The following is a 109297-nucleotide window of genomic DNA, read 5'->3' on the forward strand; positions in this document are numbered from 1 at the left end:
AATCTTCTTTCGTATGGTAGTAGCAAAATAATTCAAACATCGATATCTAAGTTGGATATCCAGGCCAAAGCTTCTGGTGTAACAGCGTGGATATCTTGTAGGCTGCCTGCGAATCCCCTCTGAGGGCAGAGCTCGATGATGTGTTCCAGGGTCTCCACAGTCACATGATGGGGGGGCTTTAATCTTCCGCCTGTGGAGAAGGTGGCAGCACCGACCGTGACCGGTTCTGAGGTCGATGGTTGTCCACTGTTGACGAGGAAGGTTTGGTCCTTCAGGTTGTACTGTGGGGTCCTCCATAAGGAATCCATTTCGTATGTCGCTGTTCTTCCAAGCATTTCAACATCGGTCATAAACACGAATATAACAACAACTTGTATTTATCTAGCGCCTTTATCATAGTAAAACGTCCCGAGGCGCTTCACAGGAGCGTTATCAGACAAAATTTGACACTGAGCCTCGTATGGAGATATTAGGGCAGGTGATCAAATGCTTGGTCAAAGAGATAGGTTTTAAGGAATGTCGTAAAGGTGGAGAGGGAGGTAACGAGGCAGAGAGACTTAGGGAGGAAATTCAGGGCCCAGGCAGCAGAGGCCAGAATTGGAGGAGCACAGATATCCCTGGGGGGGGTGGGGGTTGTGGAGCTGGAGGAGGTTACAGAGATAGGGAGGGGCGAGGCCATGGAAGGATTTGAACACAATGAGGAGAATTTTGAAATCGAGTCGTTGCTGGACCGGGAGCCAATGTAGGTCAGTGAGCACAGGGGTGATGGGTGAGCGGGACTTGCAGCGATTTAGAACTTTCCCGAGTACCCTGCTCCAAATATTAAGCCACTACCTCTTTCTCAGATGTCAGAAGGTTGTGGATGCAAGCTGCCCTTTGGGTCTTGAGAAAAACATCCAGGCTGACACATCAATGCAACCCAAGGGAAGTATTACATTGCCAGGGGTATTGTTCATCGACACTACCTGCCTGCTCCAGCGGTAAAGATGGCCTTTGGCAAATCAGAGAAGGGCAAGGAGTTTGAATACTAGGTCACGGCAATCTAGCTAACCATTTTACAACAATATAAAGGCCACGTTGATCCTGCTGGCCAGTGTAATTTATGCACCTGTGAGCATGCTCACTGGTTTGTGGAGCTGTTGCATCGAGTCGCTAAAATTAGCGCTGGGCCCTGACTCCGTTAGGTGTGTCGAGGAGGCTCAAGCACGTGGGGAGATCCCGTCCGAACTGACCCCCGTCCGGACGGAATTCCTCATCGGCGCCAAACCCCGGAACCTCCCTCGGGAGCCGGCGCCTCACAACTTGAGCCGCCTCGGGGAAATCCCCTCCGTGCCTTTCAGTTCCGCGCGGAGGGGTTTCCTGTACGGGCTGCTCCTGCACACTCTCAACTTTGCCATCCTCATCTGCCGTCCGGACACGCCATGGCGTACCATCTTGCCGTCCGGAGGAGGTGGGGGTCCCCGATGGAGTGCACTCTACGCGGGAGTCCTCCCACTATTTATCGGGGACTTGGCCTGGAGGGTGGTGCACGGAGCAGTCCCGTGCAACAAATTTTTAAGCCGGTTCACGGGCTCCCAGGCCGCCTGCGATTTCTGCGGCCTGGAAGAGTCCGTGTTCCACGTTTTTATGGAGTGTGCGAGGTTGCAGTCCCTGTTCCAATATTTGAAGGGGCTGCTCCTCAATTTCTGGTTGCACTTCAGTCCCACACTCCTGATCTTTGGGCACCCTGTGCGAGGGGAACAGGCAGGTCAGAAGGCCTCCTCGTAGGACTGCTCCTGGCACGGCCAAGGGGGCCATCAGCCAGTCCAGGCAGCGGGCGGTCGAGGGGGTCGTTCAGCCTGACTGTCTTCCTCTCTTCCACAGTTACATCCGAGTCAGGGTATCCCTGGAGATGCAGCACGCGGTTTCCACCGGTATGCTCGCGGCCTTCCGCGAGAGGTGGGCACCGGAGGGACTGGAGCGCATCATCACCCCCGGCAACCAAATTTGAATTTGAATCGTTAATGTCTAAAGGTTAATTTGTTTAATTTGCAGGTTTCAGTGCCTCCCCCTTTTAGCCAGGGGACTCTTGTATAATTTGTATTTTGGTACCCTCAAGAAAAAAGACCAAAAATAAACAAGGGGGCACCTGAAAAGTATTTGGAGTGTGCCCCCCCTTTAATCAGGGGGTACTGATTAAAGTATTACAACAAAATAGTTGTGGAGCTGTTGCACTGTGAGTGGCTTAGCCAATCAGGTGATGGTCACAAGACTCAATAAATCCCCAGTTAATTGAGTTCAGGTTCTCCACGACATGGCGTGTCGTTGTGCCTGGTGGATAAACTGGTCGGGTTCAGTTTGATTGTTAAACATAGAAACATAGAAACATAGAAACATAGAAACATAGAAAATAGGTGCAGGAGCAGACCATTCGGCCCTTCGAGGCTGCACCACCATTCAATAAAATCATGGCTGATCATTCAATATCAGTATCTCTTTCCAGCTTTCTTGCCAAACCCCTTTATCCCTTTAGCCGTAAAGGCCTTATCTAACTCCTGTTTGAAGATATCCAACGAACTGGCCACAACAACTTTCTGCGGTAGAGAATTCCACAGGTTAACCAATCTCTGAGTGAAGAAGTTTCTCCTCATCTCAGTCCTAAATGGCTTACCCCTTATTCTTAGACTGTGACCCCTGGTTCTGGAACTTCCCAGCAACGGGAACATTCTTCCTGCCTCTAACCTGTCCAATCCCGTCAGAATTTTATATGTTTCTATGGGATCCCCTCTCATTCTTCTAAACTCCAGTGCATACAGTCTCTCCTCATATGTCAGTCCTGCCATCCCAGGAATCAGTCTGGTGAACCTTTGCTGCACTCCCTCAATAGCAAGAACGTCCTTCCTCATATTAGGAGACCAAAACTGCACACAATATTCCAGGTGAGGCCTCACTAAGGCTCTGTACAACTGCAGTAAGACCTCCCTGTTCCTATACTCAAATCCTCTAGCTATGAAGGCCAACATACCATTTGCCTTCTTCACTGCCTGCTGTACCTGCATGCCAACCTTCAATGACTGATGTACCATGACACCCAGGTCTCTTTGCACCTCCCCTTTTCCTAATCTGTCTTCATTCAGAAAATATTCTGTCTCTCTGTTTTTTTCCCCAAAATGGATAACCTCACATTTATCCACATTATACTGCATCTGCCATGCATTTGCCCACTCACCTAACCTGTCCAAGTCACCCTGCAACCTCTTAGCATCCTCCTCACAGCTCACGCCGCCACCCAGCTTAATGTCATCTGCAAACTTGGAGATATTACATTCAATTCATTCATCTAAATCATTGATGTATATTGTAAGTAGCTGGGGTCCCAGCACTGAACCCTGCGGCATCCCACTGGTCAATGCCTGCCACTCTAAAAAGGACCCGTTTATCCCGACTCTCTGCTTCCTGTCTGCCAACCAGTTCTCTATCCACGTCAGTACATTACCCCCAATACCATGTGCTTTAATTTTGCACACTAATCTCTTGTGTGGGACCTTGTCAAAAGCCTTTTGAAAGTCCAAATGCACCACATTCACTGGTTCTCCCTTGTCCACTCTACCAGTTACATCCTCAAAAAATTCTAGAAGATTTGTCAAGCATGATTTCCCTTTCATAAATCCATGCTGACTTGGACCGATCCTGTCACTGCTTTCCAAATGTGTTGCGATTTCATCTTTAATAATTGATTCCAACATTTTCCCCACCACCGATGTCAGGCTAACCGATCTATAATTCCCTGTTTTCTCGCTCCCTCCTTTTTTAAAAAGTGGTGTTACATTAGCTATCCTCCAATCCATAGGAACTGATCAAGAGTCAATAAAATGTTGGAAAATGATCACCAATGCATCCACTATTTCTAGGGCCACTTCTTTAAGTACTCTAGGATGCAGCCTATCAGGCTCTGGGGATTTATCGGCCTTCAATCCCATCAATTTCCCGAACACAATTTCCTGACGAATAAGGATTTCCTTCAGTTCCTCCTTTTCGTAAGACCCTCCAACCCTTAGTATTTCCGGAAGGTTATTTGTTTCTTCCTTCATGAAGACAGATCCAAAATATTTGTTCAATTGGTCTGCTATTCTTTGTTCCCCATTATAAATTCACCTGATTCTGACTGCAAGGGATCTACATTTGTCATCACTAATCTTTTTCTCTTCACATATCTATAGAAGCTTTTGCAGTCAGTTTTTATGTTCCCTGCAAGCTTCCTCTCATACTCTATTTCCCCCCTCCTAATTATATCCTTTGTCCTCCTCTGCTGAATTCTAAATTTCTCCCAGTCCTCAGGTTTGCTGCTTTTTCTGGCCAATTTATATGCCTCTTCCTTGGATTTAACACTATCCCTAATTTCCCTTGTTAGCCATGGTTGAGCCACCTTCCCCGTTTTATTTTTACTCCAGACAGGGATGTACAATTGTTGAAGTTCATCCATCTGATCTATAAGTGTCTGTCGTTGCCTATCCACTGTCAACCCTTTAAGTATCATTTGCCAGTCTATCCTAGCCAATTCACGTCTCATACCATCGAAGTTATCTTTCCTTAAGTTCAGGACCCGAGTCTCTGAATTAACTGCAATAAGGGCACACAGCCCGGCCAATCAAATGACACCCCACCATGAAGAAGTGAACATTCACTGAGATATGGATGAGAGATGGTTGCAGCCTTTCTTTGCTGCTTTTGTTCTTGTTCTTGAAGTAGCTGAAGTAGCGTTTTTCAAATTGAAATTGTTTTGTAAGTTTTGTAACTTTACAACTTATAAGTGATCTTATGGTGTAAATGCTCTCACATTTTGTAACTTATTTAATTTTGCACCTAAAAGTGATCTTGAAGTTTAAGTGATCTTAAGAGTGTAAGATTTTTCACATTGAAATTGTTCTGTAACTTTACAAGTTTATAAGTGATCTTAAAGTTTTTAAGTGAGCTTCAAGAGTCATATTAAAAAGTAAAGTTTGATACAACAAATATTTTATTACAGTGACGTTAACTTTTCAATAAAATATTTTTTCATTAAAACTGAATCAGGTTCCATTAACACAACACAACGTAGGAACAACTCCAAAGAATAAACATGTCCATGCGCAACAGTGGTCGCAGAGTCCTCAGGCATCAGTAGTTGAAGCGTTCACGGATGAGTTGCTGGTGCAGGGCTCGAGCTATCGTTAAAGGATCACGATGGACGGCCGTCCTCCGACCTTGTGCTCCGGCATCAGGCACTTGCATATTTTCCTCATCCTCATTCCGCTCTTCCAAAATACTATCATCAGGCACTGGACCCTCACGTGGGTCTTCGAGTTCCACTAGCCAGCTCATGATGGCTAAATTATGTAGCATGCAGCACACAACAGTGAAGTGACCAACAATCTGAGGAGAGTATTGCAAGTGGCCTCCGTAATGGTCCAGGCATCGGAATCGCTGTTTCAATGTGCCAATGGTCCTCTCAATGATGCTGCACGTCGCAATGTGCGCCATGTTGTATTGACGGTCAGCTTCTGTCCGTGTCACACGTAGGGGCGTCATGAGCCAGGTGGTCAGGCCGTACCCTTTGTCTCCCAGTAACCAGCTCTGCCCTTCTGGCTGCTGCTCAAACATGTCAGATATAACGCTGTCGGGTAGGATGAACGCATCATGGGTGCTGCCAGGGTATCTCGCATCGACTGACATGATGCGCTGCTTGTCGTCACACACGAGCTGCACATTAATGGAGTGGAAACCTTTTCTATTCCTGTACTGCTCAGAATCCTCCACAGGTGCTTGCAAGGCTATGTGGGTACAATCAATGCAGCCCTGTACCTTTGGGAAGCCGGCAATCCTGAAGAAGCCCTCGGCCCTCTCATGGATCGCTTGTGCGGTCATTGGGAAATTGATGAAGTCATTCCTCCGCGCATACAGTGCAGCCGTGACCTGGTAAACGCAGGCATGTATTGCACGTTGAGACATGGCGCACACATCTCCAGTTGTAGCCTGAAACGATCCCGAGGCATAGAAGGCAAGTGCAGCTGTTACCTTCACTTCAACAGACAAGGCAGTTGGCGTTCTGCTTCTGGGCTGCAAAATCTGCTCTCAGCATATCACAGATCTTGTCGAAATCTCGACCTCCGATAAACGACTCAGACACCTTCAGCTCCAGCAGAAGTTTCTTTAATTTACTTGCTCGCAAGGGAAAGGTCACACTCAGTCAATGGCTAAGTGAACACCTTTGAAATGGTACAATTTCACGAGATATTTATACAGTAAAACCCAAGTTATGGCCTCTCCCTGTGTATTGGCTCTGTCTCGCAGTCAGTGAATACAGATAAAGAGTTAATTACTACATCCTTGTCCTGACATGGTTTCCAGATATTTCCTTCTGTCAGGGTTATTAGTTGGCCAGCCGGCCATCACTCAATGAGAGTGTGGTAATGAGATATTACCTGCATTGCATTGTGTCAGAATTGTCCAGTTTCCTGGTCAGTTATCTTTTTGCATCAAATGGATGAGGTCTGTACAAGAGATAATGGCTGGTGGTTTGAGTACTTCAAAAAGGGTGGGGTGGAATGGAACTGGTGTCGTATAGACAATAGGAGAGCACCATGGGTGGTACTTGTCTCAGCAGGACTTGCCTCCCAGCTGTCTGGTGGTTATCAGCCATTTCAAGCCAGGTTTAGCTGTTTATGCAAACCGACTGCTTGTTGCAGAAATTCCTGGAAGGACCAGGACTCCATTTTGTTTTATATTAAAAAGGGCACAAAAATACAGTGTGGTACAGCTCAGATAAAAATACATTTCCACATTCCTCCATTTTGTTCTTCACAAGGACAACTTAATCCATTCTGATCTTGTACAGTCTCTCTATTTCCATTTCCACGCAAGAGCCTTCAGTAGTTGTTGCTACTATAACTCTTGTCATGGTCTCGGTAGGTAACATGGTTTTTCCCACCCTGGCACAGCAACACTTAACCAAGACAAGTAATAGATATAGGGTGAAGACTATCAGCAGGAATATGATCAAACCCTGTACCATAGATCTCCCTAGGGATCCCAACGATCCCGATGCTCAACCCCACAAGGTGATACCGTCCTGGCCAACTGTCTGTTTATACTCTATTACCTTTTTCCTAATGTATTCAGCTAGACTGCCGATTTCTTCTGATTTATCCAGGATATACGTACAGCATTCTCCACCTATTAATGCGCATGTCCCTCCTTCCTTGGCTAGGAGATAATCTGAGGCCATACGATTTTGGAAAGCCACTGTTCGAATAGCTACCATTTCATCATTCACCCCTTCGAAGGCTTGTGAAGTTGCGTTGGCTACTGATTCGACTAAGTTCCCGTAACTGCCATTCGGTTGAATATTTCATTTAGCCATGTCAAATCCCGTTTAACTCTATGACTTCCATAGGCATCCCTTAAAGTCTTTATTGATCTGATAAAGGGTACCACATATCCTAAGTAACAGGACCCTGTCCAGTTGGCTGGTAACCATGGGTAGGCTTTATGGCCACAAATAAAGTAGGTGCAATTATAGGACGTCAGCTCCTGGTCCTTTCGCGCCATCCATACGCGAGTGGTCTCACCTTCCCACCCTTCACCTGAGGCTTTGTTATGGACCATTGTCCAGCCAACGGTTGCTATCTTTCTCCCATCAGTGGGATTTTTTGTGGCTTGCAATTTAGTCATTTGGAAACACTTGCTGTGTCCCGTTTCTAGTCCTTTAGTCTCATTACTCACTAGGCATATTATACCCTCAGGATTTCCTATTCCGGGAGTAATACTTAGGAAGGGAGGCTGATGGTTATTATTATAATTTGACTGGTACCATCCCTGGAAGGTTGTAAGTTTATACCCCGCTGACCTCCATTCTGTTTGTTCCTTCGTTTCGGACACCTTGGTTAGGTTTGTCCTATTTTGCACTATCAACCATTCTACCATTTCTGATTCGTTAAAGGGGACAGATCTTAGGGGAATACCCCCTTCGGAGTGGACAGGTACATGGGAACATATCCAACAACTCGACAAGTTTCTTTCTTGAGCATACTTATGACTCAGTGTCATAAATACGTTTACTTGCAGTTCCCTTCGGTGGCGTGTCTGTACCCCTGGTATAATCAATAAGGCAAAGTAAAACCCTGTCAAGCCCAGCACCATCAGTCCCCATAGTCCGTACAGTTTCTTATTCAATCTTCCTTTTTCTGTTCCTCTGGTTCCTTCTTCCCTACCTCCTGGTTGGGTGCCCTTTTGCAATGGGACGCATGGATCCATGTTGGTCTTTCCTTTACCTTGATTGTAGTATTAGTCGCCAGCAAGACCTGGTATGGTCCTTCAAATCTTGGTTGTAGACTGCTTTTTCTTTTAAAGATTTTGATGTAAACAAATTCCCCAGGCTCCAGGTTATGACACTTCCCTTCCGCTGGCTTGACTTGAGCTTCCTTTACCTGTGAATGAAAGCTGGAAATACATTTGGTTAGTGCAATACAATAATTCAACATATTTTCTTCCATTTTGTGGATGTCCATTTGTTTTGCAGTAAATGGTGCTGTAAAAGGTAGTCATTGGGGACGTCCCATAACTATCTCATGCGGTGACAGGCCTGTTGTTCTGTTGGTTGCAGATCGCATTACCATCAAAGCTAAGGGCAGCAGTTCTGTCCAGTTCAGTCCAGTGTCATTGCATAATTTTGCCAGCTTATTTTTAAGCGTTCCATTATATCTTTCAACAAGTCCAGCTGATTGTGGATGATAACTGCAATGAAAACGTTGGTTAATCTGCAAAGCTTTACACATTTCTCTTGTAACAGCTCCCGTGAAATGTGACCCGTTATCACTAGAAAGCTTAGCAGGGATTCCGAAGCACGGTACGATTTATTTTAACAAACATTTAGCAACAGTAGTGGCATCGGTCTTTTTACATGGAAAGGCTTCAATCCATCTAGAGAACACATCTACAATAACGAATACATACTTGAATCCCCTACACATAGGTAATTCAATAAAATCCATTTGTAAATGTACAAAAGGCCTCATTGGATTTGAGTGGGAGGCAGATTCTACTTTTTCCGTCTTACCCGGATTCATTGTCTGACAGGTAACAATTTGTTTTGCAATTGCCGAAATGCCTGGTGCATATCAAGTTGCCAAAATATAATCTGCCACCCCCCTTTGCCTGCATGTGTGAATGTATGAACACATCGGGCAATCCATGGAAGTAAGGATCTAGGGGCCACCACGCGGCCGTCGTGGTGAACCCATATTCCTTCTGGATTTTTTTAACATTGATCCTTCGTCCAGGTCACCACCTCCTACTGGCCTGTGTCTGAAAGGCCAGCACATCATTAATAGTGGGTGGTGGGTCTGAGCAATTATTTTTCCTTAGTGGAAACAATGACACCTGCATCCCCCCTTTTGACAGAGCTGCTGACTTAGCTGCATTATCAGCTCTGGCGTTTCCAAGTGCCACCTCATTCGACTGGCCTGTATGTGCTTGGCATTTGATAATGGCAAGTTTCAAGGGGCATTGAATGGCTCGCAGGAGATTTTCCACTTGTTCTGCATTTTTGATAGTGGTTCCTGAAGAAGTCAGGTACCCGCGAATTTTCCAAATTTATCCATAGTCATGTGATACCCCAAAAGCATACCTGGAATCAGTGTAGATATTAACTGTTTGTCTTTCAGCCAGAATACAGGCTCGAGTTAACGCAAACAATTCGGCTTGTTGGGCTGAAAAGGAGTCTGGAAGAGAGGCTGTTTCGACAACATTAAACTGGGTTACAATTGCATAAGCCGCTCTAGGTTGGCCCCGATCATTTCATAAGGCTGATCAGTCAACATAGTACACTAGATCAGGGTTACACATTGGTACATCTGTTAGATTGATGCATGGTTTAGTCACTAATTCGGTTACCATTTCACATGAATGGGGTTCGCCGTCTTCTTCCGTGGGGAGTAGAGTGGCTGGATTTAAGGTGGTACATCTTTTCATGATAAGGTTCGGGATTTGATAACAGTTCAACTTCATATTTAGTGGTTCTTGCAGAAGTTAGGTGTTGGGTGGCACATTTAGTAAGTAAAATCTCGACAGTGTGTGGGATGTATAGAATGGTTTGATGATTTAGAGTTATTGTCTGAGCCTGTTGTATAGCGTAATAAGCTGCTGCCAACAAAGGAAGACATCCTGGTAGTCCGCGTGCCACTGGATCTGGTTGGGTACTGAAATACGCTACCGGTCGCTGCCTGTCCCCATGTAACTGAGTCAAAACAGATTGTGCAAAACCCAACTTGTGATGAACAAATAAGTTGAATGTCTTAGTGTAATCTGGTAATCCCAAGGCTGGTGCTGAAGTGAGGGACTGCTTAAGATTCTGGAAAGCATTCCGGGATACTTCATTCCAAATCCTTCTTTCTGCATTGTGAGAATATAGTAGATTCATTCACAGCTCGTAGGTCTTGGACAAACCTCCATTTGTCGCTATTGGGCTTCTGAACCGGAAGAATCGGTGTGTTACACGGACTTCTCATTTATGCTTATAGTGATTCACAGATCACAGAATGTAAAGTATTTGTTTTATAATTTTATTAAAAGGCTTCCAAACCCAAGAATTTTCTAATACACCCAAAATGTTGATCAAGGAGATCACCTGAAATATCTCAAAATCCCAATTCAAATATTGTACTGCCACTCTTTATCTAAAAAACAAATCCTCTTACTGAGCTAGAAGCTTTCGCGTCAAGATTTTACACCAAGGTTTTTACACCAAGCGTACTTCCCCAGCCTGCAGCCTCGAGAGACCCACAAAGGCTTTTTTTTTTTAAAAGGCATTACAACTTCCCAAGGCATTACAACTTCCCTTCCCCATTCTTTATCTTACTCCTAGACTAAATTTATGTCTTTCATACCAATGTAATCAATGATTGCGTGTGTTCTTTCAATAAGTAAGTGAGCGTGTCAAATCAATTCTCTTTTTTTTTAAACCGGGACCATGTCTCAACAAACCTATCCTTTGTGCATTTCCTAGCTCAGTAACTTCTCATACGAATAAATCCACACCTGCGCTTCTAGCTTAAAATGTCTTAAACTTCCCACATACAGGACAACACTATGAAGGGTTAAAAAAAAACTTCACTCGGTTTGAAAAAGTGGGTGGAGCTAAAACAAACAGGCAGCTCCACAACCTTTCCAAACAGGCTTTCAGACACATGAAAAAAAAAACACAGAAGCACTCTCATTCAAAGACAGACATTCACAAAAGTCTCTCTCCATTCAATAAAGCTTTTTTTGTTGGCCAGCTTTATTTATTTTTTGAATCCATAAGTCACTATCAGGTTCTCTTTTTTTTTGACATATTGATTTACTTCCTCTTAATTTTACGTGGGCTTGAAGAATCGGAACCCAGGCCTTTTCTATTACTTTCTTTTTTTTTTCTTTGTCTCTTCTACCTGGGTCTCTGTTTATAACTCCTCTAGACATGTTGTTCTCTCTGAATTAAATGAACCATCGGGTGGAAATGGCCTGTTTTCACCCTCAGTCCACTTTACCCATTTTTTTTTTGTGGTCAATTGAAGACTCACCACAATTCTGGAGCGTGACATAGGCTGGTGTGCCTTTTGGTGGTGTTTTACTTGCTCCGGCACCCGTTCCGGATGATTAAGATTTTCCACCGTTTCTGATCTCACAATCCTTTCGGTCCACCGAGTTCTCTACGCCCACTTCTCCTGGCCGTTACATGGCCTGAAAAGGCTCTTAATTCCGGCTCAGTCTGGGTGTGTGAGAGATGTTGGCACGAACCAACCGCAGTTGATCAATCAGTTACTGTTTCTTTTCTTAATCAATCCTTGTTTTCCCTTGTGACTCTTCCCGTTTCTCTAATTGGAATGTCGCTCAAAGGTATTGAACACAACAGTATAACAAGGACAACTAGGACAAACAACATTCACGCGAGTATACAAATCATAACCTTAAACTCAATCTAAACAAATAATCAATTCTCAGTCTGCATTGTACGCCACTACAGACCGAGTCCTTAACTTATCCTAATAAAACGTACAAAACTTATGGTCCCATTACCTTAACTCTTATCACATAAGAACCTTCGATAGTGCTCTTTTTACCTTTTCTTACTGAAACCTTCCCCGGGCTGTTTCAAGATATTTCCAGAACCAGATCTCTTCTGCCTGTGAGCTGAGAAAGAAATGATCACAAAAAATAACTTTAGCTTTTAAATGTCGAGTCTCGTAGATTGCAGTACTTCCACCGTGGACAACAGATTACATATGCAATTCAACAGTGAAGAAACCTCTTGTGAGCAAAAGGCTCACCTTGTTTTGGCCACTGAAGCCTTTCACTGGAGAGGCACTATGCCTGTATCCATTTTACTCACAGGGCAGAGAGTATGCATCTCGGTGGAACCTCCAAGAAGTAACTGTCGAAATCTTGACCTCCGATAAACGACTCAGACACCTTCAGCTCCGGCAGAAGTTTCTTTAATTTACTTGCTAGCAAGGGAAAGGTCACACTCAGTCAATGGCTAAGTGAACACCTTCGAAATGGTACAATTTCACGAGATATTTATACAGTCAAACCCAAGTTATGGCCTCTCCCTGTGTATTGGCTCTGTCTCGCAGTCAGTGAATACAGATAAAGAGTTAATTACCATGTCCTTGTCCTGACATGGTTTCCAGATATTTCCTTTTGTCAGGGTTATTAGTTGGCCAGCCGGCCATCACTCGATGAGAGTGTGGTAATGAGCTATTACCTGCCTTGCATTGTGTCAGGATTGTCCAATTTCCTGGTCAGTTATCTTTTTGCATCAAATGGATGAGGTCTGTACAAGAGATAATGGCTGGTGGTTTGAGTACTTCGAAAAGGGTGGGGTGGAGTGGAACTGGTGTTGTATAAACAATAGGAGAGCACCATGGGGGGGAGGGGGTGTATTTGTCTCAGCAGGACTTGCCTCCCAGCTGTCTGGTGGCTTTCAAGCCAGGTTTAGCTGTTTATGCAAACCGACTGCTTGTTGCAGAAATTCCTGGAAGGACCAGGACTCCATTTTGTTTTATATTAAAAAGGGCACAAAAATACAGTGTGGTACAGCTCAGATAAAAATACATTTCCACAATCTCAACGACAACCTCTCTGCGGAAACGCAGCCTTTTGACACAATCAGCCTCGCTCATGTCCAGGTACGAGCGCCTGGCTCGATATTGCCGACGTGGGTAAGGTCTCCTGCCCATCAGCCTACGGGCTATGACGTTCCTGGTGCGGTGAGCTCTAATCAATTCTCTCCTATGCAGTGAATTGCTGGTGAACCGTTGCATAATCCGTGGTGTTGACAATGCAGCACCCATTGTACAATTACAAATTTAAGTTTCAAACTGGCTATCTGGCTGCCTCTCCCTGTCCCTGGCCGAATGTCCTCAGCTTCCCTCGCAACTCGAAGGCTGGCTTGCTGTGTCTTCAGCCACCATCAGCCACTGCCGCCGCCTCTATCCCGTGGTCGAATAGCCTCAGTTACCCTTGCAGCTCGAAGGCTGCTTGCTGTGTCTTTGGCTGCCGTCGAGCCACTGACGCCGCCCCTGTCTGCTTCACACAGGTAGGAATATTCAATATTTTGTATTGGCTTTGTTTATAATTTTTTATTCAGGATGGCTCTTTACTTGTATAAGTAAATGCTTGTAAAATTTAATTACTTCCCTTCACCCCCTCCCCCTCCCCCCCGCCCCCGTTCCCTACGCCTGATTTGTAACCTACGCCTGATTTGTAAAGTGTAGGCAAGGTTTTCCTGAGCGTACAAAAATCTAGACTTACTCCATTCTAAGTTAGTTTGGAGTAAGTTTTCACTGCCTAAACTTTCAAAATAGGTGTAAGTGGCCGGACACGACCACTTTTGAAAAAAAAATCTGTTCCAAAATGAAACTGTTCGAACTGACTATAACTGGAGCAAACTAAATGCCGAGAATTGCAATTTCGAAGATACTCCATTCTAAACCAGTTGCTCCAATTCAGGCTGAAACTTGACCCTCATGTTTCTATGGTTCTAAGTTTCACATTGTGTAGCTGATAATTAACATTTACAACTCTATTTACAACCCTTTTTACGCACACAGTTGAACAGATAAGCATTTTTCTTTTGGAGTGTTGTGAGTCTATGACCAAATGCATCTTGCAAATAAATCTCATTAAAAATATATTAATCAGTATCGATGTGACAGGTTTAGAGATTTGCCATCAGCGACTGACCGATTAATACAAGTAACTCGGTTCGCTATCTGGTAGTCTCTTTGCAAAGCCACAGCTGTCTGTCCCTACACCACTGAGCCGCACTTTATATGGACGTTCCTACAACAGTTACAGGATGCGCTGTGGCTCAGGAGGCTCCACAAAGTGGGGACAGTTCAGCACACTTGAAATCATGCTAGTTATCATCTTTCTGCTTCTGCTGATTACGTGCGCTGGGTTGATAGCCATCGCATGGCTCGTGATCCACCAGCCCCTGGCTGTAGGTGAGTTTATTCCAAATCCTAATATACCAATTGGATGTGCACTATTACAAAGCAATATTTAACCCCTGTGGTGCTCCACGCATCACTCTCACTCCACGAAATTCCCGGTCTCAGCGTGCCATCGTGCAGAGGGCAGGATCTTCGCCACTGAGAGGGAGGGACAGTCAGGGCAGCGTTTGCTTTTGGAGACTTACCTGGGCATCAGTTCAAGCATTCCCGGGTGGAGGCCTTTGGCGAGGTTAGCTGCCTGACCTCTTAGATATAACTCAGGCAGGTCAGAGGAGAGAAAGTAGGTTCTATTTATCCACTTTCTAATCATACCTCTCCGCCCTTATGTTCAGAAATGGAGTTATGTCTTGGATGCGCGGTGTTCATATATGAGGATGTCTGCAACCTTACAGGATGTCTGTAATGTTAGGGGATGTCTGTAATGTTACAGGGTGTCTGTAATGTTAGGGGATGTCTGTAATGTTACAGGGTGTCTGTAATGTTAGGGGATATCTGTAATGTTAGGGGTGTCTGTAATGTTACAGGATGTCTGTAATGTTACAGATGTGTGCAATGTTACAGGGTGTCTGTAATGTTAGGGGATGTCTGTAATGTTACAGGGTGTCTGTAATGTTAGGGGATGTCTGTAATGTTAGTGGATGTCTGTAATGTTAGGGAGTGTCTGTAATGTTAAGGGGTGTCTGTATTGTTAGGGGGTGTCTGTAATGTTAGAGGATGCCTGTAATGTTAGGGAATGTCTGTAATGTTACAGGATGTATGTAATGGTAGGGGGTGTCTGTAATGTTAGGGGATGCCTGTAATGTTAGGAAATGTCTGCAATGTTACAGGATGTCTGTAATGTTACAGATGTCTATAATGTTAGGGTATGCTTGTAATGTTACAGGGTGTCTGTAATGTTACAGGGTGTCTGTAATGTTAGGGGATGTCTGTAATGTTAGGGGTGTCTGTAATGTTCGGGGATTTCTGTAATGTTAGGGGTGTCTGTAATGTTACAGGATGTCTGTAATGTTAGGGGATGTCTGTAATGTTACAGGATGTCTATAATGTACGGCGGGTATCTGGAATGTTAGTGGTGTCTGTAATGTTAGGGGATGTCTGTAATGTTACAGGGTGACTGTAATGTTAGGGGATGCTTATAATGTTACAGGGTGTCTGTAATGTTAGTGGATGTCTGTAATGTTACAGGATGTCTGTAATGTTAGGGGATGTCTGTAATGTTACAGGATGTCTATAATGTTATGGGATGCCTGTAATGTTAGGGATGTCTATAATGTTAGGGGATTTCTGTAATGTGTGGGGATTTCTGTAATGTTATAGAATGTCTGTAATGTTACTAGTCGGTCGCAAATTAGGGAGTGTTTACATATTAGTGGTATTTGCATGTTCGGGATTGTTGCATGTTAGGGCATGATTGCAATGTGAGGGAGTGTATTATGTTAGACATGTTTTCAGTATTAAGGGGTTGACTGCATAAGGAGGTGTTTGCATGTTTGCATTATATTATTATAATTTACATATTTTCGTATTTTGATATATCCCAAATTATTCTTGGTGCCCTGTCTCTGTGGGGAACTGGGCGGCTTGTTTGGGAAATAAAGGGGTCAATTCCTCATTAAGGATTGGCGCTCACTGGGGTCGCTGGTCAGCTTATCACAGAGTGTTATGTATGTAAACATTATCAATGTGTAAGACTTGCCACCAGGGGGCGCACCTCTGGGAGACCCAAGGGTCACCTGCACACCCCGGGCAAGCAGGTATAAAAGGCAGTCTACCATGCTGCTTCCTCACTCTGGAGTTACAGTAAAGAGATCAAGGTCACAACAGTTTGAGCTTAAGATATACAGTCTTGTGGAGTTATTCTAACCGTAACACAGAGCATGGCCCCTTTCTCTCTATTTAAATGAAGGGATGGAAGTGACGCTGCTCTGCTATGCTCTCATTTTAATTGGGCCTCTTTTATTTGCTCTTATTTTATCCATAGATAACCATAACATGACCAACCATACCGCCCAAGTCTCAAGGGGCTCCTTTACGATAACCCGAGGAGCCTCGTACACTACTCAGTTACAAAACAGATCCTCGCTGCAATTCAAGGCTCTCGCCTTTGATGTCCAACACCTGGTAGGTGTGATTTAGCATTCAGTTATTCACTTTAATCCTTGTGTTAAAGTTACGTGGGGAGCGACGGAGAAAAGTCAATTGTCCTTTAGACACACAATGCAACTCATTGCTGGCAGAATGTAGTCACTCCAGAGACTTGAGCACAAAAATCTAGGCTGACACTCCAGTGTGATACTGAGGGAGTGCTGCACTGTCGTAGGTGACATTCTTGTCCTAGGGTCAGTTCTTCATCTGTGTTTTTTAAATTATTGTTCTACGTAGTATTTACAGACCCAACTAGCCGGTGAGCCTCCTCCCACCCTACTTTACCTAGCCCCATCAACATAACCTTCTACTCCTTTCTTTCTCATGTGTTTATCAGATGCACCAACGTTAGCGTCCTCGACCAGGCCAACATCTCCAATGTCTCTAAGCACTGACCGCACTTGACCAGCTCCGCTGGGCAGGCCACATTGTCCGCATGCCTGACATGAGACTCCCAAAGCGAGCGCTCTACTCGGAACTCCTACACGGCAAGCGAGCCCCAGGTGGGGCAGAGGAAACGTTTCAAGGACACCCTCAAAGCTTCCATGATAAAATGTAACATTCCCACCGACACCAAAGATCGCCCTAAGTGGAGGAAGAGCATCCAGGAGGGTGCTAAGCACCTCGAGTCTCATCGCCGAGAGCATGCAGAAGGAGCGTGCGGGAAACCAGACTCCCCCACCCACCCTCTCCTCCAACCACTGTCTGCCCCACCTGTGACAGAGACTGTAATTCCCGTATTGGACTGTTCAGTCACCTGAGAACTCACTTTTAGAGTGGAAGCAAGTCTTCCTCAATTTTGAGGGACTGCCTATGATGATGATGTTTATCTAGCTTCCATTTAAATGCATCTATCGGGATGTGGGCATCGCAGGCAAGGCCGGCATTTATTGCCCATCCCTAATTGCCCTGAGAAGGCTGCCTTATTGAGCTGCTGGTAGCACTTTCATGCAACTGAGAAGCTTGCCAGGGCAGATAAAAGTTAACCATTTTGGTATGGAGTCATGACAAGCTGCATCACCTTGTCCGGAAGAGTAGAACCAGAGGACATGGCCTGCATTTGAAGAGGGTAAATTTGAAACAATATTTCAGTGAGTGGGTGGTCAGTCTATGGAACAGGCTCCCCAAGGAGATGGTGGGAGCAGTTAGTATCGATTTATTCAAATGCAAATTAGATAGATTTCTTTCAGGAAATAACATTGAGGTACAGTATATGAGTGGTGTGAGAGATGAGGGGCTGGATTTTAGGCTGTTCTATTTTCGAGGCGAAAACAGAGGCGGGGCGGGAAAGTTAGCGGCCGGGAATGGTTTGCGCTTTGGTAAGGAGGTTTGGGCACCTGGGCCCTGTGTCAGGGGGCGCAACGCGAAGGGAGGCTTTGTACACGTTTCGTGGCGCAAGGTTGGGATACTCGCGAACTAACGTGCCGGGCCGTGTGCGCTCCGAGAGAGGCCTGGAGGGGGGAGGGGGAGAGAAGGCGAAATCTTAAAAAACCCACAAAAACATTCCCAGAACATTGCCCACACCACCACAACACAAATCGCTGAAAACATTAAAAGAACAAATACTCGCACTTACCTACGGAGTAATTTACCTCCCTCTGGGCCGCCGGCTATGCCGGACCGCACTGATTTCCCAGGCGGTCATTGCAGGCACACTTCCAGGTGGACGGATCGGGGATAGGTCCAAACTCCCACCGGTGTCACCACCAGGGCGGTTGCACACCCAGCGCAGCTCTTCCCTGCAAAAGACGGACTGGAGGATCGCGATGGGGCGCAGGAGATCTGAACGCCGCCTTTCACACCGCTCCGCGGAGAAACCCGGAGTGTAAAGGACCGGACAATCCAGCCCAACGTGGGGTGAGTGAGGTGTGCTCGGGAGGAACTTTGGACCTGCGGTTCCCAAAGCTCTCCACCATTGGGGGATTCCCTCACCTCATGTCTGGGTCTGTTATAGGCTCATTGATGGAGACTGATCGTCAAGGTACCAGGATAGTGGAAATCGAACGAGATGGACTGAGTCTTTCCTGGTCAAGCACTGCCTATTTCATAGAATCATACAGCACAGAAGGTGACCATTCGGCCCATCGTGTCTGTGCCGGCATTGACAGAAGATCACTTGTTCCCTCAGTGCTCTTCTGCAGATAGCTGTGAATGACCCCCCCCCCGCCCTCCAAGCCCTCCCCAATCCTACCTCATTCTGGTTATTAAATGGACGTAAATGTAAAAATACCGATAAAGATTGCGGCCTATTGCCAAGGTACAAAGTGCACTAACGGTGTGGTGTAACGCGGCAATCGTTTGTTCCTGCAGATACGGAACATGTTCCTGCTGGGTGGACTCCGTGAGCAGTACAAAGGCTGTCAGCTTCTACAGTTCCGGTGAGTACCTCGCTGGTAACTCAAGGCGCTGGCACAATGAACAGACATTAGCACCAGCCTACAGAGCTCAATGCAAGCTCAAGGAACGCTACCTCATCTTTCAATTCATCCCTTTACAACCGTCCAGCCTCAACACCGAGCTCAACAACTTTGCACCATAACCACTTGTGGGAACAGCAGGCGCTGGCAAAGACCCTGCTGTTCCCCTTTACATCCTCCAGACCCATCCTTTGTTTCTTAACTTGTCCCATTTCCATCCCCTTTTACCCTCGCACCATCATCCCTTTAGTCATTCTGTCTCTCCTGCCTTCCACCCAATCACAGACTTTCCCTTTTGCTCTTTCCTCCCCTCCCCCCTTTCCCTGCTTAAAATCTGTTACATCTTTAACTTTTCCAGTTGTGACGAAGGATCATCGACCTGAAACATTAACTCTGTTTCTCTCTCCACAGATGTTGCCTGAGCCACTGAGTGTTTTCAGCATTTTCTGATTTTTATTTTCTATAAAGCCCCTCTGACCTTTCGCTTAATGTAATTGAAACTGATCTGAAATTCACAGATTAACGCTTTAACTGAGGCACTTTGTACAAATGCACAATCGCGTTTATCGCTAATCCTGCACAGACCGAGCTCACACTCTCTATGTTCTTTGGAATCAAGGACTTGTATTACTTAGTTGCCCTGTGCTTGGTCATCATCATCATAGGCAGTCCCTCGAAATCGAGGAAGACTTGCTTCCACTTTAAAAGTAAGTTCTTAGGTGACTGAAGGGCCCAATATGGGAATTACAGTCTCTGTCACAGGTGGGACAGACAGTGGTTGAGGGAAGGGGTGGGTGGGACTGGTTTGCCGCACGCTCCTTCCGCTGCCTGCACTTGGTTACTGCATGCTCTCGGCGACAAGACTCGAGGTACTCAGCACCCTCCCGGATGCACTTCCTCCACTCAGGGCGGTCTTGGGTCAGAGATTCCCAGGTGTCGGTCTACTGAGGGAGGGCTGCATTGTCAGAGATGATGTTTTTGGATGAAACGAGACCCTGTTTTCCAGTTTAACTGGATGCAAACGATCCCACAACAATATTCGAAGAAGGGCTGGGGTTTCTCCCAGTGTCCTGTGCCAGGATTTATCCCTCAACCAACACCAAAACTAGTTATTTATCTGGTACGCTGTATGTGAGACCTTGCACGCAAATTGGCTGCATTACTTCAGCAACTGCATGTTAAAAGTAATTCATTGGGTACAAAGAAAATAAATAACTTGCGCCTTTCATAACCTCAGGACGTCCCAAAGCGCTTTACAGCCCATGACGCACCTTTGAAGTGTAGTCACTGTTGTAATGTCGGAAACGTGACAGCCAATTTGTGCACAGCAAGCTCCCACAAGCAGCAATGTGATAATGACCCGATTATTTGTTTTAGTGATGTTGATTGAGGGATAAATATTGGCCAGGACACCGGTGATAACTCCCCCTGCTCCTCTTCAAAATAGTGCCGTGGGATCTTTTACATCTGCCTGGTTTTATCTCATCGGAAAGATGACACCTCCCTCAGAGCAGCACTGGGAGTGTCCGCCTGGATTTTGTGCTCACAACCTTCTGACTGAGGTCAGAGTGCTACCCACTCAGCCAAGGCTGACACTCAAATGAAGCACTTTGGGACGGCACTGAGGAGGTGAGAAGGTGTTGTGTAAATGCCAAGGGGCCGAAATTGATGGGACTCACTGCCCACTGCCGCCCACTACCGCCCACTGCCACCGACATTCCTCCTCGAGTTGCGCCCAGTGCCACTTTGGAGGTGGCCTGCAGCGGGCAGGAGGGGAGAGCCGCCAGGAACCGCCCGCTGAGTGGAGCAACTGACCTCCCGCCCGCCGAAATGGCAGATTGGTGCAGGCGGGAGTCGGCGGGAATCGGCGCCAGAACAGGGGGCTGGACCGCCGCGAGGAGGATGGTCTGTCCCCGACAGTGAGACTGAAGATCTGAAAAAAAAAAAGCTGAGTAATAAATGTTAATATATTTTCTTTACAGCGACTTACCTTGATGGGGTCCCCTGAAGGTCTTGAGATTTTTTTTTTTAAATGTTCTTTCTTTGCAGGTCTTCGTCCCTCCGTGGGCCCGACTGCATCCTCAGCAGCACTTGGGCGACAAGTGCCTTTGCCGCCGAGAATGAGAGCTCCCGCCCGCTGCCGCCCAGATTGGTGGCGTAAGTCCCTCCTTTGCCGCCGGCTGCCCTTTCAATGATCTTTGTGCCGAAAACCCCGCCCAGAGTACCGTCAGGTACCTCGGTGGCCATCGGCGGTCCTTTGGGCGGCACTTGGGTGGGCGGGGGCCTTCAGCAATTTCGGCCCCTTGCAAGTCTTTCTCATGCTCACCTCAACAGCACCCTCTTTCATGCAAATCTAACAGGTTCGCACAGCTGACTGGAGTAGTGCGACCTGAACTGACTGTTAGACTGAGGCTCCTACTTGGGTGGTCCCCCACTCACTGCACTGAGCCCGTCCATCAACGGCAGCTTGGGGCCATAAAAGGCGCGGCGAGCAGCGGCCATGGGCCGCGTGGAGGCATGACGCTGCAAGGTACAGCGCGAGCTGGTGCAGGAGGGCAACGGCTATGAAGAGTGACGTCATCAAGATCCAGGTCGGTGATTGGAGCGTGGGCAGGTACAGCAGGAGCGGCAAGGTCAGGGCGAAGGAGCGGCGAGAGACTGTGGAGGGACGTGATCGGGGCCCAGGGGAGGCGTGAGTTCGGGGCCAGGGGCCCAGGGGCAGCACGGGCCCAGCCCACACTGCGACGTGTGTGCGCACTCAGTCTGTGCAGCAGAGCTGGTCTCCAGTCGTCTTGGATAACCCTTGCCACTGGACCAAGACCTAGCTCTGTCAAGCCCGTGTGGTGGCTGGTGTGCAACGGCCACCCCACGTTAAAAATATCCACGCACAGGCATCTTCCACCCTTCAGGATGTAGATCGGGTCCTTCATTGAAACACATGTGAACTCATCCTTTTGGTATGGAAGCAAGTCATCCTCGATTCGAGGGACCGCCTATGATGATGATGATGATGTGGGTCCCCACTCCTAACTATATCGATTATTTACTGTACCAGATTCTCAGTAATGCTAGCTACAACTCTGCTGGCATGTGTTATGTTGCAAGATGCTAACCCTTATATCTTTAAGAAAGAAAGACTTGCATTTATATAGCACCTTTCACGACCTCAGGATGTCCCAAAGAACTCTACAGCCAATGAAGTACTTTATGAAATGCAGCCACTGATGTAATATAGGAAATGTGACTGCCAATTTGCACACAGCAAGGTCCCACAGCATGAGATAATGACTAGATAATCTGTCTTTAGTGATGTTGATTGAAGGACAAATATTGGCCAGGACATCGGGGAGAACTCCCCTGCTCTTCTTCGAAATAGTGCCATGGGATCTTTTACGTCCACCTGAGAGAGCAGACATACACGCGCAGGAATTTGAATGGGCAGCGCAGCCCGATAAAGGGGCCACACACCCAAATGTAAAATAGAGGGTGCATTGGTGATCACCTGTCCTAATAGTTCCTTATGTGGCTTGCTGTCAAATCTTTCTCTGATCATCGCTCCTGTGAAGCACCTTGTGACGTTTTTAACTGCGTTAAAGGCGCTATATAAATGCAAGTTGTTGCTGCTTCTTGTGCTTTTCAGAAATGGCAGTGTGGTTGTGTTGTTCGACCTCCACTTCACCGGCACCGTGTCAGATGCCAAGGTGCGCAGCGAAATGGTGACCGCTGTCGAAACTAACGAGGGGTTCTTTCTGGGAAACTTCCGAGTCAACACGAGCAGCATTCATATCACAAGTAAGGGAATGGGCGGAGGGCTAAACGGTGACGGGGTGATGGTTTGGGGAAGAGCGTTAGCTGTTGCCTCTACTTCACCGCTGGGGTTTGACTGAGCCGATTGTTGTATACTCACCAGCACCAGGGGAGTGGACATCGAGCGAACCAATGCCAACACCAACAAGCAGACACTGAGATTAATGCCTTCCTTAAGAATATCAAGACCCATTTTTTATGAATGGGTGTCACCGGCCATCCGCCCAGGTTTTCTGGAGGGTTATTGGGCAGTGAGCTAACCTACTCCCAACCTGCTCAGGCGACGCTCTACATGCATTTGTTCAACCGATCCCATCAAGAACATAAGAAATAGGAGCAGGAGTCGGCCATTCTGCCCCTCGAGCCTGCTCCGCCATTCAATAAGATCATGGCTGATATGATCATGGACTCAGCTCCACTTCTCTGGCCGCTCCCAAAGAAGTCCGAAACGCCCTTTCCTTGCTGAGTCAGCTGATTGCAGCCAGTGTAACGATTGGCCGAAGCGGCCGTGGGCTAAGGGAGGGGCCATTCCCGATCATGATTGCATTCCAGTCACCCTTGCTGAAAAGTACATTCGTTCTCGCGATCTGGGCGACGTTGGCAAGTCTGGAGAGACCCGTATGTAGACATGCTGAATGCAGGAAGGCTGGAGCTGGCTGCCTTCAGGACAGCCCAGTGGGAAAGAGTCCTGAAACATGCGCTAGACCTCCTTATTTACATAAGCAAAGAGGCCTAGCGCTTGTTTCAGATCCCGGGCCCTGGACGCCTGTACTTCAGCCGTTACCAATATGGCGGGTGGCAGACTGTTGCCTGCGTATGCCGCCCACAGTATTGGACACATAGGCGCCCGTTTTACTCCTGTGGACAGGATTGAGTGCGCAAGTGAAGTGCTCTACAAGTGAATAGCCAGTTGAAGCTCGCTCTCCCAGCTCACACGTGGAGAATGGTCAAGTCTCGGGGCAGCCAGCAGCTATAGAACTGTATCCAACACTCGTCAGTGACTTCAGGAGAGGAGGGAAGAAATAGGAGGAGGAGAAAAGAAAGGGTTTTGCTGTTACTATGTCTGATTTTCACTTACCGATGTATTTTTTTGTTTCAAAGAACATTGCTTTCCAGGAGACAGGATGTGTGCCGATGGTATAACCTGTGTCGATGAGGACTTGTTCTGCAATGGAGCAACGGATTGCCCCGACAGTTCAGATGAAGACAAGCAACTTTGTGGTACAGTTATCTTTTGGTTTCTTGCTTTGGTTGTGATGTGCATTTAGGTTCCAACATTACCACAACGACTACACTTCAAAAGTCCTTCATCAGCTGTCAAGCGTTTTGGAATGTTCGGAGGCTATAGGAATGCTAGTACTTTCTTGCTTAGTATTGGCATCACAGACAAGTGCTGTCCGCATTGGCAAAGGTGCCAGACCTGGAGTGTATGCATGGACTCAGGCCAGGCACCTGATACCGCATTGAGACTGGAAAGTAAAGCTGGGGTGTGTCAAACCCCAACTGTGGAGACCCGACCACATGTAAATGTGAACTTCAGCAGTTCAAGACCAAACTCAGATTCAATTTCCCACAGAGCCTTGTAATGTCACCAAGCGGTGACATAATCTGTCGACTAAGCTTCGCAATAGAAACATAGAAACGTAGAAATTTACAGCGCAGAAGGAGGCCATTTCGACTCATCGTGTCCTCGCCGGCCGACAAAGAGCCACACGGCCCTTGGTCAGCAGCCCTGAAGGTTACATATAAACCTATGAACAATGAACAATGGCGGAAAGGTAAAGAGCACCCGGCCCAACCAGTCTGCCCCACACAACTGCGACACCCCTTATACTGAAACATTCTACACTCCACCCCAACCGGAGCCATGTGATCTCCTGGGAGAGGCAAAAACCAGATAAAATCCCAGGCCAAATTAGGGAGAAAAAAATCTGGGAAAATTCCTCTCTGACCCATCCAGGCGATCGGAACTCATCCAGGAGATCACCCTGGCCGTATTCGATTACCTGCAGTACTTACCATTATATCTGCGCCGTCCAACAAAAGGTCATCCAATCGAATCCCACTTACCAGCTCTAGGTCTGTAACCCTGCAGGTTACGGCACTTTAAATGCCCATCCAACCATCTCTTTAAAGTGGTGAGGGTTTCTGCATCCACCACTCTTCCAGGCAGCGAGTTCCAGATCCTCAATCAGAAACTGAGAAGGAGTTCAGGAGAAGGAGCGAACATCAGCTCTCCATAACTGCAGTGACATCAGGAACCGTTTGCAGTCGGTTTGCTGTGTGCAGGGTAAATGAACCTTATGATGAGCATTAAAGTTAAACTCACTTCCGTGTCCACTAAAGCTGTGCCCAATAACGGGGCTACATTGCCTGCTGGGTGAATCTTTGGTTCAAGCATTTCTATTCCAATTGGTACACCGGTTAGATTTGTATGTCATTTGCTTTTTAGGTTTGCTTCCTGGCTGGTAGTGAGTTATCAATACAAGATGTCATTAACTGATCCTAAGGAAGCAATGGCAGTGTCCCAATTAGCTTTGGTGTCCCCAGTGTGAGACGTCGTCCCGTGATTGTCACCCAGCAACCCACCGCTTTGAAATTGATGCAGGATTACGCGAGGTTTGGAAACGACCCTTCCTCCCCATTTCTGCACCAGTCAGCTACCCTGATCCACTTTCTAGGTTGACGCATGAAAAAAGGCCTTTTGGGTGAGGAACTGTCCTCCAACATGGGTCAGTGCCTTTGGTGTGAAGAGAGATGTAGGTGTGGAAAATATCGCACACACACTTTCCTCACTCAGAATAAAGTCTGTATATTACACGATCGAATCAGTACCTACCAGAACTAAACCTCTGGTATATAGTGTGCACTTCCTACATGTGTTGCACCTACTTCCTGTCACACTTTAGCCATCACACTTTAGACGTTACAGTTTAGCCGATCCTCTGTCTCCACTGTGAACAATACTTGATCAAACCCCCTTAATTGGCACCCCATCCACCATATCGAACATTCACTCCCTCCACAACTGGCTGCAGCAACTCGCCAAGGCTTATTTGACAGCACCTCTCAAACCCGCAACCTCTACCACCTAGAAGGAAAAGGGCAGCAGGCGCACAGGAACACCACCACCTCCACGTTCCCCTCCAAGTCACATATCATTCTGATTTGGAAATATATTGCCGTTCCTTCACAGTCGCTGGTCAGAATCCAGGAACTGCTCCCTAACAGCACTGTGGGAGCACCTTCACCACACGGACTGCAGCGGTTCAAGAAGCCAACTCACCTCTGTTTGACTGTGTTCCCTTGTTCTTTTTCGTTTCATTGCTTTAAATATCAGATTACGCACACACACTCAGCTATAGTAATGCAGGATCAGCTCTTTATGGAAACCACATACTACACAACACCAGCAGAGAGCTTGGGTCTTTTTCATCCTACACCATTCCAGTATGAGCGAGCTACAGAACCAGTATTCGCTGCTGCTTTTGAGCCATGCACCATCCGATTCCAGTATATGCTACTAAAATAGTGTTCACTTACATTTCTTATAATAACTTTTACCTTTGATCACTACATTCCAATAAATCACAGTATATCAAAAGGTACATACAAATGCTAACTGAATAACAATGTAAACTAAACAACCAGGCACTCAACTTTCCTGAAATTGCTTTATTGCTGCATTCAACTCTTGCCATCGATTTTATTACTATAACACCAAATTGACGCATCCAAATATGGCTGAAAAAATCTCACACCTTGCCTCTCCTTCCCTGTGAGGACTTCCTCTGCTTTAATCTCTTACCCAATTTACAACCCATGTTCATCAGAAAGCTGTTTGCATTTTTAACCCAGCTGATCTCACAGACTGCACAGAGCAAACAATGAGGACTTCGCTCCTACAACCACTTCTCAAGAGCAATTAGCGATGGGCAATAAAGGCTGTCCTTGCCAATGATGCCAATAACCTACTCTAGGCATGTTGTAAATACATTGCATCACTGATACTTTTAGAGGAATAGAATTGAAAATAACTTAAGTTATGTTAAACCTATACTGAACCTTGGTTAGACCGCACTTGGAGTGCTGTGCACAGTTCTGCTCTCCATATTACAAAAAGGATATAACAGCACGGGAAAAAGTGCAAAAATGTATATAAGCATGGTAACAGAGCTGAGAGGTTTTACCTATCAGGAAAGATTGAACAGGCTGGGGCTTTTTTCTCTCGAAAATAGTCGGCTGAGGGGTGACCTAATAGAAATGTTCAAGATTATGAAGGGATTTGATAGGGTAGATGTAGAGAAGATGTTTCCACTTGTGTGGGAGACCAAAACTTGGGCAATAAATATAAATTATTCAATAATAAACCCAATAATGGATTAAGCTGAAACTTCTTTATTCAGAGGATGCTTAGAAGGTGGAACTCAGGATCACATGGAGTGATTGATAGATGCATTTAAGGGGAAGCAAGTTAAGTACATGAGGGAGAAAAGAATAGAAGGATATGTTGACAGGGTGAGATGAAGTAGTAAAGGTGGGAGGAGGCTCGTGTGGAACATAAGCACCGGCATGGACCTGTTGGGCGGAATGGCCTCTTTCTGTGCTGTAAAATTCTATGTAATTCTATGTGCTCAGAATTCAGCCTAGAGGCAAATTCCACCGTTGCCTTTGGTGGATTGGCTGCCTCATGGACCGCTGAGTCTCTATCCAAGGCCTGCCCCTCCCCGATATGTTGTCCTCATTGAGCTTCCGTGCCACTCCTTCCCCTTTCCTTGCTCCCCAACCAAATGGAAGCATAGAAACCTCGAAAATAGGTGCAGGAGTAGGCCATTCGGCCCTTCGAGCCTGCACCGCCATTCAATATAATCATGGCTGACCATGCAACTTCAGTATCCCATTCCTGCTTTCTCTCCATATCCCTTTAGCCGTAAGGGCCACATCTAACTCCCTTTTGAATATATCCAACGAACTGGCCCTAACAACTTTCTGCGGTAGAGAATTCCACAGGTTCACAATTCTCTGAGTGAAGAAGTTTCTCCTCATCTTACCCTTTATCCTTAGACTGTAACCCCTGGTTCTGGACTTCCCCAATATCGGGAACATTCTTCCTGCATCTAACCTGTCCAATCCCGTCAGAATTTTATATGTTTTCTCATATAAGCAAGGTTTTCTCAGCTCCATGCAACAAGTAGAAGGCTCCCGTTAAAATAGACCTGCGGAGTAGAACTGTGGGGGTACTATTGGCCTTTTACTCCCCTTCCTGTGGTCCCAGCTCCCCAGCTGAAGCATGACCCCTTCCTTTCCTCTTTCAGCTACTAATCAATTACCCGCTATCAATTTCCAGCATTTTCTGTCTCTGTTACAAATGTGGTTGTAAACTGGTGTCTGGCACTCTGTAGTGGTAGGAGACGGTAATTAATATCCTTCTCTCGCTCCCACAGCTACACCCTGCGATGGATTATTTTTGCTGACTGGCCCTTTCGGTTCATTCCATTCGATTCACTTCCCCAAGCCGTACGATCCTGACACGTTCTGCCGATGGATTATCAGGTAAATTACCGGAACACGTCAACACTCGGGGCACTATATTAGTGTGCTTCCCTGCACCTCTATTCTTTTTGTTAATTCATTCACAGGATGTGGGCATCGCTGGCAAGGCCAGCATTTATTGCCCATCCCTAATCAAGACCCAGACTTTTGCGTCAGTCCAGAGTCACGGGGACCAGACGGCCTCTGTTACCTCATTAAAGTGTGTCAGCTGTCGCTCACTGGGTAACACTCTCACCTCTGAGTCAGAAGGATCATGGGCCGAAATTGCCCTTTTCCTTAAGGCCTGTTACCGCCGGAAATCGATGGCCATGCTGCGGAGTGCAACGGCTGGCGATTTTTCGTGGAATGGCCGCCATTGTGAAAATTCCGCTCCCGCGGTGTTCTGCCAGTGACCTGCCGCCCATCCCCCCCCCCACCCGACCCACTATCGCTCCGCTGCTGACAATCCGTCCTAGTACGTCATCAGGAATTTCGCTCAAGAGGCCACTGCATCAACCGCGCCGGCAAAAACAGACGAACCACGGTAGGTGCGCTCCGTTCCCAGCGGTGGTACTGTGGGAGTGCTGCACTGTCAGATGGTGCTGTCCTTCAGTTGCGATGTTAAATTGAGGCCATGTCTGTCGTTGCAGGTGAATTTAAGAGATCGCGTGGCATTACAGGTTGAACGTCCGAAATGCGGAGTTCCAAAATTCGGAACGTTCCGGAATCCAGACACCGGGCCGATCCGTGGCGGGGTCGTCCAGAAACCGCAAAGTATTCCAAAATCCGGACTCCCCCCGACCTTCATCGGTCCGACCTCCAGCCCGACTTGCCGCGACTTCGCCCGCCCCGACCTCCGGCCCGACCTCCAGCCCTGACCCTCGGCGGCCCGACCTCCGGCCCGACCTCCAGCCCGACCTCCAGCCCTGACCCGCGGCGGCCCGACCTCCGGCCCGACCTCCGGCCCGACTTCGCCCGCCCCGACTTCGCCCTGACCCTCGGCGGCCCGACCTCCGGCCCGACCTCCGGCCCGACCTCCGGCCCGACTTCGCCCTGACCCTCGGCGGCCCGACCTCCGGCCCGACCTCCGGCCCGACCTCCGGCCCGACCTCCGGCCCGACTTCGCCCTGACCCTCGGCGGCCCGACCTCCGGCCCGACCTCCGGCCCGACCTCCAGCCCTGACCCTCGGCGGCCCGACCTCCGGCCCGACCTCCAGCCCTGACCCTCGGCGGCCCGACCTCCGGCCCGACCTCCAGCCCAACCTCCGGCCCGACCTCCAGCCCGACCTCCGGCCCGACCTCCGGCCCGACTTCGCCCGCCCCGACTTCGCCCTGACCCTCGGCGGCCCGACCTCCGGCCCGACCTCCGGCCCGACCTCCAGCCCTGACCCTCGGCGGCCCGACCTCCGGCCCGACCTCCGGCCCGACCTCCAGCCCTGACCCTCGGCGGCCCGACCTCCGGCCCGACCTCCGGCCCGACCTCCAGCCCTGACCCTTGGCGGCCCGACCTCCGGCCCGACCTCCAGCCCGACCTCCGGCCCGACCTCCGGCCCGACTTCGCCCGCCCCGACTTCGCCCTGACCCTCGGCGGCCCGACCTCCGGCCCGACCTCCGGCCCGACCTCCAGCCCTGACCCTCGGCGGCCCGACCTCCGGCCCGACCTCCGGCCCGACCTCCGGCCCGACCTCCAGCCCTGACCCTCGGCGGCCCGACCTCCGGCCCGACCTCCAGCCCGACCTCCGGCTCGACCTCCGGCCCGACCTCCGGCCCGACCTCCAGCCCGACCTCCAGCCCGACTTGCCGCAAATTCGCCCTGACCCTCGGCGGCCTGAATTCGCCTCCCCCCTCGCCCCCTTACCTCGGCTGCCCGACCCCACCTACTTCGGCCCAGGCAAAGACATTCCAAAATCCGGAAATACCCGGAATCCGGAACGGTCCCGGTCCCGAGGTTTCTGGATTTCGGACGCTCAACCTGTATTTCGAAGTAAAGCAGGGGATTTCTTCGTAGTGTCCTGGGGCTAATATTTATCTCTCAACCTACATCACAAAAAAAACAGATGGTCTGGTCATTATCACAGCGGGAGCTTACTGCAAATTAGCTGCCATGTTTCCTACGTTACAGCAGTGAATACACTGTAAAAAGAAAAGTACCTAATTGGCTCTGAAGCGTGTTGGGTCATCCTGAGGGCATGAAAGGTGTGAGTCTTTCGTTCAAGTGGCTATGCGTGCTTCTAAACTGCAACTGGGGATAGGGAGCACCCGACACAAGGTCACTCCACTCTTCACCCAACATTCACGACAGACATTCTACAGCACAAGTCACTGGATAGTGATGAGGAGCAGGAACCCTGGCTGTCTTTGTCCCTTACCTAAACCAGAGACATTGAGGCCGAATGGTATCCTTGCTGAGATCAAGAAAGAAAGAACGAAAGTCCTGCACCCCTATGGTACTTTTCAATGACCTCAGGACATCTTGAAGCACTTTACAGGCAAGGACATACGTTTTGAAGTGTAGTCATCATTGCAATGTAGGAAACGCAGCAGCCAAATTGCGCACAGCAAGCTCCCACAAACAGCAATGTGATAATGACCCAATAATCTGTTTTTGGTGATGTTGATTCAAGTAATTCAGCACAGATCAGGCATCACCCTGATGCCTGAGAGGCAGTGTTATACCATATTCACACAGGGAACATAGTTATTGCTCATCATCATCATAGGCAGTCCCTCGCAATCGAGGAAGACTCACTTCCACTCTAAAAATGAATTCTTAGGTGACTGAACAGTCCAATATGGGAATTACAGTCTCTGTCACAGGTGGGACAGACAGTGGTTGAGGGAAAGGGTGGGTGGGACTGGTTTGTCGCACGCTCCTTCCGCTGCCTGCGCTTGTTTTCTGCATGCTCTCGGCGACGAAACTCGAGGTGCTCAGTGCCCTCCCGGATGCTCTTCCTCTACTTAGGGCAGTCTTTGGCCAGGGACTCCCAGGTATTGGGATGAACGATGACCACTTTCCATCTAGTTCACCTTCTACCATCCTGTATTAACCAAGCCAGTACCATTCCTTCTATTAACATGTGTTTCTAGTGTTCCAGACAGGTTTCTGCACTATGTTTATGAATTATGATTACGATGATGAAAAGAGTGGTCATTATGGTTGAAGGGATGGAAATGGTTCTATTTTACTGATTTTAATAGAAATATGTCCCAAAGCGCTGTGCAGGAACGTTATCAGTCAAAATTTAACACTTGAGCCACATCGGGAGATATTAGGACAGGAGACCAAAAGCTTGCTCAAAGAGGTAGGTTTTCAGGAGCATCTTAAAGTGGGAGAGAGAGGTAGAGAGGCGAAGAGGTTTAGGGAGGGAGTTCCAGAACTCAGGGTCCACGGAGCTGAAGGCACGGCCACCGATGGTTTAATGAGTGAATGTCATCCTGAGCCACTGGTGAAACTTGGCACACTCCACGTCCAGATTAAGCAAATCTTCATCGAGTCTTTGGATCATTAAGCAACTCATTGGCAGCTTACAAAGTATAAAATGAGCGATGCTATAAGCTGCTTCAGGATTGGTCTGCTGTCTGTTAATGAAATCACGTCAAATTCGATGCTGCAAATTTGCTATCATTAAAATCCAGAAAATAAATATATATATATGTCGTTATTAACATCTTTCAAAAGAGAGGACAAATATATCCCCTCTATGCGAGTCTGGCCCTGGTAACATGCAGCTTGTAAGTTCGGATATTATTAACTCTTAGACTGCTGCCAGAATTATGGAAAGTCCTGCCCCCTCCCTTCCCACAACACTCCCCTCACCTCCCCTCTCAATCAAAGCAGAGGATGTCCTCACAGTCTCAAGAGCACTTTACAGCCAATGAAGTATGTTTGGAGTGTAGTCACTGTTGTAAGAACGTGAAGATAGGAAAGCAGCAACTGTACCAGACCCAGGTCAGTTCTCGGCCTAATTGGGTGGTCTGGGAATGCCCCGAGACACTCCCCCAGAGGTCGTGCATTGATTGGAGGGGGGGGAGGGGGGGGTGCCAAGGAACTGAAATTAGGGGCTGGTAAGTTTATTAGAACTCCCTAACGTCTCACTTGTGTGTGTGTGCTTGTGACTAGAGTTGAACCAGGCCTTTACATAAAGGTGGGTTTCACTGACTTCCAGACTGAGGAATGGACTGACTCCCTCAACCTGTACCAGGGGACAGGCTCCGGTAAAGAATTAATCGGTAAGCAATCAACTGCTTGGTACATTCTTAGATTAAATCTATTGTAATTTTCTTTGTGGGGTGAAGGTGAGAGGTGTTAGTGCTGGAGAATTTTTCCTATTTCAGACACCCAGGGGTGAATTCTGACGCAGTCCCACAGTTGCAATTAGCAATGCAAAGACTTATAGCCGTTCGATTCCTGCCTGCCGCCACCATCTGACCTGGGCCCTTTATTTAGGCGGCCAAGGTGCCTGCCTGACTCAGATGAGAGCTTTATTATGTTATTATCCACTCTGGGTCCAATGACGTCCATTTTACTGAGCAGGGTAGATGAGGAGGCCCTCTCAGATAAGTCAAAAGCAATTTGAGTGCTGCTGCGGACCCCATAAGGAAAGACTAGGCCTCTGCTGCCTTGGGCTCCCCTCTATCCCACCTGCAAAATGGCCCCGATGTACCCACCCGACCCGTGACTTACCTTAGGGCCAGAGGGCAGCTGCCAGAACACGTGATTTTGACCAGTCCAAAGCTGGCTAGGTGCCTCGTTCCAACTGTCAGCTGTGGCTCAGTGGGCAGCACCCTTGCCTCTGAATCAGAAGGTTGTGGGTTCAAGTCCCACTCCAGCAACTTGAGCACATAATTCTAGACTGACTCTGCAGTGCAGTGCTGAGGGAGCGCAGCACTGTCGGAGGTGCTGTCTTTCGGACGAGATGTTAAGCTGAGGTCCTGTCTGCCGTCTGAGGTGGACATAAAAGATCCCAGGGCACTATTTCGTGGGGGAATTATCCCTGGTGTCCTGGCCAATATTTATCCCTCAATCAACATAACAAAAAAACAGATTATCTGGTCATTATCACATTGCTGTCTGTGGGAGCTTGCTGTGCGCAAATTGGCTGCCGCGTTTCCCACATTACAAGCGTGACTACACTCCAAAAGTACTTCATTAACCGTAAAGCACTTTGAGAGGTCCGGTGGTCGTGAAAGGCGCTATATAAATGCAAGTCTTTCTTACTTTAAGTGTTTCGGGACGGCACCTGACTGGCAGGATGTGAATGAGGCCCGGCAGGTAAAATAGCCCAAGCCTCAAACTAATGACATCAGGTGTGTTTGACACTGACTCATTGGCTGGAACTGGCTGCCAGTTAAATCGCCCCCCTGCCACTGTCAGCACTGAGTATTTGTATAGTATAGTGAAGTGCCTCTAATCTGCCCCAATAACGTGTCTCAGTCTCGGCAGAGACAATCCTAGTGCGCCATTTCCCAATTTCAAAATGGGGTTGCCCGGCGGCCTTGCCCGGCCCGTTAATCCCGCTTGGCGCCTCGAGGCTCTCGGACGGTTCGATGCAAGTGAGGCTGGGTCCACACAGCCACCTCGTCACAGTAGGGACGGGCGATCGGCCGCACACTCCGCTGGTCAGGAGCCCGAAGGTCAGTAATCGAGCACCTCCTGGGGGAGTGGGGGGGGGGGGCGAGGCATGGGAGGGAAAGGCCTGCTCCCCCGCTGAGGTCTAACCTTGGAGTGAGCCAGCGGAGGGAAAGGCTTATGGGAGGGGAAGGAATCTCAACCTCGGCAAAAACAAATGGGAGGGGTTTGGTTTTTAACAACGATTCCCGGCATCAACTCACGCAACCCTCACCTCACTCTGTTTCCCTCAGCCTCGCTCTCAGGCTCCCATCCCGGATCGGTGAGGATTTTCTCCGACCAGGCTACGGCAGAATTCCAGACGGATAATTTCCCATCTGCTGATTTTGGTTTCAACGCAACCTTCACAGTGTTTAACCTCAGTGCCGTCAGCAGTAAGTCTGCACAATTGCCCGAAGGGAAACTTGTGTTTCATCGGAATGTAGATTGTAATTCTCTGTTCCAGCAGCTGGGTGTGAACAAGACACCAGAACAAAACAGCGATCCAGTGGCAAATCGTAATCGGTGCCCTGCCACAGGTTGGCAATCAAGAACAAGGGAACATAATCTTAAAATTAGAGCGAGACCATTTTCGGACGGAAATCAGAAAGCACCTTTTCACACAAGGGGGTAGTATAGATTTGTAACCCCCCTCCCCCAAAAGACTGTGGCTGTTGGAGGGGGATGCAATTGGAGCTTTCAAGACTGAGACCGATAGCTTTTTGTTAGGTTAGAGCTGGTAATTGGGATTAGACAGGATGACCCTTTTGTTGGACTGTGCAGATATAATGGTAAGTACTGCAGGGAATCGAATACGGCCAGGGTGATCTCCTGGACTAGTTTCGATCGCCTGGATGGGTCAGAGAGGAATTTTCCCAGATTATTTCCCCCTAAATTGGCCTGGGTTTTTATCTGTTTTTTGCCTCTCCCAGGAGATCACATGGCTCCGGTTGGGGTGGAGCGTAGAATGTTTCAGTATAAGGGGTGTCGCAGTTGTGTGAGGTGGACTGGTTGGGCTGGGTGCTCTTTGCCTTTCCGTCATTGTTCATAGGTTTATATGTAACCTTTAGGGTTGCTGACCAAGGGTCGTGAGGCTCTTTTTCGGCTGGCGTGGACACGATGGGCTGAAATGGCCTCCTTCTGCGCTGTAAATTTCTATGTTTCTATGTATTATATGGAGCAAAGGCAGGTAATTTAGTTGAGGTACAAATCAGCCACGATCTAATTGAATGGTGGGACAGGCTAGAGGGGCTGAATGGCCTCCTCCTGTTCCTAATGTTGCTATGTCAGTGCACTGCACTGCACCGTGGAGTGTTATTATGACCCTGAATATTTGTGGGGGATGTGATCCCGATAGGTATGCCCAGGGTCACGCCCGTCACCGGCACTGACCCCGGACAAAGTTTCCGGGGTCAATGGGAGGCCTCCCCCTCCCCAATATTGGGCCGTGGCTCAGCACTCCTACTGATCAGCGGGGGTGCAGACTCTCGGGCACTGATGCTCTGATTGAAACTCCCATCCATTTGGTTTCCCAGCTTGGCGGAGATGGTTAAGCTCAGACCTTGTCTACCACGCCTGGTAGATTGACAATGCCTTGGGCTCCTGCATCCATTGAGATGACCGCACGTTCCGCGGTTGACTGCAGAACATCGATGCCCTGAACCGGAACCCCACACACGTGGGTGATGGACTGCACCGCATGCTCCAACATTGTGTGGAAGATTCCTCATAAGAACATAGGAATCAGGAGCATGGTGGAGCAGGTCCCTCGTGCCTGCTCCGCCGTTCAATATCATGGTCGATCTTCGGCCTCAACTCCACTTTCCCGCCCGATCCCCATACCCCTAGGGTCCAAAAGTTTATCTAACGCAGCCTTGAACCACTCAGCATCTGCAGCCCTCTGAGGCAGAGAATCCCAAAGATTTACAACCCGCTGAGTGAAGAAATTCCTCCTCATGTCAGTCCTAATTGGCCGACCCCTTACCCTGAGACTGTGCCCCCTGGTTCTAGACTCTCCAGCCAGGTTGAAACAACCTCTCTGCATCTACCCTGTCAATCCCCCTCAGAATTTTATATCTTTCAATGCGATCACCTCTCATTCTTCTAAACTCCAGAGAGTTTAGAACCGCACAGGCAGCCTTGAGCAAATATGTTGCATATGAAGCATTGGAACGTCGGAATTGTTAGATGCATAAAGACGCAGGTCCATCCAGATCGCCTTCTACCATCCTAGTAGTCGCACGATACAACTACAATGGAGTTGTTGACTTATCGTAGCAATCAATTTCCATAAATGAGTCTACAACAGAGCCAGACATGAGGTGAGGAAAACGCCAGTGGTGGAGAGCTTGGAAACCATAGATCCACAGTCACCTGTTCCTCCACAGCTCCTTACACTCACCACACGCCATGTCTCAAATGACTCGTGCACTATTTCCCAAAATGTTATTTTCTACAGAGAGCCGCCCCCTGTTTTATGGCAGACACATCTATTCCGTCAGCTTCAGCTTTGTTTATTCAATGTTTTACTAACAAACGCACTCAGGCAAGCAGTACTTGTGTGCACACTAGGTCCGTGCAGCAGAGCTTGGTCTCCAGTCGTCTTGGTTAATCTTTGCCACTGGACCAAGACCTAGCTCTGTCAAGCCCATGTGGTGGCTGGTGTGCAACGGCCACCACACATTAAAAGAATCCACGCACAGGCATCTTCCATGCTTCAACATGTAGTTCGGGACCGGGAATATCTGGGTCCCTCATTGAAATATCGGTGAACTCATCCCTTTTTGGTGTGGATGCGGGTCATCCTCGATACGAGGGACTGCCTAATACGACTAATACTTACTGGGAGAACTGACTGAATGGTCAGTAATCATTTAGCTTGGGGTTTACTCTCAGGTCACAAAACAGTGCCGATGTGTTTAATGCTGTGATTGCCATTATCTCTGTCTGTAGATCAGGAGAAAATAAACTGCAAGTTTCAAGACGGACTTTGCTATTGGAGACAAGATCCATTGGACGACGGTGATTGGGAGAGACTCAGTGGACCTTCCTACCCACCCCTAACTGGCCCGACTGATGATCACACGTATGGAAACCAATCAGGTAGTAATGAACCTGTTGTAACCATAACACAGAATTACACCGAGTGCACAGCACAGAAACAGGTCGGTGCCGATGTTTATGCTCCAGGAGAGCCTCCTCCCACCGTTCCCCATCTCACCCTATCAGCACATCCCTCTAGTCCTTTCTCCTTCAAGTAATTTTCTAACTTCAATACTTCAACGCATCGATACTATTCGCCTCAACCACTCCCTGTGGCAGCGAGTTCCACATTCTCACCGCTCTCTGGGTAAAGACGTTTCTTCTGAATTCCCGATTGGATTTATTAATCACCATCTTATACTGATGGCCTCCAGCTTTGGTCTCCCCACAATTGGAAACATTTTCTCGACATCGACCCAATCAAACCTTTTCGTAATTTTAAAGACCGTTATTAGGTCAGCCTTCTCTTTTCTATATGTGAACAAAGCACATATCATCATCATCATCATAGGCAGTCCCTCGGAATCGAGGAAGACTTGCTTCCACTCTTAAAATGAGTCCTTAGTTGGCTGAACAATACGAGAGCCACAGTCCCTGTCACAGGTGGGACAGACAGTGGTTGAAGGAAAGGGTGGGTGGGACAGGTTTGCCGCACGCTCCTTCCGCTGCCTGCACTTGGTTTCTGCACGCTCTCGGCGACGAGACTCGAGGTGCTCAGCGCCCTCCCGGATGCTCTTCCTCCACTTAGGGCGGTCTTTGGCCAGGGACTCCCAGGTGTTGGTGGATGTTGCACTTTATCAGGGAGGCTTTGAGGGTGTCCTTGTAACGTTTCCTCTGTCCACCTTTGGCTCGTTTGCCATGAAGGAGCTCGGAGTCGAGCGCTTGCTTTGGGAGTCTCAGGTTAGGCATGTGAACAATGTGGCCTACCCAGCGGAGCTGATCAAGTGTGGTCAGTGCTTCAATGCTGGGGATGTTGGCCAGGCAGTGGGAGCAAGGCAAGTGGGTGGCTCACTCCAAACATGCTGGAGTCTCACAGGGCAAAGCAAGGGACCCCTCTGGCTCCCTTTTCTCCCCTGATTTGACCTCTACAACAATATAACCACAGCTCATCTCTGAAAATGGCACGGAAGGTGAGGGCTCTGGAGTTCCTTTGGATCATGGAAGGGCCCAGGCCACAGTTGACAACAGCTCCAGCATGATCAGAATTAAGGTTAAGAGATTAAGCCAGCCTTCCATCTCCCACCCTCTGTAAACTAGAGGGGATTCAAAACTCTGCTGCCTGTGTCCTAACTCGCACCAAGTCCTGTTCACCCATCACCTCTGTAATGGAGGCATGTGAAAAAGGAACGGCAGTAATCATGGGGGATTTCAACCTACATATCGATTGGTCAAATCAAATCGCACGGGGTAGCCTTGAGGAGGAATTCATAGAATGCATACGGGATTGTTTCTAAGAACAGTATGTTACAGAACCTACAAGGGAGCAAGCTATCTTAGATCTGGCCCTGTGTAATGAGACAGGAATAATAAACAATCTCCTAGTAAAAGATCCTCTCGGAATGAGTGATCACAGTATGGTTGAATTTGTAATACAGATTGAGGGTGAGGAAGTAGTGTCTCAAATGAGCAAACAAAGGGGACTACAGTGGGATGAGGGCAGAGTTGGCTAAAGTAGACTGGGAACACAGACTAAATGGTGGCACAATTGAGGAACAGTGGAGGACTTTTAAGGAGCTCTTTCATAGTACTCAACAAAAATATATTCCAGTGAAAAAGAAGGGTGGTAAGAGAAGGGATAACCAGCCGTGGATAACCAAGAAAATAAAGGAGAGTATCAAATTAAAAACCAATGCGTATAAGGTGGCCAAGGTTAGTGGGAAACTAGAAGATTTGGAAAATTTTAAACGACAGCAAAGAATGACTAAGAAAGCAATAAAGAAAGGAAAGATAGATTACGAAAGTAAACTTGCGCAAAACATAAAAACAGATAGTAAAAACTTTTACCAATATATAAAATGGAAAAGAGTGACTAAAGTAAATGTTGGTCCCTTAGAAGATGAGAAGGGGGATTTAATAATGGGAAATGTGGAAATGGCTGAGACCTTAAACAATTATTTTGCTTCGGTCTTCACAGTAGAAGACACAAAAACCATGCCAAAAATTACTGGTCACGGGAATGTGGGAAGGGAGGACCTTGAGACAATCACTATCACTAGTGGGGTAGTGCTGGACAGGCTAATGGGACTCAAGGTAGACAAGTCCCCTGGTCCTGATGAAATGCATCCCAGGGTATTAAGAGATGGCGGAAGTTATAGCAGATGCATTCGTTATAATTTACCAAAATTCTCTGGACTCTGGGGAGGTGCCATCGGACTGGAAAGCAGCTAATGTAACGCCTCTGTTTAAAAAAGGGGGCAGACAAAAGGCAGGTAACTATAGGCCGGTTAGTTTAACATCTGTAGTGGGGAAAATGCTTGAAGCTATCATTAAAGAAGAAATAGCGGGACATCTTGATAGGAATAGTGCAATCAAGCAGACACAACATGGATTCATGAAGGGGAAATCGTGTGTAACTAATTTACTGGAATTCTTTGAGGATGTAACGAGGATCGAGGTGCACCGATGGATGTGGTGTATTTAGATTTCCAAAAGGCATTCGATAAGGTGCCACACAAAAGGTTACTGCAGAAGATAAAGGTACGCGGAGTCAGAGGAAATGTATTAGCATGGATCGAGAATTGGCTGGCTAACAGAAAGCAGAGAGTCGGGATAAATGGATCCTTTTTGGGTTGGAAATCGGTGGTTAGTGGTGTGCCACAGGGATCGGTGCTGGGACCGCAACTGTTTACAATATACATAGATGACCTGGAAGAGGGGACAGAGTGTAGTGTAACAAAATTTGCAGATGGCACAAAGATTAGTGGGAAAGCGGGTTGTGTAGAGGACACAGAGAGGCTGCAAAGAGATTAAGCGAATGGGCTAAGGTTTGGCAGATGGAATACAATATCGGAAAATGTGAGGTCATCCACCTTGGGAAAAAAAACAGTAAAAGGGAATATTATTTGAATGGGGAGAAATTACAACATGCTGCGGTGCAGAGGGACCTGGGGGTCCTTGTGCATGAAACTCTTTTAGAGTCTACCTGCAAAAACATAAAACATTAAACCGTGCCACCCGACCTGGGTGACACACCAGACATTTACAAGGCCCTTTTTTCCTTTTTTTTGTTTTTTTTTTGTGTTTTTCTTTTTTTTTTTGGTTTTTTTTTTGGGCGCTAAAATCACATTTTTCCAGTGCCCCCTATAAAAGGGAAGGGGACACTAAAAGCACCGGCAATTAAAACAAATTAAACTTTAAAACATAAAATCAAATTAAAATTTGGATCTCAAAAAGTTAGTTTGCAGGTGCAGCAGGTAATCAGGAAGGCGAATGGAATGTTGGCCTTCATTGCGAGAGGGATGGAGTACAAAAGCAGGGAGGTCCTGCTGCAACTGTACAGGGTATTGGTGAGGCCGCACCTGGAGTACTGCGTGCAGTTTTGGTCACCTTACTTAAGGAAGGATATACTAGCTTTGGAGGGGGTACAGAGACGATTCACTAGGCTGATTCTGGAGATGAGGGGGTTATCTTATGATGATAGATTGAGTAGACTGGGTCTTTACTCGTTGGAGTTCAGAAGGATGAGGGGTGATCTTATAGAAACATTTAAAATAATGAAAGTGATAGACAAGATAGAGGCAGAGAGGTTGTTTCCACTGGGAGGGGAGACTAGAACTAGGGGGCAAAGCCTCAAAATATGGGGGAGCCAATTTAAAACCGAGTTGAGAAGGAATTTCTTCTCCCAGAGGGTTGTGAATCTGTGGAATTCTCTGCCCAAGGAAGCAGTTGAGGCTAGCTCATTGAATGTATTCAAATCACAGATAGATAGATTTTTAAACAATAAGGGAATTAAGGGTTACGGGGAGCGGGCGGGTAAGTGGAGCTGAGTCCACGGCCAGATCAGCCATGATCTTGTTGGGTGGCGGAGCAGGCTCGAGGGGCTAGATGGCCTACTCCTGTTCCTAATTCTTATGTTCTTATGTTCTTATTAATATTGGGAAGGTCTGGAACCAGGGGTCACAGTCTGGGGATAGGGGTGGGCCATTTAGGACCGAGATGAAGAGAAACTTGTTCACCCGGAGAGTGGTGAACCTGTGGAATTCTCTGCCACAGAGAGTTGTTGGAGCCAATTCGCTAGATGTATTCAAAAAGAAGTTAGATGTCGTCCTTACTACTGGGGGGATCGGGGTTTATGGCGAGAAAGCAGGAATGGGATACTGAGGTTGCATGTTCAGCCATGAACTCATTGAATGGCGGTGCAGGCTCGAAGGGCCGAATGGCCTACTCCTGCACCTATTTTCTGTTTCTATGTTTCTATGTTTCTGTGTGCTCGCTGACCTGCATTGATTTCCAGTTAGGCAACGCCTCGATTTTGAAATTCTCACCTTCATTTTCCAATCTCTCCATGGCCTCGCCCCTCCCTATCTCTGTAATCTCCTCCAGCCCCTACAAACCCCCGAGATCTCTACGTTCCTCTAATTCTGGCCTCCTGCACATCCCTGATTGTCATCGCTCCACCATCGATGGCCGCGCCTTCAGCTGCCGAGCTCCTAAGCTCTGGAACTCCCTCCCTAAGCCTCTCCGCCGCTCCACTTTTCCTCCTTTAAGTCGCTCCTTAAAACCTACTTTTATGACAAAGCTTTTGGTCACCTGTCATAATATCTCCTTATGTGGCTCGCTGTCAAATTTTGTTTGATAATCGCTCCTGTAAAGCACCCTGGGATGTTTCACTCTGTTAAAGGCGCTATATTAATACAAGTTGTTGTTGTTGTTGGAAAGAGACTAATTGTGTTTGCCACTACTGTTCCTCGTTCATTGAATGCAACCCTCCCCCACAAATTATACAGTCCAGAAGATCACTATGTTACAAGCCTATTTCCTATTAGCACCAAAACAGCTGGCAGCTAGGAGTAGGTGGATGAGTTTTGCCACCAAGTCTGTTCCTGCAGTTGACCTGGAGGGAGAGCAGTGTCCTGCTGTGAGAGTGTGTGCTATTGTAAATAATGTGTGGCAACATCTCCCCCTACTGACTTCAACCTAAAATTGCAGCTACACGTGGAGCTTTTTCTGTGTTTTGTTCCTCACGGCCCAATAATTTCATGAACTAGCTTTACAAGTCAACCTCTGACAGAAGACTGCCCTGTGGAAATGGAGGATAGCGACCAGTCCTCAAATCTCCTTTCAATGTTTCCTGTAGCTGTGGCTCAGTCAGTAGCACTCTTGGTTCAAATCCCACTCCAGAGACTTGAGCACATAATCCAACCTGACACGCCCAGTGCAGTACTGAGGGAGTGCTGCCCTGTTGGAGGTGCCGTCTTTCAGGTGAGATGTTAAACCGAGGCCCCATCTGCCCTCGCAGCTTGGATATAAAATATTCCATGGCACTATTTCGAAGAAGAGCAGGGGAGTTCACCCTGGTGTCCTGGGTCAATATTTATCCCTCAACCAACAGCACTAAAAACAGATTATCGGGTCATGATCTCATTACTGTTTTTGGGACTGTGCTGTGTGCAAATTGACTGCCGCATTTCCTACATTAACTAAGACCGCCTATTTCCACCTCCATAATATCGGCCGATTCCGCCCCTGCCTCTGCTCGTCTGCCGCTGAAACCCTCATCCATGCCTTTGTTGCCTCCAGACTTGACTATTCCAATGCACTCCTGGCTGGCCTCCCACATTCTACCCTACGGAAACTTGAGCTCATCCAAAACTCTGCTGCGCTTGTCCAAACTCACACCAAGTCCCGTTCACCCATCTTCCCTGTGCTCGCTGACCTAGATTGGCTCCCGGTTAAGATTTTAAAATTCTCATCCATGTTTTCAAATCCTTTCATCACCTCTCGCTCTTCCCTATAATCTCCTCCAGCCCCATAACCCCCCAACCCCGAGATATCTGCACTCCTCTGATTCTGGTCTCGTGACCATTCCTGATTATAATCGCTCAACTATTGGTGGCCGTGCCTTCTGTTGACTGGGCCCTAAGCTCGGGAACTCCCTCCCAAAACCTCTCCGCCTCTCTACCTCTCTTTCCTCCTTCAAGACGCTCCTTAAAATCTCCCTCTTTGACCAAGCTTTTGGTCATCTGTCTTAATATCTCCTTATGTGGCTCAGTGTCAATCTGGCAAGGAATTAAATCTCCACTGTATCTTTAATGCAGTCTATTCACTTGCTGTATGGAACCACTGCTAACCCCGCCCCCTAACACCATTCCCTTGCTATTTAATACTGGAGAGCTAGAAAATCAGAGAGAGCGGCACTGAATCTGAGCTGGATCATAATCCTACAGCCAGGCAGGATATGTCCATGGAAACATATTAAGACAGTTGAGGGCCCCAGCTTGGGCTGTGAATGATTCCTGGATGATATCATGAGTGTTGTGCACGCAATTAGACTGAGTACTGTTTAACTCCAAGAGGTATGACCTTGGCTCTGCTTTATTAAGGCCCAAAGTGACTAATATACAAAATGGCTGGCCTTTTATACTTGGGCTGCACACACGTGCGTGCAGCCCAATGGCCTCCAACAGTGATGCCACCTAGTGGCTAGTGATCCCAAAAGTACATACATGACAATGAGTATCACTAATCTATCACTAGGGTGTATTGACCAAGTGCTTCCTCGATTGAAAAGCTAGGCTCTCGCGAACTGGTTTGAATGAAAAGAAAAAAGATTTCTATAATACCTTTCACGACCTCAGGATGTCCCAAAGCACTTTGCAGCGACAGAAATACTTTTGGAGTGCAGTCACTGTTGTAATGTAGGAAACGCGGCAACCAATTTGCGCACAGCAAGCTCCCACACACAGCAATGTGATAATGACCGATAATCTGTTTTAGTGATGTTGATTGAGGGATAAATATTGGCCCACGACACCGAGGATATCTCCCCTGCAAAATAGTGCCCTAGGATTTTTTACGTCCACCCGAGAGGGCAGATGGGGCCCCGGTTTAATGTTTCATCCGAAAGACGGCACCGCCGACAGTGCAGCACTCCCTCTGTACTACACTGGAGTGTTAGGCTGGATTTTTTTATGCTCAAGTCGCTGGACTGGGACTTGAACCCACAATCTTTCTGACTCAGAGGCAAGAGTGCTGCCCACTGAGCCACAGCTGAGATAAGTGTCGACAGAAAGCTTCCATGTCAATGGAAAGTTTCTCCGCCCCCCCCCACCCCCACCCCACCGCCTTCGTCACCATTGACGGCCATGCCATCAGCCACGTAGACCCCAGGCTCTGCAATTCCCTGCCTGAACCTTTCCCCCTCCCTTTCCTCTTTAAGATGCTGCTTAAAACCCACCTCTTTGACCAAGTACCCTCCTTCTTTAGTTAGGTGTCCATTCCATGTCCCATTAAGTTTGTGAAGTTGGATGTTTTTCTACATTAAAGGCACTATAAGTTACTATTGTTGTTATGCTATCTTGACGACTGTTCCTTAATTCCAGGCTATTATATTGTAACACCAATGCGACCATTCAATAAAATCAGAACAATCCGTCTCACCAGCCCTGTATTATCTGTCAAGCCCGAGCCATCGTGTCTCAGTTTCTGGTAGGTAAAGAGCCCCAGGCTGATTTTTTATTGAGAGACCAAGTGAAGACCCAAGGCCCATCTGCCACCAGGAGTTGAAAGAGTAAAAGAGAAGATGAAGTTCCCCGGAAGTAGTGATGAGATGAGGCCAAGTCTGGCTTTTTAAGAGACTATCGGAAGATAGAGACACTGAGGATTGTAGTGTGTGCACATGAGTGTGAGTGTCTGTTTGGGCCTGTAAGTGTGTGTTAGTGAGTTTGTGTGGGTGTAAGTGTGAGTGTTTGGACATATAAGTGTGTGTTAGTGAGTGTGTGTGCCCAGAGAGGCATGAGTTTGGGGCCCAGAAGAGGTGAGGGCCCAGGGGCAGCACGGGCCAGCCCACATTGCGATATGTGTGCGCACTAGGTCCGTGCAGCAGAGCAGGTCTCCAGACGTCTTGGGTAATCCTTGCCACTGGACCACGACCTAGCTCTGTCAAGCCCATATGGTGGCTGATGTGCAAACGGCCACCACACGTTAAAAACATCCACGCACAGGCATCTTCCACCCTTCAACATGTAGTTCAGGACCTGGAATATTAGGTCCTTCATTGAAACACCTGTGAACTCATCTCTTTTTGGCATGGAAGCAAATCACCACGTTTCGAGAGACTGCCTATGATGTGTTTGGACATGTAAGTGTGTGTTAGTGCGTTTGCGTATAAGTAAGTGTTTGAGTAAAGTGAAAAGGGGAGGTGCAAAGAGACCTGGGTGTCATGGTACATCAGTCATTGAAGGTTGGCATGCAGGTGCAGCAGGCGGTTAAGAAAGCAAATGGCATGTTGGCCTTCATAGCAAGGGGATTTGAGTACAGGGGCAGGGAGGTGTTGCTACAGTTGTACAGGGCATTGGTGAGGCCACACCTGGAGTATTGTGTACAGTTTTGGTCTCCTAACCTGAGGAAGGACATTCTTGCTATTGAGGGAGTGCAGCGAAGGTTCACCAGACTGATTCCCGGGATGGCGGGACTGACCTATCAAGAAAGACTGGATCAACTGGGCTTGTATTCACTGGAGTTCAGAAGAATGAGAGGGGACCTCATAGAAACATTTAAAATTCTGACGGGGTTAGACAGGTTAGATGCAGGAAGAATGTTCCCAACGTTGGGGAAGTCCAGAACCAGAGGTCACAGTCTAAGGATAAGGGGTAAGCCATTTAGGACCGAGATGCGGAGGAACTTCTTCACCCAGAGAGTGGTGAACCTGTGGAATTCTCTACCACAGAAAGTTGTTGAGGCCAATTCACTAAATATATTCAAAAAGGAGTTGGATGAGGTCCTTACTACTAGGGGGATCAAGGGGTATGGCGAGAAAGCAGGAATGGGGTACTGAAGTTGAATGTTCAGCCATGAACTCATTGAATGGCGGTGCAGGCTAGAAGGGCCGAATGGCCTACTCCTGCACCTATTTTCTATGTTTCTATGTTTCTATAGATAGACTCAGTGAGTGGTCAATAAGGTGGCAGATGAAGTATAATATATGGAAATGGGAGGTTATTCACTTTGGTAGGAAGAATAGAAAAACAGAGTACTTTTTTAAATGGTAAGAAACTATTAAATGTTGGTGTTCAGAGAGATTTGGGTTTCCTTGTACAGGAAACAAAGAGAGTTATCATGCAGGTACAGCAAGTAATTAGGAAGGCAAAAGGCATGTTGGTCTTTATTGCTAAAGGGTTGGAGTACAAGAGTAAGGAAGTCTTGCTACAATTGTACAGGGCCTTGGTGAGACCACACCTGGAGTACTCTGCACAGTTTTGGTCTCCTTATCTAAGGAAGGAGACCAGAGGAGGTGCAACAAAGGTTCACTAGATTGATCCTGGGGATGAAAGGGTTGCCCTATGAGGAGAAATTGAGTAGATTGGTCCTATACTCTCGAGAGTTTAGAAGAATGAGAGGTGATCTCATTGAAACATATAAGTTTCTGAGGGGGATTAACAGGGTAGAATGCAGAGAGGCTGTTCCCCCCTAAATGGGGAGTCTAGAACTAGGGGGCATAGTCTCAGAAGAAGGGGGCACACATTTAGACTGAGATGAGGGGGCATTTCTTCACTCAGAGCGTTGTGAATTTTTGGAATTCTCTTATTGAATGGCGAAGCAGGCTCGAGGGGCAGTATGGTCTACTCCTGCTCCTATTTCTTATGTTAGTGTGTAAGTGTGTTTAGACATGTAAGTGTGTGTTATTGTGTGTGTATGTGTGTGTTTGAACATGTAAGTGTGTGTTCCTGTGTGTGTATAAGTGTGTGTTTCGACATGTAAGTGTGTGTTTGTGTGTGTGTATTTGGGAGTATAACTGTGTGTTAGTGCGATAGTGAGTATGTGTGTTAGTGTGTGAGTGTGTTTGGTGATGTAAGTGTGTGTTAGTGAGTTTGTCTGCGAGTGTGTGTGTAAGAGTGTGAGTGTGTGGGTGAGTGTGTGAGTGTATGAGTATATGTGTGTGTGTAAGAGTGTGAGTGTGTGGGTGAGTGTGTGTGTAAGAGTGTGAGTGTTTGAGCATAGGAACGGGTTTTGCCGTGATGCCACCACGATGGGCAGATGGCCAACACTCGCTGCCCAGGCCCACGTTTGAATATTAGTTGTGTGGGCGAAGACTTCCAGCAACCAATGAGTCAGCATCTGGCAGTGAGGGGGAAGCATAGTCCAAGATAATAAATAATTCATTGTGACTGAGCGATAATGTATCAGATGAACTGAATTTACCAAATTCCTGTTTATGACATTTATAAAACATTGTACAACAGACGCTGTCAATCATCCCTGGAGCACCACACTTTAGGAAGGATGTCAAGGCCTTGGAGAGGACACAGGAGAGATTTAGGAGAATGGAACCAGGGATGCAAGACTTCGGTTATGTAAAGTCTGGAGAAGCTGGGGTTCTTCCCCTCAGAGCAGAATATGTTAAGGGGAGGGTTAACAGAGGTGTTCAAACTTATGAAAGCTTTTGATAGAGTAAATAAAGAGACTGCTTCCAGTGGCAGGTGGGTCGGTAACAAGAGAACACGGATTTAAGATAATTGGCAAAAGAACCAGAGGGAGATGAGGAGAAATGTTTCAATGCAGCGAGTTGTTGTGATCGGGAACGCGCTGCCTGAAAGGACTTTCAAAAGGGACTGTGATGTAAAGTTAAAAAGGAAACATTTGCACAGCTACGGGGAAAGATCTTGGGGGGGGGTGGGACTAATTGGATCGCTCTGCCAACGAGCCAGCACAGGCACGATGGGCCGAATGGCCCCCTCTTTGTGCTGTTTGATTCTGTGATTGTAATTCCGGTCTCCATGGAATAATGACGGGGTGACTATTCCCGCATGGTCAGCGTGTGCGAGTGCTTCTCGTTCTCTTCTCGCCCCAGGTACCACATGTACGGAATCGACGCTTCCCGCTTACGGGTTTACATCACCAGCGTCGAAGAGGTGCCACGGGCAGTTTTCCAGAAGGAGGGAAATTACGGGAATCAGTGGAACTACGGGCAGCTGACAATAAATGCAACAGCGGCAGTCAGGGTCAGTCTCCGCCAGTGGTTTAACGCAAAGACCTTTGTCCTCATGTTTCCGTGAGCCTCACTTCACTTTGCACTCTGCAAGCTCCTGCAAACATCATCTGTTTTAGGGATGTTGGTTGAGGGATAAATATTGGCCGAGACACTGGGGAGAACTCCGCTGCTCTTCTCCTTCATCCACCCACGAGAGCAAACGGGGGGCCTCGGTTTAACATTTCATCCGAAAGGCAGCACCTCCGACAGGGCAGCACTCCCTCAGCACTGCACTGGGAGTGTCAGCCCAGATTCATGTGCACAAGTCTCTGGAGTGGGACTTGAACCCACAACCTTCTGACTCAAAGCCGACGGTTCTGCCCACCGAGCCACAGCTGACCTTGTCTCCTTATAAAATATTTCAGAGGGAATTTTCAACGTCGACCTCAGCCCTAATCTCAAAAGGCACCCTTGATTCAGCTGCGTAAGATTTCTATTTCTCACACTATCCAACTCCTTATGGTGTCTCTGAGGGAGCTTGTTCGTTCAAAGCTGTCTCAATGATAAATTTCAGGCAATTTCAGGAATATTTTTTGTAATATTCATCAAGGGCTAGGTCGGGATGACCACAAATACATCTTACAGTCAGCAAAAGAGACTTTCAACCCATTCACCTGAGTCGTATTTAAGCTCATGTCCCAGAGGTGAAAGTGCTGTATACCAGCTCTAGACTGACACTTCAGTGCGGGGCTGAGGGAGTGCTGCACGGTCGGAGGTGCCGTATTTCAGATGAGATGTTAAACCGAGGCCCCGTCTGCTCTCTCAGGTGGATGTAAATGATCCCATGGCGCTGTTTCGAAGAAGAGCAGGGGGCTTCTCCCCGGTGTCCTGGCCAATATTTGTCCCTCAACCAAACAGATCATCTGGTCATTATCACATTGCTGTTAGTGGGAGCTTGTTGTGCGCAAGGTGGCTGCCGCGTTTCCTACATTACAACTGTGACGAAATTTCGAAAGTACTTAATTGACTGTAAAGTGCTTTGGGGCATCCTGAGATCTTGCTAATCTTTACTTTTTTCTTTCAATGCATCATCCAATCCTCTTAATTATTTTTTTTTTCATATGTTGAGTCAGACGCTATTCTTTCACTTCTGGGACCTGAGTTCAAAGGCAGCTGAGAATGAAGGTCCCCCCTCTCGCTGCTGGAGTCAGGCCGGTGCAGCATCCAACTATCTCTGGACACTGGGTTAGACTCTGGCTCAAAGTCACAAGCGGCAAAGGCCGTCTTAAATGGTGGTGATTGGGCAATAATTAAAATGTCCTAGATTTCAGCTCAGCCTTTGGTGAGCACAGACACACAGTGGGCACAGACAAACAGTGAGCACAATGGGCACAGACACATAGTGGGCACAGACACACAGTGAGCACAGTGGGCACCGGCCAACACAACTCATAGTTATTTCTTGGCAGCCTCACCCACAAGAGACCATAAGGCTCGATGTTTGTAGAAAGCCAGTCTGCTGAGCAGCAGATGGTCGTTCACAGATACGGGGACCTAGTTAACATCGAAATGAGTCATCAATACCATTGCCCAGCCCTCAGAACAGGTTGCTATGGAGATTTTGTCCATTTCTCATTCTCAGGATGAGGTGGCATTTCTCGCCCATTGCTAGTTGCCCATTGAGAAGGTGATGGTGGGCCTTTTCCTCTAACCTCTGCCGTCCGTGTGGTGAAGGTGCTCCCATAGTGCTGCCTTGTTATTCTTTGATACAACCGAGTGGCTTACTAGGCCATTTCAGAGGACAGTTAGGAATCATCCACATTGCTGTGGGACTGGAGCCCCATACAGGTCAGACCGGGTAAGGGCGGCAGATCTCCTTCCCTAAAGGATATTGGTGAACCAGATGGACTTTTACAACAATCCAATCGCTTTTCATTTTTTTTTTAAATTGAATTCAAATACTCAAATTGCCACGGTGGGATTTGAACTCATGTTCTGAAAAGGATTATTAGTTCAGATTTCTGGATTACTAGCCCAGTAACGTGATCACTTCCCGACCGTATTAACTTCTGCTGCCAATTATTTTTAATATTGATATGGGAACATGTTCTGTAAAAACAGAACAATTCATTGAAATTACATATTTTCCTTAGGGACTAGAACACAGGGCCAGATTTTCCTCATTGGTGTTTGAACGTAAAGCATCTGAGTGGAGAGCAAAGAGGAAAATCAAGCATTTTAGCCGAGTTAACCAGTTCCTTTCTAATAATTCCCAACTCCGATTTCCTCTCTATCCCTCATGTCTCCAGATACATGTCTAGATCATAAGAAATAGGAGCAGGAGTAGGCCATAAGGCCCCTCGAGCCTGCTCTGCCATTCAATAAGATCATGGCTGATCCGATCATAGACTCAGGTCCACTTCCTCGCCCGCTCCCCATAACCCATTATCCCCTTATCGTTTAAGAAACTGTCTATTTCTGTCTTAAATTTATTCAATGTCCCAGCTTCCACAGCTCTCTGAGGCAGCGAATTCCACAGATTCACAACCCTCAGAGAAGAAATTTCTCCTCATCTCAGTTTTAAATGGGTGGCCACTTATTCTAAGATTATAGTCTCTAGTTCTAGTCTCCCCCATCAGTGGAAACATCCTTCTGCATCCATCTTGTCAAGCCCCTTCATAACCTTATACGTTTCGATAAGATCACCTCTCATTCTTCTGAATTCCAATGAGTAGAGGCCCAACCTACTCAACCTTTCCTCATAAGACAACCCCTCATCTCTGGAATCAACCTAGTGAAGCTTCTCTGAACTGCCTCCAAAGCATGTATATCCTTTCATAAATATGGAAACCAAAACTGCACGCAGTATTCCAGATGTGGCCTCACCAATACCCTGTACAACTGTAGCAAGACGTCCCTGCTTTTATACTCCATCCCCTTTGCAATAAAGAGCAAGATTCCATCGGCTTTCCTGATCACTTGCTGTACCTGCATACTAACCTTTGTGTTTCATGCACAAGTACCTCCAGGTCCCGCTGTACTGCGGCACTTTGCAATCTTTCTCCATTTAAATAATAACTTGCTCTTTGATTTTTTTTCTTCTAAAGTGCATGACCTCACACTTTGCAACATTATACTTCTTGAACCCATCCAGTGGTTGTGAAAGGCGCTGGCCTTCAGTTGAAAGATATTCTTGTTCAGACTTGTACGGGCACAACCAGTCAAGGTGGTTGAGACCAATTCAGCTCCGAGGCCCGTGTCAATGGTGCTTTGTAATCTGCCACTTGGAGTTGACACATGTCTATCTTTATGATGGTCTCCATCCCTGGACTCCTTCCTGCGTTTCTCCCTCTTTAATGGCCTGATCCAAATGACAAACTCACCTGGCATTGAATTGCTGGTACCTTCATGTGGATCTGAGATACCCCTATGTGTTCGTAGACCATATTCCAAGATCACTTCACCATTTCCATGCACTCCCCAAGTCAACCGAATTGCCTTGGAGATGCGCCGAGCAACAGCAGCCATTTTGCCTCGCATGGTGCGGGGTGGGGTGAAGGTGGGTGGGGGTGAAGGAAAAATGGGCTGAGGGCGATCTTCTGGGGCTATTCCCCTCCCCCTATCAGAACATGGGCTCCCGGGCATGTCACCAACAGCTGCCCAGTTTGGGAAGTGCCCAAAAGGGGAGAAAAGAAACAGCTGAAAGAAAGAGGCAACATGTGCCTCGCAAAACAACCTCACCGAGCAAGGTTTGTGTTGCCGAGACTCCACTGGAAGGAGATGGAGGGAGTCAGCCAAGGCGTCAATGTTCCTGTGTTGTAATGTGTGTTCCTGCATGTTGGCTTATTCACCATCCAGGTTGTCTTTGAAGCTATTAAGAATATTGGCATGCTGACTGACATTGCGTTGGATGATATATCTCTGACAAATGGCACCTGTGGAGAGAGTGGCTACCCAGAGCCAACAGCAAAACCGAAGCCAACAACTCCCCCGCCAGGGCCCAGTGAGTATGAAGGACATTCCTGAGCGAGAACCAATGATGAGTTTGAACAAAACAACCCCAGTGGCTCATTGGCTCAATGCAGCCACTCAACATTGCAAGTTCCCATCCCAATCTCTGCTGAGTTAGCAGATCTTAATCTGGAAGGCTGTTTCCAGTGGGTTTCTGGCAGGCTTAGTACTGGGTCCCTTGCTTTTCGTGGTATATATCAGTGATTTAGACTTCTGTGTGGTGGGGCATGATTAAGAAATTTGTAGATGATACGAAAAGTGGCCGTGTGGTTAATAGTGAGGAAGCCATGATCATATTGAATGGTGATGCAGTCTCGAAGGGCCGAATGGCCTACTCCTGCATCTATTTTCTATTTTTCTATGTTTCTATTCAAGGCTGAGATTGATAGATTTTACGACTCAAGGAAATATAGGGATCGGGCGTATTGTGTTCCTAACACAGATGAGACTGCACACAGGGAGGTTAAAGTAACAGTGACCCCAGTCTTTATTAAGACACTCCAGAGTGAGGAACAGGTCTTAGGGGCCGGCTTATATACAGTGCTCCCAAGGGATGCTGGGATCCCTTGGGACTTCAGGGGATGCACTCCCTGGTGGCGGAACATGGGAGTGCATGCTTTACAGATACACAACGTCACTCCCCAACCCCCCCCACCCCCCAAAGTCATATTGAAAACTATTTACAAGGTGAGGCGGTCGGGAGCCTTTCTTTCCCTGGTGGACCGCCTCGGTACAAATGTCTGTTCTGGTGTGTTGGCTGTGCCCTCGCTGGGCTGGCGTGTTGTTGGCCCTGCAGGGCTGCTGGGTGAGCCTGGCCTTCCTGGGCTGTTGGGTGTGATAGGTTCGATTTCCTGGTCCGGGGTGGTGTCGTTGATCCTTTGGGTGTGTGTTGTGGGCTCGAAAAAGGTGGTGTCTGCTGTGGGTTGTTCAGGGCAGTCTGTGAACTGCAGCCTCGTTTGGTCCAGGTGCTTTCTGAAAATTTGTCCATTGTCTAGTTTGACTACAAACACCCTACTCCCTTCTTTAGCTATCACCATGCCCATGATCCATTTATGACCATGTCCATAGTTTAGCACATACACAGGGTCATTCAGATCAATTTCCTGTGACACAGTGGCGCGACCATCGTTTACACTTTGTTGCTGCCGTCTGCTCTCGACCTGATCATGCAGGTTGGGGTGAACCAGCGAGAGTCTGGTTTTAAGTGTCCTTTTCATGAGTAGCTCAGCCGGGGGCACCCCTGTGAGCAAGTGGGGTCTCCTGCGGTAGCTGAGCAGTACTCGGGACAGGCAGGTTTGGAGTGAGCCTTCTGTGACTCGTTTAAGGCTCTGTTTGATGGTTTGTACTGCCCGCTCTGCCTGCTCATTGGAGGCTAATTTAAACGGGGCCGAGGTGACATGTTTCATCCCATTCCGGTCATGAATTCTTTAAATTTGGCACCGGTAAAACATGGTCCGTTGTCACTGACCAGTATGTCAGGCAGGCCATGGGTGGCAAATATGGCCTCAATGCTGGCGGTGGCGGTGCTTCCTGACATTATTTCACATTCAATCCATTTTGAAAAAGCATCCACCACCACCAGGAACATTTTACCAAGAAACGGGCGTGCATAGTCGACATGGATCCTGGAAGGCCAGGACCACAAACTTAGTGGTGCCTCTCTGGGCACGTTGCTCAACTGAGCACACACGCTGCATTGCCATACACAGGACTCTAAGTCAGAGTCGATACCAGACCACCACACGTGGGATCCGGCTATCGCTTTCATCGTTACTATACCCGGGTGTGTGCTGTGGAGATCCGAGATGAACGTCTCCCTGCCCTTTTTGGGTAGCACTACGCGGTTACCCCACAACAGGCAGTCTGCCTGAATGGACAGCTCGTCCTTTCGCCACTGGAACGGCTTGATTAGCTCTTGCATTTCAACGGGGATGCTGGCCCAGCTCCCATGCAGTACAGTTTTTTACTAGGGACAGCAGAGGATCTTGGCTGGTCCAAGTCCTAATCTGGCGGGCCGTGACAGGTGATTTATCATTTTCAAACGCTTCCATGTGCGGGCTGCGCCACCATCAACAGGTTTGCAGGATGCGCCATTCCCACTCGCTGAATTCCACTGGGGAGATGATGCCCTCGCATTGCAGCCTGTCCAGCTCGATTTCCACTCTCTCCCTCATCGTGTGAGGTACCACTTACGCCTTGTGGTGAATGGGTCGTGCCTCTGGGACCAAGTGGATCCGCACCTTTGCCCCGGAAAAGTTTCCAATGCCTGGCTCAAAAAGGGAAGGAAATCTGTTAAGAACCTGGGTACATGAGGCCTCATCGACATGCGATAGCGCTCGGATGTCATCCCAGTTCCAGCGGATTTTGCCCAGCCAGCTCCTTCCAAGCAGTGTGGGGCCATCGCCCGGGACAGTCCAGAAAGCCAATTCGTGCACCGTGCCCTCGTAGGTGACCTTGACCATGGCGCTGCCCAGGACATTGATGAGCTCTTTGGTGTATGTTCTCAGGTTCGTGTGGATGGGGCTCAGGGCTGGTCTGAGTGCTTTGTTACACCACAGTCTCTCAAACATATTTTTACTCATGATGGATTGGCTAGCGCCAGTGTCCAATTCTATGGCTACGGGTAAGCCATTCAATTTTACATTTAGTATTATAGGTGGACTTTCATCAAAAATGTACTTCAGCATCTGCCTTCTCTCTCCGAGGCTTGAAATTGCTTTGATCCACCATGGACCAATCTTCCTCTGCCACGTGGTGGTTAGCAGGTTTTGCAGAGCTTGCAGCTCATCTGCAAGCTCGTTGGAGGTGCCCCATTATTCCACAGCTCTTGCAAACATACCCTTTGAAGCGGCATGAATAGGCTGAATGGAAGCCTCCACAACACCAACAAGGTGTGAATTGCCTTGTATTCATCCTTTGTTGCGGACTCTGAGTCATCTGGGTCACCTGAGGCTTGCTGGCAATTGCAGACTCGTGGTTTCTGCCCTGTACATTTCTGCTCGCAAACACAGTTCCAGTTAATTTATGAACATTGCTAGCACTTGTGTGCTGAGAGATTTGTGTGGTGTTATCACTGAAGGACATAAACACCTATGCTATCGCAATGGCCTTACTGAGGGTCGGTGTCTCTACAGTCAAAAGTTTTTATAGGATGGTCTCGTGGCCAATGCCCAGTACAAAAATGTCTCTGAGCATCTGCTCCAGGTAGCCATCAAACTCACATCGTCCTTCAAGTCGCCTTAGCTCAGCGATGTAGCTCGCCACTTCCTGACCTTCAGATCGCTATCACGTGTAGAACCGATACCTCGCCATCAGCACGCTCTCCCTCAGGTTAAGATACTCCCGAACCAGTGTACACAGCTCCTCATATGACTTATCTGTGGGTTTCACTGGAGCCAGAAGATTCTTCATGAGGCTGCAAACCATGAGGAGGACCGCTCTCCTTTTTGCAGCGCTTCCTTCTCCGTCCAGCTCGTTGGCTACAAAGTACTGGTCTAGCCGTTCGACATAGGCTTCCCAGTCCTCACCCTCCGAGAACTTCTCCAGGATGCCCACAGTTTGCTGCATCTTTGCGTTGGATTCATATACTCGTTGCCAGTTATTGTGTTCCTAACACACATTTCTGTCAACTATTAGATTTTCCAGTGCATTCTAGTTTTGATGATTAATCAGATTGTGTCATTTACCCAACCGCACTTGAAATTCATTATCTCATTCGGATTTGATTAGCATTTTAAATGTGCACTAATACAGACAAAATGTATTTGGCACAGCCAGTGGTCCAACTATCACATTGTGTCTGGAAAGTTACACCGTGTAACCTGAGCATATTCAATGAGGGGATCTCATAGAAACGTTTAAAATTCTGACAGGTTTAGACAGGTTAGATGCAGGAAGAATGTTCCCAATGTTGGGGAAGTCCAGAACCAGGGATCACAGTCTAAGGATAAGGGGTAAGCCATTTAGGACCGAGATGAGGAGAAACTTCTTCACCCAGAGAGTGGTGAACCTGTGGAATTCTCTACCACAGAAAGTTGTTGAGGCCAATTCACTAAATATATTCAAAAAGGAGTTAGATGTAGTCCTTACTACTCGGGGGATCAAAGGGTATGGCGAGAAAGCAGGAATTGGGTACTGAAGTTGCATGTTCAGCCATGAACTCATTGAATGGTGGTGCAGGCTCGAAGGGCCGAATGGCCTACTCCTGTAGCTATTTTCTATGTTTCTATGTCTATGTTTCTATGAGACTGCACACAGGGAGGTTAAAGTAACAGTGACCTCAGTCTTTGTTAAGACACTCCAGAGTGAGGAACAAGCCTTAGGGGCCGGCTTATATACAGTGCTCCCAAGTGATGCTGGGATCCCTTAGGACTTCAGGGGATGAGCTCCCTGGTGGCGAAACATGGGAGTGCATGCTTTTCAGATACACAACAGGGCGGGAAAGTAGAGTTGAGGTCGAAGATCAGCCATGATCTTATTGAATGGCAGAGCAGGCTCAAACGACCATATGGCCTCCTCCTGCTCCGAATTCTTATATTCTTAACAACATGGCAACACTCGCTGCTAATGGTTCTAGGCTGAGATTCCCTACCTATCAAGAAAGATTGGATCAATTGGGCTTGTATTCACTGGAGTTCAGAAGAATGAGAGGGGACCTCATAGAAACGTTTAAAATTCTGACGGGTTTAGACAGGTTAGATGCAGAAAGAATGTTCCCAATGTTGGGGAAGTCCAGAACCAGGGGTCACAGTCTGAGGATAAGGGGTAAGCCATTTAGGACCGAGATGAGGAGAAACTTCTTCACCCAGAGAGTGGTGAACCTGTGGAATTCTCTACCACAGAAAGTAGTTGAGGCCAATTCACTAAATATATTCAAAAGGGAGTTAGATGAAGTCCTTACTACTCGGGGGATCAAGGGTTATGGCGAGAAAGCAGGAAGGGGGTACTGAAGTTTCATGTTCAGCCATGAACTCATTGAATGGCGGTGCAGGCTAGAAGGGCTGAATGGCCTGCTCCTGCACCTATTTTCTATGTTTCTATGTTTCTATGTTTACCCCACCCCCCCAACAATAATAACCACACAATGTTAATCCATTGTAAGTAAAGCACTTTGTTTCTGAGAGATATGATAGGATACTATTTAAATGCAGATGGCACAGGACAGCGCAGGTCCTGTTTGCCTGTTTCGGTGGTGGGTAGAGATCCCATGACTCAGTTTAACGATCAAGGTTTGGACCAACACCTTTGATGTAGATGGTGCGGGACAGCCAGTGCCCATGGAACCATGGGCAGAGCGGGAGTCAGGGCGTGCGGGAGAGGATTGGAGAGTCGGACCTGTCTGGGGAAAGCTGAAGGTTTGATAGACGCAGTGTTGCCCTGTTCACGGCATATTATCGACAAGCTCTTCTCTTACAGCTGACTGCGGAGGCCCGTTGGAACTAAGGGAACCAAACACAACCTTCACTTCAATGAATTACCCCAGAAACTACGTCAATCATGCATTCTGTAAGTAAGATTCTCTTTCACTAACTGCAGGAGTTGATTATTATTCACAGTATTAGCCACTTGAGAACAGACGCCATGTTTAATGGACTTTAAATCGGGGGCGAGTGCTCCGATCCGCAAGAAAAGTATGCACCGACCTGCTGCCTCCGTATCTTCGGACACTCGAGCTTCTGGGCCTGCGGGCGTCAGCTGGATAAATGCCCTCGTATCCTGGGGCGCAGGCAGTTCGCAAGTGTCCCTGGGATCACATGGGCCGGCCCAACCAATGACAAAGGGGGATTCCCATTATGCTTCTGGGGATTCCATTTACAGAGGGAATCCCCAGAAGCATGAATAGGAGTCATATAAAAAATACACTTTCACACAACCTAACGACAAATACATCATCACATGTTTGAAATTAAGTGAAATAGGATTGGATTGGGGACGCGACTCCTGCCAACGAGCCGGAAGCGGACTGCGAATGCGCGCTGCTGATTCGTCAGGGGAGCGGGTTTCGTTTAAAAAAAAAATGAAATGCCGGGAGAGATCGTAAAGGTGCCGGGAGAGATCGGGCTGTGAGGAAAAAAGCCGGGAAGCCAGAGCACTTCTGAAATCCTCCGCCCGTTGTGGTGAACGTTATTTTGTTGAATGTACTCCAATGCATCCCGTATTGTAGCGAATTGTACTTGAACTGAAAAGCAAGGAAATGTATCGAACGGAACTGCCGTCAGCACCCAAATGTAGCGTATGGGATAGCTGACCGCAGCTAAATGGACTGAACTGCTCGTGAATGTACTGTACAAATTTTTATATGAATGAAGTATATTTTGAAATTTTTTTTTTTAATTAAATTTGGGACCCGGTAGCTTCCGGTTCGTTGGCAGGAGTCACTCGTTTAATTAAACATTGAAACAAAAGTTACATTTTTTGAAAAATAAATGTAAACATTTTTAAAGGGGCCAAAAATTACCGAAACAAATTTTGAAAGAGTTTGAAAATTTAAATGATGTTAATAATAGCATTTTAATATTTATTTAAAGCCTTACACTGGTAAAAAAGGCGGCCCGACACCTGCTTTTACCAGGTGTAAGAGTTGTGTGAGCATTCGCTGGGCAGTGGCTGGAGAAATAGCCCAGCTCCCCGCCAGCGAATGTCCAATTCCCGGGGATGCGGATGCTCGGTCAGACTGAAACTTGACAGATCGCAAGTTCCGGGTTTTTTCCGGGTGGAAACCCAAGACTTGCTGGGCGATTACAGCTGTGTGCGCTATCATAGGCTCCAGAAAATCCGGGCCAATGCTTCTTGTCATGTATTCAACCAGCATTGTAACCCATGTATAAACTGACCTAAGTTGTACACCGTGAGAACACTGACCACTAGGTGGGAGACACTCCTAACCTGGACCTTCAGGTATAAAAGGGGAAGCTCCACCCACCTTCATCACTTGAGTGCGAAGGAATAAAGGACAGGTCACAGACTGACCTTCTCTCAAGCATGGGCCTCGTGTGCATTTATACTGTATAGTAAGGACCTATCACTTCTTATTCTATCCGCTGTGTTTTCACACCGACTGTTCCCTTCGATTTCCTCGTTCACAGACATTTCTTCGCCACTCCTGCTTAAATCCAGCCACGGAGCAGGAAAAAGTACAGAAATTCCAGAAGAGAGAGAATTCCCACCCCCCCGGCCGGGCCCTCCCTCCGCTGCTCCTCCCACCCCCAGCGCTTGCACCATTCCTCCCCCATTCACAAAGAAACAAAGCCTGCAGGTTCCACAACTCCAAGGAGAGGGCCTCCTGTTGCCCCCTTCCGTAGAAAGCCACGAGTGATAGGTTTCCTGCAACAGAAAGGCTGCAGTCTGCTCTGATAGAGGGAGAGCCTGCAGTCACCTATAACCAGAACCCCCAACCCCCAATAGAGAGGACTCAGAGTCCGCGTCTCCAGACACAGCGCAGTCTCCTCCAATAAGGACCCTGGAATCATAGTGTCCCTGCAACAGAGAGAGAGCGTGAAGAGTCGCACATAAATAGGAGCTCCCATGCCCTCCAACAGAGGGGCTACAGACTCCCTCTCCAATATATATATATATATATAGCGAGAGTCTATGTAATCCCTCTCTAATATAGAGACCCTACAGACACCCTCTCCATTATATATAGAGAGAGTCTATGTAATCCCTCTCTAATATAGAGACCCTACAGACACCCTCTCCAAGATATATATAGAGAGAGAGAGTCTATGTAATCCCTCTCTAATATAGAGACCCTACAGACACCCTCTCCAATATATATAGAGAGAGAGAGTCTATGTAATCCCTCTCTAATATAGAGACCCTACAGACACCCTCTCCATTATATATAGAGAGAGTCTATGTAATCCCTCTCTAATATAGAGACCCTACAGACACCCTCTCCAAGATATATATAGAGAGAGAGAGTCTATGTAATCCCTCTCTAATATAGAGACCCTACAGACTCCCTCTCCAATATATATAGAGAGAGAGAGTCTATGTAATCCCTCTCTAATATAGATACTCTACAGACTCCCTCTCCAATATATGTTATATAATATATCTATAGAGAGACCATCAGCAGCAGGTCGGGGCCATAAAAGGATCGGCGAGCAGCGGCCATGGGCAGCGTACCACTTCAAGGTACAGCGCGAGCTGGTGCAGGAGGGCAACGGCAGCGAAGAGGAACTTCATCAAGGTCCAGGTCACTGACTGCAGTGCGGGCAGATACAGCAGGAGCAGCGAGGTCGGGGCGAAGGAGCGGCGAGAGACTGTGGCGGGACGTGATCGGGGCACAAGAGAGACGAGAGTTCGGGGCTCAGAAGAGGCGAGGGCCCAGGGGCAGCACGGGCCCAGCCCACACTGCGATATGTGTGTGCAATAGGTCCGTGCAGCAGAGCTGGTCTCCAGTCGTCTTGGGTAATCCTTCCCACTGGACCAAGACCTCGCTCTGTCAAGCCCATGTGGTGGCTGGTGTGCAATGGCCACCACACATTCAAAAAATCCACGCACAGGCATCTTCCACCCTTCAACATGTAGTTCAGGACCTGGAATATTAGGTCCTTCATTGAAACACCTGTGAACTCATCCTTTTTTAGCGTGGAAGCTGGTCATCCTCGTTTCGAGGGACTGCCTATGATGATGATGACTTAATCCCTCATAGAGACTCCCTCTCCAATATAGAGAGGCTACATAATCCCCCTCCAATGTAATGCCTTTAGACCTCCCCTCTCCTCACAAAGAAAGCCTACAGAGTTTTTGCATCACACTGTTCCTGTACTGGCCTTGTGAGATAACACGTGATGCTTGAAATGACCTATTACTAACCTTCTCCACCTGTCATAGAATTCACCGAAAATCAAAAAGAAATGAACATTCTCCACGTTTGATTTTTCATTTCAGGTATGTGGTATTTAATCGCAGACAAGGGTAAAAATATTCAGCTCCATTTTGAAGACTTCAACTTAGAAAATATTTATGATGTGGTAGAGGTGAGAGACGGGAGAGGAAAAGGTTCTTTACTGATGGGTAAGAGTCATATGAATCTAACCTTCATTGTTTTTGTTAATCTTCGTTAACTACTTACAACTTACACTGGTGCATTTCCAAGATAGCATTCTACAAATTGGTCAGCTGTGATTCTGCACCGATGACTCCTCACACATGATTTCAACTGTGCCATTGAGCGGCGAATAGTGCAGGCCACGTTCTTCCTCACTCCTGGAAAAGGGGAGAGCAAATTATTGGGAGGGTCATGACCAAGGCTTCTGCAGCACCACCTCCCAAACCTTCGACCTCTGCCACCCAGGAGGACAAGGGTAACAGGCGCATGGGAACACCACCACCTCCACGTTCCCCTCCAAGTCACACACCATCCTGACTTGGACTTGCAATCGGCCATTCCTTCATCGTCGCTGGGTCAAAATCCTGGAACTCCCTCCCTAACAGCACTGTGGAGGCACCTTCACCACACGGACTGCAGCGGTTCAAGAAGGCGGCTCACCACCACTTTCTCAAGGGCAATTAGGGATGGACGATAAATGTCGGTCCTTGCCAGCAACGCCCACATCCCGAGAATTAATTTTAAAAAGGGCTTCACGGGAGAGTTATCAAAAGCTTGGTTATAGAGGTGGGTTTTAAGGAGGGTCCTAAAGGAGGAGAGAGAGGTGGAGCGGCAGAAAGATTTAGGGAAGGACATGCAGAGCTCAGGGCCTAGCAGCTGACGACACGGAAAGGCAGCTTCCTTCCCTGCCTCCAGAGACGACTCCAGAGGCAAACCATTAGTGAAGGCACGTGTAAGGGGCAGAAGCACTGGTGTCTTGACCCAGCTGGACAGGCCAGTGATGCGGTGCTCATTCTGTCAACTTCTGTGGGCTTCCTCAATCTGGGGAAGGTCTGCAGTCACAAGCCAGAAAGTATCCAACATGAATTTTGGAACCGTTCTGATGAAGGATCATCGACCTGAAACATTAACTCTGTTTCTCTCTCTCCACAGACGCTGCCTGACCTGCTGAGTATTTCCAGCATTCTCTGTTTTTATTTCAGATTTCCAACATCCGCACCATTTTGCTTTTGCATGTGACACGTTTTATGCCACATCTGCACAACTAGGCATGTGCAAATCATGCACACGATGGCATTATTGACACGGGGAATGTGAAAAACTAGCAACCCGCCGTGTTACCGAACCACTTTCACCGCTGGTAGTGCCTCGGATTATATTATTAAAAATCTTGCGTTGGGTGCGCATTTCCTGTCCACAAACCTCACTTCCTGTTATGAGGATTTTTGGTCACGCTTTTCAGTTGCCATTGAAAGTGTGCCAGCTGTGGCTCAGTGGGTAGTATTCTCTCATCTCTGAGTCAGAAGGTTGTGGGTTCAAGTCCTCACTCCAGAAAGTTGAGTACAAAATCTAGGCGTGCAGCACTGAGGATGCCGTGTGCTTTATTAACGGCCTTCTCAGCTTGTTCTGCCACCTTCAAAGGTTTGTGTACGTACACCTCCAGGTCTCTCTGTTCCTGCACCCTCTTTAAAATTATACCATTTAGTGTATATTGTCTCTCATTCTTTTGAGCACTGTTGAAGGTGCTGTCTTTTGGATGAGATGTTAAATCAAGGCCCCGTCTGCCCTTTAAGTAAAAGATCTCATCCACTATTTTGAATGAGAGCAAGGGGAGTTCTCCTCGGTGATACATTTTGTTCGAAAGAATGAGAGACAATATACACTAAATGGTACAATTTTAAAGAGGGTGCAGGAACAGAGAGACCTGGAGGTGTACGTACACAAACCTTTGAAGGTGGCAGAACAAGCTGAGAAGGCTGTTAGTAAAGCACACGGCATCCTTGGCTTTATGAATAGAGGATCAGAGTAAAAAAGCAAGGAAGTTATTCAATACCTTTATAAAACATTGATTCGACCTCAGCTGGAGTATTGTGTTCAATTCGAGCCATCACACTTTAGGAAGGATGTCAAGGCCTTAGAGAGCGAGCAGAGAAGATTTACAGGGCTGAGGAACTTCTGTTATGTGGAGAGACTGGAGAAGCTGGGGGTTATTCTCCTTACAGCAGAGAAGGTCAAGGGGAGATTTGATAGAGGTGTTCTAAACCATGAAACTAAAACCAGGGGACGTAGTCTCAGAATAAGGGGCCGCCCATTTAAAACTGAGATGTGGAAGAATTTCTTCTCTCAGAGGGTTGTAAATCTGTGGAATTCTCTGCCCCAGAGAGCTGAGGAGGCTGGGACATTGAATATATTTAAGGCGGAGATAGACAGATCTTTGAGCGATAAGGGAATAAAGGGTTATGGGGAGCGGGCAGGGAAGTGGAGCTGAGTCCATGATCAGATCAGCCATGATCTTATTGAATAGTGGAGCAGGCTCAATGGGCCTATTCCTGCTCCTATTTCTTATGTTTTTATGTCTCTTATGTTTTGATAGAGAAATTGTTTCCAGTGGCAGATGGGTCAATAACTAGAGACCACAGATTTAAGGTGATTTATAGTGAGATATTAAGAATGGGTGAATGGCTACGATGAAATGAAGGATAGTCTTGAAGAAGCGCTGTGAGTTGAAAGCTTTGGTAAAACCTAAAATGAAGCCTCTTTTTTTTCTGTGATTCCAGCCGTATATACAGGCCAAGATTCCATGGATGACCTCTTCTCCACCAAAAGTGAAATGACAGTAATTTTCACCTCGGACAAGTCGGGAACCAAAAACGGATTCCTGGCGAATTTCACGACGGGATATCACTTAGGCCTGCCAGGTACGATGGTCACATTCCTATCAGCCAAAGATTTACAGGTTAAACCAGCCAAACTATTACCAGCTATCTTACAAAAAGAGGTAGGTCTGGATTAGCCAGCTGTCACACTCTCGCCTCTGAGTTAGAAGGTCGTGGGTTCAAGTTCCACGCCAGACCCTTCAGCACATAATGTAGGATGGCACTCCCGGTGCAGTGCTGAGGGAGCGCTGCACTGTCGGAGGGGCCGTCTTTCAGATGAGACGTTAATCAGAGGCCCCGTCTGCTCTCTCAGGTAGATGTAAAAGAGCCCATGGCACTATATCGAAGAATAGCAGGGGAGTTTTCCTGGTGTCCCGGCCAATATTTATCCCTCACTCAACATAAAAACAGATTATCTGGTCATTGTCACATTGGGAGCTTGCTGTGCGCAAATTGGCTGTTACGGTTCCCTACTTTACAATATTGACCACATTTCAAAAAGTACTTCATTGGCTGTAAAGCGCTTTTGGACATCCTGAGGACATGAGAGACACTACATATATGCAAAATCTTTCTTTCTTTCTTTCTTTCTGTCTTTCTTTCTCGAACAAGAAGGTCTCAGGTTAGATCTCTGGCCTGTGCTGCATTAACTGACCTCCTCCAGGGCATCAGTGTGTGCTCCACTGCAAGGTTCAGCGGCACTGAGCTCGGTGATGGGGAAGAAACTGCCAGGGTTCCTGCCCGTGATGCCACCCAGTGAGCTCTGCTAGAACATGGACTTGCTCGCCTGGACTGTCGGCCTGGACACTGTCGGCCTGGACTGTCCCTGGACTCCCGGCCTGGACTGTTGGCCTGGACACTGTCAGTCTGGACACTGTCGGCCTGGACTGTCCCTGGACACTGTCGGCCTGGACTGTCCCTGGACTGTCCCTGGACTATCGGCCTGGACTGTCGGCCTGGACTGTCCCTGGACTGTCGGCCTGGACTGTCCCTGGACACTGTCGGCCTGGACTGTCCCTGGACTGTCCCTGGACTGTCGGCCTGGACTGTCGGCCTGGACACTGTCGGCCTGGACACTGTCGGCCTGGACTGTCCCTGGACTGTCCCTGGACTGTCGGCCTGGACTGTCCCTGGACTGTCGGCCTGGACTGTCGACCTGGACTGTCCCTGGACTGTCGGCCTGGACTGTCGGCCTGGACTATTGGCCTGGACTGTCCCTGGACTCCCGGCCTGGACTGTCCCTGGACTCCCGGCCTGGACTGCCCCTGGACTGCCGGCCTGGACTGTCCCTGGACTCACGGCCTGGACTCCCGGCCTGGACTGTCCCTGGACTCCCGGCCTGGGCTGCCCACCTGGACTGCCGGCCTGAACACTGCCGGCCTGGACACTGCACGCCTGGACTACCCACCTGGACACTGTCAGCCTGGACTGTCCCTGGACTGCCCGTCTGGACACTGTCAGCCTGGACTCCCAGCCTGGACTGCCCACCTGGACACTGTCGGCCTGGACTGCCCGTCTGGACACTGTTGGCTTGGACCCCGGGCCTGGTCTGTCCCTGGAATCCCAGCCTGGATTCCCAGCCTGGACTCCCGGCCTGGATGTTGACCATTCACAGGGGCAAGTCGTGTGCAGTGACTCACTCACTTAGAATGGGCGTTTGAGTGAGGTATTGCAGGTCTGCCATTTATCAGAGGCTTTCGAAGAAGAGGGACCATTGACAAGAAAAGAAAATAGACGAGGAAGTAACCCAAAGTTTCCAAGGGAAAGCACTCGTTGCCCATGAACATTAGAGAATCATGGTATACATAAAGTCGATTTTCCCATCGATATGCTTTAGCAAGTGTCAACGAACCCACCATTGATGCATACTTGGAAAATTGCCCCCAATTATCATCATCATAGGCCGTCCCTCGAAATCGAGGAAGACTTGCTTCCACTCTAAAAGTGAGTTCTCAGGTGGCTGAACAGTCCAATACAAGAATTACAGTCTCTGTCACAGGTGGGACAGACAGTGGTTGAGGGAAAGGGTGGGTGGGGTGTCTGGTTTGCCACACGCTCCTTCCACTGCCTGCGTTTGTTTTCTGCATGCTCTCGGCAACGAGACTCGAGGTGCTCAGCACCCTCCTGGATGCTCTTCCTCCACTTATGGCGGTCTTTGGCCAGGGACTCCCAGGTGCCGGTGGGGATGTTGCATTTTATCAGGAGGCTTTGAGGGTGTCTGGGTTTCTATCAGCCATGGAGGGTTCACCGACTGATTCCTGGGATGGGGGGAATGTCCAATGAGGAGTTATTGAGTCGAATAGGCATAGTTCCCCTCGAGTTTAGAAGAAGGACAGGTGACCATATTGAAAATTCTTAAAGGGCTTGACAGGGTAGGTGCTGGGAGGATGTTTCCCCAGGCTGGGGAGTCTAGAACCAGGGATCACAGTCTCAGAATTAGGGGTCGACTGTTTCGGACTGAGATGTGAAGATATTTCTTCACTTAAAGGGCTGTGAAGCTTCTCTACCCCAGAGGGCTGTGGATGCCCAGTCGTTGAGTATATTCAAGACAGAGATCGGTAGATTTTTGGAGTAAGGGAATCAAGGGCTCTGAGGATAGGGCGGGTAGATGGAGTTGAGGTCGAAGATCAACCATTATTGAATGGCGAAGGGGGCTCAAGGGGCCGAATGGACGACTCCTGCTCCTATTTCTTATGTTCTTATGTAATATTAATGCCACTATGCGCAGCTTAGGAGCATAATGTTGGTGTTACAAACACTGTTCATTCCTGTAGTAGTCATTCATTTTATTTAGCCACATATAGAAAGATAGATGTTTCTTCTTCTTCCTAGGCAGTCTCCCAGAGTCGAGGATGACTTGCTTCCAAGCTAAAATGAGTTCTAAGGTGATGAGTCCAATGGTGGTTGGAGGGACGGGTGGGTGGGGTGCTTGATTGTCGTACGCTCCTTCTGCTGTTTGCACTTGGCTTCCGCGTGCTCTTGGCGGAGAGACTCGAAGTGTTCGGCGCCCCTTTCTCGAATGCTTCTCCTCCACTTTAAACGGTCTTGGGCCGGGGATTCCCAAGAGTCGGTGGGGATGTTACATTTTTTCATGGAGGCTTTGCGGGTGTCCTTGAAGCGTTTTCTCTGCCCTCCTGGGGCTCGCTTGCCATGGCGTAGCTTGGAGTAGAGGGCTTGTTTCGGGAGTCAAATATCGGGTATTCGGAAAATGTGACCCGTCCATCGGAGCTGATTGAGCGTGGTCAGTGCTTTGATGCTGGGGATGTTGGCCTGAGCGAGGACACTGACGTCGGTGCACCTATCCCGCCAATGGATTTGCTGGATCTTGCGGAGGCAGCGTTGGTGGTGTTTCTGCAGTGCTTTGAGGTTCCTACTGTACTTTATCCATGCCTCTGAAGCATATAGGAGAGCAAGGAACACTACTGCTCTGTAAACCATGGGCTTGGTGCCAGGTTTCAGATCCTGGTCTTCCAACACTCTTTTGCTCTGGTGACCGAAGGCTATGATGACACACTGAAGGCGGTGTTGGACTTCGTCAGCGATGTTTGTCCTTGCTGATGGTAGGCTCCAAAGGTATCCAAGTGGTCCACATTATCCAAGGACTTGTTATGGATCTTGGTAATCGGGGTTGACAGTGCAGAAGAAGGCTGTTCGACCCTTCACGGTAAACATAGAAACATAGAAAGTAGGTGCAGGAGTAGGCCATTCGGCCCTTCGAGCCTGCAGCACCATTCAATAAGATCATGGCTGAGTGAAGAAGTTTCTCCTCATCTCGGTCTTAAATGGCTTACCCCTTATCCTTATACTGTGATCCCTGGTTCTGGACTTCCCCAACATCAGGAACATTCTTCCCGCATCTAACCTGTCAAGTCCGGGCAGAATTTTATTTGTTTCTATGAGATCCCCTCTCATCCTTCTAAACTCCAGTGAATACAAGCCCAGTTGATCCAGTCTCTTCTCATATGTCAGTCTTGCCATCCCGGGAATCAGTCTGGTGAACCTTCGCTGCACTCCCTCAATAGCAAGAACGTCCTTCTTCAGATTAGGAGACCAAAACTGAACACAATATTCCAGGTGAGGCCTCACCAAGGCCCTGTACAACTGCAGTAAGACCTCCCTGCTCCTCAATTAAATGCCCTAGCTATGAAGGCAATGCAAGCTTTGTGCTGGAGCAATCCAGAACTAATCCTAACGGCGCGCTCTCTCCCCATAGCCCTGTATCTTCCTTTGCTTCAAATATGTATCCAATTTTCCCATCAACATAGCACTATTGGTAAGTCTTTTCTACAGATCTTCTGGTCTGTGGCAGTATATTTTAGCCGATCAGTAATCTTGCTTGAGGTGTGTTTGTTTTGACCTGGTGTTCCCTGGTTTCCAATCCCAATGTGTCTGCTCTTTGTCTCTGTAGCTCCCTGTGCTCCCACAGAGTACCAGTGTGGAAGCGGCCAATGTCTCTCTGTGGACAAGTTATGCGATGGTCACCAACACTGTGAAGATGGATCTGATGAGAAACACTGTGGTAAGAGGAGTCCGATCGTGCATTTTATTTTCTGTGTCAGCTGTGGCTCAGTGGGCAGCACTCTCTCGCATCTAAGTCAGAAGGTTGTGGGTTCAAGTCCCACTCCAGAGACTTGAGCACAAAATCTCGGCTGGTACTCCCAGTGCAGTGCTGTGGGAGTGCTGCACTGTCAGAGGTGCCGTCTTTCGGATGAAACGTTAAACCGAGGCTCCGTCTGTCCTCTCAGGTGGACATCAAAGATCCCGTGGCACCATTTCAAAGAAGAGCATGGGGAGTTTTCCCCAGTGTTCTGGCCAATATTTATCCCTCAATCAACATCACTAAAATAGATTACCTGGTCAGTCACATTGCTGTTTGTGGGAGCTTGCTGTGTGCAAATTGGCTGCTGCATTTCCTATATTACAACAGTGACTACGCTTCAAAAAGTGCTTCACTGTAAAACGTCCTGAGGTTGTGAAAGGCGCTATATAAATGCGCGGTCTTTCTTTTTAATTTCTCACGCAGATGTAAAATATTCATCGCTGTGCATGAGCCGATTTTTCAGACCAGGGGGCGGAATTTCCTGTGTATTTGTGTCCCGGAGATACATGTAATTGGCGTGTGTCTTGGGGCAGATGTTCGAGCAAACTCGGGCGCAAGTGTGTTCCGCACACAATGACGCCACGCCAAAGGCAGCGGGATTCAGAGGGGGAGCCCGCACGGGACGTTTCAACTGTCCATTCGCCCGGTTTCTGCCTGGCAGGGTGGGGGTGGTCGAAATTCATCCCCCGGGTACCTGAAATGGGAAAGTGTCCCTTGTCCAGTGCGAACGTCCCTCTAGCTCGATGAGCTGCCAAAAACAAACCCTCACAAGTGGGCGTCCAGTATTCTCACCGATGCTTCTGAAAGATGACTTTTTCCCATTTTCTGTTCACTGTCCCAGTGCGCCTGTGGAATGGATCTCGCAGCAGTGATGGGTTGGTGCAGTTCAAGGTGGGGAATGAATGGTTCTCAACATGTGCAAACCCTTGGTCAGAGGCGATCTCGGCCTCTCTATGTGTACAGTTGGGCTTTAGGTAAGGTATGCTTCTCTCTTGATCGGTATCTTCGTCGTTGCCCAACACCTTTAGGTGTCCTCCAATACAACAACAACAATTTGCATGTATATAGCGCCTTTAACAATGTAAAATGCATTTCACAAGAGCGTTATCAAACAGAATTTGACACTGAGTCATAAAGGAGACATTAGGGCAGCTGATCAAAAGCTTGGTCAAATCGGTAGGTTTTAAGGAGCGGCTTAAAGGACCTGCGAGGAACCACCAGCAGCAGGTCGGGGCCAATAAAGGAGTGGAGGTGTGGAAGCACCACTGCAAGGTACAGCGCGAGGCGGTTCAGGAGTGTGACGACTTGGAGGAGGGCGATTGGATTGGTCATCACCAAAATCAAGGTCGCTGATTAGACTGTGGGTAGGTACAGCAGGAGCAGCAAGGTCAGGGAGAAGGAGCAGCAAGTGATTGGAGAGTGATGTGATCAGGGCCCAGGAGAGGCGTAAGTTCGGGGCCCAGAAGAGGCGAGGGCCCAGGGACAGCACGGGCCAGCCCACACTGCGATATGTGTGCGCACTAGGTCCATGCAGCAGAGCTGGTCTCCAGTCGCCTTGGTTAATCCTTGCCACCGGACCAAGACCTCGCTCTGTCAAGCCCGTGTGGTGGCTGGTGTGCAACGGCCCCCCCTCGTTAAAAAAATCCACGCACAGGCATCTTCCACCCTTCAACATGTAGTTCTGGACCTTCATTGAAACACCTGTGAACTCATCCCTTTTTGGTGTCGAAGCAAGTCATCCTCGATACGAGGGACTGCCTAAGAAGAAAAAGAAAGGTATAGAGAGAGGTAAAGAGGTGGAGAAGTTCAGGGAGGGAATTTCGGAGCTTACGGCCTAGGCAGCTGAAGGCACGGCCGCCAATGATGGAGTGATGAAAATCTGGATGTGCAAGAGGCCAGAATTGGAAGAGCGCAGAGATCTCGGAGAGTTGTAGGGCTGGAGGTGGTTACAGAGATAGGGAGGGGCAAGGCCATCGAGGGACTTGTAAACAAGGATGTGAATTTTCAGATCAAGGCATCACTGGAGCGGGAGCCAATGTAGGTCAGCGAGCACAGGGGGTGATGCGTGAGCGAGACTTGGAGTGAGTTAGGACACAGGCAGCAGAGTTTTGGATGAGCCCAAGTTAACAGAGGGTGCTTGGTGAGAGGCTGGCCAGGAGATATTGAACATACACCACACAGCACCAACAGTTTCCCAACTGAAAGAACACGAGAATTGTTTGGAGGAAAATTACATTAGGTTTGATAGACCAGCCCCAACTTCTCATCATATACCTCACTTCTGTTCTCAGCAACACAGCGGGGGTAATCTTCACTTTGGGGGAAGGAGAGGAACTGGCGATTTGAAATCGTCCGCCCATTAAACACTCCACCTGATTTATTTTTCCATTGACTCCAGCCAATCGCGAGTATTTTCACCAATTACCCCATTTACTTGCCTCTGGGCCCCATTGGCATTGTCCCATTCAATTATCTTCTCTATTAGCAGATTTCCCATGGTTACAGTCGCATCAGAGGGTCAAAGGTTGTTAGTCCTTGTTCAATAGCCTCCGCGTGATTCAGGCCCGAGTGGTTCCAAACACCAATATACAGTGACTAATAACAGTATTGTTCTATAGTAAATGATAAGCAATTAATACAACCTGTTCCCTCCACGAAGTCCAAGCTGATCAGACGTGCACTTTCGTGGGCTACCGTTGAGGCAAAAGGACCTCTGACTGGCCACAAGAATCCTAACTTTTAGAAGGAACAAGCGCTACCTTTATACTATTCGGCTACTTTGGGCTGCACGTAACCATGTTGTTCTATCATCCCACCAAAGCTGACGCCACACTGAGCTGTTTACGCAATGTCCTAATCTCTAATACCAATGATATAGGTAAGAAGCAGGAAGAGGTCCTACAAGCTGAATTTAGGGAGTTAGGAGTTAAATTAAATTAAAAAGTAGGACCTCAAAGGTAGTAATCTCTGGATTGCTACCAGTGCCACGTGCTAATCAGAGTAGAGGGAGCAGGATAGTTAGAATAAATACGTGGCTTGAGCAATGGTGCAAGAGGGAGGGATTCAAATTACTGGGACATTGGAACTAGTTCTGGGGGAAGTGGGACCTGTACAAAAGGGACGGTCTGCACTTGGGCAGGACTGGAACTGATGTCCTGGGGGTAACATTTGCAGGAATGCAGTTTGGGAGTGTTTAAACTAATATGGCAGGGGGATGGGAACCTATGCAGCGAGACAGGGCGAAGTAATATGGAGTCAGAAACAGATGGTAGAAAGGTAAAAAGCATAATAAGAGCATTAGAACATAAGAATTAGGAACAGGAGTAGGCCATCTATCCCCTCAAGCCTGCTCCGCCATTCAATAAGATCATGGCTGATCTGGCCGTGGACTCAGCTCCACTTACCCGCCCTCTCCCCGTAACCCTTAATTCCCTTATTGGTTAAAAATCTATCTATCTGTGACTTGAATACATTCAATGAGCTAGCCTCAACTGCTTCCTTGGGCAGAGAATTCCACAGATTCACAACCATCTGGGAGAAGAAATTCCTTCTCAACTCAGTTTTAAATTGGCTCCCCCGTATTTTGAGGCTGTGCCCCCTAGTTCTAGCCTCCCCTACCAGTGGAAACAACCTCTCTGCCTCTATCTTGTCTATCCCTTTCATTATTTTAAACGTTTCTATAAGATCACCCCTCATCCTTCTGAAGCAATAGTGGAAGTCCGAGTAAACAAAGGCAAGAAACAAAAAGGGCCACACTACATCATAATTCTAAAAGGACAAAAGGAGTTAAAAAAAAAGCCTGAAGACTTTGTGTCTTAATGCAAGGAGTATCCATAATAGGATTGATGAATTAACTGTGCAAATAGATGTTAACAGATATGATGTGATTGGGATTACAGAGACGTGGCTCCAGGATGATCAGGGCTGGGAACTCAACATCCAGGGGTATTCAACATTCAGGAAAGATAGAATAAAATGAAAAGGAGGTGGGGTAGCATTGCTGGTTAAAGAGGAGATTAATGCAACAGTTAGGAAGGACATTAGCTTGGATGATATGGAATCTATATGGGTAGAGCTGCAGAACACCAAAGGGCAAAAAACATTAGTGGGAGTTGTGTACAGACCTCCAAACAGTAGTAGTGATGTTGGGGAGGGCATCAAACAGGAAATCAGGGATGCATGCAATAAAGGTGCAGCAGTTATCATGGGTGACTTTAATATGAATATAGATTGGGCTAACCAAACTGGAAGCAATACAGTGGAGGAGGATTTCCTGGAGTGCATAAGGGATGGTTTTCTAGACCAATATGTCGAGGAACCAACTAGGGGGGAAGCCATCTTAGACTGGGTGTTGTGTAATGAGAGAGGATTAATTAGCAATCTCGTTGTGCGAGGCCCCTTGGGGAAGAGTGACCATAACATGGTAGAATTCTACATTAGGATGGAGAATGAAACAGTTAATTCAGAGACCATGGTCCAGAACTTAAAGAAGGGTAACTTTGAAGGTATGAGGCGTGAATTGGCTAGGATAGATTGGCGAATGATACTTAAGGGGTTGACAGTGGATGGGCAATGGCAGACATTTAGAGACCGCATGGATGAACTACAACAATTGTACATCCCTGTCTGGCGTAAAAATAAAAAAGGGAAGGTGGCTCAACCGTGGCTATCAAGGGAAATCAGGGATAGTATTAAAGCCAAGGAAGTGGCATACAAATGGGCCAGAAATAGCAGCAAACCCAGCAACTGGGAGAAATTTAGAACTCAGCAGAGGAGGACAAAGGGTTTGATTAGGGCAGGGAAAATAGAGTACGAGAGGAAGCTTGCAGGGAACATTAAGACGGACTGCAAAAGCTTCTACAGATATGTAAAGAGAAAAAGGTTAGTAAAGACAAACGTAGGTCCCCTGCAGTCAGAATCAGGGGAAGTCATAACGGGGAACAAAGAAATGGCAGACCAATTGAACAAGTACTTTGGTTCGGTATTCACTAAGGAGGACACAAACAACTTCCGGATATAAAAGGGGTCAGAGGGTCTACTAAGAAGGAGGAACTGAGGGAAATCCTTATTAGTCAGGAAATTGTGTTGGGGAAATTGATGGGATTGAAGGCCGATAAATCCCCAGGGCCTGCTGGACTGCATCCCAGAGTACTTAAGGAGGTGGCCTTGGAAATAGCGGATGCATTGACAGTCATTTTCCAACATTCCATTGACTCTGGATCAGTTCCTATGGAGTGGAGGGTAGCCAATGTAACCCCACTTTTTAAAAAATGAGGGAGAGAGAAAACAGGGAATTATAGACCGGTCAGCCTGACATCGGTAGAGGTTAAAATGATGGAATCAATTATTAAGGATGTCATAGCAGCGCATTTGGAAAGAGGTAACATGATAGGTCCAAGTCAGCATGGATTTGTGAAAGGGAAATCATGCTTGACAAATCTTCTGGAATTTTTTGAGGATGTTTCCAGTAGAGTGGACAAGGGAGTTGATGTGGTGTATTTGAACTTTCAGAAGGCTTTCGACAAGGTCCCACACAAGAGATTAATGTGCAAAGTTAAAGCACATGGGATTGGTGGTAGTGTGCTGACGTGGATTGAGAACTGGCTGGCAGACAGGAAGCAAAGAGTAGGAGTAAATGGGTACTTTTCAGAACGGCAGGCAGTGACTAGTGGGGTACCGCAAGGTTCTATGCTGGGGCCCCAGCTGTTTACATTGTACATTAATGATTTAGATGAGGGGATTAAATGTAGTATCTCCAAATTTGCGGATGGCACTAAGTTGGGTGGCAGTGTGAGCTGCGAGGAGGATACTATGAGGCTGCAGAGTGACTTGGATAGGTTAGGTGAGTGAGCAAATGCACGGCAGATGAAGTATAATGTGGATAAATGTGAGGTTATCCACTTTGGTGGTAAAAACAGAGAGACAGACTATTATCTGAATGGTGACAGATTAGGAAAAGGGGAGGTGCAACGAGACCTGGGTGTCATGGTACATCAGTCATTGAAGGTTGGCATGCAGGTACAGCAGGCGGTTAAGATAGCAAATAACATGTTGGCCTTCATAGCGAGGGGATTTGATTATAGGAGCAGGGAAGTGTTACTACAGTTGTACAGGGCCTTGGTGAGGCCACACCTGGAGTATTGTGTACAGTTTTGGTCTCCTAACTTGAGGAAGGTCATTCTTGCTGTTGAGGGAGTGCAGCGAAGGTTCACCAGACTGATTCCCGGGATGGCGGGACTGACATATCAAGAAAGACTGGATCAACTGGGCCTGTATTCACTGGAGTTCAGAAGAATGAGAGGGGAATTCATAGAAACGTTTAAAATTCTGACGGGTTTAGACAGGTTAGATGCAGGAAGAATGTTCCCAATGTTGGGGAAGTCCAGAACCAGGGGTCACAGTCTAAGGATAAGGGGTAAGCCATTTAGGACTGAGATGAGGAGAAACTTCTTAACCCAGAGAATGGTGAACCTGTGGAATTCTCTACCACAGAAAGTTGTTGAGGCCAATTCACTAAATATATTCAAAATGGAGTTAGATGTAGTCCTTACTACTAGGGGGATCAAGGGGTATGGCAAGAAAGCAGGAATGGGGTACTGAAGTTGCATGTTCAGCCATGAACTCATTGAATGGCGGTGCAGGCTCTACGGGCCGAATGGCCTACTCCTGCACCTATTTTCTATGTTTCTATATTTCTTTGTCTCTAACGCTGTCTTATACGCTTGTTATTGTTTCCTGAAATGTGCAGGCTCTATACCGTTTGTTCAAAACAAAAGCCTATTCTCTGTAAGCTCAGCTAAAGTGTCAGAAGGACATTTTAACTTGCTGTACACAAGGAAAGGTTTGATGGTCAACTTGTAATGGTCAACACCCCAGATGAAACTTACCCCATATAACAAATTAATGGGACTGAAAGCCAATAAGTTCCCTGGACGTGATGGCCCACATCCTAGCGTTTTGAAAGAGGTGGCTATAGAGATAGTAGGAAAAATATTTGAAGCTATCATTAAGGAAGAAATAGCGGGACATCTAGATAGGAATAGTGCAATCAAGCAAACGCAATATGGATTCATGAAGGGGAAATCATGTTCAACTAATTTAATGGAATTCTTTGAGGATATAATGAGCATGGTGGATAGAGGTGTACCGATGGATGTGGTGTATTTAGATTTCCAAAAGGCATTCGATAAGGTGCCACACAAAAGGTTACTGCAGAAGATAAAGCTACGCGGAGTCAGAGGAAATGTATTCACATGGATCGAGAATTGACTGGCTAACAGAAAGCAGACAGTCGGGATAAATGGGTCCTTTTCGGGTTGGAAATCAGTGGTTAGTGGTGTGCCACAGGGATCAATGCTGGGACCACAACTGTTTACAATGTACATAGATGACCTGGAAGAGGGGACAGAGTGTAGTGTAACAAAGTTTGCAGATGACACAAAGATTAATGGGAAAGCGGGTTGTGTAGAGAACACAGAGAGCTGCAAAGAGATTTAGATAGGTTAAGCGAATGGGCTAAGGTTTGGCAGATTGAATACAATGTCGGAAAATGTGAGGTCATCCACCTTGGGAAAAAAAACAGTAAAAGGGAATATTATTTGAATGGGGAGAAATTACAACATGCTGCAGTGCAGAGGGACCTGGGGGTCCTTGTGCATGAATCCCAAAAAGTTAGTTTGCAGGTGCAGCAGGTAATCAGGAAGGCGAATGGAATGTTGGCCTTCATTGCGAGAGGGATGGTGTACAAAAGCAGGGAGGTCCTACTGCAACTGTATAGGGTATTGGTGAGGCCGCACCTGGAGTACTGCGTACAGTTTTGGTCACCTTACTTAAGGAAGGATATACTAGCTCTGGAGTGGGTACAGAGACGATTCACTCGGCTGATTCCGGAGATGAGGGGGTTACCTTATAATGATAGTTTGAGTAGACTGGGTCTTTACTCGTTGGAGTTCAGAAGGATGAGGGGTGATCTTATAGAAACATTTAAAATAATGAAAGGGACAGACAAGATAGAGGCAGAGAGGTTGTTTCCACTGGTCGGGGAGACTAGAACTAGGGGGCACAGCCTCAAAATGCGGGGGAGCCAATTTAAAACCGAGTTGAGAAGGAATTTCTTCTCCCAGAGGGTTGTGAATCTGTGGAATTCTCTGCCCAAGTAAGCAGTTGAGGCTGTCTCATTGAATGTATTCAAATCACAGATAGATAGATTTTTAACCAATAAGGGAATTAAGGGTTATGGGGAGTGGGAAGGTAAGTGGAGCTGAGTCCACGGCCAGATCAGCCATGATCTTGTTGAATGGCGGAGCAGGCTCGAGGGGCTAGATGGCCTACTCCTGTTCCTAATTCTTATGTTCTTATGTTCTTATTGGTTGTCATCTTCCAAAATGCTATAGATTCTGGAATGGTTCCCGCGGATTGGAAGACAGCAAATATAACCTTGTTATTTCAGAAAGGAGGGAGAGAGAAAACGGGGAACTACAGACCAGTTACTGTGACATCAGTAGTAGGGAAAATGCTAGAATCTATTATTAAAGACGTGGTAACAGGGCACTTAGAAAAGAATAATAGGATTGGGCAGAGTCAACACGGGTTTCTGAAAGGGAAATCATGTTTTAACAAATGTGGAGTTTTTTGAGGTTGTAACTAGCAGGATAGATAAGGGGAAACCAGTGGATGTGATATATTTGGATTTTCAGATGGCATTCCATAAGGTGTCACACAAGAGGTTAATAAACAAAATTAAGGTTCATGAGATTGGGGGTTATATATTAGCATAGATTGAGGATTGGTTAACAGACAAAAAACAGAGAGTAGGAATAAACAGGTCATTTTCGGGTTGGCAGGCTATGACTAGTGGGGTGCCGCAAGGATCAGTGCTTGGGCCCCAGATATTTACAATCTAGTTTCCCACATTACCACAGTGACGACACTCTAAAAAGTGCTTCATTGGCTGTAAAGTGCTTTGCGATGTCCAGTTGTTGTGAAAGGCACTGTATAAATCCAAGTCTTTTTTTTTCTTTTGTCTATATCAATGATTTGGATGAGGGGACCAAATGTAATATATCCAAATTTGCTGATGATACAAAGCTAGGTGGGAATGTAAGTTGTGAGGAGGATGCAAAGAGGCTTCAAGGGAATATAGACAAGCTAAATGTGTGGGCAAGAACATTGTAAATTGAAAAATGGGAACTTATCCACCTTGGTAGGAACAAAAGAAAAGCAGAGTATTTTTTAAAGGTGAGCGATTGGGAAATGTTGGTGTTCAGATGGGCCTGGGTGTCCTTGTACACCAATCACTAAAAGTTAACATGCAGGTACAGCAAGCAATTAGGAAAGCAAATGGTACGTTGGCCTTTATTCCAAAAGAATTTGAGTATAAAAGTAAAGACGTCTTACTACAATTATACAGGGCCTTGGTGAGATCACACCTGGAGTATTGTGTACAATTTTGGTCTCCTTACCTAAGGAAGGATATACTTACCATAGAGGGAGTGCAAAAAAGGTTCAACAGACTGATTCCTGGGATGGGGGATTGTTGTATATGTTTGCCTTTGGTGTTCCTAGCCCAATTATTGGATGCTGAGAGCTCATATTGGGAATTGAGGCATGTACCTGAATCATGGTGCCAAAAATTTTTGACTATTAAATATATGAACAGGAAATCATGGGCCCTCATATTGACTGCACTGGGAGGTAGAAGGTTGTGGGTTCAAGTCCCACTCCAGAGACTTGACGCAAAAGTCTAGGCTGATACTCCAGTGCAGTGCTGAGGGAGTGCTGCACTGTCGGAGGTGCCGTCTTTCGGATGAAACATTAAACCGAGCTCCTGTCTGCCCTCTGAGGTGGCCGTAAAAGATCCTATGGCACTATTTTGAAGAAGACCAGTGGAGAGGCCCTCAACTAACATTACTGAAAAAATAATTAACTGGCCATTATTTCTGCGGTGTGTGGGAGCTTGCTGTGTTCAAATTGGCTGCCGCATTTCTATTTTAACCGTGAATACACTTCAAAAAATTGGCTATAAAGTGATTTCGAATATCCTGGGGTCGTGTAAGGCACTATATAAATATAAGTTTTTTTTTAATAAGTTATGTTCCTGATAACCGGGAGTGAAAACAGACAACTTGCCCACAAGCCTTCGCTCAAACTATGTCGCTGGCTGATCTGTCCTCCACATTTCCGTCCCATCATTTGGAGGAATAAATTATTATATATTGAGTGCTTCTTTTGCCTGACACCAGACATTCACCACGCAGGGAGCTTGCAGGGCGGGGGGTGGGTGCGGGCCTTGAATTAGTATAATTATAAAGAAGCAGGAAGTATTTCTAAAGCTTTCATTTAATAGCTCATGTTCACCCTGACAGGAGCACCAACAAAACGTCAACAGCTTCCGCTGCTGGCAATGAGCCCTTTGTAAAAGTGGATAAAAACTCAACTGGGAACTCGGCACTTAGACCAAGGTATTTAAAACATGTTTTTAATTCATTCTTGAGATGTGGGTGCCAAAGGCAAGGCCGGCGTTTATTGCCCATCCCTAATTGCCCTTGAGGAGGTGGTGGTGAGCCACCGCCTTGAACCGCTGCAGTCCGTGTGGTGAAGGTGCTCCCACAGTGCTGTTAGGGAGTTCCTTTTGACCCAGTGAGGATGAAGGAACGGCGATAAATTGGGGCGGGGGGGTGGGGGGGAACTTGCAGGTGATGGCATTCTTCGAGGGGGTGGAGCTTGCAGGTTTGGGAAGGGTGCTGTTGATGCAGACTGAACCTCTTGATGTAATGTCACGCTTGGACTGACATTAGGAGGGCACGGACTACGATTAGATTCTCAGCAAAGAAGGCAAAGTTCTCCCGTCATGGAAACTCTCGGCAAATTTTCCAATCGGCTGGATCAATCTGCTCTACAAACATCCCAGGTGAAGGCTGGAAGCCTTGTTCTGACTGTGGGTGTGTAACGAGCATCACCAGGCCCATAATTCCCAATCCAAAGGAAAGATTAGGAAGAGTCGTCAAAAGCCAGGTCAAAAAGTGAGTTTGAAGGAGGGTCTTAAAGGAGGAGAGGAGGAGGGGTTCAGGGAGGGAGTTCCAGAGCACGGGACCTGGGCGAATTGAACTTACCCTCTTATCCCAGCCTGAGTCAATGTTACGTTCAGAATAACTCCACGAGACTGTGTTGTAAGCTCACACCATTGTGACCTTGGTCTCTTTAATATAACTCCAAAGTGAGGCAGCAGCGTGGTGGGCTGCCTTTTAGACCGGTTTGCTCCAGGGTGCACAGGTGACCCATCGGTCTCCCACAGGTGTGCCTCACTTTGGAGTTATATTAAAGAGACCAAGGTCACAATGGTTTGAGCTTACAACACAGGTGAAGTTCACATACATAATAGTCAACATCTTCACGGGAGAAGGGGAGAAGAGTGAAGGGAAGGGGATTGCATGTTACTTCTGTTGTAGGAATATGCCTTGTTTCTCATTAGATGCAGTGTGGAGTGCGAGTGATGTTGACATTGCCACATGTCAGCATGACGTCGCGAAGGGTGAAAGTGACATCGCGTTAAGCCATTTAATTTTTTTTACCTTCCAGTGAAGTGTGTCCTGGCGACACCGTTGTGTACCTGGAGTGCAACAGAAAACGTAAGTAAATGCTCTGAGCACAGCTGGGCTCGCTCCAGTGAAGCGCACTGCCCCACGAGACAGCTTCAAACACATGACAACTCAGAGCCCGCCTCAAGCACTGGAGCTGACTGTTAAAATGCAACTGATACAATCGCAACTCTCCACCGCTGGGTCCCGCTGAGATCAGTGCCGTTGCAGCCCAGACATCCCCCATACACAGCAGCAGCATCATAACAAGAGCTCTGTTTCCACCCCCCCCCCCCCCCCTATCCCTCCCTGCCCAGTTTAGATAGAACACAGATCCCATTCTACACTGCTTCATCAACCACGGCCGGGTCAGCTGGATTGCACTGGCTTTTCCATTTTCAACAAAAGTAAATGGATTGAATCGCTGGGATGCAATTGGCCGTCTGGAATTTTGATGGCAGAAACACAATGGGCCCGAAATTCATCGTCCCCGAAGGGACGGCCACTGCGAGGTTTGGGCGGCCGATCAGATAAGATCGATGGACCGCCGCAATCCGATGATTTTTCTCCCCTCCATAATTCAGCTCGGGGAGAATTTGAGCAGTGTTCACTTCTGCCGGAAATGGCGCGACGAAGCCGCTGTGAAGGTAAGTTTCCAGCGGAGAGGGCAGCTGGAAAGGGACTACCACAGTATTTAGCATTTCATATAGTTTTATTAGGTGTTTTGGCTCAGAAGTTTGCACATAATTTTGTACAACTTTCAGGTCTGACTATTTAGTGGAGACCTGTGGGCTGCAGAGACCTGCTTGGCCGGGTTCACCCTGAGGATGGGAGGAGTGTTGGGAGGGCGACACCTGATACACCTGGTCAGAAGCAGCAAGACACACAGGAGAAGGTGTCACTGTCAGCACCATGCAGACAGGCAGCGGGCAAGGGATATCCCCTGTACACTTGGCTGCTCACTCCTCTGCGGAACCCCAGGACAGCGCCAGACCATTCATACAATGACGCTCATTGTGCCACCAGGTACATCATCGAGCAGTGCATAGACATCGTTAAGCAGAGGTTCCGGTGCCTGGACGGCTCTGGTGGCACCTTGCAGTACTCTCCTCAATGGGTCTCCATAATCGTCATGGTCTGCGACATGCTGCACAACTTGGCCATCATGAGGGGACAGCCACTGGAGGTCGAGCCAGCAATGCCATCTCCTGGGAGGGTGCACCCTGACATATATGGAGGTGCCTGACACCCACTGCAATCTCCCTCCATGCATTATGTACGGGCGGCCTGCCCGGTCTCCCCACGTCAGGAAACAGTATTCTTCTTCTGTCCTCCACACCGTCCAGCAGTGTCTCCAGCTCCATATCAGTGAACCTGTTGGCTCTCCTTGCACCTCTTACACCAGCCATCCTTCCAACCTCCTTCCCCGCTCAGGACCTTGCTGCAAACCCTGCCCTTTAAAAAGCCAGGGAACAACTGGCTCATTAGAAACCCTTACCTGCACGCTGAATTTCTCAATGGTGATAACGCTTCAATTAAGACAGCCACAACACTGAAAACTCCACTTTGGAAGGGATCATTAGCGCTGGAACCCATTTGTTGACTTTTGGAGCTGAATATGGGGTGGCCCAGCCACGAAAACATTTCAGCGCTAATGGCCACAAGAAGGTGGGGGGACACCAGCTTTCCAGCGGTGCTGAGCTTCGGGCCCAAAGTCCCATCGGAGCAGGAGCAAGAACCCAAGATTTACGCATTCAGAAAAACTTACTGGAACTACAACAACAACTCGCATTTATATAGTGGGTTTCATGCAGTAAAACATCCCAAGGTGCTCTAAGCAGGAGGTCACATCCACCTTGGGTCTTCAGGGAGCAATTCTCCTACCTCAACCTCAGCGAGGAACTGTACATGTGACGTCTGCGTCTTACTAAGGAGGCGATGACTGAAATCTGCCACCTGCAGCAGGCAGACCTGCAACCTCAGTCCAGGGCTGTAAAAGTGATCGTGGCATGGAACTTCTTCGCGTCGGGCTCCTTCCAGGCTGGAGCAGGCGAGAACTGTAACATCTCCCACGTCACCATCCATTCCTGTATAAGGGAGTGAGGCTCTGTCTGCAAAGAGAGCTGACTACAGTTCATTCTCTCGTGCCAGAGAGAAACAGGTGGAGTGAACACACATCTTTGCCTGGATAGCATCATCGTCATCATAGGCAGTCCCTCGGAATCGAGGAAGACTTGCTTCCACTCTAAAAATGAGTTCTTCGGTGACTGAACAGTCCAATATGGGAACCACAGACTCTGTCAGAGGTGGGACAGACAGTCGTTGAAGGAAAGGGTGGGTGGGACTGGTTTGCCGCACGCTCCTTCCGCTGCCTGCATTTGGTTTCTGCACGCTCTCGGCGACGAGACTCGAGGTGCTCAGCGCCCTCCCGGATGCCCTTCCTCCACTTAGGGCGGTCTTTGGCAGGGACTCCCAGGTGTCAGTGGGGATTTTGCACTTTATCAAGGAGGCTTTGAGGGTGTCCTTGAAACGTTTCCTCTGCCCACCTTGGGCTCGCTTGCTGTGTAGGAGTTCCGAGTAGAGCGCTTGCTTTGGGAGTCTCGTGTCTGGCATGCGAACAATGTGGCCAACGGAGCTGGTCGGGTGTGGTCAGTGCTTCGAAGCTGGAGATGTTGTCCTGGCCGAGGACGCTAATGTTGGTGTGTCGGTCCTCCCAGGGGATTTATAGGAGCTTGCGAAGACATCGTTGGTGGTATTTCTCCAGTAATTTGAGGTGTCTACTGTATATGGTCCACATCTCTGAGCCATACAGGAGGCTTCCCATGGTGCAGGGTTCCATTGACTGCCTGCACGTCACTTTGCGGACGCTGCATCTCAATTCAGAGATACACCGCAACCGGAAGGGATTCCGCTCCCTCAATGTGCAGCTGGTGTGCGACCACAGACAGTGCATCATGCAAGTCCATGCTCGGTATCCTGGCAGCAGCCACGATGCCTTGGCTCTGCGGCAGCCCGCTGTACCATCAGCATTTGAGCCACCGCGGCAAACTAGAGTGTGGCTACTGGGCAACATGGGCCATCCGCCGACCAGCCGGCTCACCACTCTGCTGTGTAACCATAAGAACATAAGAAATAGGAGCAGGAGTAGGCCTTACGGACCCTAGAGTCTGCTCCGCCATTTAATACGATCATGGCTGATCCGATCATGGACTCAGGTCCACTTCCCCGCCCGCTCCCCATAACCCCTTCTCTTTCATGGGCAGCATGCATACAATGAAAGCCAGGCTGCCACACAAAATGTGATAGAGCATCCTTAAAAAATGCTTCCGCTGCCTGGACCACTCTGCAGGAGCCCTGCAGTACTCACCGGATTGCTTCTCAAGATTCGCCGTGGTCTGCTGCATGGACCGCGACCTTGCCATCATGAGGCCACAGCCCCCAGGCATACGGTGACCAGCTGAGGAGGAATAAGATGAGGAAGAAGAAACAGAAGAGAAGGAGGAAGGAACAAGGCAACCCAGACTGCCCCTTTCTGCCCAGGTTGTCTGTGATCGACGCAACTGATTGTAGTCCCAGGGAAGACAATCCCAATTCCTCATTCACCAATAGTCCCACACCTTGCCTTCCCTCTGTTACTGACCATCACATCGTCCTCTGGGCTACAGTGCCACAACAAAGGCCACCACTAAACTAACATTCCTAACCAATTTTATAAATCACAGCATTACAGTATTTCATTCAAACGAATCACCCCTGTGCATTCCCTCAGTGCATATCTTCAGTGTGTGTTTTCCTGTTCTAGTGCTCTTACGCAGTGCTACCCCAATGGCTGCAGCATGGCTGGTGGAAGGCTGCTGACTTTCAGTGGGGGAGACTACAGATGGCCTTGCAGGTCCACCTGAAGCAGCTCTGGGCCTAGAAGGCCCGGCTTTAGACTGCACCATCTCGGTACGGGTGGCAGCAAGGGCATTGGCGGAGTGGCAGTGGTGGGAGAATGAATGACGTCATCCTGAGAGAGGACAGCAGGTTTGTGCTCCAGGGAGCCACTGCCACTCCCCTGGGGCGGAGCCTCAGCAATCCTAGTAATCGGCTGGGAGGACAGATTGCTGGAATGCTGTGACACCCAGCAATCCCCTTTCCACACTGGTAAACCCAGCCATGATGGCAGCAGTGTGTGCTTGCATAACTTCAGACTGAGCTTCCACTGCAGCACTCAGACGTTGGGTGGCTTGTGCATGTGCTGCAATGGAAGCTGAGGCCTCGGCCATCAGACGCGGCCTGATGATTGGGTCCATAAATACATTCATGGATCTTCCCACTCCTTCCAGGCTGGAAAGGATGAGCTCCACGCTCTGCACAAAGCCCTGTGCAAGGTTGCTGCCAGTCAGCTCCATGCTCTTTGACATTGCACTCAGACTTTCTGGCAGGCCTGCCAACGCGCCAAGCATTTCGTTGTGCACACCTGCCAGTGTTCTTCAGTCAGCTGCTGCACTGAAGTCCTCATCTGTGTCTTCTGCAGCAGGACTTGTGTGTGACCTCGCCCTCCGGGGGGCTGGCACCTGTGCTACCCTTTCCCCCTGCCCTGGCCACAGCCCAGTCATGCCCGGTGACTCACCATGTGCAGATCCCGCCTCGAAGCTACTTTCTAAACTCTGCGCAGTGCCAGTATCTGAGCTGCTGGCTGCGACTGTCAGATCGAGTGATGGTGTTTCTTCTTCATCATCGCTCTCCTCTTCCTCTGCCCGCCCCCACTGCCTGGCCAAGTTACATTTCTTGGGTCTCTGAAATAGGAAAGGTACAAGGGTAGGGTTGTGCTGAGGGGAGGGGGTTGGAGGGGATGCAAGAGGTGCACGCTTACACCATCTGCAGCTTGTAAGTCAAAAGAAATTGTTGGATGAGGGGGAAGTGGGATGTGAGAAGGAGGATTAGGTATGAGCATACCGTCATGTATGCTGGTTTCAGCACCGCCGCTGGCCACGGCCTCGGTCACGGCCACTCCAATTATGCCGAGCGCCGTATCCTCGAGCCGGGTCAGGATATGGAGATGCGCCTGTCCCCCTCCAGCTAGCTGCCTACGGTTGTGTGCCACCTTGTCCTGCAAGAGAGAGGGAAGTGTGTCAGTGAGTGTGGTTCACTGTGTTTGGGTGATGTGGCTGTCATGGTTGAATAGCTGGAAGTGTGTGCCAGCTGTGAGATGCAGATGTGAGGCTTACAGCAACGGTAACTGTGAGGGTAAGGTGGAGCATATGAATGTGAGGTGTGAGTCATGATTGAAAGAGATTGTTGGTGGGTGAGTAATGGGTGTGTGGTGAATTGGACAGTGTGTGAGGCGAATGGTGGGATATGACGTTTGAAGATGAATTCACTGACCTTGACCACCCACGTGAGGTCATTGAACTTCTTCCGGTTCAGCATCCAGGTCCTTGGGGCGACACTGCTGGCATTGACCTCCGTGGTTATCTCCTCCCATTGCCTTCGCATTGTCTGTCTGCAGGGCCTCTTGGCGCCCTGTGGAAACAGGACCTCTCTCTTCTTCTCCACCTCCCGTATTCAGGCCACCAGTGCTGCATCTGAGAACCTTGGAGCCTTTCGCTGGCCTGTTGTGCCAGTGCTCAATGTTTCCCAGTTGAAACGGCCTTCTGAAAGAGATGCAGACTGCCTTTCAGAGGTGCAGGCTAGCTTTAATTGCTGTCAGCCTCGCACGAACTTGGGGCCGCCCCTGCTGAACATGCAGCCACTCAGCAGCGCATTTAGCACCTGCATTAATGGCCCCTGCATTACTTTGAACGGGCGCGGGTCAATCGCGCATCGCAATCCCTGCGCCCGTTTTCAGGGCAATCGAATTTTTCTATGATTCTGTGCTTTCTCCCTTTCAGCCTGTGGGCAGAGTCTTGTTGCTCTGAAGGACGTTGAAAAGATTGTAGGCGGTAATGACGTAATTGAAGGCACTTGGCCGTGGATCGTGTCTCTTCATTTTCGCGGTCGTCATGTGTGTGGAGCCACGCTTGTCAGCAACCAGTGGCTTGTTTCAGCCGCTCACTGCATATACTGGTAACCCTTGTTGCACTTTCTGCCCCTCATTTACTTCACCGTTTGTTTCATCGTCGCGTCATATCTGCGGGCTCAGTGAGAGGCTTGATTTGCAATATCAATGAGAAGGAATTACAGAAAACCTTGAGCACAATAAAGATAGCAGCAACCATCGGCTTCGGAACAAAGGAGGAGGCCATTCAGCCCTTCTAGCCTGTTCCACCATTCAATTGATCTGTATAGTAACTGTATTTGGTTCCGTAACCCTTTGCCTAACAAAAATCTATCAATCTCAGATTCGAAGTTTTCAATTGCCCCCCAGGCTCTACAGCTTTTTGGGGGAGAGAGTTCCAGATTCCCACTGCCCTTTGTGTGAAGAAGTGTTCTTTGACATCACCCCTGAACGGCCTGGCTCTAATTTTAAGTTTACGACCCCTTGTTCTGGACTTCCCCCATCAGAGGAAATAGTTTCTCTCGATCAACCTTTTCAACATTTTAATCATCGTAAACACCTCAATTAGATTCCCCCTTAATCTTCGATACTTGAAGGAATACAAGCCTAGTCTACACAACCTGTCCTCATAACTTAACCCTTTTAGCACAGTCTTAAGGGAATTGTTTCTGCTTATATCGTTCTCCCCCCTCCCCACCGCGCCCCCGCCCCCCCCCCCCACACCCGGCTCCTCATCTGTTTTGGGAAAAGGTACAGGTCCAAACGTATAGACTAACCAATAAAGAGGTCATTTCTGGCCTCGGCAGCCATTTTGAGCCTCCTTCCTATCCTCAATTGCTCCAGTGATTAGCTCCATTTTGGAGTGGAGCAGTTTCAATGGCAGTGAGAGTTCAGACTGACCTGGCTGCCAATCTGGAGTTGTGCTACCCCAGAAAACACTACTGGCTGAGGATGTAGCATACTCCATTGAAACGAGTGAAACAGCCAAATAAGGAAGGGGACCTAAATTGGCTGGTCTCTGCAAGGTCACAGTGTCCTGGCCAATATTTATCCCTGAACCAACATCACGAAAAACAGATTATCTGGTCATTTATCTCATTGCTGTTTGTGGGAGCTTGCTGTGCGCAAATTGGCTACCGCATTTCCTACTTTACAATAGTCATTATACTTCAAATGTACTTCAGTGACTGTGAAGAGCTTTGGGAGGACCTGAGATCGTGAAATGCTCCATAAAATTGCAAGTTCTTTCTGCGTGACTGATTCTTAATGCCATTCTGAAGGGAATGCATCACCTGCGTCCTGTACCCCAGCAAACGTAAGCTTTTTAAAATTCATTCCTGGGATGTGGGCGTCGCTGGCAAAACCAGTATTTATTGCCCATCCCTAATTGCCCCTTGAGAAGGTGGTGGTGAGCCGTCTTCTTGAACCGCTGCAGTCCATGTGGTCAATTCCACAGTGCTGTTGGGAAGGGACTTTGACCCAGGGACGATGAAGGCCGGTGCCTAGGTCGATGCTGGGCGGTCCGTCTGTTCTTTTACTTCTTAGTATGTTTCCTTCTTGAGGTTTTGTATAACTGAGCCATTTCAGAGGGCAGTTAAAGGTCAACCACATCGCTGGAGTCACATATAGGCCAGACCGGGTAAGGGCAGCAGATTTCCTTCCCTAAAGTACATTAGTGAACCAAATGGATTTTTATGACAATCCATTAGTTTCATGGTCACCGTTAATGACATTAGCTTTTTTTAAATCCCAGATTTATTTAATTAACCAAATTTAAATTCCCCAGCTGCCACGGTGGGATTTAAACTCATTGTCCAGGCCTCTGGGTTACTAGACCAGTAATATAAGCACAATGCTACTGTACCCCTTATAGATTAGATTAGAAAAATGAAAGGTGTATAATAATGAGGTCAGTAGCAGGGTTTGTTATAATGGCAAGCTTGTGGCAGGAGGTTTGAGTGGGGAATGGTATGTGCGAGAGCCCTAAAAAGCAGAAACATTATAATAAAGAGTTGACCCATGATCTCTTCCTCATCTCCAGCACAAACCTTCAACCCTCATACTGGAAGGCAGTGCTGGGTCTATACACGCAGTTGAATCTCACCTACCCACAGACACAGAGCCGACTGATCGATCGCATCTTGATAAACCCTCACTACAACAAGCGGACTAAGGACAGCGACATCGCCTTGATGCACCTGGTGTCTGCGGTGAATTACACAGGTACCTCTGCTGCGTTTGAGAGCTGACACGGCAGCCTTTGAGGGATTTATTGGCATTGACTTGGGACGATGTAGAGGGTGCTTTGCCATGCATTGATTCTAACCACAGCAGTATGGAGGGAGCACTACATTGCTTCAGTCCAAATTCAATAACCTTACATGTTAGCCTTGGCTCAGTGGTTGCACTCTCACCTCTGAGGTAGAAGGTCGTGGGTTCAAACCCGACACGCAAGACTTGAGCTCATAACCTAGACTGGCACTCTCAGTGCGGTACTGGGGGAGCGCTGTAGTGTCGGAGGTGCCATCTTTCGGATGAAACGTTAAACCGATGTTAAATCTGCACTCTCAGGCAGACATAAAAGAAAGGCCATTGCTTATTTCATAGATAGGAAGGGGAGTTCTCCCAGGTGTCCCGGGCCAATATTTATTCACTGACCAACACCATCAAAACAGATTAACCGGTCTGTCGACTATGGCACAGATTTGAAAACTGGTTGCTCACCCTCTACATTACAACATGTGACCACACTTCAAGAGTCCTTCATTGGCTGTAAAGCGCTTCGGGACGTTCGGTGGCCATGAAAGGCGCTATATAAATGCAAGTCTTTCTTTCTCTAGCGTGCTGCTGGAGGGATGGACTTAAAGAGGCGGGTGAAGAACACATTTTAAACAAGACATTTGCGAGTTGAAATGAGGTTCGAGATCCCTTGAAGATGTGATGACTATCAAATTGGTCAGCAACATCAGGCAGCATTGGCAATCCTCACGTCGGCTGTTACAACATGTGGTGAAACTGTCTGTACAAGTTTACAACACTTTGACACTCAGTTCTGCCCCTCACAGCAGTTAAGGAATCATTCTGACTCCTCGCTGTTGCTCAATTAATCAAGTACCGGTAAAGCTGTTGATATCCCCCCCCCGCCCCCCCCCCCCCCCCCCCCGTCAGTTCAGGAGAGCAGTGTGCGGTTGCTAACAAGTTGGCATGTTTATTTTTCAGAATATGTCCAACCCGCCTGCCTCCCGGACCGGAAGCAAGAGTTCTCACCGGGGATGAGCTGCTACATTGCCGGCTGGGGCACAGTGATGCAAGATGGTACGTTCGAATGGTGCTACGCATGAGGGGAGCCTGGGCGGGGAGTTAGATGAAGTCTTTATTACTAGGGGGAATCAAGGAGTATGGCGAGAAAGCAGGAATGGGGTACTGAAGTTGCATGTTCAGACATGAACTCATTGAATGGCGGTGCAGGCTAGAAGGGCCGAATGGCCTACTCCTGCACCTATTTTCTATGTTTCTATGTTTCTATGTTTGGTTGGGAGTTCCATCCTTGAGGATTAGGGATGACAGCTCTAGTTTAGGATTGATAATTCTCTAGGATTGTCCTGGAGTCTCCAGGAATGAAAGATTAATCGGCAGGACACGCGGGAGAAAATAATTCACTGGTGCATGAGTAGGCAGCTGTGGCTCAGTGTGTAGCACGCTCGCTTCTGGGTCAGAAGGTTGTGGGTTTAAGTACCACTCTAGAGACTTTAGCACAAAAATCTAGGCTGACACTCCCAGTGCAGTGCTGAGGGAGTGCTGCATTGTCGGAGGTGCTTTCTTTCAGAGATGTTAAATTGAGGCCCCATTTGCCTTCTCAAGTGGTCATAAAAGATCCCATCGCACTATTTCGAAGAGCAGGGGAGTTCCCCCCGGTGTTCTGGCTAATATTTTATCCCTCAATCAACATCGCTAAAAACAGATTAGCTGGTCATTATCATATTGCTGTTTGTGGGAGCTTGCTGTGCACAAATTGGCTGCTGCGTTTCCCACTGTACAACAGTGACCAAACTTCAAAAGTACTTTATTGGCTGCAAAGCGCTTTGAGACGTCCGGTGGTTGTGAAAGGCACTATATAAATCCACGGGCTGGGTTTTGAGAAGTTTGCGATTGGGTTTTCGCCGTGATTTGGCCCTCCACGGCGAAAACCCGGTCGGGGTCCTCGGCTCATTGTTTGCGGCGGTGATGGGATGTACCGTCGGGGATAGGTGCGCCGACGTGTAACGCCGCGGATTGCATTAACGTCGGACTTTCGGTACCCTCCCAACCCGTACACCGCGTACAGAATAGCAACGGGTCAAACCTATCGGTGCAGCCCTGCCAACAGCGGTAAGTATGAAAACCTGCAAAAAAAGGTAAGTTAAAGTCTTTATTTTACATTTTTTATTCCGTGATTCGATCGTTAAGGGTCTTGTAAATGTATTTTGGAATTTTTTTTCCTCCTCCCAAGGACTAAAGGTGCCGAAACTTGTGTTTTTGTGCCGCGAATCCTCGTGCAACACCCCCCTTAACAATGCGCCTCGGTGCAAATGCAAAACCCGAAGTCCGGTCTAAAAACGGTAGCGCACCGAAAACAGCAAGTTTCACGTATCGCTGCCGTTTTCGCCGAAAAAACCCCGAAGGCTGAAAATCCGGCCCCAAGTCTTTCTTGCTTTCTAAAAAAAATGGTGTTTTTAAAGTGTTCTTTGAACGCTTTTGTCCATGAGTTATAAAAACAGCAGATATGTGGGAAAAAAAGGCTGTTTGGTTGACAGTCAAGAATTATCCAATCGGGTCATCAAGGCACGTCAGATTATCTGTGAGGTGCTGGCTGTATAGGGCTCTCTTAGCTGGGTCTTTAAGTGCCCCGGCATTAACTTTTTTGGAGCACTGCTTCTGCTGTCCCCTCCGCTTTGGGGCTATGTTAATGTTGATGATGGATCGGATTAGGTGGTGGTTTGTCCAGCAGTCGTCAGCTCCTGTCATGGCGCAGGTGATGCGCACATCCTTGCGATCCCTGGCTCGGACGATGACATAGTCCAGCAGATGCCAGTGTTTGGAGCGAGGGTGTTGCCACGATGCCTTGTATTTGTCCCTCTGGTGGAACAGGGTGTTGGTGATGAGGAGTTCATGTTCTAGACATTTTGTCAGGCGTAGGGTACCACTGGAGTTGGCTTTCCCTACCCCCTCTCTGCCAATCACGCCTCCCCAGAGGGCTGTGACTTTGCCGACCCTGGCATTGAAGTCACCCAGGAGGATCAATTTGTCACCTGTGGGGATGCGGGACAAGGATGTCTCGAGGTTGGAATAAAAACCCTCTTTAGCCTCATCCGTTGCATCAAGTGTAGGGGCGTACGCACTGATGACTGTGGCGCATTGGTGCATCTCTCTCATCTGGAGGGAGGAGAGCATGCCGGGAGATCTCAGAGATGCAGCGATTGTGACCATTTTTTTTAAAAGGGGACAAGTCCAACTGCGGCAACTACAGGGGAATCTCCCTGCTATCAGCCACTGGGAAAGCTGTCGCCCGAGTTCTCCTCAACCATCTTCTCCCTGTGGCCGAGGAGTTCCTCCCGGAATCACAGTGCGTATTTTGTCCCCTACGGGGCACAACAGACATGATCTTTGCAGCATGACAGGAAAAATGCAGGGAGCAGCGCCAGCCCTTATACATGGCCTTTTTTGATCTTACAAAGGCCTTTGATACTGTCAACCGTGAGGGTCTATGGAGCGTTCTCCTCTGTTCCGAATGCCCCCAAAAGTTTGTCAACATCCGTCGCCTGCTTCACGATGACATGCAGGCCGTGATCCTTACCAACGGATCCATTACAGACCCAATCCACGTCCAGACCGGGGTCAAACAGGGTTGCGTCATTGCCCCAACCCTCTTCTCAATCTTCCTCGCTGCCATGCTCCACCTGACAGTCAACAAGCTCCGTGCTGGAGTGAAACTAAACTACAGAACCAGTGGGAAGCTGTTTAAAGTACACTGCCTCCAGTCCAGATCCAAGATCACCCCAACCTCTGTCGTTGAGCTGCAGTACGCGGACGACGCCTGCGTCCGAGCACATTCAGAGGCTGAACTCCAGGATATAGTCAATGTCATGTATGTAACTACAATGTAACACCACTGTATTACTGTATACACTCAACCTAGATGCACACCTTGACCGCAGGAGGTGAACTTGTGGGAGACACTCCTTACCTGATCACACAGGTATATAAAGGGAGGTCCCACGCAGGGTCATGACTTCTGGAGTCCTGTAATAAAGAGCTAAGGTCACAGAGTGGCCTTGTCCCTGGAATGTGCCTCGTGTGGTTTCATGCTGTTGAGTAAGGACTTTACATTGGCGACGAGAAACAGGAATTCACAACCCACGAGAATGGCCACCGGTAGCGCAGAGGAACGGTACTGTGTTGGGGAAGACTGGGACGATTTTGTCGAGAGGCTTCAGCAGAGCTTTGTTACGAAAGACTGGCTGGGGGATGCAGCGACCGACAAGCGACGGGCTCATCTCCTGACCAGCTGCGGACCAAAGACTTACGCGCTCTTGAAGGACTTACTGGCAGCCGAAAAGCCGTCGGACAAAACCTTTTGAAGAGCTTAGAAAATTAATCGGGGAGCACCTCAAACCGGCGAGCAGCACACACATGGCTCGACACAGATTCTACACCCACCGACGTCGTGAAGGACAGAGCATACCAGACTTTGTGGCCGGACCCCCGGCATTTGGCCAGCCTCTGTAAGTTCACAGACGCCTGCAGGGGGGAGATGCTAAGAGACTTCTTTGTCGAGGGTATCGGTCATGTGGGAATTTTTCGCAAGTTAATTGAGACCAAGGATTTGTCCTTGGAAGCAACGGCGTTGTTAGCTCAAACTTTCATGGCGGGGGAGGAAGAGACGAAAATGATTTACGCGCGCAATTCTGCCTCTAACGCGGCGAGGGATCAGGGAGTCAACATCATCAATACTAAAACCGAGCCCCGCAGGCAGGCAGGGGCAGTCCGACACTCCCCAGGCAGCAATAGACCCCAGAGCAGGACCTCAACAGAGACAATGGCAGGCTGAACGGACGTTCACGCCATCACAGTGGACAATGCGGCCCGGGATGGGGCCATTGACACCACTAATAGGGTACTTAAGAGCAGTCAAAAGAACAGTCAGCACGGAATGCCTGGCCATAGTCCCTTTGTTCCCAACAATGGAAACTTTAACTCATACTGGAGGTGTGGGGGTAAACACTCAGCTAGATCTTGCAGATTTCAACAGTTTGTCTGCAGAAACTGCAATCTCAGTGGCCATTTAGCTCGAATGTGCAGAAAGCCTGCAACCAGACTAATATATGAGGCAGATGGACCAGAAGAGGGTTCTGTGAGGCAGGATGACTTTTGGGGCAAATCGATGGACGCCGAGGTTCAGCGGGTCCATGCGACGAATATTCACAGTTCATACACCAAAACGCCACCAATGATGATGAGGGTTTTGTTGAACGGTATCCCAGTACGCATGGAGCTGGACATTGGGGCCAGCCAGTCACTCATGGGCGTTCAGCAATTTGTGAAGCAATGGCCACTCAAAGCCAGTCGACCCAAATTAGAATGTATTGAGACACAATTACGGACTTACACTAAATAAATCATTCCAGTGCTAGGCAGTGCAATGATGGCTGTCACACACAATGGGTTAGTGAACTGGCTGCCACTCTGGATTGTCCCGGGCAATGGTCCCGCACTGTTGGGGAGGAGCTGGTTAGCCGAGATGAACTGGAAATGGGGGGATGTTCACACAATGTCCTCGGTGGAGCGAAGTTCGTGCTCACAAGTCCTACAACAATTCGAGTCACTATTCCAACCGTGCGTCGGGACTTTCAAAGACACTAAAGTAGTGATACACATCACCCCGGACGCCAGGCCAGTGCACCACAAAGCCAGAGCGGTACCGTATGTGATGCGGGAAAAAATTGAGAGCGAATTGGATCGGCTGTTGCGAGAGGGCATCATCTCACCTGTCGAATTCAGCGACTGGGCGAGCCCCACCGTTCCCGTTCTAAAAGCGGATGGTTCTGTCAGGATCTGTGGCGACTACAAGGACACCATCAATCGGGTGTCCCTACAAAACCAATACCCGCTCCCAAGATCGGAGGACCTCTTCGCCACGCTGGCAGGCGGCAAGCTGTTCACCAAGTTGTTCCTCACTTCAGCCTATATGACCCAGGAACTGGCCGACGAATCCAAACTACTGACCACCATCACCACGCACAAGGGACTGTTTGCGTATAACAGGTGCCCGTTTGGCATTCGATCAGCGGCCCCGATTTTTCAACTAAACATGGAAAGCCTGCTTAAATTCATTCCGGGAACGATCATATTCCAGGACGACATCCTCATTATGGGTCGAGACACCGAGGAACACGTCCACAACCTGGAGGAGGTTCTACGCCGACTGGACCGGGTGGGCCTGCGACTCAAGAAGTCTAAATGCATGTTCTTAGCTCCTGAGGTTGAGTTTCTGGGCAGGAGGGTTGCTGCAGATGGGATTCGGCCCACCGAATCCAAAACAGAGGCGATTCGACGAGCACCCAGGCCCTGCAACACATCGGAGTTGCGTTAATTCCTGGGACTGTTGAACTATTTCGGGAACTTTCTGCCGAACTTGAGCACGTTGTTGGAGCCGCTACACGTGCTCCTGGGTAAGGTTTGCGATTGGTTTTGGGGGGACTGTCAGGAACGGGCTTTTGATCGGACACGAAACCTACTTTGTTCAAACAAGTTGTTGACCCTGTACGACCCCTGTAAACGTTTAGTTCTGACATGTGATGCATCGTCCTATGGGGTTGGGTGCGTGTTGCAGCAGGGCAATACTGAGGGTCAACTACAACCTGTGGCTTATGCCTCCAGGTCGCTCTCTCAAGCAGAACGGGGATATGGGATGGTCGAGAAGGAAGCGCTTGCATGTGTCTATGGTGTAAAAAAAAAATGCATCAGTACCTCTTCGGTAGGAAGTTTGAATTAGAGACGGACCACAAGCCACTCACATCCCTGTTGTCAGACAGCAAGGCTATCAATGCTAATGCATCAGCTCGCATACAGCGATGGGCTCTCACGCTAGCTGCTTATGACTACTGCATCCGGCACCGGCCCGGCACTGAAAATTGCGCTGACACGCTCAGCAAGCCTCCACTAGCCACCACCGAGGGGGCAGCTGAGCAAAGTGCCGAGATGGTCATGGCTGTCGATGCCTTTGACAGTGCAGTCTCCCCCATCACAGCCCGCCAGATCAAAATCTGGACAAACAGAGATCCCCTCCTATTCTTGATTAAGAAATGTGTCCTGACTGGGGATTGGGTTCCCGCACACAGAGCATGCCCTGAGGAGGTCAGACCGTTCCACAGACGGATGGATGAGCTCTCCATCCAAGCCGATTGCATACTATGGGGAAGCCGGGTAGTCATGCCCCAGAAGGGCAGGGAGGCATTCATCAGGGAACTCCACAGCGAGCACCCAGGCATTGTGCTGATGAAGGCCTTGGCCGGTCATACGTTTGGTGGCATGGAATTGAATCAGACCTGGAACACTGTGTTCGCAGGTGCACGATGTGTGCCCAGCTGGGCAATGCCCCCAGGGAGGCCCCGCTCAGCCCATGGCCCTGGCCCACCAAGTCATGGTCACGCATTCACGTTGACTACGCGGGCCCGTTCATGGGGAAGATGTTCCTCATTGTCGTAGATGCGTACTCGAAATGGATCGAGTGCATCATCCTGAATTCATGCACGTCATCCACCACCGTGCGATCTTTGCAACCCATGGCTTGCCGGACATCTCGGTTAGTGATAATGGCCCGTGTTTCATGGGCTATAAATTCCGGGAGTTTATGTCGGGCAATGGCATCAACCAACTCAGGACTGCGCCGTTCAAGCCGGCTTCCAATGGCCAGGCTGAACGGGCAGCCCAAATCATTAAGCAAGGTATGCTCAGGATTCAAGGACCCTCCCTACAATGCCGCCTATCGCGTCTCCTGCTGGCCTATAGGTCCCGCCCGCACTCGCTCATGGGGGTCCCGCCCGCAGAGCTACTCATGAAACAGACACTCAAAACTCGGTTGTCCCTCATCCACCCAGTCCTGACCAACATAGTTGAGGGCAAGTGCAAGTCACAAAACGAGTACCATGACTGTAATTCAAGGGGGAGATGTATAGAAATAAATGATCCTGTATTCGTCCTCAATCACGCCATGGGGCCCAAATAGCTTGAGGGTACTGTAATTGACAAAGAGGGGAATAGGGTCATCGTGGTAAAACTCAACAATGGCCAGATATGCCGTAAGCATCTGGACCAAGTGACAAAAAAGGTTCAGCATAGACACGGAGGAACCTGAAGAAGACCATGAGATGGAGCTCACACCACAGTCAGCGAACGTGCAACAAGAGCCCAGACAGGCCAGAATCACCACAGGTGACAGACACTCACATCCGTGTCCAACAACCAGAGCCCCAACTGCGGCGCTCCACGAGGGAGCGCAGACCACCTGAAAGACTAAACCTATGATCCCAGTAACACTTTGGGGGGGGGGGGGAAGGTGATGTCATGTTTGTAACTACAATGTAACACAACTGTATTACTGTATACACTCAACCTAGATGCACACCTTGACCACAGGGGGTCGACTTGTGGGAGACACTCCTTACCTGATCACACAGTTATATAAAGGGAGGTCCCACGCAGGGTCATGACTTCTGGAGTCCTGTAATAAAGAGTTAAGGTCACAGAGTGGCCTTGTCCCTGGAATGTGCCTCGTGTGGTTTCATGCTGTAGAGTAAGGACTTTACAGTCAATGCATTCACTGAGCCATATGAAAGCGTGGGTCTTATGCTTAACATCCATAAGACAAAGGTCCTCCACCAGCCTGTCCCCGCTGCACAGCACTGCCCTCCAATCATCAAGATTCACGCCGCGGCCCTCGACAACGTGGACCATTTCCCATATTTCGGGAGCCTCTTATCAACAAAGGCAGACATTGATGCGGAGATTTAACACCGCCTCCAGTGCCCCAGTGCAGCCTTCGGCCGCCTGAGGAAAAGAGTGTTCGAAGACCAGGCCCTCAAATCTACCACCAAGCTCATGGTCTACAGGGCTGTAGTAATACCCGCCCTCCTGTATGGATCAGAGGCATGGACGATGTAGAGAAGGCATCTCAAGTCGCTGGAGATATATCACCAACGATGTCTCCGCAAGATCCTGTAAATCCCCTGGGAGGACAGGCGCACCAACATCAGAGTCCTCATCCAGGCTAACATCCCCAGCATTGAAGCACTGACCATACTCGATCAGCTTCGCTGGGCAGGCCACATAGTTTGCATGACAGATACAAGACTCCCTAAGCAAATGTTTTATGTGGAGCTCCTTCACTGCAAACGAGCCAAAGGTGAGCAGAGGAAACGTTACAAGGACACCCTCAAAGCCTCCCTGGTAAGGTGCGACATCACCACTGACACCTGGGAGTCCCTGGCCAAAGATCGTCCTAAGTGGAGAAAGTGCATCCGGGAGGGTGTTGAGTTCTTCGAGTCTCAATGCAAAGAGTGTGAAGAGGTCAAGCGCAGGCAGCAGAAGGAGCGTGCGGCAAACCAGCCCCACCCACCCCTTCCCTCGACGACTATCTGTCCCACCTGTGACAGACTCTGTGGCTCTCGTATTGGACTGTTCAGCCACCAAAGAACTCACTTTTCCTCGATGATCCAATCGGGTGATGAAGAGTCTGTTCGCTTTCCGATTGGTTGCTGGAAGACGGGTCGCCGCGAGGATGGATGTGTCGGATGACCAATGGGAGGGGTTGTGGGAGCGGGACGGTTAGAGGTGAGGGGTCATGTGATGAAACCTTCGGAATTAGGTTCAACCAAAGATGACAAACCCTGCTCTGATTGGACGTATTCCTGGAGGGGACACCGCATGACCTCCTGCCTCCAGCCACCCCACCCAGTCGAACAGCTTTTTTCCCCCCTCATCTCTAGTGTACAAACAAATTGAAAAATATACACTGCTTTTAATGCCCCTCTGATTTTTCTCCCGTGTTTGCTCGCGGCAGTGCCCTGGAGATTAATCTTTCATTCCCGGAGACCACAGGACAATCCTGCAGGATTAACCATGGTAACCCGATTGTGGATCCGTTCCTGTGGGTGGGACAGTCAATTTTTTATTGCCTGATTTTCCATCTTGTGTTCTCGTCGCTGGTTTAAAAAAAATGTATCTCACAAAATCCTCTAGCATCTCACCCGAAAGGTCTTCATTAATGTGTGAACCTGGACAGCAAATAACTGCAAGCTATTCAGCAGTGGGAGCCATCACAGCCAGGCCAGATCCTGTCGTTACCTGATTTATTCCTTGCCCATCTCCCTCAGCAGTTGCTGGATAATGATCAGGAGCGGAAATCTCATTTAATTTTGGCAACTTTGTGTAGTCAAGGGGCTCCAAGAACAACTGTGGCATCCCCAGTGTGGGCTTTTTTGTGGGAGTCCTAATGGGGGAGAGGTATCACATTATAAGCCTGTTAGCTTGACTTCAGCTGTTGGTAAACTACTGGAGTCTCTTACATTGGGCAAAATTACGAAGAGAATCAGAAATTAATCAGGCCAGTTTGATCATGTTTGACCATTGTTCGAAAACTCTTCAAAAAAAGTAACAGATCACATGGCTCCGGTTGGGGTGGAGTGTAGAATGTTTCAGTATAAGGGGTGTCGCAGTTGTGTCGGATGGACTGGTTGGGCCAGATGCTGTTTACCTGTCCGCCATTATTCATAGGTTTATATGTAACCTTCAGGGCTGCTGATGGAGGGCCGTGTGGCTCTTTGTCGGCCGGTGCGGACACGATGGGCCGAAATGGCCTCCTTCTGCGCTGTAAATTTCTATGTTTCTATGGTTTATTTGGATGTTCAAAAGGCATTTAATAAAGTATCACGTAACAGACTTATGGCAAAGATATAATGGAATTAAGAGGGAGGTGTGGTCATCTGGAATGGGGGTAGAACCAGACTAGAAAGATGCGGAGAGTGATACTGTATGAGGATATATTCTGGGGCCATTCTTATGTATTGTATACATAAATGATCTGCTCTTAGGAAGTGAAGGAACAATACCAGAGATTTGCTGATGACACCAAATTGGAGGGGTAGCAAACTGTGATGAGGAGTATGAGAAACAGCAGGGTGACATTGATAAGCGAGCAGGATGGGCAGTTTGGTGGCAAATGCAGTTCAACATAAACAACTGTGAAGTAATAGATTTTACAATTAAGAATAGTGGAAGGAAATACACCTAAATGGCAAGATTTTAAATGGAATAGAGGAGCAGATACACAACATTAAAGGCGATAGATTATTTCCACTGGTCCTTATACCTTTGTGAAGCATCTTGGAACACACTTTTCTATATTTAAGGCAAATACATATATATATAAATTTATCCGCGACTCCTCCGGCGCCCTCCGTCACTTTAACAGTTTCCAGTTTCCCGGCCCCAACTGTCTCCTTTTCACCATGGACGTCCAATCCCTCGACACTTCCATCCCCCACCAGGACAGCCTGAGGGCGTTCCGCTTCTTCCTCGAGCAGAGGCCCAACCAGTCCCCATCCCCCACCCTCCTCCCCCTGGCTGAACGTGTTCTCACATTGAACAACTTCTCCTTTAACTCCACTCACTTCCTCCAAATTAAAGGTGTTGCTATGGGAACCCACATGGGTCCTGGCTATGCCTGCCTTGTCATGGGATATGTGGAACATTCTTTGTTCCAGTCCTACTCGGGTCCCCTCTCTCACCTCTTTTTCCGGTACATTGATGACTGTATCGGTGCTGTTTCCTGCTCTCGCCCTGAACTAGAAAATTTCATTCACTTTGCATCCAATTTCCACCCTTCCCTCACCTTCACACGGTCCATCTCCGACTCTTCCCTTCCCTTCCTCGACTTCTCCTTCTCCATCTCTGGGATTAGGCTTTCGACCAGTATCCACTATAAGCTCACTGACTCCCACAGCTACCTGGACTGCACTTCCTCCCACCCCGAATCCTGTAAGGACCCCATTCCATTCTCCCAGTTTCTCCGTCTCCATCGATCTGCTCTGACGAAGCCACCTTTCACACTAGTGCCTATGACATGTCTTCCTTTTTCCTCAACAGAGGATTCCCCTCCACCACGGTTAACATGGCCCTCGACCGTGTCCATTTTATTTCCCTCACCTCTGCTCTCACCCCTTCCCATCCCTTTCAGAACCACGACAGGGTTCCCCTTGTCTTCACCTTTCACCCCACCAGCCTCCACGTTCAACGGATCATTCTCCGCCATTTCCGCCACCTTCAGCGTGATCCCACCACCAATCACATCCTCCCCTCCCCTCTCAGCGTTCCGAAGGGACCGCTCCCTCCGCGGCCCCCTGGTCCATTCCGCAGTCACCCCCAGCACCCCTCCCCTTCCCACGGCACCTTCCCGTGCAAGCGCAGGAGATGCAACAGCTGCCCTTTTACCCCCTCCCTTCCCACTGTCCAGGGCCCCAAATACTCCTTCCAGGTGAAACAGCGATTTACTTGTACTTCTTTCAATTACTATAGTATACTGTATTCGCTGCTCACAATGTGGTCTCCTCTACATTGGGGAGACCAGGTGTAAATTGGGTGACCGCTTTGCGGAGCACCTCCGTTCAGTCCGCAAGTGTAACCCTGAGCTTCCGCTCGCCTGTCACTTTAATTCTCCGCTCCATTCCCACTCTGACCTCTCTGTCCTCGGCCTCCTACACTGTTCCAACGAAGCTCAACGCAAGCTCGAGGAACAGCACCTCATCTTTCGTTTATCACTTTACAGCCTTCTGGACTCAACATCGAGTTCAACAATTTCAGAGTGTAACCGCTGCCCAGCTTTGGCTCCCTTTTCCCACCCCCCTCAGAGCCTGTTTCTTTCTTTTTTTCTCCTTGTCTCTAATGGCAGCTGGTCATTATCCCATCATTCACACCCTATCTCGACTAATGTTTTTCTAACTCCTGGCATTACCATTTGAATCTGGGCCATCATCCTTTTTGTCTCTCTAATCTCTCCTGCCTTCCACCCTATCACAGACCTTCCCTTTTGTTCTTTCTTCCCCTCCCCCTTTCAGTGCTTGTTAAGAATCTGCTCTTTTCGAACACTCTCCAGTTCTGACGAAGGGTCATCGACCCGAAATGTTAACTCTGCCTCCTCTCCACAGATGCTGCCTGACCTGCTGAGATTTCCAGCAGTTTCTGTTTTTATTCCAGATTCCAGCAGTATTTTGCTTTCATATAAATATATATATATATATATATGATATATATATATATAAATTCAAATTATTTCTTTCAGAGGTACGACATCTAAATATGTAAAATATGCAAGTCTTTGTTGTTGAGAGGGCAAAAAAATAGATTATTGTAACAATAATTAAAGGGGAAGTCAGAAAATCTTTCTTTGTCTAGAAGCTGGTTAGAATATGGAATTCACTTCCACAAACCATTGTTGAGGCAATATCCAAAATACTCTTAAACGAAATTGGACAGTTGCTTGAAATAAAGGAGCATTAAAGACTATAAGGAGTGCGCAGGAGAGCGGGATTAGACTAGATGGAGGGAAACCATTTGGGGGGCCGCGTAGACTATTCCTGTGCTGTAACATTCTACGATTCTATAAATGTAGAGAAACCTTTGATTGCTTTCCCTCCCCATCCTTTGTATTTAGTCTTTCTCTCACTCTTTCCACCCAGGGCCACCAGCAAGTGTCCTGAGGGAGGCGGAGATCCCTCTGGTAGCCAATCAAAAGTGTCAGGAGCAGTTGCCGCAGTATAACATTACGAGGAACATGATGTGCGCCGGTTATGAAGAAGGAGGTGTGGACACGTGCCAGGTAAACCAACCCAACACTACCCCCTGTACTAATATCACAAATACAGAAGATTGTTCAGAACTACCAGGTGTAAAAATTTGCCAGTTCAGCTGAAAATGTCTTCAAAGCATATCTATCGTCGTGTGTTGAAGTGGTTAGCGGTTGGGTTTTCAACCAAAGGATCCCTGGTTAAAACCCGCTCAAATGCAATAAAATTCCTTTGTTTGCATCCTACTGTAAACCAAGTCCTCATTTACAAATTCCAACCCCAACCCTACCTCTGAAAACCTCCTCCAACCCTACAAGCCAGCTCTCACTTTCTAATCTTCTGGCTCAATTGGCAACAATCTTGGCCCTGAGTCAGAAGGTTCTGGATTCAAGGATTTCAGTACAGAATCTAGACTGACATTTCAGTGCAGTACCGAGGGATTGCTGCACTGCCAGAGATCCTGACCCTGGAATAAGATGTCAAACCGAGTCCTGTCTGCCTGCCCTTCAAGTGGACATTAAAGATCCCCTCCCTATAGTCAAAGAGTAGGAAGCTCTCCCACTATTCTGGCCATAGTTCCTCCTTCTATCAAAACACCACCAAAATCAGTTCTTGCTATCTGCAAAATGGCTGCCAAGTTTACCTACATAACAGTTCTCACTCTCTTCAAATCAAATTCATTGTATGTGAAGCATTTCAAGATCTTTAAGAACATAAGAAATAGGAGCAGGAGTAGGCCATTTGGCCCCTCGAGCCATTCAATAAGATCATGGCTGATCTGATCATGGACTCAGTTCCACTTCCCTGCCCGCTCTCCATAACCCTTTACTCCCTTATCACTCAAAAATCTGTCTATCTCCGCCTTAAATATATTCAATGACCCAGCCTCCACAGCTCTCTGGGGCAGAGAATTCCACAGATTTACAACCCTCTGAGAGAAGAATATCCTCCTCATCTCAGTTTTAAATGGGCGGCCCCTTATTCTGAGACTATGTCCCCTAGTTTTAGTTTCCCTTATGGGTGGAAATATCCTCTCTGCATCCACCTCTCATTATCTTATATGTTTCTATAAGATCACCTCTCATTCTTCTGAACTCCAATGTGTATAGGCCCAACCTATTCAACCTATCCTCATAAGTCACCCCCTCATCTCCGGAATCAACCTGGTGAACCTTCTCTGAACAGCCTCCAATGCACATATATCCTTCCTTAAACACAGAGACCAAAACTGCATGCAGTACTCCAGGTGTGGCCTCACTGGATTCCACTGATGGGGCAGACTAGAACTAGAGGGTATAATCTTAGAATAAGGGGCTGCCCATTTAAAACTGAGATGAGGAGGATTTTTTTCTCTCAGAGGGTTGTAAATCTGTGGTAGTCGCTGCATCAGAGAGCTGTGGAAGCTGGGATATTGAATAAATTTAAGACAGAGGTAGACAGTTTCTTAACCGATCAGGGATTAAGGGGTTATGGGGAGCGGGCAGGGAAGTGGATCTGAGTCCATGATCGGATCAGCCATGATCGTATTAAATGGCGGAGCAGGCTCGAGGGGCAGGATGGCCTACTCCTGCTCCTATTTCTTATGTTCTTATGTTATGTTCTCACCAATACCCTGTACAGTTGTAGCAGGACTTCTCTGCTTTTATACTCTATTCCCCTTGCAATAAAGGCCAACATTCCATTTGACAGATGTGACAAGGCAATATGTGCATTTTAATTTCTGCTGTTTGTATTTAGGGAGATTCTGGAGGCCCTCTCGTCTGTAAACAAGACAGTCAGTGGTTTCTGGCTGGTGTGACCTCGTTCGGCCACGGATGCGGGCTGCCTCACAGTGCGGGGGTTTACGCACGTGTCACTGAATTCGTGGATTGGATACAGGAGTTTCTCCTTTACGCCACTCTTTGAACGTAGTGGCCAAGTTGAGAGCTCGCTTTAACACCGAGGGGTTTAATTTTCTCTGGTGATGTACCGGTGAATGTGATCACATAAAGGCCCCCTGTGTCCTATTTTAATAACCTGGGTTGTTTTAAACGGGTTAAAATAGTGCAGAAAGGAATTTTACATGAATGCGATAAACAGTCCATTACTGGTGGAAATTAAATCTCAGTGTTGGACATGCACCAGTTATTTTTAAAGATCTGGTTAATGGAAACTACCTTGGAATAGATTGATATTAAATTAGTGAATTTTATAGTTTAATGGGAAATTAAAACATGTGTTCATACAAATTGCTGCTTTATGGAGATTTTACAAAGGGAACCATCTGTACAGTCCATTCAAGATGTGATTACTGCTCTCTTCCAACCACACCTTCTGCTCCACTGTCACGCTCAGTGGCATTACCCTTAGTTCCACTCTTACTGTGATCATAGCCGCAGCATCTCTGGCAATGGCTTCCCTGCCAGTCCTCGCACTGTTACTGCTGGGGTCTCGCGAGGATCGATCCTTGGCCATCATCTATGTGCTTCCCCTTAGTGACAGCAGTCACAGACTGGAGGTCACCGCCCACATGATAATACCTAGCCTCACCTGCCCAACACCTCTCTCGACCCTCCACTGCCTTTGTACTGTTATAGACTGCTTGTCCCACAGCTAGACCTCCAACTAAACATTGGGGAGACCCAAGCCATTGTCTTCAACCTCCGCCATCAACTCTGTACCCTTGACTCCATCCCCCTCCCCACCCTCTGTCTCAGAGTAAACCAGACTATTCACAACCTCAGCATTTTATTTCACCCTGTGCCTCTGACCACACGTCCTCTGTGACATTAATACAAAAGCAAAATACTGCGGATGCTGGAAATCTGAAAATACAGACAATGCTGGAAACACTCAGCAAGTCAGGCAGCATCTGTGAAGAGAGAGAAACAGAGGTAATATTTCAGGCTGATGACCTTTCGGCCAGTTCTGATGAAAGGTCATCGTCCTGAAACGTTAACTCTATTTCTCGCTCCAAGAATGCTGCCTGACCTGCTGAGTGTTTCCGGCATTTTCTGTTTGTATTCCCTCTGTGACATTGCTCATCTCTGCCCCGACCTCACTCTAGCTTTCACTGAAACACTCATCGTGCCTCAACTACTCCAAATCTCTCCTGGCCAGCCTCCCATCCTCCACCCTCTGTAAATTTCAGCTTATCCAAAACTCTGCTGCCCGTATCCTATCGCTGAGCACCTCGAGTCTCGTCGCCGAGAGCATGCAGAAAGCAAGCGCAGGCAGCGGAAGGAGCGTGCGGCAAACCAGACTCCCCACCCACCCTTTCCCTCAACCACTGTCTGTCCCACCTGTGACAGAGACTGTAATTCCCGTATTGGACTGTACAGTCACCTGAGAACTCACTTTTAGAGTGGAAGCAAGTCTTCCTCGATTTCAAGGGACTGCCTATGATGATGATCTTGCACCAAGTCCCACTCGCCCATTGCTGGCCTACCCCGGTTCCCAGTCCGCCAAAGCCTCACGTTTAAAATTCTCCGCCTCATATTTAAATCCCTTCATGGCCTCATCACTCCCTACCTCTGTAATCTTTTCCCTCCCCCAAAATCTCCATTCCTCCAACTCTGTATTCTTCTTCATGCTTCTCGTTCTCCACTCCAACATTGGCCGCCGAGGCCCCATGCTCTGCAATACCATCCCTAACACCCTCCATCATCCTCCTCCTTGAAAAAACATTTCTGACCAGGCTTTTGGGAACACTTTTCCTCTGATTCTATAACCATTTTTTTATTATGCCTCTGTGAAATACTTTTGATCATTTGTCTACATTAAAAACACTGCATATAACTGCAAACTGTTTTTCTTATTCAAACTCTAGCGCTCCTGAATGGGACACAAGGGAGAACATGGATGCTGATGGGCAATCCTGAACATTGGTACAGGAGGAGGCCATTCGGCCCCTCGAGTCTGTTCCGCCATTCAATTCGATCTTGGCTGAGCTGCGATATAACTCCATTCACCTATATCCCTTCACACCCTTACCCAACTAAAAGTGATCGATCTCAGCCTTGAAAGTTTCAATTGACCCAGCATTTGAGGAGAGAATTCCAGATTTCCACTGCACTGTGTGTGAAGGAGTACTTCCTGATTTCACTCCAGAATGGCCTGACCCTCATCTTAAAATGATGTTCCCTTGTTATGGATTACCCCACCAGAGGAAGTAGTATCTACCCGATTGAATCCTTTTATCACTTTCAAGACCTTGATTAGATTATCCCTTAATCTTCTACATTCCAGGGAATACAAGCCTAGTCTGTGCAACCTGTCCTCATCATTTACCCCTTTCAGCCCTGATATCATACTGCTGAATCTGTGCTGTACCTTTTCCAAGGCCAATATATCCTCCCCAACGTGCAGTGCCCAGAACCCAACATAAGGATTTTTGTTTTAATTCGTTCATGGGATGTGGGCGAAGCTGGCAAGGCCAGCATTTATTGCTCTTGAGAAGATGGTGGTGAGCCGCCTTCTTGAACCGCTGCAGTCCGTGTGGTGAAGGTGCTCCCACAGTGCCGTTAGGGAGGGAGTTCCAGGATTTTGACCCAGCGAGGAGGAAGGAACGGCGATATACTTTGAAGTCAGGATGGTGTGTGACTTGGAGGGGAACTTGCAGGTGATGGTGTTCCCATGCGCCTGCTGCCCTTGTCCTTCTAGGTGGTAGAGGTCGCGGGTTTGGGAGGTGCTGCCGAAGAAACCTTGGCAAGTTGCTGCAGTGCATCTTGTAGATGGTACACACTGCAGACAGGGTACACAATGGGTGGAGGGAGTGAATGTTTAATATGGTGGATGGGATACCAATCAAGTGGGCTGCTTTGTCCTGGATGGTGTCAAGCTTCTTCAGTGTTATTGGAGCTAAATTCATCCAGGCAAGTAAAGATTTTCCATAACATTCCTGATTTGTGCCCTGTAGATGGTGGAAAGGCTTTGGGGAGTCAGGAGATGAGACACTCGCCACAGAATACCCAGCCTCTGACCTGCTTTTGTAGTCACAGTATTTATGTGGCTGGTCCAGTTAAGTTTCTGGTCAAGGGTGATCTCTAGAATGTTGATGGTGGGGGGATTCGGAGATGGTAATGCCACTGAATGTTAATGGGCGGTGGTTGGGCTCTCGCTTGTTGGAGATTAAAAGACGCTTATAATGTTGCGAAGAATAGTAGTAAGCCTAAGGATTAGGAAAGCTTTAGAAACCAGTAAAGGATAACGAAGCAATTGATAAAAAGGGAGCAAATAGAATACGAGAGTAAACTAGCAAGAAATATAAACAGATTGTATGAGCTTCTGCAAGTATGTAAAAAAGAATAGAGTAGCAAAAGGAAGCGGTGGTCCCTTAGAGGCTGATACAGCTGAAATTATAATGGGGAACAACGAAATGGCAGAGACTTTAAACAAATATTTTGTATCTGTCTTCATGGTAGAAGACACAAAAAGCCTAACAAAAGTAATGGGAAGCCAAGGGACTAATAAGAGTGAGGAACTTAAAGTAATTAATATCAGTAGAGAAAAAGTGAGAAACTAATGAGACTAAAAGCTGACGCATCTCCAGGACCTGACGGCCTACATCCTAAGGTTCTAAAAGAAGTAGCTGCAGAGATAGTGGATGCATTGGTTGTGATCTTCCAAAATTCCCTATATTCTAGAACGGTCCCCGCGGATTGGAAGGTAGAAAATGTAAACCCACTATTCAAGAAAGGAGGGAGAGAGAAAACAGGAAACTGCAGGTCAGTTAACCTGGCAGCAGTCGGCGGGAAAATGCTGCAATCCATTATTAAGGAAGTGGTAACAGGACACTTTCAAAAACCATAAGATTAGGCAAAGTCAGCATGGTTTTATGAAAGGGAAATGGTGTTTAAAATATTTATTAGAGTTTTTTGAGGATGTAACTAACAGGGTGCATCAGTGAGAACCAGTAGATGTAGTATATTTGGATTTCCAAAAGGAATTCGATAAGGTGCCACATAAAAGGTTGTTAGGCAAGGGCTCATGGGATTGGAGGTAATATATTGGATAGAGGATTGGTTAACGGACAGAAAACAGAGAGTCGGGATAAATGGGTCATTTACCAGTTGGCAGGCTGTAACTAGTGGGGTGCCACAAGGATCAGCGTTTGGGCCTCAGCTACTTACAATATTAGTGACTTAGAGGCAACAAAGGCATGGATGAGGGTTTCAGCAGAAGCTGAGCTGAGGCAGGGGCGGAGACTGGAACTGGAAGTAAGTAACCTCATCCGACCAATTAGGGCATGGGCTTGGGGTTACATGGAGCGGAGCAGAAAGAATCCCCAGGGCTAGTGACAAGCCTACTCTCCAGGTCCCACTAATAAACCAAACCAGCTGATCAATCACCACAACAGTGCCAAAGAGAGCGGCAGTCCAGCCTGAGTCAGGTATCAGATTACCGAGTCAGTCGTTCAGGATTGACATTGTTCCAATCTACCATGGCCACTCATCCCTTCGACCAAGCCACAAATTGACCCTGCTTACCACCAAGAAGGATGATAACTGTACACACTTCACTTAATCGCACAATCCACTTTAATTAAAAATATTTCACCTTTTTCCCCCCAATCTTTCTTAATATCTTCCCAGCACAAAACAGAGAGCAATTTGTACCAAACCAAGGGGCAATAAACATGACAATACTCATCTTGGAAAAGGGAGGGGAAAAAATGAGGACTGATTTGTCTCATCTCTGGAAACTGTTATAACTTGTCAAACTTTTATCGCATAATACTCCTGTGAAGCGCCTTGAGACGTTGCACTACGTTAAAGATGCTATATAAATACAAGTTGCTGTTGTTGTAATAGAGTATGGAAATTGGACTTTCTCGTTCCACTTTCTGTTAGTCACAGTTGTCTCTTGTGTCGTTGACCCCACCTTCGTCACCAGAGCCTTGACGTTGAAGCGATGATAATGTTTAAGTTTTCTTTTGAAAACATTTGTTGCTGCTAAATGGAAGCATGTTTTCTTTGCCCCATCCCCAACCCCAACCCCCCCCAAAAAGGTTTTCAAACCCCGTACAGCAGTCCGTTCTCTGCCAACACCTTCAGTCCAGAACCTTAGGCCCGTCCTTTGCCTTCTTCCGCCTCCTGTAACTTATACGCTCCACAGTACGCTTGTGGCCTTCCGCGAGAGGTGGGCACCGGAGGGACTGTAGTGCATCATCACCCCCTGGCAATCGAATTTTAATTTGATTTAAGTTTACTGTCAAAAGTTTAATTTGTTTAATGTGTTGGTTTTAGTGCCCCCCCCCCCTTTAATAAGGGGGCACTTGATTTATGGTTTCAACTTAAAATAGTTGTAACTTGTACGAAAGCTGCGTGCTAATGGTGCTCACTGCCACTCCCCTCAGCGACGTCAT

General features: G+C 48.0%; 1 protein-coding gene across 1 annotated transcript; it reads left to right on the forward strand.

Annotated features, from left to right (window-relative positions):
* Positions 1 to 11766: 11766 nt before the first annotated feature.
* Positions 11767 to 103857, forward strand: tmprss15 (transmembrane serine protease 15; the record flags this gene model as incomplete). Its single annotated transcript, XM_070892673.1, has 26 exons — positions 11767 to 11778; positions 14384 to 14501; positions 16492 to 16631; positions 18966 to 19033; positions 22713 to 22864; positions 22974 to 23027; positions 23981 to 24100; positions 28324 to 28432; positions 32532 to 32641; positions 34274 to 34414; positions 36972 to 37121; positions 44603 to 44708; positions 48070 to 48220; positions 52048 to 52192; positions 57616 to 57705; positions 61099 to 61224; positions 63817 to 63957; positions 68324 to 68434; positions 69357 to 69489; positions 78880 to 78975; positions 80093 to 80142; positions 85968 to 86142; positions 88116 to 88297; positions 89294 to 89389; positions 101845 to 101984; positions 103690 to 103857. Coding segments are annotated over 26 exons (3084 nt in total), but the record flags the coding sequence as incomplete, so codon positions are not given.
* Positions 103858 to 109297: the final 5440 nt, after the last annotated feature.

Source organism: Pristiophorus japonicus, chromosome 11, assembly GCF_044704955.1.
Source record: "Pristiophorus japonicus isolate sPriJap1 chromosome 11, sPriJap1.hap1, whole genome shotgun sequence".
NCBI classification, from domain to species: Eukaryota; Metazoa; Chordata; class Chondrichthyes; family Pristiophoridae; genus Pristiophorus; species Pristiophorus japonicus.